This window comes from Sorghum bicolor, chromosome 3 (genome assembly GCF_000003195.3).
Source record: "Sorghum bicolor cultivar BTx623 chromosome 3, Sorghum_bicolor_NCBIv3, whole genome shotgun sequence".
Lineage (NCBI taxonomy): Eukaryota > Viridiplantae > Streptophyta > Magnoliopsida > Poales > Poaceae > Sorghum > Sorghum bicolor.
The window spans coordinates 66,135,852-66,260,449 of NC_012872.2; the positions used below are offsets into that span (position 1 = coordinate 66,135,852).

Genomic DNA, 124,598 nt, shown 5'->3' on the forward strand with positions numbered 1-124,598 from the left:
GATCGTGGAGCAAGCGATGCTCAGAGAATTATTGTTGCAGACAGCTCATATTGATCTACAGAAGGCCAGACACCATGAAAGGCGAGCAACAATTGTGTACCAAAAGGGCGTGGTGGCTAGAAAATGCAGATCTAGGAAGTTCAAAAACATAGCAGGCATACAACACAGAATCAAATAGCAATAGTTTTTAACATTAAAAAATCGCACCAGATAGAGTGAAATTGATTAATTGGTTGAATGTTGAAAATTGAAACCCTAGAAGAAGAAAAAAAACCATGCATCTTAGTGCAAATCTCTAGTTTTTTTAATATATTTTATCATTTTTAATGGTGAATGGCACATGCAATTTCAAAATTCTGTTCAACAAACAGTACTGCTGTCAAGTGAACACCAATACCTTGAAATCCATTGATTAGTCCAAAAATCTTTAGTATGACCCAATGAGTCTGACCAAGAACATAGATCCAGATTATGAAAACTATATTGCCCAAAAGCAGGACAGCAGGGGTAGGCATCATGTTAAAGGCAAAGAGACATAAAGGAAAAAGGGAAAAGGAATGTGTGGACCAGTGGGCAGTGCTGACCTGACCTATAGAGTGGGAACCAGAACTGTTTCCCCACACCTCCCAGTGACATTATCATATATCACTGCCGCGAGCTTTACAAATTACAAGCACATATGGATCGGAGCACAGAGCACACATCTATAATAGACTAACAGAGAATAATAGAAGTAGGTCATGTTAGCACACTAACCCAGGAACCAGAAATAGTAACAGTAGTGATTTAGATTCTGCAATATATCGATTGGCAAGGTCAGAAAGTTACAACTTTCAAGACTCACATAAGAGATGTGATTGGTTTTAACTTGCAAGTATACAACTTCAAAGCGATTTCCCAGACAAGTTAGTTGAGCATTGAATAGACTATGTACACAGGTTCAGGAAGGTACAAACTCTGAACTAATCAGCATCACATAAGAGACTGCTCGGACTGAGACAAAACTTACAATGGCAGTGCAGTAGGGCCGGATATGGTAGTGTCAAAGATAGCATGAAGAACCTTGCGATCTGGAGTTGATGAATCCAAGATGAGAACAGTCATTCATGCATTATTAAAACTGCAAGTAAGAAAGGATTACATCGCTATTTCACAGGTAACTGGCAACTGTTGATGGAGTAATTAACTACTTGTGAGTTGTGACTGATGCATATAGCAGATTAACATATACTAGCATGAATATCAGTTCAAAACAAAATGAATACAGATGCTATGCACAAACCGCGTGATAAGGGCAGCCTGCAGATTCCCCTAAGAATATCATACCTCATTGTCAAGCAAATGGTGTCCTCAATCTAGCTGTACAGGGCAGCATTGAAACGCATAGCTCAAATCTCTCTGACAACATAACAAACAATGTGTTTTCCTAATTTTCTGAAGTTTGATCATCTGAATCTTCACTTCGCAGCCATTCCCTGAACTTGAGAGAAAGGCCGTTTGCTAAACTCCGAGCAGATTTTTTTTTTTTGATGATCAAGAGAGTTCATCTTTCCATCCTAGCAGTAGAGTGCTTGTGGTGTGGTCTGCCACTGTTGAACTAGGATCCTGAGGTCCACACTGAAGCTGCTGATAGTAGACTAGCATTGGCCTTTTCCTTGTATACCAATATAAGGACAACCACCCCAAAAAAGTAACTGTCTGGTTAAAGAAACAAAGAAGGCAGATGAAAAATGCAGAAATAAAAATGATAGCCAATTATTGAAAAAAAATGTAAAAGGACACCTCAATTCCGTAATACTAAAACACTGAAGCGTCATTGAAGGGACTCCAATGGGAGGGAGAATTTCTATGCAAACTTAAAACAGCATTTGAACTGCTAGACATGATCCACACAATGACATAAATCGGTGTGGATAAAATCCTGCGAGTAGAAAAAAGAAGACAAAACATGTCTTATGCTGAATATTCATAAACAAGCAGTTGGGAGCATCACCAGTTTGCACTCTGCAGTGTCAATCCAGAGATCCTATCTTCAGGTAGTGATGCTCGATACTGTGGATGGAATAACAAACTTCTTCACACTTAAACCAGTTAATTGCTAGAAAATCTGGATTAGCCAACGAATGAACTGCCAACTCAAATGGCCACTAGAATACATGCAAAAGTTCAGATTCACAGGTGCAATAACAGTGGAAAGGTCATTCCTCATATCAGTTCTAATTTAACATTGGCTTTCATATGACCAGTACAGATTCACAATAGCGCACACTAATTTGAATGCTACGACACAGCACAACCAACACTATACCAAAGCCCAAACAACTTCAGGCCTGTACACCAGCTTTGGAAAGTGGGTTCGAACAACTGGTTCAGTAATTTTGCCCGCACAATCTAACAACATTAAGCAACTGTAAATACGATTTGAAGCGATAACCCTTTACCGTCGAGCAGCGGTAGAGATTCGAGACTAGGGCAGATTAGGTGCGGCAAATACCGGAAGGCTCAGCCGGTCGGCGGATTCCGGCCGACACGGAGAGAAGTAGACCGCCGCGGCAGACAGATTCCGTCGCTTCCACCGGGAATTAGATCGGAGAACTCCAGGCGTTTCCTCCGCTTCAATCCCAGCGCTCGAGCTGATGGTGGGGATTTGAGAGAGAGCCAGCGTGGCCGTGGTGGCGTGGTACTGTCTCTCTCCGGTACTGGGTTGCTTCGCGAAAATCTCCCCAAAACCGCGCTTGGTTTTGCCGGTTTTAACTGGTGGGCCGGTGGGAAACTCTCTAATGGGCCTGTGTGCCATGCCGCGGCCTAGCGGGTGACGCTGTGGCCTGAGTTCGACAGCAGCCGAGCGTCCATGAGCAGGGCGCGGGCAAAAGAGGGCGTCACTCGTAGACAGTACACTTCACCATATATATTTATTACAATGTTAATTAGTTGAATGTCGAATGTGGTAGTTGTAATTCTATTATTGATTAAATAGTAAATATAGTGAATTAAATGACCATTTAGACCACTTAGACGGCTCTTAACAGTTTAAGCGGTCCAATGTTTAATTCACTGTTTAGGGCCTGAACGACATGAGTGGCCTTCTTTACTATTTAAAGTTGTTTAATGGACTAAACGACCATTTAGACGAACTGGTTAATAAGGGATTATAAGTGGGTTTAATGCTAAGGTTAGGTGAGAGAAGAATATTGTAGTGGAGAAGAGAGAAAACAAGTGGAATGAAAGTTTACAACTTATATTGATGCAGAAGCTACAACCAGCAGCGAAGCGTATTTTTAGTCATGCTCTCGTAAGGTTGAAAGGTTGTTTCTTTAGTACTAGTAGTGGCTTACGCATCTGTTGTTTTCTGTTAGCTGTTGCCTTTATTTGAAATACATGTTAGCAAAGGTGGCTTAGGCACTGTTGGCAACAAAAGACGGCGACAGTGCGACACGTGCTCGCCCACTACGAAATTGTACATGTTGATTTTGGTTCTTTGATAAATCATTCCCGCTGACCTGATCGATCCAACGACCATACACCTGATTTAGTTCGGCTGCACGGCAAAGGGGAAAAGGGAACAAGTGACAGTAGGCGAGCGAATGCATCGGACTTTCGGTGGAAGATCAGTCATAGTATTTGCATAGCTGTGACGCTGAATCCGGCAATTTTTGTTCAGTCATAGAATCACGGCTGGTTCTAGGCCTTGTTTAGTTCCAAAAAATTTTACAAAATTTTTCAGATTCCCTGTCAAATCGAATCTTTAGATACATGTATGAAGTATTAAATATAGACAAAAATAAAAACTAATTGCACAGTTTGGTCGAAATTGACGAGACGAATCTTTTGAGCCTAGTTAGTCTATGATTGGATAATATTTGTTAAATACAAACGAAAAAGCTACAGTGTCGATTTTGCAAAATATTTTAGAACTAAACAAGGCCCTAGCCATTCACATCCCGATACAAAACAAACCAGTCAAAAAGAGCAGACATCACCAACCGGCAGACAGAGGGTGAGTTGGTGAAGAACAGGAGATTTCTATCCTCCTGCCACTGCCTGCCTACAGGTCAAAAGAGCATATATAGAGCATTACCAAGCAAAATCTGCAGATGGACTAATCTTTCCCAACGTTCAAACCATTTAACAGAAATTATAGAACCATAGTCCAAAATAGGACCATAAACAATCAGTAGGACTATTAACGATACAACAAATCGCACTACCCACCGTTACGTTACAACATCGTAAAGTACACACCATGAAACCAACAAAATACTAACACGTGCCGGGAAGAAAAATCAACAATGCAGCAGAAAAGGACGCTCACCAAAAGCATGACGACTAGCAATTGAGGAGCTACAGGCAGAGAAGCAATCAGGCTGGGGTCAGAGTCAACAATTGCAACGAGAGGTTAAACAAACTTTCCACGGACAGGAATTCAACATCTCTAACTAATGCAACAGATATCATCAACAGTTTCCTTGTACCGGCTGCAACATGCCACATGAGATTATCATGTGGATAGAGACATTCGATAACACAAAAGCTTGCCGACAAGCAACAACACTAGGCACCCAACACATGGCACCGAAGGAAACAGCAGAGACATTTGACGTACGGGAAGGGTGAACAGAAACTGGGAAACGAGTTTATTTATGAGGTTACAAGGCCTACTCAGACTCAGCACGCTGCTTCCACCCAATTAGAGCACAAAAAGGTATCTACAACCTGATACTATTTACAATTCATCCTGCTCTGCTTAGTTATTACTCGAGACTCAAGGGCACTACATAAGGCCACTTGTCTTACAATACAGAACACAGCTAAAATCACTAGGCTAACAAAGAAACAAATAAATCCGAGAAAAAGAAATAAAAGAACAATATGGACAATCAAAAGCCTTCAACGCTAGACCTACGCATAATAGGAGGTGTTTTCTTTATAGAGCTTACACCGGGATCATCCAGAGTAGAAGAGCATGTCCTTGGATGAAACAAGGCAGATGTTGATGACCTTGGTGAAATCAAGTGCTGGTTATGCGAAGGCGGCGATGGAGAGAAGGTTATGACAGGATGATGAGGCACAATTCCATTGAGGGATGTAGATTTTAGCATTACTTTTCTTGGTGCAGCAGAAGGTTCTTGCAAAGGATATCTGCACGGAACCTTTATCTCCTGGACTCTTGCTAGAGCCTCCACAACATCCCTCATGGTCGGCCTCTCGGATGGATCATTATGCAAGCATTTCAGAATGATGTCTGCTACTATCCGAGCAGCCTTAGTAGGAAAGCGCCCTTTTATACGGGAGTCCATGATCAGAGATAGGCGACTATCATCAGTAAGGAAAGGCCTACTCCACCTGACAATATTGCGTTCTTCTTTAGAAGAATTGGCATCAAGGTTCTTCCTTCCAGTTATTAGCTCCAGTAACACAACTCCAAAGCTCCAGACATTGCTCTTGGGAGTGAGTAAACCCTTCTCCAAGGTCTCCACCGAAAGGTTTGCTGCAGACTGAAGAAAACAGATCTCTAGTGAACAATATGATATCGGTCAATTAACAAGTATGATGCAAGTTTATATCACAATATTATACATATATTCTTGTTAACTGAACCCAATGTTACTTATAACAAAATAAAATATGTACCCATGCAAACTTATAGTGTTGAGGATACTATTGGAAGTTTGGAACCAACAGAAGGGAATGAGGCATAAGTTGTGTTGCCACTCAAAGGACAACATAAAATTCTAAATTATAATCATAGTCATACAAGAACATACCGCAGGTGCATTAGATATCTCCTCAGTATTGAAGCCAACACAACCATATCCTGAAAGCTTAGCAGTGAAATCTTTATCTATTTGGATGTTCAAAGTTGAGAACTCGCTGTACATGGCCTGAAAGCAAATGGAAATACAAGTTAAAGTCAGCGGCTCAGTGCTGTAAGATAATGTGGTTGAAAGCCAGGTAAAAAACTAAAAGCAAACTTTTGCATAATGTCATAAGACGACAAATCAAGTAGCAATGTAGCATGCTCGCCTGAAAGGGTCCTTCATCATGCAAGAAAGCAAGACCTCTGGCCGCACCAAGGGCAACCTTCAAACGTTTAGACCAGTCCATGAAACGACCATCTGGTCTTCCAAAGAGTAGCTTATCTAAGCTCCCATGATGAAGCCGTTCATAGACCAACATCCTTTCATTAGAATCTTCTTTTGCATAATAGCCAATCAGTTTACATAAATTGGGATGCTGAAGCAATGCCAATGTAGTTGCTTGTGTTTTAAACTCCTTCAAACTCTGCAGGTCATTAGCAATATATCAATATCAATATGTTACATCATCAGCAGAATAATGAGCTAGATAGTAAATATACAACTTAATAAACTCGATTGATACATCAGTGGATCAGACTATAGTAACACAAATAATGTGCAATTGATCACTTAAAAATTTTAAGCTACAATAACCATTCCAAGCTAGCAGCTGCATTTACTCCAAAATACTTCCGGAGTGGGTATTCGACCAAACACCAATGTTCTCTACATCAAGGCCAGACATTAAAAACTATATGCAATATAAGGCATGAAATCTCAAAAACCAAAATAAACATTGCCAGGGCTTGGCCCAACATATTAACTGTCTGGAGACAAAACAAAGGACAAATGAGAAAGAGTACAGAAAGCATCTTTCAGTAAATAGTAAAGGCAAGATCAACTACAAGGTTGCTTCAGAAACATGTTACCTAACACCACACCTGTTGTGGTCCTAATTAGCATTCAAAAAAATGGAATGGCATATTAATTATAGGGCCAGCCTAGCATATGTCAGTAGAGTAGGCATTTGAGCACATGCCCACAAAATGAGTCTGATCCTCTAGCCTGAACTCGGATCCTTAACAGAATAATAAATGATGCAAATTACTGAATGGTATGTCCTTGAAGTATCAAACTATGTCATAAAAACACCAGACACCTCTATCGGCAAGCTGAGTAACCTAAAGTTGGGGATGCAAGATCATGGCTTAAATTGGCATTAAAAGCAATTTGCAGATCAATGGCTAAGAAAGGTACCTGAGTGGAGGGGAGTAATCGAGCTACCGTTGCTTCAGTGGTCTTTGTATCAATAAATTCATCCCTAAATGTTGCCTTGTATGATGTTGAACCAAGTGCTTCTGAAACACACTGATCACTTGAAAACCATTGGCAAGCAGACAAAACCTCCTCGTAAGAAAAGATTCTAAGTCCATCACATTTCTTTGGAGGCAATGGGAGAGGGCCGGACATCTCCAATGGCCCACTTACGTTGCTAGCTTTGAAGCTACCAGAGTTCCTAAAAGAATGTCCTTCCGGTGAAGGAAGAGGAAGGGGCAAAGGATTTGAAAAGCGATGCCCCTTTGTTGAACCTTCCTTATCTCTGGAGTCGTCTTGATCTCGGTATTCAGCATATGGAAAGCCAAACTGATCAACCACAATAAGGGTTGACGGAGCAGACAACACGCGAGCTCTGCTGTTTGAAACTTTATTTGACGACTGGGATATCTTAGTCCTGTTCCTAAAACTAGGAGGAGCTGATTGCAAAGATGGCACATGAACTTCTGGTTCCGGAAGTCTAGACGACGTACTTTCCCTTGCATCAACCGATTTCTTGCTTGGAAGAAGAGGATTATCAAAAGGGATTTTCTTCTTCTTGGATCTGAGAACAGTGAAGCAACCCATCATTGCTACAGCTGGGAAAATTCCTGCATAATTCAAAAAAAAAATCGAAAAGCTATCACATACTGCAAAAGTTAGACAGATCCATGTTACGCTAAGATACTTAGTCAATATTACACAAAACTTATGCGACATATCAGGTATGGCATATTGGCATCTGCTGAAGCTAAATCCTGAACAGCAGACAATGCAAAATGCATATTGCAGGTGAAAATTCCTAGCTGAATAATCACACTTCGAAATTGAAACCATCACCAGAGTAGAGAGAGGGGCGGACCCAGTAAAGGACACGGGTGTACACATGTACAACCGATTATTTTGCCAAAACAAACGAAGTTAGTAGGCAAAATACACGCATATACACTTGTAACTAGATCAGATCCGAATACAAATAGTGGGTTAGGGTTAAGGTGCTCGGTTTCGCAGAGCAGGAAGGAAAGACAAGGGGTGGGCGTACCTGGTGGTGCTCGTCGCCGGCGAAGGGCCCGAAGATGGCCTGGGTACCTGGCTTAGGGCGGCTGCGACGGTCGCCCAGTCGACGCCAAGAGAGAGACAGACTGACAGAGGGAGGGAACGCACGCGGGGGGTTAATGGAAGAAGAACGGGCAGGAATGGGTTGCCGCATATATAGGCAGACCGGGGTCCGTTGAGAGCGCCTGCAGGCTTGTGTGAAGTGTGATCCAACAGCATTTTAGGCACCGGTTCTAATATTTCTCTCTATATATAAAATAATAATAATAATAATATAATAATAATAATAATAATAATAATAATAATAATAATAATAATAATAATAATAATAATAATAATAATAATAATAATTACAATAATAATATAGTATAACAATATAATAGTAGTAGTAGTAATACTACTAATAATAATAATAATAATAATAATAATAATAATAATAATAATAATAATAATAATAATAATTGATCAGGTAACAAGATAGTAGAGGTAATGAGGGTGAGAAAAGTAAATGGGGTTAGAGAGGGCAAGTATAAGAAAAAACGGCATGGTCAAAAGTAGAATGATAGAACTGTTTTATATATCACTCTATTGATATCGTTTTTCAAGTTCCTCTTCTAACCTAATCTTACAACTAAAACACCATAAGAGTTTGTGTCGGATGAGTAGGAATATAATTTGTGTTCTCTCTCTTTAATAACTATTTTGCCACATCAATAAAATGTTTAGATGATACTCCCTCCGTTCCAAATTATAAGTTATTTCAAGAATCTTGAAGAGTCAAAGATTTTTCAAGTTTGACCAAAAGTATAGAAAGAAATATAAAAATTTATGTCAGAAAATAGGTACACTATGAAAATATAACTAACAATGAATCTAATGATATTTGGTTGGTACCAAAAAAATTATTATTTTGCTATATAAATTTGGTCAAACTTGAAAAACTTTGACTCTCTAATATTCTTGGAATGACTTATAATTTAGGACGGAGGGAGTAGTATAATTTATTTTCATAGAAATTATAAATGTCATCTTGGGACGAAAGTGTACAGCAGAACGGCTTCGAAGGTGTTGACGAGTCAGATCTGCCTTCTCGATCAATCACCTGTTTACCGTTGCATATGGATAAAAAAAAACTTCCTCGTTCAAATAAGAATATTGATTGTTCATGTCGCTTTATAATCTTACAACACCTTGTTATTCTTCTTTACGTGAAAAGTAATAAACAAAAATGTAGTATATATTGACGTGGAAGCACAGGAGATTATATTACTTGGCGGTCTATGAAAAGGATCGCGTGCAGGCATCTCTTGTTGAAGTCATATTGCTGCGCCGATATTCCTCTCTTATTGAATTGAACGGATGGATCCAAACCTTGGAGCACACAACTATCTTTTCTACTAGAAACTATGCATGGTGACCTCGGCCTTCGCGGGCATAAAATTTGCTCTCAAAACGCTAGAACAACATGAGACGTTGATCTTATCGATCTGTACTGTCAGACATTGACGTGAACTGATTAAGAATGAGCTTATTAGCATCAGTTAATATGTTTGACCAGCTGCCTTGAGGTTAGCTAAGGAAGGGTGTCGTTTATTTGCAGTACTGGCAGTCTGCAGTGCAGCTAATTAAACAAGATGCCACCTAGCGATCTAACTGTACGATTTAAGCTAAACTAAACAAAATGGATCAGTACCAAATATTTTGACAAAACCTAAATGGAAATCGTAGGTCAGAGTGACTCAGCCGCCAAATCTAGTGCAAATTTGAATTTCGCCTTTGACAGAGCTACGGAGTACAGAATAGTTTCAGCAGAAATTTCTGCAAGGAAAACGTATTCAGAGTAGAATTTTCCACAAAGCGGTTCTGAGAACAAAAGTCCAAGTGAAGTTGCGTGGGCATGAACGGCGAAACGAAGGAAAAGTATTATCCGAGGACCGGGATGCAAATGCGCAATGCATGCGGAAAGCCCCCCTCCTCTTTAATAAATCAGTCAAAGCGAGATGGCATGCATTGAAGGGAATATCCTATTCGAAGGGCCGTATACTACAGCTCTACTGCCAAGCTACTACTCCTACTCCATGGTCGGGTCATTGAGGCCTTGTTATTCCCTCAAAAATCCAAAAACTTTTAAAAAATTTTCATCACATTAAATCTTGATTCAAAACATTAAGTATAAATTAAAAAATAATTAATTATGTAATTTGTTTGTAATTTATAAAATAAATCTTTTAAATTTATTTATCAAAGTTAGACAATACTAATTGCTAAATATAAATATAAATACTACAATATCAAATTTTAAAAAATTATCTAAATATAATACAGCGAGGTGGCAGCGGGGCCCACGCGGATGTTGACAGGCCAGTCAAAGACGAGAAAAAAAAAATCAGACGAGGAGTTTCTAGTGTTCCAAGGTCGTACGGTAGTTGGAGTCAAAGAAAGGGAAGGGGGCGATCGGGACGAGGCGTTTGACCGCATCACGCCCGTCCGGACCGAGACCGATGGTCGTGATCGGCCTAGCGCCGCGGCCCCACCGGTCGGTCGGGAGTAAAAGCTCGAGGAGGACCACGCGCGCGAGCATTGATGGAGCTGCCTGGCGCTGGCGGCCGGCGGCATGATTGGGCAATCATCCGTGATTTCCAGGCCTCGCACGGATCTCGAGGTGTGGCGTGGCGAGCAAGGAGCGCACGCACCGAGCACCGTGACGCGTCCGGGCGCGTCCAATGGGCAATGAGGCTAGTAGTACGCTGGAGAAGCATGCATCCGTGGAGGCCGTGCGATCGGCAACCTATACCTCCTCTTTACTTGCACATAAATAAAGATTCCCAAAAAAATAGAAACATACTGCCATGCCCTCCGTTTAAAGTACACGTCTGTCCAAAAGGATACAATTCTAAGCTGAACCAATTAAAAAAATTCAGCTGAATTTGTAGAAAAATAGAATAAAAAATTAACTACTACTGCTATAAATATTTTCTACTATAATCAATCTAGTAATATTTATTAGGTGTGGTTTTATCACGACCATTTGTTTTATCCGCCGTTCCACCTGGCACCGCCGGACCGTTGTGGTTTTATCACAAGTCACGAGCGTCGCCGCCGTCGCACCGTTGCCCGTGGGGCCGTGGCGTCGTCGCACCGTCGCCCATGCTTGGGTTTCACACCCCTGTGCTGTGCGTGCGTGGTTCCTCTCCCTCCGGTCTCCACGGCTCGGGAAACCGATCTTTCTCACATGGCTCTTCTTCGCGCTCCTGGTCCTGGAGGCGCGCGGCCGCCGGGCGCTGCCAAAATCGGCTGGGGTGTGTGTGCGCGGCGGGCCCTTTTTCAGAGGCTCAGTCAAGTCATGGGCCCTGCGCGGGACCGGAACGGAAACGGACGGCAAAAGATTCCCAAAAACTTCCGTAACGCAACAAAAGCAAGTGTTACTACTGTGTTAGCGCCGGGACGGGCACGGGGCGCGGGCGTCCGGTCGTCGCACGCACGCGGTAGCGGAGCAACGGGATGGCTCGCCTTCTTCGCCTGGTGGTGGGCAGCGGTTTCCGGGTCCTTTTTTCTGATCGCCGCCGGGCGCGCGTCTCGTTGGATTCGTCGCCGGTGGCAGGCGATTGGAACAAAGGCCGGAGCGCCGTTTGATTTCCGAGAGTGTGACCATCAAGTTTCCCGCTGCGTTCCACGGGTCGCGCTCTGCTCACGTCCGTGGTGGTGCTGGCACCTGGCATCGATCGGCAGCCGGACCCGGACTGGAGGTTCTAGCAGCGGCGGCGGCGGCGCCAGCCACTGCCCACTGGTGCCTCACAGTAATGCAGACGCTACTAGTCCGTTGAACCGTTCCTGTGGCAGCAGGGCTTTCGATTGGAGGAAGGCTCGCGAAGAGAACGATGCCTCGATGCATGACAGCGTATTCTTCTCCCGGTAGTCCAGCAGTATTCCTAGAGGGTCGCTGTCCGTGGCTGCTTCGGCCTCGTTTAGATGCGAAAAAAAAATTGTAGCATTTTCGTTTTTATTTAACAAACATTATCTAATTATAAAGTAACTAGATTTAAAAGATTCATCTCGTGATTTACAAGTAAACTGTGTAATTAGTTATTCTTTTTATCTATATTTAATATTTCATGCATATGTCGTACTCCCTCCGTCCCCGAAAGCTTCAACTCTTAGAATCCGTGTCAGTCAAACTTTTCTAACTTTGACCAACTTTATAGAAAATAGTATCAATATCTATGACATAAAATAAGTATCTTACGAAAATATATTCTATAATAAATTTAATGGTATTAATTTGGTACTATAAATCTTGGCATTTTTTTTATAAATTTGGTCAAAGTTGTAAAAATTTGACTTAGGACAACTCTAAAAATTGCAGCTTTCAGGGACGGACGGAGTAAGATTCAATATGATATCTTGGACTTGTTTAGTTCCCAAAATATTTTGCAAAATTTTTCAGATTCTCCGTCACATCAAATCTTTATACGCATGCATGAAGTATTAAATATAGACGAAAATAAAAACTAATTACACAGTTTGGTCGAAATTGACGAGACGAATCTTTTGAGTCTAGTTAGTACATGATTGGATAATATTTGTCAAATACAAACGAAAGTGGTACTATTCATATTTTGCAAAATTTTTGGGAACTAAACAAGGCCCTTGTAATAATAAAGTTTTGGGTTTTAGGTGTATCTAAACCAGGCAGGTGGTGACCGGTGAGTTTCACGGCCGTGGCTTTCTGATGACCGACGACACAGAGTAGATTGGCCAAGTTCAAAATCATTTGTATTGTACTCCACTATGCAACTCTGACGGGTCCGGTCCTTGCGCCACGTTCAAAGTTTTCGACGCGTGTGTTTTCCTAACAGGGTGATATATATAAGATAAGGTGAAGATAAACACGAATTGGAATTGGAAACCGTGGTCCAAAGTCCAAATCCTAGTCCTTGGGGTCAACAGGCTCGGCTTGCTGACTGGTGGCCAGAATAACCCGATCGATGCATCGACCGATGCCAAGTTTGAAACGAAATCGGCTCAATCCTCTGAGGCCTTGTTTAGTTCACCAAAAAAACAAAAAGTTTTCAAGATTCCCCGTCACATCGAATCTTGTGGCACATGCATGAACCATTAAACATAGACGAAAGCAAAAACTAATTACACAGTTTAGTTGGAAATCGCGAGACGAATCTTTTGACCCTAGTTAGTCCATAATTAGATAATATTTGTCACAAACAAACGAAAGTGCTACAGTACCGAAATCCGAAATCTTTTCGGAACTAAACAAGGCCTGAATAATCTTCGCTGTTTACATTATATTTATATATCATATCATATTCTCTGGACCTGCCGCGTTTGCCTGTTTGGTACGGCTGCCGAAGGGACAGGCGTACACTAGTCATCTCCTTTCACACGATACAGCGTATACTACTGCTGCATGCAAAGCATCGTCGATTAGGGTCGCTGCTGCTTGGCGTTGATGCGTCCCAATAGCAAACGGTTTACACGTACAGCTTACAAACCAGCCGTGTGAACGGTGACTACTTAAATGTAGCTGCTTATAGCTACTGAAGTCATCGCGTTCCCTTTGCGTCTCTGTTGTTTCTGCATAATCCACGCCGCGGTACAGCTCAGATGATTGTTTGGTCACTCTGAAGTCTGAACCCTCGAGAGTATAGACACATGCATGGGATTGATTCCAGATTCTGATGAATGGTCTTGGTATGGAGTCTAACCGTCTTCATTCCCTTCTTCGCAGGAGAATGGATGATTGACTGAGCGGACGAGGACCGACGAAAAATACGAAATCTCATGAATAACGGCGCATCTCAGGCTGGAACCCAAACTCTTCCATGATAGAGAATAGCCAACCGTTCAACATTTTTCCCATGATGGTACTAGGGTTGATCAAGATTGGGTTTACATTTCAGCTTCACTGAAACTCAGTGGACCATCAACGAGTTCGTCGTTGACTACTAGTGCAGAGTGCAGACGAGCTAACCTTCTGCTCCGATGGCAAGAACAAGATAAGTCTTCCATTGGGCCGGCCCGTTAACTTGTAGCCTCAATAGGCCGATCTAGCAAGAGAGGCCCGTGGATATCCATGACGCTGCGTTCGTTTCTTCCGGAACGGTACCTGCGCTATACTGGGATTCAATCTCCAGTAACCGAACGAGGCCAGAACCTAATGGACCTCTTCTCTTTTATAGGAGGTTTTACCTGCCGCTTGTATGCAGCTCGCAGCTCATGCGATAAAATTTGTGCCACAAATGAAACATGAGGCCGCTAGTACAATTTACAGAGCACAGTGAAGCTAAATATTTGTATTGATTTTCACAGTAAAAACTAATCTGGAGCCATGTTTTTCTTGCATACATATTCGTCATCACAAGTCGTTTTTTCCCCCAAACCACGTCTTCAATGGTTTAGTTCCACGATAGTCGATAAATGTCAGTTGTTGACAAAACTGTAGTCCGTGGACTTGGTGTCAATCTAATATAATTGATGATAAAAAAAACGACGTATTATAAGTTAGCCATGTGAGAAAATAAAACATGCCAATCAACATGGCTTGACCAGTCAGCTTGGGGCAAAGATCTATTGGCTTCATTAGCCACGGTACCAACTGTTCTCGATCTATCATGAACTGCACAGTTACCGCAGTACACTTCTGGTCTTTGAGTTGGTGACTGACTCGATAAGCCGGTACATCCATCGGTCAAGCATTCCTGTATAACAGATACCGGTAAGAGCTCTGTAGCAAGCAATTAATTATAACAATGGATTTATTTTTCTAAGTTCTGTTGTCAGTACCACCTTGCATGCAGTGCTAACTGATGCTCTCAGTGAAACTGAGTAAAAAATGCAAAAATATTGGGGCCAAGCTAAATGCGCAAAGATAGACCCGAAAATTATTGGGGCCAAGCTAACCTGTCATGGCAAATGTGCCACCAAGAACTGCACATAGACGAGTTATAAAATGAAGGAAGTTCCTTCTTTCCTCTTTGATGGTGACTGTAATTGGTGAGAGATCATACAGGAAGTAAACCGCTACATGAAAAAAAATACCAGTTTAGTTTTGAGAATAGATGAAGATACCATGCTCGACAAGGGAGGGGGGATAGTTACCTGGCCAGGCCCTGTCACTTGGGCGAATGGGAAGAAAATACTCTGTGACAGAAAACTGATTTGTTGGCAATACTTTCTTTGATAGATATTTGTACTCAGTCGGAACAACCTGTATATCAATTGGACAAAAAGTAAAGAGCTTTCTCACAAGCTATTACAAGTCACATAGGAAAAATGAACTAGTAAGTATCCACTCTACAGATGTTGTGGTGTACTTGATCAAATCAACTCAACAAACATAGCTTGTTGGAGATTGGAAATATCAGTTTTCCTTTTGCCCTGATTGATGAGCTCATACCATAATGTAAATGTGAAACTACCTAATTCCCTTCAGGCTTTATTTGCTATATTCCCTAAATGTTGCGACTTGGAAGCTTTTTCATGCACATGCTTGATTACAAAGGCTAGATGAATGGCAACTCACCTTGATATAGTATTTGAAGGTTCCGCTTGTGTCATGAAGTATCCTTGAAGTTTCATCCAGTGGGTTATGAATTCCTGGATACTTTGGGCCAAATGACAGCTCATGGATAACATGACTGACGTTCACATGGCTTGAACCTTCAAAAATCTGCATAAAAAAGGTACATATTGGTAACCTACATTAAATAATCAGTTGAAAAATGTATCGCTAATGTCAATTGAAGTACAAAATTGCACAGGAGCTGTTAAGGGGTAAGGCGAGAAAGCAGGTCTGCATGTTTACATAAATAAAAACATCAAAATCAACAAAAAATATGATTTCTTTAATGCAGTTGAAACTATTTATATCCACAAAAACTGACAGACCTTGCAGGGAAAAATGATTCTAATTCGTAAAAATAGCTGTGAAGAAACATTTGTGGATATGCCCAAAGAAGAAAAGAACAAAGATACTTTATGTTGTTTTCATATCAGTGGAAAGACTGGAAAAAGTACAATGCCAACGGAAGAGCCTCAGAAGAAAATTTTCAATATCATGTGATGGTCAGAATAAGCTGATGTTCAGGGGATCGAATATCTTTTGTTCCAATGGCAGGTTTTGGTAGCTTCCTAGCTCTCTTGTTATTTTTTCTCTCCTTTCTATTCTCATTTAAATTTAGTGTTCTTTAAGAGAATTTAATGTATTTCTAATAGCGCAAAATCACTAGCATTACAATTAAGTTTTTTTAGCAGCTTGGACTTAATCTTATGTAAAGAAAGTACACATACTTCATAATCAAATTGTACAAAGGGTAGAATAACTGTTAAGTATCTGGAATTTTGGAGTACTGACCTTTTCAGCAACAAAGATGTTCAAACCATGCACTGAGATATGGAAGTTACCAGCCACCCTCTGCACATCCAACATCCCATAGACCTGTGAAAATTATGAGCACAGTTTTATTAGCAATGCCATAAAATGCAATTCACAATCTCAAACTGTAACACCATTCTGTAAATTAAATAAGAACCAGTAGATGAATAACATACTCGACACCCTTCACCATTTCCCAGTGCTTGTTTGACACTCTTTATCATTTTCTCTGCTTCTTCATTGAAGGTTTGTTCAGGCTTCTTTTGTTCATCATGATGCTCTTGCCCATGGTCTGTTCATGTCCAACCATATGAGATTCCAATAGAAACATCTTTGGTCCAACAATTTAGTCATTGTTATTGTATACAGGTTTCCCCATGACAACCAAGACTGAGAACATGAGCTTCTCTGTCAGTTATAGATTACCAAAAAGGTGCCAGTTTTTTCTGTTTCAGAAAAGGGAACAGCTAGAACTTCCAGCTTCTATGGAGGCAGGGCACTGGGTTGAAGCCTAAATCGCCAGGGTAACCAACACCACCACATGCTAACTGAACATATTTACAGCAGAAAAATATACTTAAGTTGCAGCTGCACTTTTCCTACATCTATTTATATCTAATTATCTATAACTAAGAATCTAAGATTAAAGACAGAAGGAACTCTTCCAACCGTCTTTTTTAACTTCCCACAATGCCCTCACACCCCTCCCTGTCGCATATGTGACCTGGACTCACGATCCGTGCTGATATGAGTTACAACAGCACATGTCCAGCAACAGTACGAAGTCCAATTCCAAGACGAATTGCAAAAGATAACATAATCATTGAATATATCTCTGAGCCGCAAATTGCCCATGTGACTACGTAGCAAGCTGTACCCGTTGCTATACACATGAATGTTTGCTAGTTGGGAAAAATAAGAAAAGGACATCCATGCTCCAGATAAAAAGTATTTCATATGGTAATTATCACTATTCTATGCTTTTTTTTTGTCCTTGCAGGAAGAAGAGTATACCATGATCATGATGTGCCCCATGCCCCTTTTCAACTAGGTCAGACAAGTACTCTGTACCGATGATATGGCCATACTTATCCAAGCGAAGCTGTATTATGCAAATATAAAGGAAGAGAGAAGATATTAGACATTAGACAAAGGTACTAGAACATTTTTTTACAAAACATAATACAATTTTTGGTGGGATTGGGAAACCTATTAACGTGGAAATACATATGAAGTGTATTGTTCACACTGCACCAAGACACAAATCAAAGCTTGTAAAAGTACATATCCTCTGCATTTGTACATTAACATATAGGAAACAACTTGCCGTCATAATCTATTGGCTGCCAGCTTCTACCTGGTGGACATATGCACTCAATAATACTTACAGATGCAATGCTTCTTCATTAGTCCAGCTACCATATTAATTTTTTTAAAAATACACACACTGGAAGGGATGAATTTTTTTAGGAGATGTTACCTTCCAAATATTTGTATGCAAATCAACTTCATGTTTCCCAGACATGTCAATTGCATCCACACTCAATACTAAACAATTAAGACACAGACAGATATATCAAAAATAATGAAAGACTTGTTACAAAATACTAATGGTAAACTACTTAACTTAATAACTGACCTTCACATGGCAAAGAAGGAAATGACATATTGATATGAATTGGCAGAGTTTCTCCTCGTTTCAGATCTACAGACATCTGCAGACAGTATCAACTGGTGAAGGGTTCATGATACAGGTGTTGGGAAGAATAAGCTCAACGAAAAGAAAATGGCTTTTGCCATAATCTCATCAATTATAACTACAGACAGTGTCAACTGGCGAAGGGTTCATAATACAGATGTTGGGAAGGATAAGCTCAATGAAAAGAAAATGAATTTGCCATAATCTCATCAATGATAATTAACAGAAACTTTCATCTGAAAACACATGGGTAGCTGAACAATGAAATTGATTTATAGTAATGTTTCATATCAAATAAATGAATCGCCATCAAAATAATTTTTTCATCAGGTTGCTGGATGATGCTTGAACTCAGGCACTCAGCCCCCACATGCCAACCAGAATTATCTCGAAAAAGAAATGGAAGCATTTACTTTGGATCAGGCCCTATTTTCTACAGGCATATTCACACTTTCACAGTGCCTCAGGGAAAAAAAACTAAAAGATATTTGAAGGGGCAGAACAAAAGTCTCTGAATATTACATTGAAAAAGTTGCATATAGCAGTCAAACAGGAAAATATAAGCTGTGGCCAATCATACCTGATGCACGGTGTAGGTGGTAAGATAAAACTGCAGCTCATGCACGAACAGTGTAATCATTACAAGGAGCCCAAGAATTGTCACTGCCAAGATATCGATGTTGTGCAAATTAAAGACAAACCTCGAAACCATATACTTAAGCAATCATTTGCAACAATTACAGAACAATGGGGTCCCATTAGATCATACCAACAGCGCCAGAGTAAGTCTTCTTCAACAAGTGTTCCTCCGCATGTGGAAACGCATTGAGGCTCTTCAGAGACGGTATCCTCGCCATCTTTCAGCTGCCATAGTAGCGGCAGGGGCGGATCCAGCAAACGACATGGGTGTAAGCATGTACAACCGATAATTTTGCAAAAGAATTGAATTTAGTAGGCATAATACATGCATATGCAATTGTGATCAGATCAGATCAGATCCGAGCACAAATAGTAAGTTAGGGTTTGGGCGCTCGATTTCGCACAGCGGGAAGGGAAGACCAAAGGGCGGACGTACCTGGGGGTGCTCGTCGCCGGCGAAGGGCCCCAAGAACACCTATGCACCTGGCGTGGGGCGGCAGCGCCGGTCGCCCAGTCGTCGCCAAGAGAGAGAGGGGAGACCACCTGCGCAAATGGAAGGAGGAAGGGGTTGCAGCAGACACGTACACCGCGAGGACGCGGCCGGAGGCTTCAGCAGACTTGTCTTGATCCAAAAAAAAAATATTGTTTTTTTAGAACAAATTAATTAGGCCTCGTTTGGGTGCGTGTGTATTGGCATGGATCCGGCCCAAAACCACGCCACACGTGGAATGCGGCCCAGCGAGGTCCAAATTCGCATTTGGCTGCCTGCGCGTGCGAGTGGATCGCGGCCCGATCCACGTCGACCCACGGGTGAGAGAAAAATCTCCACCTGGAGCGTGCAACGGGCGAGCACAGGAGTTGCGCGCGACCTCACGTCTGAGACGTTGAGTGCTCCTCCTCGCGCCGCCGCGTCTCGCCGTCCACCGCCTTCTCGTCGTCGTGCAGCTTCTCGCTCGATCCAGGTGGCAACTCCCCTCCTCCATCTCCTCCTCGACGTCATCTCATTTCCCTTCCCCTTATTCTCATCTTTTTTTTTTTGTTCCTAGGGTTCCACGGCCGCGGCGGCGGCGGCGGCTGCTGCTGCTCCCAAGATCAGTGGGTGGAGATCAATGACTGTTGCTCCCAAGATCAGGCAGCGTCGGCTGCACTCATCCAAGATCAGTGGGTGGTATACAAGGAGAACCTGCTCCTCAACCTTGGCCCCAAGAAGACTGAATTGTGCCCTCTGTCGCCTGACCAAGTACCTGGTTCAAACCTTGTATATTTTCCTTTTTTTTTATTAGTGACCGATGGATGGTGTTCACGGTGGTGGGCTCGTGGATCAGTTTTCCTTTATTCTGTGTGTTCAGTTTCATCTTGTGCTCCAGAAATTGGTAACTCCACACTTGACGTTTGATCAGATATTTTCTTCATTATTTTCAGAACTATTGGCAGTAAAGCTTTCAAATGTCACCATTCAAGTCGCTAATTATTAACGAGTTATTTCTTTATGCAACCATCTATTTTATATCAACTGTGTGTTCATGTTAGATTACTTTAACAAGCTTTTCCTTTAAAAGAATACTGTAGTAACTAATAATAGGCACAAGGTGAAATTGCACGTAGGCCAACAACGCTTCATATTTATGTAATACATTAGGATTTAGGACTACCTGTTAGTTTAAAAATGAACTGAATGCAATACGTATGGCTGGACTACATGTCTTTTCTCGATTGATTTTCCTACTCTCTGGCAATTGATTGTTTGCTTAAATAAAGCTAATTCATGACATTTTCTAGCAATCCAGCCACCAGATAACCATGCTTTCCAGTCTCACTTTTGCTCTCATGAGTTATGAGTACAACAACATGACAGTCATCTTTGCACAATTTTCTTTTTGTACTAAGCATCTGTCATCCAAGCATTTGGGTGATGAACTTCTGAATTTTGATTACTCTGTACATTCCAGTTATCTTTGTTGGCTCTCGGGGTGAAGAACAACCCGTGCTGTGACTATACAGAATAATAACTCTTTGTTTTCTTGCTTGATTCTGTCTTTATTTAGCATCCATAATTTTATCGTTACTACACATGATGTTTGTGTCCTGTCTGTTAGGATGACATCTTTCTTCATGAACAATGAACTTTATCTGACCATATTTACCTTTTTCATTTGATACTCTCGCTTGATAAGTTGACAAATGGCACTAATCCTGTTGGTACATGAGATGATATATGATATGATATTCTTGTATCAGATCTATGATGTGATGTGTACATATGGATTATACTTGTGTTGGAAAAAAAAGCCAAGAAACAAAGGAGACTGACGAAATTTGACGGTGAAGAGAAAGATTAACCTTGCTGGAGCTAGGTTCCAGATTAGTTTATAGCAACTTAAAGATATACCCTCTGTTTGCTCCGTCTATAAAGCTCCTACACTGCGTAGCAGACTGCCGATGTGGCTTGCATTGCATGTCGACATGCGCAGAGACTTCGAATGGACCAGCCTTTGGAAACCTCCGCCTGAATTTTGGGCCACAGTTAAACCTTAACCTGACACTTCTTCGCTGCAAGTTTGGCAGCGCCTCCAGGGCTGTCCTGTCATGCATACTCTTTTCTGGCCAGCTGTTACGATATGATTTGATGACTGATTGCTGTTGTACAGCACTTGTTAGCACGCGTGGCCATGTGTCAGTTTACTATACCACGCATTCAGCATTCATTCATCACATAATAGTCGATCAAGTTGGCGTCAATTCATTTCAACGCAGGCCTTGTTTAGTTCGCAAAATTTTTCAAGATTCCCCGTCACATCAAATCTTGCGGCACATGCATGGAGCATTAAATATAGATGAAAACAAAAACTATTTGCACAGTTCATCTGTAAACCGCGAGATGAATCTTTTGAGTCTAGTTACTCTATAATTGGACAATGTTTGTCAAATAAAAACGAAAGTGCTACAGTGCCGTTTTTCAACATTTTTTGCGAACTGAACAAGGCCGCAATATCGCTGTCGGTCTCGGTCGTTACTCTCAGCGTTATTATCACGACAGCATCTCAGTCCACAGCCATGCGTGGAGGAGTCCAGAGCACACGATTGATGGAATCATTTCGGTTTCGACGTGCCAAAATCATTTCGGTAATATACTAGTGCCAAAATCGAATATGTAGGTCTTGTTTGGCACAGCTCAACTTCACTAGTAAAGCTGTTTTTTTACAAAATAGCTTCATGAGTGACTTTCTAGATGAAGCTGAGCTGTTTTGGAGAAAGTGTTTGGCAAAATAGCTTCACTAACTACTTCATGTATAGTTGAGAGAGAGAAATGAGGGAGAAGCTGCAATAAGCTACTTTTTTTCAGCTTCATCCAACTTATGTCTTTGTGAGAGGAGGGAAAAAACAGCTTCATCCATGAAGCTGTTTTGGAAATAAGTGTTTGGCAAAAAAACAGCTCACAACAGCTTCATGAAGCTGTTGTGAGCTGTACCAAACAGGCCCGTAATATGAGGAAAGAAAAGGGGAAAATAGTTTCCAAAATCTAGTGACCTGCAAACCTCCGTGCTCTGCTCGGTGCTCCAAAACTGTGCCAAATCGAACATGTACAAACTAAACTGTATTATTGCAAGCCTAACTGCCTATAGAGGCGTACCCCGTCGCCGTCATCGACTCCCAGTATACACAAACAGCCAGCTGCTGCGACGTGTACGAGCAAGCCAAGCTAAAGTACAGACCCAAGGGATAATATCGTGAAGGACATGCTGCAATCTTTGACTAGACTGTGACCTACAAAGAGTGCTGGCCCCACTCGTCGGCCTCTCACAGCAAAATATCTCACGGACCACGGAACGAAGCTCTCGCATACCTGCCGTGTGGCTCCACCACCAGTGGGCGCGCACACGGGGCCCGCCTCCCTCCCGTCCACGTCATCCGATGACAACGGCGATGGCAGCAGCCTCGCTGCCCTGCCGCCGGCTGCCCCCTGCGGCGGGAGCGGGAGCGGCGGCGGCGGCGGCCTTCGCGCCGTCGAGCACGGAGCCCCGGCACGTGGGGCAGGAGTCGTGCGACAGGAGCCAGGTGTCGACGCAGCGGACGTGGTAGCCGTGGGCGCAGCGCGGCAGCACGCGCACCTTCTCGCCGTCCGCGAACTCGCCGAGGCAGATGGCGCAGACGTCGGCGTCGACGGCGGCTCCGTCGGCGCCGCACGCGCCGTACACCTCGACGGGGATGCTCCGGAGCGCGCGCTTCTTGAGCCCGCCCGCGCCGGCGCCGGCGCCGCCGTCCTCCCCCTCCGACGCGCGGCGCGCCCAGCGGATGAGGCAGCGCGCGAGCGAGTTGAGGCCCAGCGCGAAGAGGAGCGCGAACAGCAGCGCGGCCAGGATGATGACCATGTTGGTGTCGAAGCTGGCGTCGCTGCTGCCCCCGGGGCTGCTGCTCAGCGCGTGCTGCGCCTCGGTGGCGGCGCTCCCCGGCGCCGGCGGCGACCCCGGCGGGCTCATGTACCAGCTCATCGACTTGGCGTGCACGCCCATGGCCACCCGCACGACGAGACTAGACCCCCCAACGCCGCTGCCGTCCTCCTCCTCCTCTGCCTCTTAAGCGGTGACCGCGGTGCAGTTACGCGCCGGCGGCACAGGTGATGCTCGGTGGCAAAAAAAGGGAGGGGACGCTGCAGCTGCGGCCACCGCGAACCAGAGTCCAGACTGCAGAGAGCGTTAGCTTTAGAGCACCCACTCCGCAGCTAACTTGGTTTGGAAAAGTTTTGAGGCTTGTGATCAGTGTGATCCGGCCTTTTTGATGGACGATCTCGCGTCGCCCACGAGCCCGGACCGGGTCGGTTTCTCTAGTAGGGTCACCAGCCGTGAAGTGGAAAGCTCCCCCGGCGCAAGCGGCCGGCGAAGGAGATTTTATAGCGGGGAGGCAAGATTTCGGGGGGAGCGGAGCTGAGGCGCTCGGCTCGGTGGCGGTTGGAGCGGAGGGGTCGGTTCCGGGTCACTTTACGGTGGGCCTTGCCTGGCCTTCCAAAAGTTCGCGCCTCTCATCACATGAGAAATATCTGTGCTCGTCTCGTAGGCTTGCTGTATGCTGCGCATGCACACACTTGTTGCTTGTTCGGCTTGTCCGTGCTGGCCTGATGCTGGGCGTGCAAATCAGGCGGCCACGCGCGTGCGCTCATGGAATACCTACGCGTGCTTTTCGTTTGCTTTTGCTGGCGGCCCGGCCGGCGGCCGGACTCCACGCCGTCGGCCTCAGCTCACTCATCTGTCGGCACTCGGCAGAGGCCAGAAGCAGAGAGCAATGGCTTCTCGAGTTCTGCACGGAAACGTCCAGTTTCTGAGGCGTGGTCGTGTGGATGAACCAGGATCGGATGATTCCATCCAGCTTCTGAGCTGAGGTACCTCCGCAAAGCAATTTGGAGGTCCTTAGTCCTTGGAAGCTGGATCAGGGCAGCAACATGTGGGTCAAAACGATGATGGCAAGCACAGCTATCTAGTGAAGAATCCTCTAAACCCACAAATATTCCTCAAGGGCTTGTCCAGACTCTGCACAATTTTGTCCTCCACACCCGATTCTTTTCGGCGCTTTGATCAAGATCAGATGGTTATGAGGTTTTGTTTCCACTTAGTCTTCCCGAGTAGCTCACCATTGGACATCATCTCTATGTGATGCCTCCGCCACACTTGCCTTTCGCCTTTGAGAGCTCTTCGTTGTTCGATCCACTGATAACCCATCAATTCATGACACCCAAGCCATTGGCCTCTGGCTTGCTTAACCGGCTCACTCCACCTCACAACATCGCTACCTTTTGATGATATGGACTTAGTGTAACCCCAGTGTTTATCAAAGAGCCCACTCCAGTTAGGGTGGGCCAAGGCATTCGAGTACGAGGCCCAACCAGAACAGGGTACATTATCGAACTTGGTGGACAAACAATCGATCGAATGAAGCTTGGAGATCAAGATATACCTAAAGTGATCGATTATATCCTATAGATTTCCTTGTAACCGAAATGGAAATCTATATCTCGATTGAATGAGATCAGATATGTAACCCTAGCAAATTAGGCACTTAGGCTCGCATAGCCATCAACACCCCCTGTAAGCATCAAGGATATGAGATAAGAGATCTATACTCTCCACTGGACATATACGTGATTTGCTAATCTTCATTGCCGGAGCTAAATCCTTCGATAGCCGTATGTTCGCCTCGTTCACCTAGCCTTCCTGATTTCCTACTTGGCCGAATGAGCTTTCTTTAAGGTTGGTATCTCTCACGGAAATTGTGAATTTCAAACATTGAATTTTAATCTTGTCAGAGCTAGAGAATATGCCATAAAAGAGAAGATGAAAAATTCGGATGTGGGCAGTTTTTTTAGTTTTTTTCTCATGTGTGGTATAACTTTAGTTTTTTTTAGAAGAATAGCTTTTGTAAATAAATACATTGCTAGGTACACATGAGTAGGAACTAGAACAAGGTAACGGAGGGTTGCACTGCACCCTCTGCTACATTGGGTGGATCTGTTCTTAGACTGATAATGCTTGTGATCCCTTTCTTTATGTATTGGTTAAATGCCAATAATAGTTTTTTATTGGACATTTTGACTTAGTAGCCATGTGTTTCTCACTCTAATCCGCGTACTTGACCTTTTTCTTCCACTACTTCATTTTGTATCTCTTATTTGGACCCAGTACTAGGAACTATTAATTTTCCTATTCCCATTAGAATCACATTCATTACATTTTGCCAAGCAATCATATCTCTTATTCATAGCATAGCTCTTTTTGAACAAATTTCCATCTTTCCACAGACAACTATAAAATTGCTTCCCTTTACTAGGGCCAACCCCCAAAAGCTATGCTATTTGTTCGACTCTCACGTGAATAAAGCTTTTCTGAAAAAGAAAAGAATAGACAACTTTAAAATCAAACCAGCTATGGGCATTATTATATATAATAGAAAGGAAGATTGGAATGTCCAATCGAAGAAAAGAAAAAGGCATATCAACTATTCTAGCCTTTCTTTATTACGAGGCTTGGGAAATCTGCTATAAAACAATTAAGGGCCATTTGGATCCTTTTACTTGGTAGAATTGAAATTTACTTAATAAATTAGGCTATTTAGCTTGAAATTTGGCATTCCATTACTTTTTAAAGTTCACATATAAGCCTATCTCAAATTTATAGGGTGGGAGATAAAAATTAGTTCTATAAAATCATCATTCTATATTTATATTTTACAACTTATAACATGTTGTTCAACTCGCTCCCCTAAGGTAGAAATACAACACAAAAGTATCTCTCTCGTATAGCCAACAATAATATACAAATACAATTCTTATACAACCATATTAGTTTAATTAGTATATGTCTAAATTATAATTATTAAAAATAAGTTTAATTCCAAAGGATCCAAACGGGCGAAAACCTAAAAAGCAATTAATTAAACTTCCCCCAATGATGGCTTTTTTTTATCTCATCCGTTTTTCGATTGCATAAAAGAAAGGAAAGTCTTACGGTGTAGGTATTATTTTGCAAATAGAGCCACTTAGCTGCCGCCTACCGTGTAGGCAGGGGAAAGAAGAGTAGGAATGCGGGCTCCTTTCACTTTTGCAAGATGGATAGCAACGCTGAAGCACACTAGCAAGTAGCAAGAATGAACATTGTAGCGCATGCCGCCAAAGCAGTTTCGTTTCGTCGAAGGTTTTTCCTTTGCATAGTGCGCATGCATGCATCATCGTATCAGCTCCTGACACTGCGGATCCGCTGTAAAGTAGTCTAATCTATCCTTAAACCAATACACAGGTTACAGGCAGTGTGTGTGTACAGGCAGGAGCAGGATGCTTTTCCAGAGACAAAGCCAACTGCAGCCTTATCTAGTCTACTACGTAATTGAGGCTGTCACAGTCAGATGGCAAAGCGCCAATACACAAGTGAAAAATGAAAAATGGCTGCATACCGGCAGCTGCCTTGCTAGTGCTAGTGCATGCTCATGTATCTATCTATCATCTGAACCCGGAATAATTTTAAGTTTTCTTAGAGTTAATTAATCTCAAATTTAACTATATCATCACCACTCATCATTTCAAGTATGTATTATAAAATATATTCCTTGACGTGTATAATAATATTTATTAGTTCATATCAATATTTTTTTATAGAATTAGTTGAACATAAAACTATATTTTTTTATTTAGAAAAAATCTAGAATTACAAACTTATTATGGAACTTGGACGGAGGAAGTATCAGCACAAAAGTGTGCATGCACGAACTCATTTCCTAGTTTCCAAAATAAACGTGTGTGCAGTACGTAAAGCCTGCAAAGAGATAAAGCCAGTGACAAAGCTAGCAACCTTGTCATGATGTCATGATGTGCATAGTTTATCTGGCGAGGACGCTAGGTAGATGTGTGTATATCTTTAACAAATCGGGATCGGAGCTGTTTCTCTTTGAAAGGCAAATCCGGACCTGTTGCATACTTGCATATGTGCACCTCCGGTTGCGAGCTCAAAAAGATGGACAAGACCAGCTGCTGTTGCTACTGTCATTTTAGCTTGGCACTTTTTTTTTTAAAGAGACGATCCATGGCACTTTAAAATTTTTTTTAGCTTAGCACTTATCAACACTTCGTATTTTATTGTGATCAGATATTTTTTCAGTCCAACACATACGATGGAAAGAAGATCCATAGCACTCGTCATCATCCGCAACATGTGGATGTTTTTTTTTCTTTTTTCCCAAGTATCCCAGTTTTCAGTTGCGGTTTCAACTCTTCTTGTGAAGTAAGCAAGCATGCATCAGAGATATCTCAAGAGAATCTATGATAATGATGAGTGTCGACGAAAGCTAGTCGGCAGTCTACCTTGGGGTATACCCACGGTAGTAGTTTATCGGTAGACGGTGCGCAAACTACGAACTCGATGGTGACGCAAGACACGGACAAGCTTTTTATCCAGGTTCGGCCGCCGAGTTGGCGTAATACCTACGTCCTGCGTCTGGTTGTATTGATTTGTGCCGAGAGAATATGATGTGATAGGGGGTCCCTTGCCCCTCCTTATATAGTCTGGAGGGCAGGGTTACAGATCTAGAAACTAATCCTAGTCGGTTACAATTGCCATAGATAATTCGATATCAATTCCTATTCTAACCGACTAGAATCCTGCTTGATCTCCACGTCTTGTTTCCTTGCGCGAAACTCGGGCTGTCGGATCAAGCCTTGAACTCGTCTCGTAGTGGGCCAAGCTTCCTGGCTGAAGTCTAGCCGTAAGGGTATAGGGGTTTATACCCCCACAGCTAGTCCCCGAGCGCCATGTATTGTGATGCAACACGCCGTCTTGAGCTTCTTCGATCGGCGAGGCTTGTCGTCTTCAATAAGCGGGGAAATCGCCCAAACAGTTGCAACGGTTCCTTGACCAACTCGAAAGACAGTTGATCAACATTGACATCGAAGAAGCAGGTTGTTCGAAGAATCCATGGTGCTCTAAAAAAAACTTCTTTCCTGGTGAAGTGTGCCCACTTTGCCTTTCTGAAAGGTAGAAGCATCAAAAAAGCAAGCAGATTCACCGCTAGGTGAAGTGTGCCCACTTAGTCCCCGAGCCTGGTAGTAGGTGGCGTAGGCACGTGGTGCCAGGGTCAAAAGAAAATTCCCCAAAGTAGTTTTGAGACTGAGATGCATCGCTAGATGCATCGTACCGATGTAGTCCCCGAGCTTGCTGGAAGGCGAAGTATGAGCCTTGTAGCAAGGTCTAAAAAATTGAATCTACCAGTCCCCGAGCATGTCATGCTCGTCTGCAATCGAAAAGACCAATCGACCAGTCCCCAGGCACTTAGTGTGCTGCTTGGAATTACATGTTACTATACTGTACGACCAGTCCCCGAGCATCAAGTGCTCAGTGGTCGGTGCATGCCTTAAAGCTTTGAGCTGATAGACTGAGCGACCAGTCCCCGAGCGTCGAGTACTCGGTGGTCGGTGCAGTTCTTGAAGTTCTGAGTTGATAGACTGGGTAACCAGTCCCCGAGCGTCGAGTGCTCGGTGGTCGGTGCAGTCCTTGAAGTTCCGAACTGATAGACTAGGCAGCCAGTCCCCGAGCGTCGAGTGCTCGGTGGTCGGTGCAGTCCTTGAAGTTCCGAGCTGATAGACTGGGCGACCAGTCCCCGAGCGTCGAGTGCTCGGTGGTCGGTGCAGTCCCCGGATTGCTGACTCACTGGCGTATGTGTCTTCTTACTTTTGAAAAGATCTTTCCAATTAAAGTTGACGTGACGGGGTCTCCTGACGATATGTCAGACGGATGCATGAAAAGCTGCACCTAGCAACTGTACAACCGCTCTTTGCATGGTTTGAGAAAAGGAAACCATCAATTGGTACGAAAACTCCGCCGCATTAATTGTCTATAATCATTGTAAACCGAAACGCCGCGTCCGCCGCATGGCCTGCCCACTTCCCGAGAATACAGGAAGTGGGAGAGGTGGGGTCGCGGGTTTATAAGGGCCTAATAGGACCGCCTGTACCGCTTCTCCTGCCATTGCCTTCAAACCTTCCGCTCTCATCTTCTCCAATCTCCTGCATCTTCCTAACTCCAGCCCACATTCGCACCTCTAATGGCGAAGAGCGACTCCAGGAAGAGGGCCGAACTGATGGCCAAGGAGTGGAAGAAGTCTCGCAGCACCACAAAATCTCTTGGTGACCTCGTCGACATGGGGCTTCTGCACGGCGCAGAGCTCGGCGGCTGGAGGGCGCCGGAGGGGGAGAGCTACCCCGACCCTCGCGCCGGTGAGATCGTCGTTTTTGAGGATTTCATCAAGAGAGGCTTTGGTGTTCCTGTTCATCCTTTTCTTCAAGGTCTTCTTTTGTACTATGAGATCGGGATTTGCAATCTGCACCCGAACTCAATTCTCCTTATTTCCACCTTCATCCATCTGTGCGAGGCCTATGTTGGCATAGAGCCGCACTTTGATCTTTTCCGGTACCTTTTCTGTCTGAGGAAGAAGGGAGCAGTTGGAGGCTCCAAGGTTGCAGGTGGAGTATACCTCAACCTTCGTGATGGGATGAAGAATCGCTACCTGCACTGCCCATGGAACACCTCCTTGACCGAATGGTACAGGAAGTGGTTCTACATCAGGGAGGAACCGGGCAGCTCCACGTTCTGCGACGTGGGGTACGTTCCCGAGAAGAGGACGAGCTGGACCGACCGCCCAGAGTTCGACGGTCAAGTGGCGGACCTGATGAAGCTGATCGACTGGTCGCGCCTGGATGGGTTTGGCGTGGTCGGCAACTTCATTTGCCGCCGGGTGATGCCCTGCCAGAAGAGGGTGCACTCGGCGTACGAGTATGCCGGTAGCGCAGACCCGACCAGGATGCGGTCGGAGATCTTGGAGAAAGCGGAGGTACAACAGCTGCTGAACGAGCTGTTTAACTTCGCGGATGGGGGCTTCACCCGTAGCAGTGATCGGGTGCAAGCCTTCAAGTTAGGACGACCAGCACCAAAGGTATGTAGCAGACTCCGTTTGATCATTCGTATATCGTCTGCAGTTGACTCATCTCTTGTTGCTTTTGCAGGTCGGTGATGTCGACCGGTGCGTGGTGTATGTATCCCTGGCACCGGGGATGGAAGATCCTGTGGGAGAGGTCCCGCCAGAGGAGGACGCTGCTCGGTGTACTCATTACACCAGCAGTGAGGAAGACCGAGCCCGCCCCGTCCCGACCTCCGAAGAGAGGGTAGCAGGGAAAAGGCCATTGCCGGCGGATCCCTTGCCGACACCGGGGCTGCCGGCAGACCTACCGGCGGAGAGCAGCCAAGCGCCGAAGCGTCGTCGGCTCGTGCGGATCGTCGACGACGATGACGACGACGAGGAGGCTGCGCCGTCGTTGGTCCGACGGCCTCGGAGCCGCCCAGACACTGCGCCGGTCGCCACTGATCGAGTGGCTAGCGGCGCCGCTGCCCCGCGGGTTGCCGAGGTGGGGGCACAGGTGCCGACCGGCCGGGCGAGGAGGAGGTTCACCGCGACCCATCGTCGGTCAGACCTGTAAGTGTTCGACTTACGTATTTTGGACTCCTCTTTTTTTTTCTTTTTTTTTTAACTTTTGTTCCTGCAGTGCGGCATCGGATGTCGACCCTGGCCAAACTGCCGGCCAGGGAACGGGCGAGCCTGCCCGCGGTTCTGGGGATGCGGCCCCCCAGACCACAGAGCAGGCAACAGCTGCAGTCGCGCCTGGGAGCACCGGGGGGCTCCCGAGCGCGGCGCCGACTACAACAAGCAGCCCGACCAGGGCTGGAGAGGCTCCCCCGACTGACTCCTCGGAGAAGGGAAGATCTCCGACCGCTCCTCCTGCCGGGGGGAGTGAAGTCCCCCCGCCGCCCCGAGCAGGAGCCTCTCCGGCTGCGGGCTCCCCAGGTCTGGTCCAAGGGCTAGTGATGCCTGGGACCACCACCGGGGGTGACGCAGCCCAGGAGGAGCAAACCAGGGTGGCCTCCGACGACGAGGTGGAAGAGATCGAGGGTCGTCCCCGTGATGGCCGCCAACACGTGTATGTGTGGCACCAACGCGGGGATCACTTTATCGGTCATGAGGAGCTTGCCGAGTCCGAAGAGGCCGCCAGGGTGGAGCGCGCGGCCAAGCGCCTTGTCGACGAAGTCAAGGTAAGCGGCTTTTTTTTTGTGTTGCTGCGCATTCTTTTGCCTTGTCTTGCTTGATCGTTATATGCTTGCTTTGTAGGACGTGATGAAAACGGCAAAGTACCGGAAACGGTGCTTTGACCAGATAGAAGGCGTCATGGCCGAGAACAAGGCCCTTGCCGCGGAGGTAGACCGGTTGCGGGCGGAGGTCGGGGAGAAGGTGGTCGAGATGAGCGCCGAAAAGGAGCGTCGTCTCGACCTCGCTCGTCGTCTGGCCGACCAGTACCGGCTGCAGGAAGGTTAGTCATACGCTCCGAGCAGTTTCGCATATTTGTATAGTTTGCTTTGCTGACCAGTTTAGGATTCACGCAGACTTGGAGGAGGAGGTGGCGAGCCTCCAACAAGAGAAGGAGCAGCTCGGCCAACAGCTCGCCAGTGCACAGGAGTCCGAGCGGCGAGCGGAAGAGGAATTGGGTCGAAAAGACCGGGAGTTAGCTGGTAATGGGTGCCGCCTTGTTGGTTGCTGCCTGCCCCTTTGCTTGTCTGGTATGCCGAAAGTAACGTTTCGTTTCGTTTGCAGTGCTCAAGGTGAACACCAAAAAGCACCTGGATGACCTGATCAAGGACCGGGACTCCTGGAAGGTCAACTGTTGCAGGATCTGGAAGGGAGTGTCCCCGGTCCTGGACCTGATCAGTCCCGAGCTCCCGCAGAGCCAGCCCCGCGCGCCGCAGTTGACCCCGGTCGAGAAGGCGCAACGGGCGTGGGACTGGCTCCAGCAGTTTGTGAAGGACGCTGGGGAGTTTGCCGGCGCGCACGTCCTCAGCATGGTACGCGCCCACTACCCCCTGGTCGACTTGAGCAGGCTGGAGAAGGGGTACCCGAAGGAAGTCGGCCCACAGGAAGCGGACGAACTTCGGGGTAGTCTGCTGGACTTGTCGTCGACAGTGATCGGCGACATCAACCTGTGCGGAACGGCCACTCCTCCAGACCAGCCGAGCTCAGATAGGTCGGCCAGGGAGTTGTCGGGCGCGTCCGTTGCTGGAGATGGGCGGTCGACGCCTGCGGTCTCGACCAGCCAGGCGCCGGTGGCCCCGACCCCTTCGTCCGGGCAGCAGGGCCAGGCGGGTGATCAGCCCGAGCAGCTAGGCCAATAAAGTAGTCTGTAGGAATAGACTAGTATCTGCCCGTCAGGGTATTTATTGTAAACTTTGTATGTAAAGTTTGTAATAAAGTTTTCTTTCTTGTCATGACTGTTGTTTTGAGCGCTGTAAAAATATCTGAGTGACGTGTCACCGTATTTGTCTTGGTTGTCGCCAAGAGCATCCATTGCAGGAGTTTTGCCGAGTGCTGTGTGTGACAAGGTATAGGCGAAAAATAGAGAATTTCATTATCAAAAATTATAAGATACTTACAAAAGAAAGTCATTAAAACTTCATGGATAGAAACGTCGCAGTTTGTCGATGTGCCAAGAGTTAGGCACTCGTGTTCCGTCTGGGTATGCCAATCTGTAGGACGTAGGTCGTGTGACCTCGGTCACCATGAAGGGTCCTTCCCAGGGAGTGGATAACTTGTGCATTCCCTCCTGGCTTGTTTTCCATCGAAGCACCAGATCGCCGACCACGAAGGAACGGTCCTTGACGTTCCTGTTGTAGTATCGCCTGACTGCCGCGAGATATTTTGCTGTTCGGAGACATGAAACTAAACGCTTTTCCTCCATGCAATTGATTTCGAGTTCTCTGGCGTTGTCGGCAGTCACCTCGTCGTAGTGCTCGATTCTAGGAGATCCGAAGTGTATGTCGGACGGCAGGACCGCCTCTGCACCGTATACCATGAAGTAGGGAGACACCCCTGTGTTTCGACTGGTCTGGGTTCGGAGGCCCCAGACTACTGCCGGCAATTCTCTCATCCATCGACCGGGTGCTCTGTCGTTTTCGGTGTACAGCCTCTTCTTTAGGGCGTCAACGATCATTCCATTAGCACGTTCGACTTGACCGTTGGCACGTGGATGTGCTACTGACACATATTTTATTACTATGCCTCTGTCATCGCAGAAATCCCAAAAAGTGGTGCCAGTAAACTGAGTGCCCAGGTCGGTGATTATGTTGTTCGGGATGCCGAATCTGTGTATGATTTGATTGAGAAACTCCACAGCCTTCTCGGAGGTTGCCTTGACCAGGGGCATGTATTCAATCCACTTGGAGAACTTGTCGATTAGCACGAAGACAAACTTGAAATTGCCCGGGGCTGGTTTAAATGGTCCGATCATGTCAAGCCCCCAGCAAGCAAAGGGCCAAGACGACGGGATAGTTTGAATTTCATGGGCAGGTACGTGAGTCCTCTTAGCGAAAAACTGACATCCTTCGCAATGCCGAACCAGTTTTTCTGCGTCGCCGACCGCGGTTGGCCAATAAAAACCTGCTCGGAAAGCCTTTCCGACCAGCGTTCTAGATGCGGCGTGATTGCCGCAGGATCCAGCGTGTATGTCTTCCAAGAGCTTGATACCATCATCTTGGGGTATGCACTTGAGCAGTACTTCGGAGCTTGCGTTTTTCCGCATGAGTTTTCCGTCGACCAGGATGTAGTTCTTTGATCGTCGGATGAGGCGCTCGTTCTCTGTTTTGTCCTGATAGCCTGTCCCGTCTGATATGTATTTGATGAACGGGATACGCCAGTCACGCCCACCGGTTGTCGGAGTGGCGTCATCTATGAGCATTGCCTCGGTGGGTTGCTTGTCGACCAGGGGAGGGCTTACGCTTGGCTCATGGATGTCCTGGACAAAAATACCCCGCGGGATCTGGGCCCGAGATGAGCCTAACTTTGACAACGCATCTGCTGCTTGGTTCTTATCCCGGACCACGTGGATGTACTCTATGCCATAGAAGTTAGTTTCCCATTTGCGAATTTCTTTGCAGTAGAGATCCATCTTCTCGTGGGTTGCGTCCCACTCCTTGTTGAGCTGGTTGATGACCAAAGCGGAGTCGCCGTAGACATAGAGGCGCTTGACCCCCAGTTCAACGGCTAGTCGTATGCCGTGTAAGCATGCTTCGTATTCGGCGACGTTGTTTGACGCCGGGAAAAGGATCCTAAGGACGTAGCGGAGTTTGTCCTTGTTGGGTGATACGAACAATATCCCAGCGCCTGCACCGTTGATGTTCAAGGACCCATCAAAGAACATTGACCAGTGGTCTGAGACATCGGGAACGGAAGGCTCGTTGAGATCCGTCCATTCGGCAATGAAATCGACCAGGGCTTGGGACTTGACAGTGGTGCGACTCTGGAACTCCAGGGAAAATGGACATAATTCCATTGCCCATTTCACGATTCTGCCATTGGCGTCTTTATTGCGCAGGATGTCCCCGAGAGGAAAGCTGGTTGTCACCAGGACTCGATGGCCGTCAAAGTAGTGCTTTAGTTTTCTTGACGTTATCAGGATGGCGTATATAAGCTTCTGTATTTGTGGGTACCTGGCCTTGGATTCGTTTAAAACTTCGCTTATGAAGTAAACGGGTCTCTGGACCTTGAAGACGTGACCTGGTTCATCTCGCTCGACCACTATTGCCGTGGAGACAACTCTGTCGGTTGTAGCAATGTAGAGGAGCAGGTCCTCATTGGGCTGAGGCGCTGTGAGGACAGGCGGTGAAGTGAGGAAGGTCTTAAGCTGAGTGAACGCAGCGTCGGCTTCTTCGGTCCAGGAGAATTTTTCTGACGCTTTCAATAGTTTGAAGAAAGGGAGGCCTTTTTCTCCCAGCCTTGAGATGAAACGACTGAGGGCGGCCATGCATCCGGTTAGCTTCTGAATATCCTTGACGTTCTTCGGTGGTCGCATGTCGAGTACGGCTTTGACTTTTGAAGGGTTTGGTCGTATGCCGTCGCAACTGACGACGTTGCCGAGCAGTAGACCGGAAGGAACGCCGAAAATGCATTTCTTGGGGTTGAGCTTCCACTTGTACCTATTGAGTGCCTTGAAGGTTCGGTCTAAGTTGTCGATTAGGGTGCTCGCGTCCCTTGTTTTTACGACCACGTCGTCCACATAGGCCTCGACGAGGTCATCGCGAATCTCGTCGTGGAGGCATTGCTGGATGGCCCTTTGATAAGTGGCCCCGGCGTTTTTAAGTCCGAAAGACATGGTAGTGTAACAGTATGCGCTGAAGGGTGTGATGAAGGATGTTTTGATCTGATCTTCTTCCTTTAACGAGATCTGGTGATAACCAGAGTAGCAATCTAGAAAGGAGAGGAGTTCGCATCCGGCCGTTGAGTCGACCACCTCGTCGATGCGAGGAAGACCAAAAGGATCTTTAGGACAGTGTTTGTTGAGATCGGTGTAATCAACGCACATTCTCCATTCATTATTCTTTTTGCGTACAAGAACCGGATTGGCGAGCCAATCGGGATGATACACCTCTTTTATGAATCCGGCTGCTAGAAGCCGTGTTATTTCTGTCCTAATAGCCTCCTTTTTGTCACGAGCGAACCGTCGCAGTTTTTGCTTGATTGGTCTTGCGGTCTTCGAGACGTTTAAGGAGTGCTCGATCAGGTTCCGTGGGACACCGGGCATGTCTGCGGGTTTCCATGCGAAAACGCTCACGTTGTCCCTTAGAAACCTGACGAGCGCGTCTTCCTATTTTGGATCCAGGTTAGCCCCGATGAGGGCTGTCTTCTCGGGGTTGCCTTCGACCAGCTGCACTTCTTTGTACTCCTTGGATTTCGAATTCTTTCTGGCTGTCTCCTGCTCAGGTAACCGGAGCTGGTCGGGGGGCAGCTGTGCGGCTTGGTTTGCTGTTTCCACCATGCGGATTGAGAGGTCAATTGCCTCGGTGATCTTGAAGCTTTCTTCTTCGCAGGTGTACGCAGTGTAGACGTTGCCTCTGACGGTCAGGACACCCTTCTCCGTGGGCATCTTAAGCACTAGGTATGAGTAGTGCGGGACTGCCATGAACTTTGTCAGCGATGGGCGGCCCAGTATGGCGTGGTAGGTCCCGTCGAAGTCCGCGACTATGAAGTTGATGAACTCCGTCCGGAAGTGATCGGGTGTGCCGAATTGGACAGGCAATGTTATCTGTCCGAGGGGCACCGAACTTTGACCTGGCAAAACCCCCCAGAATTGGGCGTCGTAAGGTTTTAGTTGCGCCGGTGATATCTTGAGGGCGGGCAGGCTGTTGCGGAAGAGGATGTCGATGGAGCTTCCCCCGTCCACGAGCACGCGCTCGAATCTGATGCTATTGATGCAGGGATCAAGAATCAGTGGGAAACGACCCGGCTCTGGGATAGCGGCCCACTGGTCCTTCCTGCTGAACGCGATCTCCCTGTGGGACCAGGCGGGGAATTTCGGATCTGCGATCAGCCCGTCCGTGCTGTCTATGTTGAGGCAGGCTCTCTTTAACAGCTTTCTTTCTCGCTTGGACTCAGTGGAGACCTTGCCCCCGAAAATGGAGTGAACCACGTCGGTGGGGCTGACGTATTGGTGTCGGGGGTCCCTGTCTTGGTCCTCATCCTCATCTTCGTGGTCGTGCCTGTCGCGTTTGCTACTTTTCTTGGCGGTGTCTTCTTGGGCGGCCCGCCGTGTATAGATACTTTTGAGGACGCGGCACTCTTCCATGGTATGGTTAGACTTTGGGTGTAGCTGGCACGGTCCCTTCAACGTTTTGTTGTAGTCGTCTTGGTAGTCCCGTCGTCCATTGGGACGTTTGACCGTGTTTACTTCGTGGTCGTATTCGCGAGGGCGCTTTCCTCTGAAGTCGTCGCGGCTGTCGCGCCGCCGATCCCAACCCTCTCGGTGATCGCGGTTGTCGGAGCGGCGGTGATTTCTGTTGTCGTAGCGACTACGACCATCATCTCGCCGGGAGGGCTGGTCGGTGCCTCTCGCATCGTCTCGGATTAGTTTTTCTGCGTCATCAGCATCGGCATAATTTTTAGCCGTGGCTAGGAGCTCTGCTACCGTTGATGGGCGCTTACGCAACAGCTTGTTCCTCAGCGCTTCATGGAAACGCAAGCCCTTGATAAAGGCTGATATGGCCTCGTCGTGAGAAATCTTCGGGATTTTGAGGCGCATATCCGAGAATCGTCGGATGTAATCGCGCAGAGGTTCATTCTTCCTGTCTCTTATCCTTTCAAGGTCATACTTGTTTCCGGGCTGCTCGCATGTGGCGATGAAGTTGTCGATGAAAGCCTGTCGTAGCTCTTCCCAAGAGTCGAAGGAGTCCTTAGGCAAGCCGAGAAGCCACTGATGACCAGCCTGGTCGAGGACTACGGGGAAGTAGTTAGCCATGACGTGCTCATCTCCTGCCGCTGATCGGACGGCGATTTCGTAGAGGGTGATCCAGTTCTCTGGATTTTCCTTGCCGTCGTATTTTTTAAGTTTTTCGAGCTTGAAATTGCGGGGCCACACGACCTGGCGGAGGTGTGAGGAGAACTGCCTTAGGCCCGGAGGACCATGGGTCGCATCGTACTCGATGCGGCGCAGGTTTTCGTGGACTGCTCTCTCTGCGGCGCGCCTGTTGATGCGGTCCCGGGCATCTTTGGGAGGGATGTTGTGGCGGAGATCCCTGTGTTGATCTTCTTCTTCTTGGCCGCGTACGCGATTCTGCTGGCGGCGGCCATCGGCGTCCCGACCACCATCGTCGCGCCGTGAGTCCCCTCGACGGTTGTCGGGAGAGCGGCTGCGGCGACGCCTGCTGGGTGAGGCCCGGCTACGGTGAGTCTGGTCGGAGGCGGCTTCCGTATAAGAGACGTCCTGGACTCTCTTGAGCAGAGTGGCTGTCTGTCCCATCGCGGCGATCAGGTGTGCTCGAATACTGGTCCGGACTCCCTGGCATTCGGGGGTGTCAGGAAGCCGATCCAGGTTGGCCATGGCGACAGCCACGTTGGCGCTTGGCGTTTTGTAGACCGGCTGGTCCCCGACCATGTCAAAGGCATCGTTGAGGTTGCCTGGTGGTGTCTGTTGTTGCTCGTCCGCACGCCGTCGAGCGCGATCGGCGTTACGCTGTTCGCGGAGTTGCCTCTGGTCGTCTGTTTCTCCGTCAACAGCCGGTTCGTCGGCGCTGACATTGAATACGATATCCCCTCGCCGGGGGGGAATATCGGGAATCGGTCGAAACCCGGAGGGTGTGAAGGAAAATCCAGGTCGTAGTCCTCGTCTTCGGTGTTCACAACCTCGGTGGGGACGGAGCCGGTGCTTGAGTTGGTGCTGGAAACCTGGCCGTCCCGTAGCTCTCGGATGGTCACCATGTTGACATGGTGATGATTGTTCCTTGTCGGCGACCAGCCCGCTTTGCTGAAAACGGATTGGACATGCTGTGAGTAAACAGAGGCCGAGTTGTTCAGGCCGCAAGGATAGTCTTCCTTTTTGAGCTCGACGGATCGTCCTGAGGGGGTTGAGGTTATCGTCAGGGACGTTCCTAGCCGTTCGTGTGTGGCGACACGAGTTGGCCGGCGGAATTTCGAAAAATCCGCTCGAGCAGCTTGGTCGGGCCGGCGCAGAACTCCATCTATTAGTTGGGAGACTTCGAGTAGCTTGAAGTCAGCGCGATCGAGCGCTTGGAGGAGGTCCGAGCAGTCGATCTCCTTTCCCTTGTAGAGCGGGAACGGTGGTCGGGAGCTCGGTGCCGTCATGCGTGTGGTTGGAGACGGCGTGATCTCAGATTGGATCTGGATCTCTTTCGGAACCGTGGTCGCGAAACCGCCGCTGCACGTCGTCCACGTGATCTGGCCGACGGTGAACGTGAGGCCTTCGGGCACGGTCGCGGAAGCTGGGATCGTGACCATCTTGTTCGCCGGAAAAGTTGCACGCACACCCCCTACCTGGCGCGCCACTGTCGACGAAAGCTAGTCGGCAGTCTACCTTGGGGTATACCCACGGTAGTAGTTTATCGGTAGACGGTGCGCAAACTACGAACTCGATGGTGACGCAAGACACGGACAAGCTTTTTATCCAAGTTCGGCCGCCGAGTTGGCGTAATACCTACGTCCTGCGTCTGGTTGTATTGATTTGTGCCGAGAGAATATGATGTGATAGGGGGTCCCTTGCCCCTCCTTATATAGTCTGGAGGGCAGGGTTACAGATCTAGAAACTAATCCTAGTCGGTTACAATTGCCATAGATAATTCGATATCAATTCCTATTCTAACCGACTAGAATCCTGCTTGATCTCCACGTCTTGTTTCCTTGCGCGAAACTCGGGCTGTCGGATCAAGCCTTGAACTCGTCTCGTAGTGGGCCAAGCTTTCTGGCTGAAGTCTAGCCGTAAGGGTATAGGGGTTTATACCCCCACAATGAGTAATCACCAAGTGCACATTACATTCGAGTTTAACCAGCATATAGCTGATCCCCGCCGCTCAAGAAGTTAAACTCTTCCTAAGCTCTTGTGGGACTGCTGTACTTCATGATTTTGGGTCCTACTTCAGAAACTGCTTGGTCGAGTAGCTCAACGATTTTCTAGAACTTCCATTGTGTCACCAAAATGAATTAAGAGGCCTCCATCTCCACGGAGTTAGTTGCTCTAGAAATTTATAGAGCTAAGGTTTCTGGAGGGCTCTGCTCTGCATCTAGCTATTACCTCTCACAGTTTTTAATGAGACCTCCATCTTCACACGTTGTTTCTTTTTCTGTGTACATAGTTTTTAAGTATTCAGAGTCTGTATGGAAACAAATACTATTTGTTAGCTAGCTAAAAGTTAGTATAAATTGACTCTAGTACATCTAAACAGGAGGACTAATAGCTCAGTTTTTTTTGATAAATCTTTAGCTAGTTGTTAGCCAACTAACTAGTCAACCATATGCAATTTAAGCTAACTTTTAGCCAATCTGATAACTAAAATCATGTGTATGTAACAATGCTCTTACTTAGACGTATCGTATGTATCAAGGCGGAGAACAAAATCATATATATTATTATAAAATATAAAAGGCAAAACAGTAGAGCCCTTGCAAACAGATTAGTATAGTCTCAGTGTATCACATTGTTTTCTTACTGTTGACCTTTTGTCGCGTGTAAGCTGTGCCCAACTGGTACATGCATGCATGCCCGTGCTGTCTTACGATTGTGTACTCCCAGTCAGCAGTGAGATATTTCTGTGTGGGGCCGGCGGGGCGTTTTGCTGTTTCCTGGGATAAGATGAAAGTGAAAAAAAAAAATCCACTGCACAATGGCCAAAGCGGGTGTATGTGCCCCCAACCCCAGCAAAAGGATTACGTGCTCCGCTTTGGATGTGTGCACGTTTCGTTGGACGCGCCGTGCAGAATGCGATCTCTCTTACGTGTCGAATCTGTTTTTTTCGCAATATACAAACTGCCACGCGATCAAATCCTCGCACCTCAGCGAGTGCAGTTGGTATAAAGTACCCAGCAGCGTCCGAGTCGTGCTGTGTGAGCTTTTTGTCGCGCGCGCACCACCAGTGACGCGCGCGGGTGGCCACCTGGCTACGGAGAATTGGAGGACCTCGCATGGCATTAGCATCACTGTGCTCTGGTTGCTATTGCTAGTACAACTGTTGCTTGGGATACTCTGAACCTGAGCTGTTTTAGGCAGTTAAACAGAGGCCGATAATCCATATCCATTGCATGCGTTCGGGAATACGATAATTGCGCCGTCGTCTGCAGCGACGTCTTCTGTGTTTAAGGATCAGGCTGAACGGGTCGTGTTCTCTCGATCGGGAATATTCATATTCTGCTCTCCACAAATGGGAGTGAGACAGAGGTAGCCTCAGCCACTTTTTTTAACTTGTTCATTCAGATTTGAGATAGCCGCGGCTCGATTTGCAGCGCTAGCGCATCCAACTAAGGTAACCTCAGAGGTCAGTTCAATGAACTCGTGGCGTAGCACGCTGGTGGCAGCTTGTGGCTGCGAACGATGGTGCTCCCTGCCATTCATTTCCAGCTGATCGTTCGTGCCCAAGAGACTTTCACACTGATTTCGAACTTCACGAGTCTCGTCGCACAGCTTGATCTGCTTTAAAGCGTAAATCAGTCGTGTCAGGAAATTTCTCCTCAAACCAAGAGCCTGCAATATGCTGGATCGAAAAGCCTCAGGTCTCAGCCTATCAGGGCGACAAACTGGCTTGGACAGGACGTAGGAGGTCCGCTCCCCCGTTCCTTCTTTCCATGTCGGCCACTCCTACTCAGCGTATATAATTTTTTTTAGTAAAATAAAAAAACTCTCTTTAATAATTTGATATCTTAATTCCCTATCTTTTATAAAAGCATCTCTAGCAGTTTAGTAAATGACTTCTCATCCATAATTTTTTTAGCAAAATAAAGAAAAATCCTCTTCAATAGTTTGGCATGGCTAACTCTTTTTCTTGTGACTACTGCTTTCATATCTAACTAGTAAATGGGCCTTGTTCTAGTTAACGCACTCTGGCCCATTAACGTTGGTATTGAGCTCCCGAGTCCGTTGGGTACCTCTGTAGTTTCCCAGCTTCAGTTTTCACTGAAGTCCTCTTCTTCAGTGTAGTAACGGCTAGGTACAAGACACTTTACTATGTCAAGTTTTCCTTGAATGAACAACTCTCAAATTTTGGTGAAAATGTTTATATTGAGGTTAAATCACAACACTCTACTAGTACGCCGTATTTTAGCAAGGAGAGGAATTAAATTAGATGCTTTGTGCCCACTGTGTTGTTGTCTTGATGAAGATTATTGGCAAGCATTGGAGTCTGAAGTCTGAACATGTAAGAGTTATGATTAAAGGCTGTAAATCTGGTAAAGAAACTATAAGCTTGATCCTTGCCTAGATTTATTGTAGTGTTGACATGGAACCAGAGGCATAAGAGAAGACTCTAATCTTATGTGGAAGTGGTGGTCAGCAGGAATAAAACAAATGAAGGCCGATGAATGGCTACTACGTCAGAAATTGAGAGAAGCTTCAGAATCAGTTCCTCCCTGTAAACTCAAAGCATCAACTCAAATGGAAACCACCAACAACTAGATTTTACCGGCTTAATTTTCATGCCTCGTTCCATCTTAATTCGGGCATTGGTCATTGGGGAATGGTTGTGAGAAATGCATAGGGGGAGGTTCTGGAGGTGGGAGTGGGACGGCTGCAACAGCTATCTTCTCCTCTACACGCTGAAATTCTAGCGGCAATAATGCGGTGTTTGGAACGTGCTACATATTGGGGTGTCTCATGTACTGTTCGAGACAGATTCTACCACTCTCAGTGAAGCCATGTCTTCTCCAAACTGGGATAGAAGTTTCCTGGGGACATTATTCAAGCAAATTCGAGATTTGATGTGTTCTGAGTTTGTAATTTTTAAAGTCTCGGTTTGCAGTAAACTATGGTGCTACCCCAGTTGCGGACAATTCTCACATATTTCTTGATCATGCACCAGACATTGTAAAAAAACTCTTCTCCGGCGATACGCTGGGGATAATAATGTTTAATGGAAGCAGTAGTTTTCGAGTTAAAAAAAAACTCTCAAATTTCATAATCAGGCCAAGAAGCAGTTTCGACGTGGTTTTTAGAGCGCCACGCAGCGGCTATTCGGGCGACAAATAACGCAACGCCTCATTTTGGAAGACGTCCATGTGGCTTTGAAATTTGAGATCGGCTGACGAAAACCTCCCGTGGCACGGTTCAATTGACCATGGAAATCGAAGCTCCTTCGTGAGATCACATTACCGACGAAGTCCGCGTCGTCCTCGGGGAAGAAGATGAGATGAGGTGAGGTGAATTTGTTCATTATTATGACTTCTATTTCGTCTATGTTCTACGGTTGAGATTAGTTAGTTTCCTGGGGCATTGCTGAACTGTTTTCTCCGTTTTTTTCAATCTCATAATCAAACTGGGCATGGTCCAGCTTCGTGTGCATGATCCTTTTCAGAATCTCACGTTAACAAAGCACATGTACGGTAATGATACTGCAACAATCTAACATTTCCAAGACCACGAGGGGATACATCTGGATCGAAGCACCAACACATTACATAGAAATTACACAGCAGGGCACACCGGCACACACCAGTTCATGGCTACTCTGCTCGCGGCAACATGCATCCACGACACACGGTTACAAACTGTGTAGACGATTCCTAAACACCATAAATGACTCGAGACACAGGCACAACTCGATCTAGCCCACACTCGATCTAGCTTCAAATACCAAACCAGTAGCATTATTTTATTACTCTCAATCAGCCATGATGCATTCCTCGCACAGGACGACGCCTCAGTTAATCCTGCAAAGACAAGGGAGAAAAGGTTAAAGTTAATCTAGCAACAAAGATAACTGCTGTAGTAAATAGGAAGCGTGTATGTAGACGTACGTGTTACAGTTGACGTTGGTGCTGATCTTGTATGGCAGGGAGACGCCGCACTTGCTGGGCAGCGCGGCGGCGCGGTTGATGTAGGTGTCGCTGCCGTTGGCGCCGTTGGCGACGTTCTTGAGGCAGCCGCAGATGGTGCGTCGGTCCGGGGTGTTGTTGGCCTGCGCCAGCAGGCTGCGGATGCCGCCGCAGCAGGGCTGCGGCGGCATGGCCCCGCCCATCTGGACGAACGGCAGGCACGGCATCAGCGTGCTGTACACCGTGGAGCACGACATCGCCGCGCGCACCGCGGCCGGCGGAGCCACCACGGTCGCCGCCAGGAGCACGGCCAGCGCCAGCGTCGCGCCCTTCGGAGCAGCCATGTGTCTCACGTACGATTCGGCAGTAGTGCAGCAGCAAGCTTGAGTGGTGTTGTGTGCGTCTGTGGTTCGCGGATTCTGGTGTGGGGATACGAGGGTTTTCCATGGGGGGTTTATATAGTGGAGGGCATGTTACTAATACGGGTGGGTGGGTGGGTGGGTGCATTCAGGGGAGGAGTTAAGATGGTCCGCTGGTAGATGCATCGCTGCGTGAATTACTACCTGCTGTGCAGGAGTTTTTAACAGCGTGCTAGGAGCAAGAATCGTGCAGATGCCCTCGCGTCATCGTCGGAGCAGTGCTGCACTCTAACGTTTTGGTCTATACTACCAGCTGTGTATTCGGTTAGTTTATCTGCTTGGAAAAGATCTTTTTAGATTCAAAAACTTTTTAGATTTTAAAACTATAACACTTTCGTTTATATTTGATAGATATTGTCTAACTTTTGACTAATTAGAGGCTCAAAAGATTTTGACACTGAGGAGCTAGCCTAGCTATACAACGTGACTACGCGTACGTGATTAGTAGTACTAGCCAGCCACAGTCAGCTCTGGTTCGTGGCAAAAGGGAGCGCCGGGCGCGACCGGTTTGGGTTTGGTGATTGCTGGTCTCGGGGGCCTTGTTTACTTCACAAATTTTTTGCAAAGTTGCTACAGTATCTCTTTCGTTTGTATGTGATAAATATTGTCCAATCATAAACTAACTAGACTCAAAAGATTCGTCTCGTCAATTTCGACCAAACTGTATAATTAGTTTTTATTTTTATCTATATTTAATACTCTATGCATACGTCTAAAGATTCGATGTGACGGGGAATCTAAAAAATTTTGCAAAAATTTTGGTAACTAAACAAGGCCCTGCTTTCCTAGTGTGGCAGTCATACGAGTGGACGAGTGGACAGCTCATGCAAAACCTTCCATGTGACTGTCGCTACATGTTTTAGCATTTCACCTCCTTTCAAGTACTGCCTCCTTTCGAGAATTCAATTCTACCATGTGGTGTGCTAAATCTAATCATCTTAAATTTGACTAATTTTGTACTCTCCTCATCAACAAAAGAAATGCATTCTCGTTTTTCGAGATATCAAACGGATTGAACTTGGACTAAACTTATATAAAAAGTACAAACATTCATGATACAAAATAAATATATTTAAATTAATTGTAGAATGTATTTCCATAAAAAAAATATTTAGAGTGAAAAAAAACTAATAATATTAATTATAAATTTAGGTAAATTTGAACTACTTTGACCAGCACACATCCGATAATTCCATTATTTCACGGATGGGGGCAGCATAAAATAAAAAAATTGTCTATCATACTAGACAAGTTTTATTAAATTCAACATGAGGTATGTGCATAAAATACTTATTCAAATCATAAACATTGATATTGTTTTTATAAAAGTTTGTCAAACATAAAACCCATTTATAATAAAGGAAGAAATCAACAGATTTTAAAGGACTGGAATTATGTAGGAAAAAAATACATACAAAGCCTTTTTATGGAATTGACTATTTTATATGAATTTTGGAGGAATTGTCTTTTACCAAAAAGTTGAACTTGTGGAAAGTTTTCACGCTTTCCTACGCAGCTACGCTTTGTCAAAACTTTCAATCTTAGGGCTAATTTGGAAACAACTGGGAGGCACACCTAGAGATGGAAAATCCTCTATGAGGAACTAAATGGTTATTCAAAATATTTTCTTATGTATTTCCCATGCTAGAAAAAAGTTAGGGATCCTAAGAGAATTTGAGTTTCCAAATTAGCTCGTACAGTTTCCTTTGTTTTCTTGAATCCATATATGATTCAAGATATTCGGATATTGTAGTTCTATAAGTTTTTCCTATTTCTGTGTTTCCTAAGATAATAGTTGTGCAAACCTTTTGAGGAGCGCAAACTCTTAACACATGACCAATTATGCCCCGCACGAACGGTGCGATTCCTTGGTCTAAGAGCATCTCCAAGAGCTTGGCTAAAATGAGTAGCTAAATTCTAATGTTTAGCCATTTTATAAAATAGATAACTTCTTAAAAAAGAAGAGGTTTACAATAGCCTTGCTATCAGATAGCTAGTGCCAGAGATTGGCTATATATGACCAACGAAAATCAAGGGATAGTAAACTTTCTATTTTACAAAACCAAATAGCACATCTGTTGGAGCCTATTTTTCTACTATAAAAATTCTAAAAGACCTTTATAATAAGAATAGCAAAACTGTTGGAGTTGCTCTAATGCCACGAGACCCGTTAGAGTTTACGGGTTATGGGAGAATTGTATGACTTCCAAGATTACAAGGTATTGCTAGGGAGGCCACTGGACCTGGCGACCTGCGATGGTGGGAGAATTCGACATATGGTGGCAGAACGAGGCGGCGGGGCGCCGTCCATCGAGATGATAGGAAAGATCTCTTGAGCAGTGCAGGTGTCAAGCGCACTTGTTGGAGAAAAAGTAGCTAACGGACAACGGTGACTGCCTGGTGGGCAAGCAGTGGCGCTGGGGGAAGCCCTGTGCAGGGTCCTTGCACGTTTTGTTTGGGTCTCATTTCTCTACCGTGTTTCATACTCCTCCTCGTACGTTTTGTCTGCTTTAGGTATTGTTCAGGCCTGGTTCAGTTGGCGAATTTTTTTGGATTTCGCTACTGTAGAGCTTTCGTTTGTTTGTGGCAAATATTGTCTAATCATAAACTAACTAGGGTCAAAAGATTTGTCTTATAATTTACCGGCAAACTGTATAATTAGTTTTTGTTTTCGTCTATATTTAATACTTAATGCATGTGCCGCAAAATTCGATGGGATGGAGAATCTTGAAAAATTTTGGAAACAAACAAGGCCTTAGTTCGTCACATTGAATCTTTCGACGCATGTATGATATATTAAATATAGATAAAAATAATAACTATAATTACACAGTCCGTCTGTAATTTACGAGACGAATTTTTTAGCCTAATTAATTTATAATTAAATAAATTTTATCAAATACAAACGAAAATACTATAATATTTATTTTGTAAAAAAAATTGAAACTAAAGTTCCAAACATATTGACTAAAAAATAGCTAAAATAGTTTAGTCTCACTAGTCACCTAAGAGGAGCTAAAATAATTTTAGTTAGTTAAAATTTAGTAAGGGAAATCAAACGGACCTGAGTGCATGGTTTAAGCATGTAATGTCACCGGCTTGGATCGGCTCTCCATTCCGACTCCCCATCACCAAAGCAGCCAACGACTGCGTTTTACGAGTACTATTAACTGTATCGAAATAAAATAGGACAATAGAACCTGGAATGCAGGAGTGGCCTAAAAATTATCGGTACGTAATTTTTGGAGGTGATTTGGCCCGGATCATCCACGCCCATCTGCGCAAGTTCAATCAGCAGGGTTAGGAAGAAGTCCACTTTACGTCCCTCAACTTTTATAAAAGTCTGTTTTTTATCTCTGAACTTCAAAACCGAGTAAAATACATCCCTCAATTTTTGAAACCATGCATATTACGTCCCTGACATGTTATGAGCGGTTTTGAAGGCAGTTTTGTTTTTTTTTGGCTGAATATTTGTAAAATTATAGTAAATCACATAAAATTCATAAAATATTAAATCTGATTTTGTTGGACTCCAAATAAGTAGATCTACATAGTGAACGTATAATATAGTACACTTTAGTACAAATTTTTTATTGTAGCTTTAGATCTGTGTTTTTCTATAATTAATTAGAATAATTCATAGCTATAGTTTGTATGGTACACTTGTGGTGAATTTTTTATGTTGGACTAATTATTATATGTTTAAACTATGGTAAAAAATTCGTACTCCTTAGGTCATATATAACTTAGTTATAGATTTATTATAATTTAACAAGCATAAACATAAATAAATCTATAACTAAGTAATACGTGATTCAATGAGTATAAAATTTTTACTATAACTCAAACATAGAATAATTAGCTCACCATATAAATTTCATCACAATTGGACCATAGAAAATGTAGCTATAATTAGTCTAATTAATTACAGAAAAACAAAGATCTAAAGATGCATCAAAAAATTTTGTACTAGAACATACTATATTATATATTCAATGTGTAGATCTATTGATTTGAAGTCCAACAAAATTGAGTTTTTTATTTTATGATTTTTATATGATTTACTGTGATTTTTCAAAAAAATCAGCCAAAATAAATAAAAAGAAAAAGGTAAAACCGCTTTTAAAACCAGATTGTAATATGCACAGTTTAAAAGATGAAGGATGTATTTTGTCCGGTTTTAAAGTTTAGGGATGAAAATCAGACTTCTGTGAAAATTGAGGGACGTAAATTAGACTTTTTCCGCAGGGTTATTGGCTTCCAGCTTTCCAGGGCCCGACTCGGGACGCGCGAGCGTAGGCAGATGCAGCCCAGCATGGACCAGAGATGCCGCCCTCGTCCTGTATTTTTCAGGCTTGGATCTGCGACCCCATGCATCCGCGGCAGGGTTGCAGGATTGCAGGGGGCGACGGACCGGCCGGTGATTTATGGAGCTACGCAGAGCGGCCATGTGATAGCCACTCGCGATCGATCGCCATTTACGGCGCCTGGCTCTGCTGCTTCGGTCCAGTGCCGGCCCTATGATTTTGAGGGCCCTCTGGCGAATTTGTCGTGTGATGGCCCTTGTAGATCATAAAATCTTATATTATACAAGGTCTATTCGCTTGTCTAAAAAGCTATAGCTGAAAGTACTGTTCATTGATTTATTACGAGAGAAAAACACTGTTGAATGAATGATAGATTCGGTAGATAAGCTCAAGCATTCTAATTTGCTAAGAAAAACATAACTATATGAGTACAAAGTACTAGACAAAAATTGAACAAAGAAAAAACCTAGGACCTATACAATTTAGACGTAAATTGATTTAGAATCAACATTCACAAATCACAAAAAGGACACAAGGATATAAAGCTTTGCCTCAGCTAGTCAGCTGCCTAGTTGACATCTAGAATGTCGTCGTTTGGATTCTGGAACTCGAGCATCGGAACGTTGATGATCAATGCTGATGATGCTAATCATGTGGTGATTTTATTGGTACTGCGTACCTATGTCTCGCCGTCTAAAAAAAACTCCTTTTGCTGATGAGCCGCTGCACTTTCTCGTTAATCCTAAGTTCTAATGGACTATAACTAAATGGTATGAGGTCTTATATATTTGGACTTGGGCCCCTATCTTGCTTGGGCCCTCGGCCGTCGCACCTGCTGCCCACCCCTTAGGGCCGGCACTGCTTCGGTCGGCAGAGGACGTTCGGCACGGCGGTTTTTAATGTCCCCGGACCTACCCTACTCACGCGCCATTGCGCCAACCTCTGTAGGAGCTTCGATTACCACTTCGTGCTACAGGGCTACAGGCACTGCTCGATCACGACTCGTCGATCACGCCGGACGCAAATGGCGATTGACGAAATTGTGCTAGCGCTACACATGGCACTGATGGCAGTGGTTACAAAGGTTGTTGGCAGTTGAGAGAATTAACTGTCCCTGCATCGTCATTCATTTCGAGAGAGAGGCATTCGAGCAGGAGCCGCGTTCACTGTAGCCAGCGTGGGCGTGGCTGCACCCATGGTTCGAGAGACGACAACAAACCAATCAAAACCGCGTTCCGTCCAAACACAAAGGGCTTGTTTAGTTCCAAAAAATATTGCAAAATCGACACTGTAGTATTTTCGTTTGTATTTGACAAAAATTGTCCAATTATAGACTAACTAGGCTCAAAAGATTCGTCTCGTAAATTTCGACTAAACTGTACAATTAGTTTTTATTTTCATCTATATTTAATACTCAATGCATGTATCTAAAGATTCGATGTGACGGGAAATCTGAAAATTTTTGCAAAATTTTTTGGGAACTAAACAAGGCTAAAAACAAAGCGCCCGATGTAGCGTGTGATTTGTACGTAGTACTGTATTGTTAGTTACAGTGCGTGGAAACTCTGAGTGCACTGACAGTTAGCAAAGTCCAAACAAGAAAGAAGAAATCCGGCATCAACGATCAGCGCTATGGCTCCAAACTGCGAATCACTTCTTATTTGCTTCTGCGAGTGAATAGTCGGACCTTCAACACTGTTAAGGCCTCGTTGGTTTGTCGTTCCGGCCAGAAATGAATCCTGATATATTTATGAAGTCCTGGAAATATTCTGACCAAAAAAGTGCCCCATACACAAGGGGGGAAAATCTCATTACTGAAGCGATCAACTTGTTCGTTTGGCTGATAAGTTATGGTAAAAAAGTACTATTAGCTGATTTGTTGTGAGAGAAAAACACTGCTAAATAACTAACAAATTCGGCTGATAAGCTCAGTTCCGGTTAACGTCTCTTTCAGAAGAGCTTTGCTTGCAGATAACCCGTGCAAGAGTGTATAATATTAATCTAAACAAATGTTTGAATCCTTTTGTTTGGAATCGACATTTGTGGGTTGTTCTCAGTTAAATTGATATACATCTTACCAATAAAGGAAGTTAAAACTACCCAAGAAATTTGTCCTATGAAACTACCTTTTTTCTAAAGGTGTTGACACTACAAAAAAACTTGTTAATTCATGATGGATTTTCGGTGATGAATTTATAAATTGTACTAGAGAGACACAATCTATGACTATAATTTTTTAATAGTGGGATGTATATTGTATGTTATATAATAATTGGCTAAAAAATAAATAAATAATGGGTTGGAACTAGAATGTAAATGGGCCGAAAACAAGATGTAAATGGGTTGACAATATATTGCAAATGGGCGCAAAAAATAACCATCTTTGATATTGGGCTGTTAATAAATGGGCTGAGATGCCGACGTCATCATCCACATCTTCATCCATGTCATTCTCCACATAAGTATCTATATAAACATCTATGATGAGGTGGCAAAATATCCATGACGGTTATTTTTCATCATAGAAAATAGGTTTGGGTTGGGCTACCTAGGTCTTGAGCTCTACTGTGATGGTTTAAGATCATCACCATTTACACTAATCTGTGATGATTTTGAAAAACCGTCACACAGCTCAATTCGCGATAACAAAGATATTGCATAGTGATTAATTTTTGGTGATCCATGGTAGAAAATTTTTCATCATAAATTATGTGGTTTCTTAAAAGGGGAGGAATCCTCACTGAAGGATAACTTAGGTAGGTGGAAGCGAAATACATTTATGATCGGAAGGAGAGACCGGTGAATACATGGGAGCTTCTTGTCAACGGCCTTGTATTTTTTTCAAGTGGAATGTACTCTCTCTATCCTAAATTATAAGGCATTCAAAGAATCTTGAAAAGTCAAAGAATTTTTAGTTTTACCAAATTTATATGATAAAATAATAATATTTTATGATATTAACTAAGTGTTATTTATTAATTATATTTTTATAGAATATTTATTTGATGTCACAAATTTTTATAGTTTTTTCTATAATTTTGGTCAAATTTGAGATATTTTTTCTATAATTTTTATTAATTATATTTTTGTAGTATATCTATTATATTTTTATAGTATATCTATAATTTTTTCATAGTATATTTTTTTCTCAAGTGAAATGTAGTTTTTTGCAGCTATGGATGGCCTTTTTATTACGACGACAGGGCCGAATCCGCATCGGGCCGAGAGCCTGGCAACTGCTCCGCTGGCCCACGGTTCTATGCGTAGTTGGGCCATTTTCGAAGATTTGTCGCGCCAGATGTAAGTGGTTTCGCCAGTTGCAAAATTTTTTGGAATTAAACAAAGCCCAAGAGTGAAGATGCCTAGGCCCGGGTACCTTTTGGATCTTGTTTAGTTGACCCAGAATTCAAAAACTTTTAAAGATTCTGTCACATTAAATATTGCGGCATATATATTAAACAATAAATATAGATAAAAATAATAACTAACTATATAATTTAACTGTAAATTACGAGATAAATCTTTTAAATATAGTTAGTTTATAATTAAATAATAATTATTAAATAAAAATAAAAGTGCTAAGTACCGAAAACTAATTTTTTTTTCAAAAGTAATCAAGGCTGAAGCTGGCAGACCCTTGGAAAAGTCTTTGCACGTCGGTTAGCGCATTGGCCCATTGTAGCGTGCAGTACAACTAGCGCAAAGCCTGTGTCTCTTCAGTGCTACAAACAGCGTCACCGAGATCTGCCGAAACGCAGCGCACCCCCGCGGGTCGCGGCGCACGTAGTAGGACCAGCACGCACGCCTCCGTCCCTCCCACGGTCCCAGCGGCCTCCATAGCCGCCAGCGACGCCTGACCCGACGACGGTGGTGTCGCCTCGGCACGCGCCGGCCGCGGGCACTATGGCAGCAACAGCCGCGCAACCGCGACCCCTCGGGCCGGAGAGAGGACGAGGACGAGCGGGACTTTTCGCAAGCGCGCCCGCCCGCGTGACGGGTAACGTGCAGGTGGCAGCTACCCACCGGCACGGGGAACTGGCGCGCGACGTGACGAGCCACAAACCCCGCGGCCGGCCTCGGCGGGCGAGCGCGCGGCAGCGTTTCGCGCCCGGAGAGCGACGCGCACATCGGGTCGGTTGGGGTTGGGGGGCCATTAACCAACGGAAGGCCCGGTCGTTAGCCCCGGCCGCGCCCGCCGTCCCACACCACCCACATGCGTGCGCGACCATGGCCGGGAGTGCGCGCGCCCGCCGTCGCTGTCGTTTTGATCGCGCTCTTTCCTTGGCCTGGCTCTGGCTCTGGCTGGCTGGCTCGCCGTTGGTATCGTATCTACGACCGGCCGGCCGGGGCCGGATCTCTCGATCGTTCTTTCCTTGATGGCACTTGATGAGTTGTAGGACGCTTGCACTTGTGGTATGTGTACTCTAACGCCTTAGCCCGAAGCGACCATGATTCTCCTCCGGCCGGTAATCATGATTCATGAGCAGACACCAGACAGCCATCAGCCGGGCATGGCCCCAACCGCTGAGAACGGAAATAGCCCATGATGGTCTGTTTCTGGCTGCGTCACCACTGGCTCACGATGGGATTTGGCAATGGCAAGGGCGGAAAGGCAGCCCTTCGGGGAAAAAAAATGAATAGGGTAGTCCTGCTATGGGATTCTCTCTAGTACAGACACAGTAGGCAGGTTGTTGCGTTCTCCCGGTCCCGGATTCACAGAAATCTCTTTTCGCGCGGGCCGGGGCGACCTGATGAGTTTCGGAGCTCCGGTCGCTGTCATGGGACGATTTTGTGATCTATTTTTGGCGTGCTCCCCACATGGCTTCCGCTCTCACTCCCTCGTGCAGCCATCACATCGTCGGTGCCCCGACGTGAACAGCTCCATCCTGTTTTTGTACTTTTGTCTACCTATCTACAGAGTAAAAGATAAGCCATTTTCTTTTTGAGAGACATAAAGAGAAACTACTGAGGCCTTGTGTAGTTTTCAAAAAGTACCTAAAAAAATTAAAGATTTTCCGTTATATCGAATTTTACAGCAACTGCGTGAAACATTAAATATAAACGAAAACAAAAATTAATTACACAGTTTGTCTGTAATTTGCGAGATAAATTTTTTAAGCCTAGTTAGTTTATGATTAGACAATTTTTATAAAATATAAACGAAAATGCTACAGTATCCGAAAGCAATTTTTTTGGCAACTGAACAAGCCTTGAAATAGTGCATTTCTGTGTCCATGCTACTGTAGTTTGGAGTATGTATATGTATGAACATGGATACGCATTTCACGTACTATTCTTGTTGGTACATAGCGAAAGTAAAACGATCTGCATCTGTTGTCTGTATTTGCAATTGCAAGAGTAACAGAGTTAACTCCAGGTCTCCAGCTAAACTCCACTGTTAACTTTAGAAAGGCGATGATAGTTGCCAAAAGTGAAATCAGAAGCCAACGATCCAAACAACCAGACACTCTCGTCAGAAAAAAAAAAAACTAACAATTTCTTTCAGGTACATGAAGCCTATGGTTTTTTGAGACCACGCAACAGCGCGTTTTTCATTAAGTGGAGTACATGAAGCCTATGGTACTGCCGGGGCTCTATCGTAGTAGAATGCTTCCAAGAGAAGGCGAATCAGGCAGGATCAGCGCTAATGGCAGGGGCCAGGCCGTGATCTCCGGGTGGCCACAGGCCACTCACTAGCTAGCCTGCAGGCCAACCCTCCCATGTGCAACTAACATGGCGTGGGGACACGAAAGGGATGGTTCATCAGGCCCCCGGGTCGTGAGACTGTTGCTTTTCGAAAGTGTGAAGCTAGCTAGCTAGCCAACGCACGTTACGATGCTTGTTATCATGTTTGAAAGGCACAGAGCATGACAGGAAAGCTAACCTCGATGAACTCTGTTGTCTCGCGTAAATGTGTGAGTCTGTGTGTGTGTTCTTCACCTGATCATCCACTGTTCCCGTGTTCTGAAAAAGGAGAAACATCTGAATTCACAATGCTTGCACTTCTGAAAAAGGAGAATTTGATGCGTCACCCATTGTGTTTTTTTTATCACGTCACCCACTGTGTTTGTACAATGAAGAAACAAGGGAGACATGAACATGAAGCACGTCACGTTTTGGTTGGTGCCCGGAGAAAAAAGATGCTCAAACTAGCTAAAAGCAGCCAGAATGCATGGCAAATGTCTCTGCCATTGACCATTGGGTGAGCTTGTACGTTCATCTTGGCAGCTCCAGGATCCATGTCTGAGCAGTAAGCAGCTCCTCCGGGAGACTGACCAAGCAAGACATGCGCAGCTGCAGACACCTGTCCAGGAGCCACATGGTGCAGAGATCGCCGGAGCGACTCGATCTGCTCTTCGCGTCAGTTGGATCAGACGCAATCTTGGACTTGCCTGCGTGCGCATGCAGTGTACCGGCAGGCTTGTCTGAATAGTTGGGTTTATAAAACTAACCCTGCATGCTCCACCTACGCCCTACCTACGTGGCCATGTCCAGGCTCATGCAAGCATGTGAGCCCTTCTTCATCACGCGCCGACGAACAGAAATGGCTCTGCCTTGCCCTTATCGACACTATAATCTGAACTAATCATTGGGATGGGCAATGTATCGCACGGAGTACTGAATATTTGGTAGGAAATGGTAGTTGTTTATGCATCTACTGCCTGAAGATTCCGGTGTGGTTAGTCTGATCACTTCGGCTATAAACGGCTGCTCCACTAGCAGCTAGTCTGATCAAGATTACTTTTTTCCCCGGCCGACGAATCTATCCAGTTTAACCGCTCCCTCCCTCTGATTACAAGCCGGCCGTGAGAACAGACAAACAGCTAAAATCCTTTCAGAAATCGAATTGCTAGCAGTTTTTTTTTTTTTTTTGAGATGCAGCTAAAAGCGCTTAACTGAAGAACGCAAGTTTGGAATATCTCAGGGAGCTTTCACCGCCACCGTTGGAAAGGGACGAAGGCATCCGATCCCTGTGCAGAGCATGTGCAGCGCTTGAATGATTTGGTTGGTTCGCATTCGCCGTACTCTACACGCAACTTGATCGAGCATCGCTAACCAAATTGCATTGATGCAGGATAAAGAAAACCGGCGCATAGCAGCGGCAATGAGCATTTCATAGCTGACTTGCATTGCGTTGAACGCTGATGCAGTGAACAATCTGTTTAGTTTCTTACCTTTGACCTAGCTCTGGCACGTAGAAAACACGCACAGCATAAGCCATTGTACTGACGTGCGCGCATCAGCATCGCACAGACATGAATCCACTAGACAGACAGGTCATGCATGAGCATGATGCAGGTGTCAGGTATGCAACAGGGAGCCCGGCCGGGACTCACGGCGATCCAGGGTCACGCGACGATCTCTCGATCAACACATGGGCATCAGCATCCACGACACTCATATCTATGTACCACACATTTCTTGTCTTGCCACTAGCCAAATAAGCCCAGACCCATGCCTTGCAGTCTCGCGAGAGAGCCAGCCATGTGGGCGTGATGCTGGGCCTGTCCGGTCCTGTACACGCACGAGCAGTTGGCGTCGTCCGCTACTTGCGCGCCCTAGCGACGAGCACACTTGCATGTGCGCCTGATTCGTATGTGCTAACCGCCGTCGTGTACCGCGGCGATCGTGGTCGGCGCTCGCCGGCGGGGGTAGCACCCAGTCCCCACCTCCCTTTATCTCTTTTGTCTCGACGAATTCCCTGCCCCTCCACGAACGTTATTAACGATTCCAACTGCCGGGAGCACTGACCGTTGTTGGCCTATAAGTACCTGGCCTCCGCGCCCCACTCCCTTCACAGCCAAGCAACTCTCCATTCCTGAATCATCAGCTAGTAGCTAGGTCGAGTCGAGGAGAGTCAGCGACTCGGTGTGTGTGCTACAATGGCAGCAGCTGCCAACGTCCTGCTCCTCCTGCTCTGCTCAACCTTCTGCTTCCTTGCCCACCGGGCGGCCGGCGACTATGGCGGCTGGCAGAGCGCCCACGCCACGTTCTACGGCGGCGGCGACGCGTCCGGCACAATGGGTGAGTCCTCTTCCACGACCGACCGAGAACTTATATATACTAGCTAGCTAGCCTCCGTTGGAAATCGAAACTGACGTTGCTGATAATGCATGCTGCGGCGCTCGATCTTCGATCTGTCATGCAGGCGGCGCGTGTGGGTACGGGAACATGTACAGCACGGGGTACGGCACGAACACGGCGGCGCTGAGCACGGCGCTGTTCAACGACGGCGCGGCGTGCGGGTCCTGCTACGAGCTGCGCTGCGACAACGACGGGCAGTCGTGCCTGCCGGGCACCATCACCGTGACGGCCACCAACTTCTGCCCGCCCAACTACGGCCTCCCCAGCGACGACGGCGGCTGGTGCAACCCGCCGCGCCCGCACTTCGACATGGCGCAGCCGGCCTTCCTCCAGATCGCGCAGTACCGCGCCGGCATCGTGCCCGTCGCCTACAGGAGGTGAGAGATACATATATATATTTCGTCGTCGGTTTCGAGAAAGTTTTCATCTCCCGGCCGGTTGCAGAGAGACTTTGTGACGCCGTGCGGGTGTCGGTTCTTTAGACCATGTTACGTGGGCCAGCTGCCGGCAGATTAACTGCTGTTTTTGTTGGTTGTTCGTCTTCTTCCGTGCGCCATGCATGCACGACTGCGACTTGACCATGCTGTTTGCGAGTAGATTAGGCGTCACACTGACCATTATGAGCTTCCATGTTAGTTGTTACTACCTTCAATTTGATAACGATTTGTGGCAAGTTGCAATAACGTCACGGTCAGCAATAGTAACACACTTGTGCTCTCATGCATATGCATGCCATGTGCTGCTGCTTGAACTGAACTTGTTGCAGTACGTTTCAGTTTCACTGACGATCGATCACCTTTTTTGCAGGGTGCCGTGCGTGAAGAAGGGCGGGATCCGGTTCACCATCAACGGCCACTCCTACTTCAACCTGGTGCTGGTGACCAACGTGGCCGGCGCCGGGGACGTGCAGTCCGTCTCCATCAAGGGCTCCAGCACCGGGTGGCAGCCCATGTCCCGGAACTGGGGCCAGAACTGGCAGAGCAACTCGCTCCTCGACGGCCAGAGCCTCTCCTTCCAGGTCACCGCCAGCGACGGCCGCACCGTCACCAGCAACGGCGTCGCGCCGGCGGGCTGGCAGTTCGGCCAGACCTTCGAGGGCGCCCAGTTCTAGCACGCCCCTCCTCGACGAGGACCGATTTGCATTTCAGACTTCGATCGATCAGAGTGTGAGCAAGAGAAGGAAACCCTCTTCGTTGTTGTAAAGAGGAGGCTCCCGCCATTCCGAGGCTGCTTGTTAATTAGCACCCGCTTAGGCATTTCCTTCCCTGATCATCATCATATAGGATTAAGCTATTTAAGTTCTGCACCGGTGAGTGATTGTTGTAGCATTGGGTTAATTAAGGAAAAACAAAAACCTGCAAGGCTGAATATTGTAGGGCTAGATGCAGGGGAGTGGTGTCGTGTAACTTTTGTTGTTACCCTGTAGCTAGCAACCCCCCGAATCCGGCCACATGGGGTGGGAGATGTTTGTGGGGATTGCATTGCACGACCGTGAACAATAATGCTTGTTTATGGTCTACTATACATGTAGTATATATGATGATATGCTCGTGGTTTGATCCTCAGTTTGTACCTTTTTTGTCTTCCATCGATCCATCTCTTTACAAACTTGTGAAAGGCCGCATGTGCATGCGTGGTCTGATGTGGTGAGTCCGTGAGTGGTCAATTTCAAAATTTGTTCCCAGCGTGTCAACTCAAAGTATTTCGATTCAACTTTTCTTCTTTCTTTTGGCGGATGTCTTCTAATAAACTTAGTTCCTAATATATTTCCATTAAATCTATCTCCAAAAACTTTACTTGATTTTTGTGAGTTTTTGGCAGCCCAAAGTTGGTCTATAATACTATGATCCCGTTTGGCAAGGCTTCACCACTAATGTATATATATACACCATCTGTTTTTTTTAAATTACATAGTACAAGACTCACAATAGGTACACACACTTAACCCTATAAGTACACATATGCAAACCTTGTTTCTATAAGCACCACCAAAAAATTGAGCCGGTAGATTTGAGATTCACGAAGTCACCATAGACACCTCCCTGTCGATAGGGAAGTCGAGGATTTAATTCTAGGTGACTAGTTTTTTTTTATTCACGGGATCAGCACGTTCTACTATAGGGACCCAACCAACTGCAAATAAAGTAGAACAATCCACTCATTGAGGTTGTAAGAGCAACTCCAAGAGTTTGGTTATTTTTATTGTGGAGGCTATTTTAGAATTTGCATAGCAAAAAGTAGACTCTAACAGACATGCTATTTGATTTTGTAAAATAGAAAGTTGACTATCCTTTGATTTTGACACTGGCTATCTGATTTTGCAAAATGGTAAGACTGGTGTGGACTTATTTTTTATTAAATTTTTTTTTATTTTATAAAATGACTAAATAATAGAATTTAGCCACTAATTTTAGCTAAGCTCTTATTGCTCTACGTGGAGCAACCCATGGGCCAAACATGATGTCGTATGGACCGCTAGTTTTTCTGTGACCTTGAATTTACAAGTAGGCCAGCATTGAATGAGTGCGTAGGCATGGGCCACATACCAGTTCAGCCTTTATGGGCCTCGACAAATCAACAATATACATTATGGCCCATTAAATTCAGCCATTGCTTATGGGCCCCGATGGGAGGCTGTTCTCTTTTTTCAGTCGTATTTTTTCCACCACTCATCAGTGTTTTTTCTCTCATAATAAATCAGCCAACAGTAATTTTAGCCTTAACTTTTCAGACCAGCGAACATGGACCATGGAATCCCCCGGCCCCCCCACCCACCCCCAACCAAAAAACTATTAATCGTAGTTCAGGTTCTCAATGAACTTTTGGTAAAAATAGAGATTCTCCTCGAACTTTAAAACTAGACAACTATATCACCGTTTAAATTATATCATTTAATATAAAAATTCAGTAAACACTTGTTGATATTTTCTAAACCACTTTAAAAATATATTTATTATTTTAAAAAGTAAAGAAAAATTCTAATGATAGATTAGGACACAAGGAACTCAAATAAAAAATTTAAATCTTATGAAAACATATCTAGAACCTTTCATAAATTATATTTAGCTACATGTAAATGGAAAAACACCAAACAAAATTAATAAACATCCAGAACCTTCTAACCAACATACAAACATATTTTCCAAATGTTTCCTTGAAAAAGGCGAGATACAACTAGCATAAAAGCAATCAATGTGAATGCAACATCAATGTATGTTCTATTTCATGATTGTTGTGCCATGTATTTTTTATTATGTAAAATTTTTAACATGTACATATGCACTTATTAGAATTTTTTGAGGATTTTCTATAGTTTTTTTGTGTATTTCCCATTTCCTAGAGCTAAATCCATTATTTTGAAGACTCTAGATATATTGTCATGAGTTCTAAATATTTTATTTGGGTTTATTATGTCCCAATATATCTCTAAGATTTTTCTCAAAATTCATATAAGCTTAAAGAGATATTTTTCATGGTTTTAAAATCCTATCAGGGGTTTACCAGATATTTTTGAACTAAAAGAGGATGTAACCACCTCAGAAACCACTTATAATTTGAACAATTTGAGAGTTAAGACAAAGAAATTGCTTGTTTAGAGTTCAAGGAAAACTAGACCATCACCTTCCATAAGAACCGATCGAAGGACTAAGTTGATGCCTAGGGTTTGAATAGGTTCAAAAACAAAATCCCGCAATATAAATCAATATGCATTAAACCTACCAAAATTGTCTTAGCTAGTTTCTAACTTTCTATTGGCGATCCTTAACTCCTCTAACCTGGCTGCCAGAATAGTATGAAAATCAAAACTTCCATATCCTACTTAAGCAACACTTCCATAAGAACCAATCGAAGGACTAAGTCGATGCCTGGTGTTTGAAGTTCAAAAACAAAATCCCACAATATAAACCAATCTGCACTAAATCTGCCAAAACCGTCTTAGCTAGTTTCTAACTTTCTATTGGCGGTCCTTAACTCCACTAATCTGACTGCCAGAATAGTATGAAAATCAAAACTTCCATACCCTTCTTAACTGACACCATAGCTTTGGGGTTGAAATCTAACGAGTTCCACAAGTTTTGTGTCTCAACATGTTTTGCAAGGAATATAGATGGTTTAGAGGGCACAAATACCATGAATGGTGGATGAGCAACAACAAGTGTACGTTAAACCCAAGGATGATAAGGGTTTATCTCGCAAAAAAAAAAAGAGAAAAGCTCAGCAAAGATTCTAAGCAAGGATAAAAGGTGACAGACATGGTGCAATACTTTCTCAAATTACATATTTAAAATCTACTATGTCGAACAACTCATTGGTATGACAGAAATGGGCATTTGGATCACCCAATTCAGAGTCTAGACGCAAAAGTTACTTCTTCTAAAAGATCATGTCACAGGTTGGACACAAAGAGAGAGGTCAGATTGATTCTGAGATAGGTCGACCGACCCTAACATGGGTCTTTGCTAGTTTCTTCTATGGAGGAGACCGCAGAAGGGAGAGTAATTGATTTGGTTGGGGCAGCGTGCGGTGGGTCATTGCAAATCAATAGTTTCCTAGATCCAGACGAGAGACATGTATGGTGGATTCATCGTGGTGGAGCAGGCGGTCGGTTTGGATGTCCAGGAGACGTGCATCCACGATTGTGCAGCAGCAGCAGCAGCAGTCCAGCATGGCAGCACCCCCTGTCCCGTCCTTGATTTCGTTCATCAGATCAAATGCGAATTGAACAAGTTGCCTCTGTCGCGTTCGCACGCTAGAATGCTAGATGGTGTGCCGCGAGGTGATTTCTGGATCACCATCAGATCAAATCTCGGCTCTAATCCAAACGCGTGAACCCTTCTCCCGCGGTCAGCGACCGAAATTTGGCCGGCCACCGCCACCTCTTGCCCTGCGGCCTGCCGGCGCCGAGAGAGTTTTGTGCCGCGGAAGTGACTCGGCTTTCCCACCGCTTCACCGGCACCCCCACGCGCCATCGAGCCATCCGCGCTCCTCATCTGACGGCCACCAGAAGCATCTCATTCTCACGACCCCTCGCCGTCCGTCCCGGCCCCTCTTTCTTCAAACCCACGCAACCAGGAGTCCACCACAGCAAAGGTGGCAACGGGCAAGCCACCACCAACCCAGCAGACTAGCTGGAGCAGAGCACGATCGTCCCCGCGACCCCGCCCGAAGGTCTCCGGTCTCCCCAATCCCCATCCCCTCGCACCCACCTTCTCACACCAGGCATGACGGCGACGTCCAGGGCCCCGCGGCGTCCCCGCATCCGCCCGCGCGGCCCGCCGCCGGCGCCGACCCCGATCCGCACGGCGCGGGGCGTGCGCTCCGCCGCTGCCGACGAGCGCGTCCTCGCCGAGTTCCTCGAGGCCTCCCTCCGCGTGCCCGATCTCTCCCTGCCTCCGCGGAAGCGCTTCAACTTCCCGCCCGCGCCTGCGCCGGCGCCGGCGACTCCGCCGGAATCGGACGACGAGATGATCCCTTCGCACGCCCTCGTCTCGGGCGACGCGGACGCGGCGCTGCGGGCGGTGACAGCGGCAGCGGAGTCCGGCGCGTTCCGCGTGACGGGCGCGACCGACGCTCGCGAGGTGCGCGAAGCCGTGGAGGCGGCGTCGGGGGCCGTGTTCGCGGCGCCGGAGGAGGTGAAGCGCGGCCTGGATAGACGGTTGTTCCGAAGGAGAGATGGGGCGCCCGGGGAGGAGTTCTTCTGGTTCCGGCCGATGAGCGCCGGCGAGGACAGAGCGATGGACGCGGCCTTCCCAGGCTCCACGTACTGTGCGTTCAGGTACGTGCTACCAATTTATACCTCCATTGGACTAGCTAGTGTGCGTTGTCTTGTCTCTTTCCTTGTCACCCGGGCAGCGACCCACATCGGTACATCAGTGTAGCGATAGCTTGTGCTAGCTTAGTGCAGATAAATGTAATTATGCAGAGAATTTCAGAAGCCAAATCGTCTAGTAAGAAAAAAAAAACTGGGTTCAGTTGAAAACCAAAATGATCGTCTGCAAGTTTTTAGATAATGAAATCAAAACAATCCGATCCGGCTTGTGCCTTTGGTAGAACACACTTGCATTGTTGGGTGTATACCAGCTACCAAGTATTGTCAAACTCCGTCTAAGGTGTGATGATATTGGTCCCTGTTTGGTTTCTCACTAGGATGGCACCCATTAAAAAACCCATACCAATTGCACATATTAAAAAAACCATACCAATTGCGAATATGATTTTTTTACCCATATCCATGTTCATGCGGGCAGGAGGTACCCGTAGGTTGTCGCCCTATTTCCTTTGAACTTATCAGCTCCGAAATAAACTACACAATTACCATATATGAGCTAATAAACATATCACAGTGAGTCATAAAGAGTTATATTATGCAGCAAACAGCTCAAACGGGCTTCAAGCTTCATAGGTTGAATGAGATATTAGTAACTAATCATACTATTAAATGTCGACCTATGATAGACGAACATCCATATTCGGCCTCACCACTATTATTGATTCCTTAGCGCACGTTTGGCATAGCTCTGCTTTGAGATCTATGCTGGCTGCAGTTGTAGACTAAATTAAGTGATTTAATTATTCTTAATTCATCTAAAATATAAACAAAACGACTCAAAAATGCACTTAACATGTTTGCAACTTTAGATCCAGGATTTTCTAGAGCTATAGGTGACACATCAGTTCTAGAAAATCTTTGATCTCATGACTTTTGCCACTTTGTTGTAGCAAATACAAAAAGTTAGAAGCAGTCATTAATTATTATTCTTGTCAAGCCATAATACTTGAAGTCTTCCCAAAGTGGTCATGCAATAACTACATAATTTCCATCGTAATAGTGTCATACGACCGTGTAAGAAGCATGGTAGTTTAGATTGATACCATCAAATGAAGATTAAGTAATGGTTGTATTAGACGATTGGCCAAGTGGCTTTAGAAACAATTATATCAGCTTGCCGCTAACATTTTGGTGTGTTTCTGTGTCTTTGTGACTTGCACGATCGATATTGAAATTGAAGACCAATTTGGAACGGGAATTTCAAAAGAGGCACATAGAAATTTTATAAGAATCAGTTTATGTTTTACATAAATCGTTTAAAGGGAGGTCTGAATTATCGTGATAGATATCAAGTGACCAGTCAATCTTGTAAACACTGCAAAACAGCAATTTTTCTTGAGACGAAGGTTGGTATACTCTTATTTATTTATGCTTCATAATGTTTTGAGGTACATGGATAATTTCCAGTCTCCCAAGGAGCCAGATATAACTCGTCATTTTACAAGCACTTTTAGCAAAGGACATCTTATTTGAGTCTCTACCCTCATGCTTAAAAAACAACTTGAAACAAAGCTCTTCCAGCATTAATTTCCTTCAAGATGGTGGAGTAAGCACGCAAGCAAATTCTGCTTATTGATTATCACCTTCATGCAGTCTGGAGCTATTACACACTTCTTTACACCCAGATCAAGTGCCAGCATAGTTGCTTCGTTGCAAGGCAGCCAATTAAGGTAGACGAAGATGTGTATGTGTGTTTACTCCTTTTTCTAGAAAAATATGTGTGTTTGCTTGACAAACCCAATTCCCAAAGGCCTCCTCACCCCCCCCCCCCCCCCCCCCCCCCCCGGAACCCCAAAAAAAGGCCCAACTATGCAAGGAGCGTGGTAGGTCCATGTGGATATTAGGACCAAATTCAACACAACGGCTCAGACAAAACTCTCTCTGTAGTCACCACCACACTAACATGAGTCCTTTCAATTTTCCTAGGGAGAAGATGGACACTTTGGCATCCAAAATGGAGGATGTAGCAAAAGCTGCCATCAGGGTTCTATCTGATAACGTCAAAAATCCTAAAGCCTCTGCTCAGTTCAGAGAAGCCCCGTCAATCCTGTGCCTGACATTGTACAGCAGTAACATGCGGAGAACATATTGGAACGAGTTTGACAGCACTACTGCTCCTAACTCGCACGCTTTGAGCATCCACCTCTGTGGACATGATAGGCGGATTTGTCTCCGCAATCTGGGGGGCTCAACCTTCTCCAGTTTGCCTGCAGGCTGTATGCTTGTAACAATCGGCAAGCAGATTCAGGTAACATGCCATATCCATCACTGCTTACCGTCTAATTTAAGAACTGCCAAAATCTCAATAATGAAATGATCTCAAATTAGCACATAAATGCCTTAGCCTACTGTTGCGTACTGTGAAATATGTATATATGTCCAGTGCTTCAGTTCGGCCAGTGCATGCGCGTGCCGGATGTTCTGTTCCAAGTCTGAAAATATGACAGCGTTTGCTCTGAACTCAGGAATGGTCCAATGGGCAGTTCAAGGCCTCTGTTGGAGAGGTACTGTTTGAGATGACCGATGAACCAGGCCCCTTCATCTCCGTGGAACTCATGTACTGTCCAGACGACCTGCATCTTTCTGAGGTTGGCCGGCACGCCAGTCCCATTGACCGTCCCAAGATCGTTTCTTTTAGGGATCAGGTTCTGATCGCTCTGATTTTGCTGTCTTTGTTCTACCTCTTCTGGTGCTGAGTGCATCCGAGTTCCATTTGGAGTTTAGGACTGATTCCTTTGCGATGTCCGAGATGGCTAAATTTTACAGCCTTCTTGGTCCTAACTGCCTGCCCTTTTCCATTGGTTGATTATGGAGATTGGGGAAACACTGCATGGATTGCAGTGACAACAGGTGGTTTGAGTGTTTGGATTGATTTACATTCTTTTTTACGTGAATAAAAGGAAAAAAAAAGGTTTGGTAAATATTGCTTTTAGCTTGTCATAGTTGAGGAAAATGCTATGGGATTGGTTGATTTTTGGATTGAGAGAGAGTTGCCGCTGCAATTGAAGTATTACTGTGATAAGAGTTGTTTCTCATCTCTTTTGTACATTCCTGAATCATGTATGTAGTAGTATATGGGTTGCTCGTGTGGGCTGTGGCCTGGATATAGGGCATCGCTTCCTTGCAATGTGAAGGCCTGTACTGTAACTATGGTTACCTGAAAGAAAGGATTGTATTGTACTGTAATTATTTCTTAATGAATAGAGGAATCCTTTTTTTTTTACATTCCATTTTTGCTGTTTCTATTGCAATTTTGCAAGTAACCCGATCTTTCTTTGATGGACTCCCTTCTTCAAAGAAGATTGTGTTTTCTCAGCCAAAGTCAAGACCGATTCTTTCTTTCTTTTCCTCGTTCTTCATTTTGAACTTATCAGCTGAATTTGCCTACTATTCAGTATTGTTTTTCTCTCACAACAAATCAACGAATAATACTTTTCTACCATGATTTTTCAGCCAACTTTGTCTCCCGCGTGGTACTGCTGCCCTAGTATCTAGTAATCCAATCCAACCGTCCATGCTTCAGCTGGGTTTAGCCTTCTTCGTCTTGGAACGACATTGCTTCACACAATAAGGCCTCTAGGCGCAGTTTGGTTTTCAAATTTATTCCATTTCCCCTCTAGCCAGTGACTTCCTGATTTCTTGGCAAGCATAAAAGCTTCAAGAGATCTTTATATTTTATTCCCCAAAATATAGTATTTGCCAACTCCTAAATTACTATAAGGAAAAAAAAAGTTTTCTCCAAGAGTTTTCTATATTTCTATCTTATTTTTTGGTACTTTTTTCTACGACTCAGTCTTATGTTTTGTATCAGCAACCCTGAATTTGTTTTTGTAGGTCGCGCATATATGTGCGCGCTTAAGATAAATTTTTGCGAGGTTAGAAAAGATGGGGAAGGAAGATGTCAAACTATTGAAGATAATTTTTCTTATTTTATCAAAAAATTAAGGATGGGAACCCGAATGGTAAATTGTTAGAGATGCTCTAAGAACTGATTGATCAGTGCAAATTATCACAGAAAATCTAAGGATCTTAGAGTCGTTTTTTTGTTTTAAAATATTATCAAGTATTTACGGATTTATATAAATAAATACCTCACTTTTATTGGGCCGTTCCGTGGGCCTCACTTTTTCCGTCAGTGTTTTCTCCTTCGACGCTGCTGATCGGACGGTCGAACCGGCACCAGGCTCACTATATAAAACCAACCCACCTCAGTCCTCAAAACCCTAGCCAGCGCCGGCGCCGCAGACTCCTCCCCTTCGCTCCGTTCCCTTGCGCCGCCGTCGCCGTCCACGCGCCGCCGCCCCTGCCGAGATGGTGCGCCCATTCGCTTCCCCACCCTCCATTGGACGCAACTGGTTGACGTCGCACTAACCTCCTCGTCTATCTCCTTACAGGCCCCGAAGAAGGACAAGGCCCCGCCGCCGTCGTCGAAGCCCGCCAAGTCCGGCGGTGGCAAGCAGAAGAAGAAGGTCACCCTTTCTCTCCAAACCGCCCGTATCTTCGGATTTGCTGGAAGCACTGTTTTTTGGTTTCTCACGGTTAGAAGTTCATGTTGGTTTTGCAGAAGTGGAGCAAGGGTAAGCAAAAGGAGAAGGTGAACAACGCTGTGCTGTTCGACCAGGCCACCTACGACAAGCTGCTCTCTGAGGTGCCCAAGTACAAGCAGATCACCCCCTCCGTCCTCTCCGAGCGCTTGAGGGTAATCACTCGTTCCAGATCTGTGTCGCTTGTGTCGAAACCCTGTGCATAGCAGCACCGTAAATTAAATTGCTAGGAGCCTAGGAGTGTAGATTATCTGAAATGCCATCATACTTGCCGAACCATGTTCGATTAGTAGCCTGGAATGGCCAGTTTCATGGCTCCAATGGTCTAATTGCCGCCAATTAAGATTTATTGTGAACTGGTCACATTGTTAACACTGTTAGCTATCACCCGTGTGCGATTTTTTAACTTGTAATCGTTGTGGAGTCCTGTATATGTTTAGTGCTATATCTGATTGCCTGTTGCTGAACACATAGAACTTAGTGCTATATCGCTGTGGAGTCCTGTATATGTTTAGTGCTCCAATGTTTAGTGCTATTCGTTAGACTGCTTTTGTTGCCCATATTGTTTTGGTACTGTGGTGGTTTCTGCTTATTTAGTGGTACATGTAGTCATGTTGAGGCGAATTGGAACTACTAGATGAGTTACATGCATTTTGTGCAAGCCACTGTTTTATTGCTGCCTTTGTTGGTCACTGTTTTATTGCTGTCTTCGGTCACTGTTTCATTTATGCATGTGTACTCATAACATTATGTATGCTAGACACTGGGTCATTGTCTTGGATTGGTAATTTGAATTAGCAGTTGCTGTAGCAAAGATCTTTATCTTGAATAAGTGAATCCTTAAGTGTCCTGTAACATCAAACTATTTTGTTTAATACCTACCAGGCATACACATTTTAGTGTGCTCCTGCTATCATTTATCATGATCATTATAGCATGCACTTCTGTGCAGTTTGTAGAGAATCAAGTTCTATCTATACTTTTAAATGCCATTGTTTTGTAGTATCTTCACTGACACTACATAACTGAATATTGCCCCCATTGACTTGCAGATCAATGGCTCCCTTGCTCGGAGGGCCATCAAGGACCTGATGGCGCGTGGCCTCATCCGGATGGTCGCTGTCCACTCAAGCCAGCAGATCTACACCAGGGCAACCAATACCTAAGGATGGGGAAGAGCCTGTATCTGCCCTCTCTGTAGTAGGAGCTCGTCATCTTTAGAGCAGTTGTCATCTTTGTCAAGAGTTTGCTAATATTATGTTACCTGTGACCTGTGGCTGAAACATTTCAGAGATTTTGAGTACTAGTTGTGTACTATGGTTTGCCTTATAAATTACCTGGCCTCAATATCTTTTTGTTCGAAGGATCATTGGTATTTTACCATGAAATCATTTTGTTGGCAGCTTCTGTCTAAATGTGGGGCCGTAATGTCTGATCTGTGATTACTCGATGCCTCTGTCCAAACTACTGTTTGCTGCTATGCTTTCAGCTTGTCAAATGAGTAATGAGGTCTTAGCCTGTGTTGCTGTGCAAAATGATATTGATGTGAGGTTTGGTTGTGCCGAACGAGTTGGCAAGGTTTTAATGTAGTTATATGCAGAGAATTTCAGAAGCCAAATCCATTAAGAAAAAAACTGGGTTCAGTTGAAAACTAAAATTGACCGTCAGCATGTTTTTAGATAACGAAATCAAAACAATCCGGCTTGAACCTGTGGTAGAAAATACGGGTAGGTGGTATGCACCGAAGCATTTAATTTTTTGGAACTAAAAAAAAAACTTGGGGTGTATACCGCCTACCACGTATTGTCAAACTGTGTAAAGGTGTGATCAATTGATGATTTTTTTTTACAACAATGTTAGGTCCAGTTTGGTTTCTAACCACAGTTCTAAGTGCCTTAGCTTTATTTAGGGATGGCACTCATTAAAAATCTCATACCAATTGCACCTGTTTAAGCCACAATACTCGAAATCTTCATAAAGTGGCCATCTAAATAACTTCCGATTCTAAATTGTAAGTCTTTTTAGATTTTCGCTAGATATATAACTTTTAACAGAAGAGCTTGTTTGGATCCATTAGTACTAAAAATCAGCATATATTAGCAACTTTTAGGTGGTTGGATAGTTGAAGGTGCCTACCTATTAGCACCTTGAACCTGCTAATGGAATTAATAGTTAACAGCCCTTTAACTAATAATTAGCAGCTCTATTTGGATCCACTAGGACATATTTTAGCTGCTTTTAGTGCAACGGCCAAATAGGCCCTTAATCCAGATATATTGGATATCTTGGTGCATAGCAAAAAGCTATGTACCTAGAAAAGCAAAACTTATAATTTGAAATATTGGTGCATAATTTCGATCATGGTTGTGTCATCTGACTCTGTCAGAAGCATGCTAGACAATCAAATGAAGACTAATAAGATTCAGAAACAATTATAGCTTGCTTGCGGCTAACATTTTGACGTGTTTCCGTGTCTTTGTGTCTTGCACGATGGATATTGAAGGCCTATTTAGAACACGGGAATTTCAAAAGAATCACACTTTTCCAGAATCAGTTTATTTTTACATAAACATTTAAAGGGAAGTTTGGATTACCATGATAGATATCAAGTGACAAGAAAAAAACTGGGTTCAGTTGAAAACCAAAATTGATAGTCGCACGTTTTTAGATAATGAAATCAAGACAATCCGGCTTCACCCTGTGGTAGAATACACTTGGCACTTGGTTGTATACCGGCTACCACGTATTGTCAAAACTCTGTGCAAGGTGTGATGAACTGATCATTAGGTCCAGCTTGATTTCTCACCATAGCTCTTAAGTGCCTTAGCTTTCTTTAGAGATGGCACCCATTAAACACCCATACCAATTGAACCTATTAAAAACCCCATACCAATCACGGGGATATAAATTCACACCCATATCCATGTTCGTGTGGGTAGGACGTACCCGTGGGTTGTCCATGCCCAAGAAAAAATACACCATTAGTCCATTACCATCATCAGCACAGGAGCAAACATATGCTGAGTTGATAATACGATCATATATGAGCTAATAAACATTTCAGAGAGTCATAAGAGTTATATGCAGCAACACAGCTCAAATAGGCAATATCATAGTTCAAATGAGATATTAGTAGACAATCGTATTATTAAAACTTCGTCCGTGACAAGCAAACATCCATATGATCGTCGGTTCTTGTCATCGGCATCACCATTTGTAATGCCCCGACCCGGAAAGACAGCTAATGCTCAATCTACACGTTGAATGAATCACACTTGCTAATTAATTCTATTGTGCTTTCATACTCGCTTCGCGCAAAAGGATCGATCCGGAGTTAATAGCCTTCCACACCATCAGTTCCACCTCATGTTTCGATATGGGACGAAAGTCTGTAGATACAGTGTTCCGTGCTGCTACAGTAACTCAGCTATTCGGCTCAACTCATCAGACCGGTCCAACTTGACCTATTTAGGACCCGTTCGTTTGAAGGGGATTGGTTCCCTGGAAATATTCCAGGCGGAATTTTTATTCTAATTTGAATAGGTTTTGACAACTGGAATTATTCCTGGTCAGATTTCAGCTTAACCGAACGGGCCCTTAAGGGGTCTCACACCATTATTATTGATTCCTTAATCTCATGAGACTTTTGCTACATTTCTATAGCAAATACAAAAAAACAGAAGCAGTCTTTGTTATTCTTGTCAAAGCCATAATACTCGAAGTCTTCACAAAGTGGCCTACATAATTTCCATCGTAGTAGTATCATCCGACTTTGTCAGAAGCACGCTAGTTTAGAATGATACTGTCAAATTAAGATTAGTGGCTGTATTAGATGATTGCCCAAGTGGCTTCAGAAACAATTATATAGCTAGCTTGCCGCTGATAACATTTTGACGTGTTTCCGTGTCTTTGTGACTTGCACGACCCATATGGCCATATTGAAGACCTATTTGTAACGTGAGTTTTCAAAAGAATGACATAGATATCCTGATAGATATCAGTTTAATTTTACATGAACATTTAAAGGGAGGGTCTGAATTATCTTGATAGATTTCAAGTGACCAGTCAATAATAACTTGTTTGGTTGGGGGTGGTAAAGTTTAACAGGTAACGTAGCATTTTCGTCTTATTTGAAAATTATTGTCCAATCACAGACTAATTAGGATTAAAAAATTTGTCTCGCAAATTACTCTTTAGCTGTGTTTTTAGTAATCTATATTTAGTACTCCCTGTATGTGTCTAAACATTCGATGTGACAGATTGTAAAGTTTATCCGAGAAAACCAAACACCCCCTAAGACGAAACAGTGTATTCTTTATTCTTTTTTTTTAGGAAAAATGAGGCAGTGTGTGTGTGTGTGTTTACTTGACAAACCCAATTCACAAAGGCCTCATTTTGAAAAAGAAAAAGAAAAAAAACTAAAGGCCCAAATAAACTCTGTCTGTGGTCACCACTCAGTCAGTCACCACCACGCCAACGGCAACATGAGTCCGTTCAATTTTGCTAGGGAGAAGATGTACAATTTGGCGTCCAAAATGGAGGATGTAGCAAAAGTTGTCATCAGGGTTCTATCTGATAACATCAAAAGTCCTAAAGCCTCTGCTCAGTTCAGAGAAGACCCGTCAATCCTTTGCCTGACATTGTACAGCAGTAACATGTCGAGAACATGTTGAACGAGTTTGACAGCATTACTGCTCCTCCTTCTCCAATTTGAGCATCCACCTCTGTGGACATGATCGGTGGATTTGTCTCCGCAATCTGGGGGACTCAACCTTCTCCAATTTGCCTGCAAGCTGTATGCTTGTCACAATCGGCAAGCAGATCAGGTAACATGCCACATGCATCACTGCTTACTGTCTATTTTAAGAACTGCCAAGATCTCAAATGACTGAATTGATCTCAAATTAGCATATAAATGCCTTAGCCTACTGTTGCGCACTGTGAAATTTGACCAGTGTATGCGCCTGCCGGATGTTCTGTTCCAAATCTGAAAATATGACAGTGTTTGCTCTGAACTCAGCAATGGTCCAATGGGCAGTTCAAGACCTCTGTTGGAGAGGTACTGTTTGAGATGACCAATGAACCAGGCCCCTTCATCTCCGTGGAACTCATGTACTACCGCACGCCAGTCGTATTGACCGTCCCAAGATCGTTTCTTTTAGGGACCAAATACTGATTGCTCTGATTTTACTGTCTTTCTTCTACCTCCTCTGGTGCTGAGTGCATCCGGAGTCCATTTGGACTTAATTCCTTTGCGACGTCCGAGATGGCTAAATTTTACAGCCTTATTGGTCCTAACTGCCTGCCCTTCTCCATTGGTTGATTATGGAGATTTGGAAAACACTCCATGGATTGCGGTGACAGTGTTCCTATTGCATTTCGTTGTCTTCGTATATGTGTATTGTGTAGTCTGGCATAGATTTATTTTCGCTATAGTTCGCCCATGTTGTCGGTCCAGCAAGTGACAATCCCCGTACTGCTGACCAAGCGGTGCAAATAGCGGTGATGCTGTTATTACCGTGCACTATAGCCTCTGATGATGATAGGTCTCTCGCGTGGTCATGTGCGCACTGCCTGCCTTGTCACGTCCTTTTTGCGCTGGTACAGTGTGCCCTACGATTACGATCCTTGGGTTTGCACTCTTTCAGTAGCAACAAAACAACAGGAGGCACGTCTCCATCCTGACTAATCACCCGTAAAGACGGTGATTGCTGTAACGGGATCACGGACGGACGGACGGTGGCCCCGTGACGGAACGGGGTCCAATCCAAGTGAATTGACCGGCCACCTGCAAGTCTCCCTTATAAGTACAACTGCAGACAAACAGTATGCCAAGTCCCTCTCGGCTCTCGCACTCGCAGAGGGGTGCCGTGCACTGCCACCACCACCAGCCACGACCACGACACGAGAGTGCAAAACGGCAGGTCCTTGTCGCGGCAAATGCATCCGTGCACCGCCAGGCCCCCCCCGCGCTGGAACTGGAAGCGCGGGTCGGATGGATCCTGCACTGCAGCCGAGTCGCCGAGCCCGTGGCGACCCCCTGTGACTGTGAGACTGCAGTGGAACACCCTGACCGGAAAGGAGGAGGACGTGCGACCAACTCGTCCTCGGCTCCGGCCGTGCCCGACGCGCGCATCTGGGGCCGCAGCCCCGCCCTCACCATCAAAGCGGGCGATCTCTCGAGCGATCTGCCCGGGCCAAGCAAGGCCCTACGCGAAACCTTCCACACGACGAGGCGACCCTGATGCCAATCTCTCAACCCCCAACCGTCCTTCCATCCAGTTTGTTGCGCCATGCGTCTTGCTAATCATTGCAATCATTGGCGCCATCTCTGCTTCGTCAAACACTTGTGGTGTTCTTTTGCCTGCTCAAACTCTTGCTTTTCTTTTTTTTTTCCCCTTTTGTCATGTCCTTGTTACCCTTGACTGTCTTCAAACGCCGTGTCGAACCAAGCATTGCTTTGGGCAGCTGGAGTATTTGTTCAGTTCACATCGTCCCATCTATCAATGTAGCTAGACAAGTTCTTTGACGCCGGTGTGGGCGGCTGCCGAGCAAGAACGCCAGTGTGAGCAGGAGGCAGCTCGGCTCGACACTGCGTGCCACTGTGCCGATATTGAAAGCAGTATGCGGCGGCGAGTCCAAGACCCGCTCCTGCACTGTTGAATTGCCTCTGTAAAAGCAGCAGTTGACACTACACGTCCGGGTGATTCCTGAGGGTCTGAACAGGACTGCCGTCTATTCCTAGGGCCTGTTTAGATTGAGAACGAAAATTTTTTGGGTGTCACATCGGATGTGTCGGAAGGATGTCGGGAGGGGTTTTTAGAAACTAATAAAAAAACAAATTACATAGCTCGTCAGGAAACTGCAAGACAAATTTATTAAGCATAATTAATCTGTCATTAGCATATGTAGGTTACTGTAGCACTTAAGGCTAATCATGGAGTAACTAGGCTTAAAAGATTCGTCTCGCGATTCTCAACTAAACTGTGTAATTAGTTTATTTTTTTATCTACATTTAATGTTTCATGCATGTGTCCAAAAATTCGATGGGATGGGTGAAAAATTTTTGGGTGGGGAACTAAACAGGGCCTTATCTGCTCTGAACTCTGAAGGTTAACCTGCTACAGGTACAGGCTAAATCTTCGCTGCCGTTCCTGCTCCCGGATGTGATGTCTCAAAGTTAAGGCACCTCACTGACTAATCGCTGAGCGGCACTGCGGCGATTACAGGGCTCCGAAGACACCGTAGTAATGAGAGATACAGTATTGTGTAGCTGCGGCCTTTTGTCAGCCTTGCATTGCATTGCATCTACTCCAGCTGCTATGCCTGTAAGCTGCTCCTCTGCGGCTCCTTGGACACTCTGGTAGTGTTTGACATTAGATGGCAATGGGCATGTCTGAATTTGGACTGTTTGACATTAGATGGCAATGGGCATGTCTGAATCTCGAGCCTGTGACAAAGTGTGAAGCGTTAATTCCGGCAGTTGGCACTTGGCAGGCATGAGCTTAGAACCAAGGGGCTGTTTAGGTGGTGAAAAGTTTTGCAAAGTGCTACTGTAGCAATTTCGTTTGTCTAACCATTGACTAATTAGGCTTAAAAGATTCGTCTCGCAAAACATAGACTAACTAGGCTTAAATCTTAAAAAATTTTGTAAAACTTTTGAGAACTAAACAGCCCCTAACCACCCACAAAACCACCACGAGAAACCAGCTGATTTCAGCAAATACGGTACCATAAACACTTCACATTTTTTTTTGTAACAAGTGGTCATACCCAAAATCACCGCGAGAAACCAGCTGATTCCAGCAAATACGGTACCTAAACACTTCACATTTCTTTTCTTTTTTTCTTTTTTTTTGTAACAAGTGGTCATACCGGCACTGGAGCTGTAACCGTGGAGGCAGGGTGCTGCATGTCCATGACTGTTGATTGGCTTCAGTGAACCCTGCCACAGTGGCACTTCTGGCCCCAGCCGAAGCTTCTTCCAACAGTAACAACATGGCTTGATTTTTCTTTTACAGTCAAGGCCTTGTTTACTTCCACCCAAAATCCAAAAACTTTTCAAGATTTCCTGTCACATCGAATCTTTAGACACATGCATGGAGTATTAAATATAAACGAAATTAAAAACTAATTGCACAGTTTGGTCGAAATTTACGAGACGAATCTTTTGATCCTAGTTAGTCCATGATTGGACAATAATTACCATAAACAAACGAAAGTACTACAGTATCCGAAAAAATTTCGTTGAGGAAGTAAACAAGGCGCAAGACTCGAGAGATAAAATGAAGGGTTCAGGAACAGGAAGCTTCTACCAACCTGTCATGTCCTGTTGTTGACTCGAGTACCTGGCTTGTAGAAATAAGTACGGTTTATAATATGAGAATTTTTAGCGATCGAAGTCAATAGTATTTTTATCTCATAATAAATTAAAAATTAGTAATTTTTATGTCTTTTTAAACAAGTGGAGAGGCTCATGAATCACGAAAGCAAGCTGGGCACGCCGTACCGTACGTGTGGATTCAGGTGGTTCAGATATGACTAGCGACTACGATCGGTTGTTGAACACTGTTGGCGGGTATTCGTGAACCGAAGACCGGCTCGGAAACACAGCAACTCCGCAGAAATGTTTCGGCCTATTGTCGGAAGCAGCGAGCGTTTTGTTGGTCAAGCCACGTAAAAACTTTTTTTTTCTACTGAGTTCTTTTTTTTTTTTTTTGCGATGGGGCTATTTACCCGTATTTCATTAATAAAATGATCTAGTGAGATCAGATCGACGGTTCCGGCTCCGGCTCCGGCCGTCCTCGCAATTCGTTACTGCAACCAGACGTTGGTGGCTTGGACTTGAACAGCCGCTCCCTGGCATCAGGCACTCTCGCTACAAGTTCAACGGCTGTTCTCATAGTTCCATGACGTGAACCGGCGGTGGTTGTCTCCAATCATGCTCGCTCATTGTTTGTTATTATATTATGCCATGTCAATATGCCATGCAGATGGGGCCTTTTATCATGGGGCCGGCCATACACTGCACACTGGGACAAATGGCAGTGTTGCTACAGCATCTAGAACCATTTAAGGGGTATCCCATGTTCTTGTGGAAGGAGGAAGAACAAGACCTCGGATGATCTATCTGATGATCCTTACGTCCTCCGATGCGGCCCCTGGAATAATGTGGGTGCTGTGCTACAATATATATGTGCCCACCGAGCTCGAGTTTGATTAAAATTAGCCGAATTGTCTACCTAATCGCACTGCTAGATTTGGAAATGCAGTTGTGAATGTAGTTTTTATGCCTAGAATGAAAAAAAAAACGTTGTAGTAGTTGCTGCTGGAGTTTTTGTAACTTCATTTTCCACAAATAGTTTGTGTGGCCCATGGAGAAATCGATCTCTCATTCAAACTTTCAGAACACAGCAGTGTGCCCTCTACCGCATGCATTAGAGAACCTACAAGTATTTCTCGGAACTGAATGCTTTCCTTGTGATCTGCACTCACAAACGCTTCTCGTTGCTGGGAATGGAATCTCCAGAGTCTGCGATACTTTCACAGGCCCTCTCACGGCTCTCTTGTAGTAGTAGAGCAGTAGAAATGTCTGACGGCTCGAAGCAGCAGTAGCATTGCTTGTTTTAATCTCGCTAGGCTTTTTGTCTTCAACTGGTGTCATCGTTGTCCCCTAGCTAGTTCTGCAGCCTACAACTGCGAGTCTCAAGGAGATCCCTAGGTGTAAGTGTAACGAGTACTGTATCCAAGAAGAAGCACCAAAAAAATACGCAGGCTTTCAAAGAGGTGAAGTACAAAGAATTTGCTACTGTATCAGTAGTTCAGTGGTGAACACTGACTGATGATGAATTCTCAGAAACAAAAGGAGAAAAGAGAGGGGAGAATTTGATAAGAGTATTAAGGCCTTGTTTAGTTCCAAAAAATCTTTGCAAAATAGGAATAGTAGCACTTTCGTTTGTATTTGACAAATATTGTCCAATTATGGACTAACTAGATTCAAAAGATTCGTCTCATCAATTCCGATCAAACTGTGTAATTAGTTTTTATTTTCAACTATATTTAATACTCCATGCATACGTCTAAAGATTCGATGTGACGGGAAATCTGAAAAATTTTGCAAAAATTTTGAGGAAGTAAACAAGGCCTAAACTGTTTTTCACTTTGTAAAATAAATTATACTGAATGGATTTATCCAGTGATTGAGGAAGCAAAGTTTCCCTATCGATGCTAGATTTCTTTTTTTTTTAAGTCCCAGCAAACCGTGCACTTCAAGTTATTTCTATCCAATCTTTTACTGAAAGTTTTCGAGAAAAAATCTTTTACTGAAATTCAAGTGCTGTGGCAGGCAAATTCAAGTGCCCTTGATGTCTTGAGGAGTTGCTCTGATCAAGCGTATAAATTAATACAGTAGTAAACTACCAACATACAGTAGCTAGATACTGGAGTGGATGGATGCCACTATGCGATTGACCCATAAATATCTGAAATCGAATACTACACAATACAGTGAATACGTACCATTTATTGCATCAGTATTACACTGCTACTATTGTATACAGTCCCTCTCCAACAATGCAGAATTGGCAGGGAAATTAGTTGTCAGTCAAATGTCTGAACTGATGATTCTTTTTAGCACATCGGCCTTGGATGCTCGACCAACTTTAATTCTTCAACAAAGACTAATGAAAATGGTATACACTTCTTTACCATCTGGTCCATGTGAACAGTATAGTCGCTACTCACAATTACCTTCACATTTCATAGCACCCGAGTTTTTTTAGCAGGCGCCAGAGTTGATTTCCGGATTAGTACTACACGCCCAGCATATCAGTTACGGTTACAGTTTCACTGGTAGGTGTAGGTACAGTGCACAGGTGTTAGGCTCAACTCAACTAAGCGCTACTGTATCATCAAGGTAAAAGAGGAGTGAAGAACAGCACGGTTGGTTTCAGAGGATTGGCAAATACTGCATACCTAATCAGGATCATTAACAGGAATATAATTACGATTTACAACCACCACTCTTGGTCTCGTTTAATCCACCATGCAAGAGTGGCGTTGCATTTTGCATGCATGAGCTCCGCTACACCTTGACGTCAGAGAGCGTGACCCAGATATGCTCGAACACCTCGACGATGAGGTCGTGGTACTCGGCGGCGTTGAGGGACAGGTAGCACGCGAGGAGGTCCTCGAGGTCGGCGGCGGTGCGGATGCCGTTCTCGGTGATCATCTCCTCCATGGACTCCCGGAAGTCCCGCCTCGGGTCCCGCGACGACTTCACCACCGCGAAGCTCTCAGCCAGAGGCGGCGGCGGCGGCGGCTTGGTCCGCGCAGGAGAGCGCGCGGTCGTCGTCGTCGTCGTGGGTGACCTGCACTTCTTGGACGATGCTAAGCGCGGGGTGTTGGCGCGCGTCTTGAGGCGGCGCGCCGACGACGACGACACGGACCGCCTCGGCGGCTTGAGCTTGCTCTGTTCGGGGACGACAGGCGAGGCTCGTCGTGTCGCGTGTGCGAGGACGTCGATGTGCTTGTCCACGAGCTGGCACACGTCGGGCTCCCTCTTCGCCGCCGGCTTGGTCATGATCGGCGGGAGAGTCGTCTTTTCGGGCCTCCTCTCGGTCCGCAGGTCGATGATGATATCCGTGGCGGAAGTGATCACTTTGCCCTCAAGCTTGTTGTCGTGGGCGCGGACGGCGGCAGCAACCGTCGGTTTCTTCACGTACTCGTCGTCGTCGTCGTCGTCGTCGCTGCTGTACCCGACGAAAATGTCGCGGCGGCACGGCGGGGTGTCGGGCGCCTCGACCACCACGAGGTCAGGCCGGCGGCCGCGGCCGCAGCGGCATGCGGCGGTGGAGGCCGGCGACGACGCGACGCCGCTGCTGCTGCTGGCCGAGGCCGGCGGCGCCGCCGCCGCCAGCTTGACGGACCGCCTCCGGTGGTGGTGGTGATGGCGCCGCCTGCTGGACCGGCGCGGCGGCGACAGCTGCAGCGGCGGGAAGCGCGTGTCGGAGGCCTTGGGGTGCAGCGGCGATCCCAGGCCGACGAGGTCCCCCGCCCGCGGCGTGTAGTAGTGGGACGCCCTGTGCGGGAGCCACGGCGCGGCCTGCCTCGGCGTGCTCGGGGGCGGCCGCAACGCGGCCACGCGGGGGCTGCCCGCCGCCGCCGCGGCGCCCCCGCCCCCGCCCCGCGCGCGCATGTCGCGGAGCTTGAAGAACCACGCGTTCGGGATCATGTCTGACAGCCGGAACTTGTGCCGCCCCATGGCTCTTACAAAGGAATGCGGGGAGAAGCACCGGCACAGCGGCAACAAAGACTTCCCCCCGCGCGCGCTGCTGCTGCTGTGCTTCTCTTTGGTGGCTTGCTGTGTTCGCTTAGCTTGCTCTGTACGAGGAGGAGCAGAGGCGCGGCGCGGGGAAGACGAGATGAGGGCGAGGCGAGGCAGAGCAGGGGAGCGCAGAAAATGGCGCGCACTGCACGCACGGCACGGCACTAGAGTGGGGTGGGGTGGGGTGGGGCGAAACGGGAGGAGTCGAGGAGAGGAGGGGGACGCGAGGCGCCTTTTGTCCTCGCGCTCGCGCGCGCGTCGCCTCCCTGATCCCTCCTCCCATTCCTCTATGCGGCGTGGACCCCCACAGCAGATACGGACGACGCGGGAAAGCCAGCGCAGGTGGGTGAGCACCTCATCCGGCCCGTCCTCCCGGAGACACAGGGTCATCGCTCATCAGAAAGAGAAAGGGGGTCTCCGGCTCGCGCTCATCTCATGCATGCATGTCAAGGCCGACGAAGGCAGGCAGAGCCACGCCACGCACGAAGACGAAGGAATCATCTCCTGTTCTCCTTCGCCCTTGGCGTCGCTCGTGCTACGGCCATCAAATCACATTTTTGTACTCTACTCCTATGTGCTACTGTTACGGATCGCGTTCTTTTATATATATATATATAAAAAAATATCGGAAGAAAACGAACGAGCGCGTGCACAGTGCTCGTGTGGCGATGGATCTCTCTGCCGACGTGAAAGCCTGGTGAATAAAATTCAGGGATAGGGGGATGGCGGGCGCAGAGAGTGTTGGTCGGAGGGAGATGGGTGCACTGCACGGACGTAGTAGACCGTAGATAGGAATAGGAATGGCAGCCTTGGTCCTGTGTCTTCACTCCCCATCCGGCTTTCAATTCATCAATTATTATGCGCGTCAACAGCGTTCTTGTCCGGGAGTCGTCGCTGTTGTTTTAATCGTTTTATTTCCATCGCCTTGCATTGGCACCAGCAGTGCGACAGCACGTGTACTCGTTGTTGCCGCGTGCTCGCGGGCAATTGTTCGATCAGTTGGTGCACATCAGCAGAGGAGTACTTCCTCCTTTTGAACTGTAACTGTACATTTTGTGTGAAGCATGCACCTGGAGAAGGTTCACGTTGATAATCGAGACCTAAGCGTGTCGTGCGCGTCTTTTTGGGAGCGCTTGGTCAAAACTTGCTGTGCAATGCAATCTCTGTGTCCTTGGCTTGTCACGTAAGATACGCCCGGGCGCCTGACGCGATTCGGTGCTGCGTGCTCTGGGTAATGTTTCGCAGGACCACGCTGTGAAAAGTTAACCGAGAGTGTCTTGCAGCGCAAGTGTGGCTGAGATTTCCCTAGCCAAAACGAGTCACCGTTCTTGGTTGATTTATTATGCGAGAAAAACATTGTGTAGTAATTCGTCTAACTGACCGGAAATACTATTCGCTGATTTAATCCAAGAGAAAAAAGAATGATAGATGGATTTAGTAGATAATCTCAAACGAACAAACTCAGCGAGAAGCGATTCATGACTACTTGGTGCTTTGATTGATCAAAGCAATATGTTCAAGGCCTTCTTTACTTTCAAATTTTTTTGCAAAAATAGGAATAGTAGCACTTTCGTTTGTATTTGACAAATATTGTTCAATTATGGACTAACTAGGCTCAAAAGATTCGTCTCGTCAATTCCGACCAAACTGTGCAATTAGTTTTTATTTTCATATATATATATATATATAATATATATATATATATATTTAATACTTCACGCATACATCTAAAGATTCGATGTGACGGAGAATCTCAAAAATTTTGCAAAATTTTTGGAAACTAAACAAGGCCCAAGAGAGACAAAAAGGATTCCTTTCTAGATATACAGTATAGAAAGAGAGAGAAGAGAGGAGAGGTGCACGATCCATGGCGAGGAGCATTGCAATCATGTTATCCAAATCCCTAAATCAAGGTACTGCGATTCTGCAATGGGATATATTCCTATAGAAAACATGGTATCCGCGATACAATACACTACAAATACGCCGCGTTTTCCTCACCGACACCGGTCGGAATTCGGATGGCATGGCACCGCGCGTGGTAGATCGCGTGGGCAGCGACGCCGACGCCGACGCCGACGCCTCGCCTAGGAAAATCAAGATCAGCCCGCCGCCGTCACCGCGGGATTATTTTACCCGGTCTGTCGGGCGTTGCGGTGAGCGGCCGCGGCAGCAGCATCGCGCACCTCCCCACGGCCTACTCCTCCTGCTGCTGCCGATGGGATTTTCTTTAATGGCCCGCGCGGAAGCAAGCGAAAACACAAGGACGCGGCTGGCACACACAGACACAGGCCCGCTGCGGGGTAAGGTATCCCGTTGCCCCGCCGCGTTACGCGACGGCAAGACGCCATTAGTTTAAGCTTCCCCGTGCTATCTTTCCCGGGGCTCCTAATTAACTACGAGCGACCGCGCGCGGTGTCGCGCGCTCACGCCGGTGTGTCTCAAGATTCGGCAATGCCCGGCGGCCCTCCGTTGACAATGACAGGGCACTTGTTGGCGTTTGAAGCCTGATAAAATGGCTGCAGACGAGAGCCGGCCGGGCGTCGCTGTGATTAAGGCCCTGTTTTCGTCACGAGATTAGCGTGTCCTGATCGATTATTGATATTCGTCACCGAGGCAATTAGGAACGTACTACTCCGGAAGGTGCATGCATGGCCGCCGGCCGGGGGGACAGCGCCGGTTGGAGCGTACGCCGGGCCGCCGGGGCCGTGTCCTCTAGTCCCGCCTGGTGATGTGGACCTAACACCTGCTGCTGTGCCTTCAGCGCGACGGAAAGGAACGTAATACCAGTACGTGTAGCTAGCGCGCGCGTCATGATCGGCCGGGCTCGTAATGGTCCTGGACTCCTGGTCCTCCCCCTCTAGCTGGGGATTATAAGCGTGTTCCAGTCGTTTTCTGGGTGATCTGTGTGTAATATGAGATAGTAAGCCACAAACTTGGGTCCTTAAAATGTACCGGGACCAATGGTAGTAGAGATAGAGATTTTATCCATCCAAGTACCAATTCATGTAGTCCATTACAAGATCTATGAACCATGCCCATGCATGCTGTCTGGTACCTGAAACATGACGATGGAAAAGTTAGGCCAGCGCCAGCGAAAACACCTAGCCCTTTGTCAAAGTGAGGCCTTGTTTAGTTCTCAAAAAATTTTGCAAAATTTTTCAGATTCCCCATCACATCGAATCTTTAGACGCATGCATGAAGTATTAAATATAGATAAAAATAAAAACTAATTGCACAGTTTGGTCGAAATTGACGAGACGAATCTTTTGAGCCTAGTTAGTTCATGATTAGACAATTTTTGTCAAATACAAACGAAAGTGCTACAGTGTCGATTTTGCAAAATTTTTTAGAACTAAACAAGGCCTCAATGAAGGAACAGCTGATGGCAGTATGGCACGTACTACGTACTAGTATAGTACTATTATGATAGCACCCGTACTCGTGTATACTACCAAAATGACCTGGTGGTGGTAGTAGACTACGGCCTTGTTTAGTTCACCCCGAAATCCAAAAAGTTTTCAAGATTCCCTGTCACATCGAATCTTGCGCACATACATGAAGCATTAAATATAGACGAAAACAAAAACTAATCACACAGTTTGACCGTAAATCACGATACGAATCTTTTGACTCTAGTTGGTCTATGATTAGATAATATTTACCACAAACAAACGAAAGTGTTACAGTTATGAAAACTTTTCAGTTTTCGGAACTAAACAAGGCCTACGAGTAGTCGTAGACGGCGAGAGGACAATTCCTGTCTGAAGTAGGCTTTGACCTGACGTGACAACACACGTGCGACGCCCATAAAGGCGAGCGGGAGACTGGGGGGAGCCGGGACGACGACGACGACGACGAACGAGTGGAACGTGCAGGCGCAGACTCCGGGCCGGCTATTCAATGACACAATGCCGCCGCGGCGCCGCAGCAGCGAGGCCTCCGATTAATCTCCAGTTGATCACCATGCATGCCGGTGGTCCAGTTCTAAATTTCTTCTTTGGTCTGGTTTAGTTTCAAAATTTTTCAAGATTTTCCGTCACATTGAGTCTTACGGCTCATGCATGAAGTATTAAATATAGATAAAAAAGATAGTTAATTGTACAGTTTATCTGTAATTTGCAAGACGAATCTTTTAAGGCTAGTTAGTCTATAATTGAATAATAATTGCCAAATAAAACCAAAAGTGCTACAGTAACGAAACCCAAAAATTTTGGCGAACTAAACAAGATCTTTGTCGTTGCCGGCCAATTGCCATTCCAGTGCTCGATCGGAGGTTGTTTAATTAGCCCCCAAAATATTCTTGGTCTCTCGATCTCGTCATCAGTCTCCTAGAAACAACACAAGCAGAGTATCCCCCGACCGACCAACGGCGACCATGCATCCATCCTTCATCCTTGTGTGCACACTGAAGCAAAGGGGTTCCGTCACACAGAGACAGAGCAAGGCAGCACTCAAATCCTTCGTCGCGACGACGATATGATGGAAAAGAACCGGCAACTGTTCGCCGGGGCGTTGTGTGACGTTGATTCGATCACAAAGGGCCCCCTGCCGGCGACCAACGAAAGGGGCGTGTCCCGTGTCCGTCACGGCGGCATGCATGGCTCCATGATTGTTTCAGCATTGATGCTGCTGAATGCTGATGCTACGACGATCTGATGGGGGAATCAATCAAGGCGGGGACATTGCTACGAGGCAGGTCATCATGGAGATTGCGGCACCTGAGGTCCACATGCTCATTCAGTAGTCATGCTCAGTGGCCTGCCCAAATGTTTTTCTAGTGATCGCTCACTTTCAGCTATCAAACTGAAATACCCCTGCCGAGTCACTCATCACTCATCAGCTTGCTGCTTGGCAAGCATAACTGTCCATTAAACTGAAAAGGCTGCATGTAGTAATATTCTTTTGATCCGGAAGGTCAAGGGTAGCACACGCAGACGCAGTGCCCAGCATCCAGGCATTACGCACGAGTAATTGGAGATCCTATTACTAGTCCTAGATTAGAATAACCACCTAGAGCTTAATAGAAGTTGCTTTCTAGAGCTGAACTCATCCGAGTTAAAAGCAAAGTCAGGCCTTCTCGGGGCTCTATGTCAGATTGTCAGTTTTTGCACCTTGTACTTATCGGGAGACAGCCAGGTCAAGCAAAGTAGATAAACAAATCACGTCTATAATTGAGGTCTTGATGATACCATTCACGGTGCACATGGTTACTTTCAAGGTAGCTAATGCAGGCACCTATCGAGCAAAGCTCAGACTAGAAACAGTATCTTCATGTTCATGAAACTGAAAGTAAGCATCCCATGCACAAATGTCCCTCTTTCAGAGAATCAGATACGTGGACAGGGACTATGCTCAAGTATTTTTTTTCTTTCCCTTTTTCTGCGTAATCATGCAAAGTGTTTATGTGCTCCACAAATATCCCTCTCTGTAAACTTCAGGTAAACCAGCCACGCAGCCCGGTCCTCAGTCACCAGCTCCGGCAATCCTCTTCTTCCAGTTCCTGGGCCACACAGACACAGCGCTGCAGGCAGACAACACGCAGCTCCCTCCTCATGTCTGAAGCCTGAACACACCCACGTCGCACTGGGCCAGAATCCCCGTCTCGTTTCAGCAGGCCTGCCTTGCACCACGTAGCCTTGTGGCCACCACAGAACTGACGCGCTGCCGCTGCTTGTCTGCGCCTCAAGTGGTCCTCCATATATAACGGTCCGATCGTTGGGCGAGCCTGCAGAAACCACTCTCACCTGAACTCCTGAAGCAATGGCCATGAGGGCTCTTCCGCTGACCCCTTCCAAGACCTCCTCGTTTGGAGCTCACCAAATCAGGCCGAGCAGTGGCAACCTCAGATCAGTTAGAGCTTATGCAAAGGGAAATGAGGAGGAGGGCAACAAGCAGTCCCTATTCGGAAGCATCACCGAGGCGCTGGACTTCTCGCAAGTCCGGTCGGAGAAGGATGCCGAGCTGCTGTATGAGGCCAGGGAGTCCACCAAAGGTGGAGGGAGGATGACGAGGGAACAGGTATGGAACTGGAACCACTGATGCAAAGCAACTGGGGATTGATAATGTTACCATCAGTAATCTGAATGTCTTTTCACATGCTTGTTTGATTGGCGATGAAGTACGGAGCACTGAGGCGGAAGATTGGTGGCACCTACCAGGATTTCTTCAAGTCATATGTTGATGGTATCTGATCTATACCTTTCTCATGAGAATAATTAAATGCCAAGTGAATAATTGCGTGTATTGTGTACTGATTGATATTCAGATAAACACCGCATGACTGAATAAGCTGTATAGTGTGATACACTGATACGTCAAAAACAGTTGCAGTATGATGAAAATAGTGCCTATTGAAAATATATAATCACAAACAAAGTTTTTTGGTTATTCTTTTCTGAATAAGAGAGAGAATATCAAGTTGCTGAATACTGACCAACCAAATTGGTTTCAAATTCAGTCGATGGGCAATACGTGGAGGAAGGTTGGGTCGATAAGACCTGCAAGATCTGCAAGAAGGACACAAGGGGGGAGCCAAGACAGGTTGACAAACTAGGAAGATATGCTCATGTGGCATGCTTGGAGAACCCAAAACCGATGAACTTCTTTGCCAAAATCTTCGCCAGATGAACTATGTAATTGTTTCACTCATGGTTAGATGCAATAGGTAGCGTTCTGGCTTCAAAGGGCCAAAGTTTCGTTGTGCACATTTTTTTTTCCAAATGAATTGGTATATACTGAGAATCAGCGCATTCCATAGTTCACAATTTCTTCAGTGTATTCAAGTAGATCATGAACGACGCCATGACCCAGAAAGATCAGAACATACTACTGAAAATGAAAATGTTTATATAGTAGCATAAGACTTTACAACAAGTTAGTACTCTTGAGTCATCTATTAGCTCATGTTCCTAGTCATAATACAGGAGGAGTTTCCAACTGTAAGCTTATTTATAGAACTATGGAGTAATTTAAAGCTATTGCATTTTGCTTACCTAATGCTGTAGTTATATATAATGTGTGTTTTTAGGAGCCTTTTGTGTTGAGCATGGACAGGTAGACCCTGCACCTGATGACAGTGCATCCAATCTTAAAGCCCGGCATTACTGTAAACCCAACACTTATCTTGGCTTCCTCTGTGGTCAGCTTAGCTGGTACACTTTCCATGTGCTTCTTCTGAAACTGAACGCCACTCTTGACAAAGAACATCTCAGCCCTTGGTTTCAAGAAGCGAGCAACTGTGAGCAATGCCCAGACATATCTAGCCATTCCTGCAAATGTCTGGTAAAACTGTGTCCTTGGATGGCCGCCCATCTCGACAAATGCCCTGTGGTCCAAATTTCCAAAGAAGGAGTCCTCCATATTACTTGGTACAGCAACCAGATACTTTTCTCGGCAGAATTTTCCGAAGTTGGAATTTGGGGACTCAACAAGAGCATCGAATGGATCCTTGAAACTCATAACATGGTAAAAAGAATCCATGGAAAAATACTCCCCTTTGGTCACCATCAGCATTGCCCGAGCAAAGTACGCCTCAACACAATACTTCTTGTCAGTCTTTTTCTCAAATACAACAGATTTATCGACCGGAAACTTAGAGTAGTTGAGGTCCCATCCAGAAACTTTCATCGAACTGATGACGAGTTTCGTGAAATCATGTATGCACTTCGATGAATTCTCAAACAACTCAATGAACATATCTATTGATCCCCCATTACCAATGTCAAAACTGATTTCTCTGTGCATGAGCAACGCTCTCCTGTCAACTTCCTCCTTCAGTTCCATATTCCTCCTTTCCAGTTCTTGAAACTCTGCTCGCAACAGAACAAGTTCAGAATCTTTCTTGCAGATGTCAGCCTGCAACTCCAGAGCAACCTTTTGGTGCTCATGAATCCTTGAGCTCACATGAGACTGGTACATTGGATTGCTCCACTTGCTGACTCCAAAATACAGATCTTTAAGCCCAGCTGTCTCTTCAAGCTCCGACACAAAATGCTCACCAGCGGCCGCAACCTTTTCAGGATCATATGGCACATGTGCTTGCTGAACCTTGAGATAAGCCAACTTCAGACCAGAGACTGCATCAAGAAGCTTCTCAACAACCGCATCCTCGTAGCGGGCAGTGGAAGTTCCAGAGCAACTCTCATGGTCAGAGACTTGCTGCGGATATATTTTCAGGTGTGCACCGTCTTCACTGCTTCCCCCAGTGCTGCCGGCGTTGGGCTTCTCGCCGACGTTCTCTGCGACAGCGACGGAATGCACCTTGCAGATGTCCGTGATTCGCAGGAGGAGGTTGGAAGACGTCTTCCTCATCTTCCCCTTTGCCGGCTCCATCTCCAAGATCAGATTCCGTCGTGCAAGAGGAGACTGAGCACGAGCGTCCGACTCCGAGTGATTGTGATCTTCAGTCTGCGTGGAGACAAAAAGTCAAGCGAGCATAGATTCCAAGAAACAAAGATCGCGGCTTCCGAACATGTTTATTTCGATCGAATCAATCAATGCCATGAACACGGAATGTGGATGTAAGATTGTGTCTAGCCGATTTGCGTCCAGGAGAAGGAAACAAATACAAAAAAACAATCGAAGAATAGAACATGCCAATCTGCCCTGCAGATTCTGTAATGAGGAGTACTATACCTTTTAGCCGGCGGGTCCTGAAACTCCAGGAACTGCTAGCCCCGCGCATCTGAACGGATCCAGGAAGTGAAAAGCCTGCCAAGAATAGGACCCAGCGAGAGAGATGATGAGATCGCTCAGAATCTTCAAGGATCCAAGACTCGAAGTGATGGGGCTCTCACTTATTTAGTGGCAGAAGCAGAGGCCAGAGGGTTTTGGGTGGGGGAGGGCGGAGGGAGGGAGGCAACGACCTCGTGGGCTCCAATGGATTCGAACAAAGAAAAGGGGGAGTGGTAGCCAGACAGCCCGGTGGGGGAGTTTCTTTTTTACTCGTAATCAGAAGAGTGTCTCGGAACAGACGTGGGGGGAGTTTCTTTTGTAATCCCAAGAGGCCGAGAGGATGCTGCCGACCGAAGGAAGCGGGGCCTTGGAAACCCTAGCTAGCAAGCAGCCTTGTTCGTCGCCTCTGACCGGGCTATCTGCAGCTTCCAGTAAAAAAAAGGCAGTAACCGTTCATCTTTTTATTTCAGGCTCTGTAACTGCAGATCTGACTGACTTCTCAGCTTCTATTCCAGATCGTGCAATGGGATAGAAGGGGAATATTCAGACCTTCAAAGGTCAGAGCGAGTAGTCACACGTTGTTGCAAATAAGAAAAGTTTTATGAAAGGTGAAAACTGAAAACTGATCTTGAGTTGGCTCTGGTGGTTGAATAAGTTCGGTCTTCAGTGCCCTCTCAAAACATAATGGTAGGTATTCAGGGCCATTTAGAGCGCCCTTGGTATTATATTGTAATTAATCTTGAATCATGAATGCCTGAATGAATCATGAATGCCTGAATTTGCTCTGCTCACCCAGACAATGCTGGTCATGGTAGCAGCAATAGGGGAATAAATAAACAACCTCACCACCAGCAGGTTTAGATATACAGTTTAGAAATGGACAACCCAGACTTGCCTTATGAAAGCAACCCAAAAGTTGTTTTCCTCTTTCCTTCCAAATTTAAAACTCAAAGCAAAAAAGGATTTCGTGCTTTAAAGCGCAAAAGCCCTTGCTAATTTGCAAATCATGAGTCGTTTGAGATGGCAAGTAATGGCATCCACGCAACGTCCAACTGTAAATCTAGCAAAGCTCGTGGTGTCTTCTTTCTTAAGAGTAGTAGTTACAATTAACAAACGCTCGTGCTTAAGACGGCACATTATAGGTCCCGTATCCATTTGGCCCATGCTTTGCCTCTCACGGCGCTCCGTATTGAACACTATAGCTATAGTGGTGATCGATACGAGTCTCGCGTCGGTTGGCAAAAAATACGGGATCAGATTTTGCTTTCACATACGAAGCTTCTTCGGTGCTTGTTTCGGTATAATACCAAGGGCGTCCCAACAATCTTACTGGGCCTTGTTTAGTTCACCCAAAAACCAAAAAGGTTTCAAGATTTCCCATTACAACCAATCTTGTGGCACATGCATAAAACATTAAATATAGACGAAAACAAAAACTAATTACACAGTTTGTCTATAAATTGCGAGACGAATCTTTTGACCCTAGTTAATCTATGATTAGACAATATTTACCACAAACAAACAAAAGTGCTACAGTAGCAAAATCCAAAAAGTTTTCACATCTAAACGAGGCCTAGCTTTATCCATGTCGCAAATTCATCCGTCCAACACTTATTTGCTGTGCACATCTTCTAAAATAATATTAATATTTGTTTGAGCAAGTTTTTTTAGAACTGTGAGTAGCACGTGTTTCATTAAGAGAATTGTTTGAGCAAGTTACATTCGTCTACAACAACTTGGTAGGTGTGTGAAAATTAGTCCAAGAACTTATAAGCTGCTCAAGTAATAAGTACAAAACTTATTAAATTGGTACGTGTATGGTAAAAACACTAATAGTGTGATAAAATTTGTATTTACATATTAGGTGCTAGGGTTAATAGTAGGTTTACGACACATTCATTATGCTTATCGAATTGTATATGATGGTTTTGGCAACTATAAGATGGGCATCACGATGCTTCACAACGCCAAACATGGAGGCTCATCACCAAGAAGCTGGTGTCGTGTGAATATAGTTACGGTAATGCTGAGCCACGGGCGTCCTATGCCTCGGACGCGCATTAGACCGTCACTTGACTGTTCAAGCTCACTCGGCACCGTACAAGCCAATCACTCTTTCTCCTCATCCGCTTCTCTTACTTCACCATTCTCTTGTTGTTGCATCGCTTGCCATCGCCCCTCGCTCCCTCCCTCTCCCTCCTTCCCCTGAGCGATCTCCATGCTACCGAAGAAGAGGGCAACAGCCAAAGCATCCAACCCCACCCATCACTTCCTTCTTCCTCCCCCTCTCTCTCTCCTTCCATCCATGACCTCCATGCCACTTGAGAGGAGGATGATGATGGAGGCTTCCGCAAGTTGCCTCCCCTCCCTCCCTGCATTCCTCCTTGCTCCGCGACCTCCATGCAACCAGAGAGGAGGTCGACGACGGTGGCTTCAGGCAAGGTAGGTGGGTCCTTCTTTGGATCTAAGTCATTCCCCTCATCCTCATCCTCCTTCTTCTCCAGATCCGAGCTTTCCTTCTTCTTCTTCTCCTCCTCCTCCATCTCCTCTTACTCCTTTGGATCTGGATCTAGATCTAAGGGACGCAGCAGTGGTTAGGGTTCCAACAAACTCTGTTGCAGTAGGCTTATTTCTATTGTTGCACTAGTATATGTTTTGTGTTGCACGAGCCTTTTTTCTTTTGTTGCATTAGTTTCTGGTGTTGCACCTCGCATTGCGCCTTTTGTTTCTGTTGTTTGTAGTAGCTTTGGTTTGATGTTGCAACAAGTAATTTTTCTCTATACATGTTGAAAGCGTTTTGATCTGGATGTTGCATGGTGTTTTTTGCAAGTGTTTCATTAGCATGTCTCGAGTGCTTCAAATATTTCGTACTAATATTGCAAATGTTTCATCTAGATGTTTCAAAAGTATATCTTGTGCTGCAGATAGTGTGTTTCAAATGCATATTTCATATGTTTTATCTGCCTTCAGACGTATGTTGCAAATGTTGCATCCGAATGTTTCAAAAGTAGATCGAATGTTGCATCATTGTCTTTGCTTTTCTGCTTCCTCACCTTCACCTCGTGTCTCTTCCTCCTTTTGGCACTGACTGCACATATGTTGTCTCTCCCCTTCTTCTCAATGTTGGCTTAGCCACATTTCTGTAACACCTGCTACAGCTGCTGGCTATGTGCATGCGCGTGAGCAACGGAGGGAGTGGGAGCAGGGACTCCCAGGGTGCAGTCGCGGCCGCACGGGTGGGTTCAAGCAGTGTGAGCCTGCGTGGACGGACGCGGGTGGGATGTAGGTGCGCACAGGAACGGAGTGCAGGTTTGAACGTCCGGATATACGCGTCTGTCCGGACGTGCGGGCACTAGCAGTATCCATATAGTTAGTCTATTGTTCCTGATCTCAATCATGCCGAGGTAAGCTTTTTTCACATTCTTAAAATTGTCGGAATGGTACCGGTGCTCATTTGTTTTTGCGGCAATTACTCTGTTCTGGCCACTTGGCCAATATTATGACCGTATGAGTTTGTATTTTCACGTAAAGGTGATCAACAATTTGTTGTCCGATACTAGAGGGATAGCATAGGGTATTGATAGGATTATGGCAATAGTTTATCATGCAAATATTGCTACTCAATTTTGTGTAGTGAAGCCCAAAACAAAATCAGGTCACATCAGAGATTTCTAGCATCGGTCTCTTTGAGTTGCAGTGGTGAGCACCACTCGTGGAACCCAGCATGCAAATAAAAAAAGAGAGCAAGTATGTGCGGCGTTAAGGTGAGTAGGCTAAGAAGTAACAACAAGCAGCAAGCAAATAATTTTCTATTCAAGTGGGCACCGATTTCTCTACATGCTCTGCTCCAGAAAATCCAAACACACATGGCCTTGTTTAGTTTCCAAAATTTTTCAAGATTTCTTATCACACCAAATCTTTAGACGCATGCATAAAACACTAAATATAGATAAAAAATAACTAATTGCACAGTTAATCTATAATTTGCGAGACGAATCTTTTGAGCTTAGTTAGTCCATGATTAGACAATAATTACTAAATACAAACAAAAGTGCTACAAAAATTTTTCTCCAACTAAACAAGACCTGGACTCTCTCTCTCTCTCTCTCTCAAGTACTTCCCCTATCCACAAATGTTTCCTAGTACTAGTTAAATTTATTTAAGTTTGATCAAATATATATAAATATATTAATATCTATCATATGTAATATGTATTATTAGATTAAACATAATATACTTATTTACAGATATAAATATTGATATTATTTGATATATATTTCTAGTTAAACTTAAAAAGTTTGACTTCTTAGAAAGTGATATGTAAATTTATTCGTGGACAAAGGTACTCTGGCCATACACTTTGGGCGGCCTTAGTTCTTAAATTTCTTGGACTAGTACCCGTGTTTATTTGTTTTTGCAGCAATTACTCTGTATGGCTAATACTCCGTATTATGAATTTATGATCGTACAAATTTGTGTTTACTGTGTGAATATTGCTATTCACTTTTGTTAATAAGTGGGTTAGATAGAAATATTATATCTTATTTGTCCAAAAAAGAAGATTGAAAAATTCTAGTGATTATCTTTTATAGATTGCAACTAATCTAGTATTGTTCATGATTGATTTTGTGATGATCGTGCTGAAAAGATTATCTATTAATTCTTTTGTTTAACTGGTATGTATGTATTTTGCTATACTAGCAATGTTCAAACCTTAATTATATTCACCAATTTGCCAAGTTATATTTATTTAATTAGTTTACAAGTTCGTTAGGATCCCTGCTAAGCTTAGAGGAAAATGAATTGACCTGTCTAAATAAAGCTTAAACTTTCTGTTAGAAGCCTATGTGGCATTGCAACTCTGCAACTTAAATTTAAGATATTTTGACTCTCCATGAAAATATTGAAATAATTTATAATTTTTTAAGGAAAAAATAACTTATAATCTAAAATGGAGATAGTGCCCGTCTATTAATTTGTTGTATAGCGGAAGTAATCTACTCATACTGTTTTTTAAAACTTTTTTTAAGCCAGCCCAAAGAAGATGAGCGGAGGGAAGGACACGGAGGAGTAGACTCTCGCTTGCTGTGCCAAGTGCTCTTGGGCACACAAATTGACGAATCTACTAGTGAGGAATCCGTCGCTAGCATCAAGTTTCTTTAGCGTGCATTCTCTCTTCTATGTCAATCCGTCGCTAGCATCAAGTTTCTTTACCGTGCATTCTCTCTTCTATGTCAACGAGATTCTAATGTTAACTAGCTCCTTTTCGGACTAAAATTTGAATCGAATCTGCAGAGGAGCCCTTGACATGGACGGAATCCGAGTACTTAACCGAGTCTATTTACCTGGAATTGAGAATTCGAAATCGTAATTACAGACTTTTAACCGAAACCGTAGCCTGCTTCACAACTAGCGACATCTAACCGCACATCTTGCTGGGCAACACGGGAACATCCGGTCACCAATGGCTGGTGCGATATTTCTAGGCGTCCTCGCGGGTCTCGTGGTGCTCATCTGCACCATCGTCTGTGCCGTGCGCCATTGCCAGGACGGCGCGGGAAGCGCGAAGGTCGGCGGCGGCGGCGGCGTTTCGTCCCCGGCAGGGAAGCAAGAAGCGCTGCTGAACAAGAACAAGAACAAGGACGACGTCGACGTCGTGGTCGCCGTCCCTCATCAGCCGGGTGGCGCCGCCGGCAAGCGGGGCCCGGAGCCGAGCGACGGCGACGTGGATCTGTGCGCGATCTGCAAGGCGCGGCTTGCGGACGCGAGCTGGGGCCGGTGCCGGCGCCTGCGGCCGTGCGGGCACGTATACCACGCGGACTGCATCAGCCTGTGGCTCCAGCGCAAGTGGATCTGCCCCGTGTGCCGGGCTGCCGTCGCCATGTCGCGGACCGAGATCCTCGACGCGGTGGTGTGACCCTGGACAGTTTTTGTGCCGGCCCGGGGCCATCAAACGGTGTCGGTGCGCGGACATGCAAGCGCACGGTGCGGCGGTTTATGACGGAGACATGGAGTTAATTGTATAGCGTTGAAAGGAGCAATACTGCATAGTAGGTTCCTATAGGTAAATTATACAGGTCAACGTTCCTATAGGTAAATTATTCTTCCCAAAATTGTGCAGGCATATGGTGAGAACGTAAAATTATCCTTTAATCTTCGTTTCATTGGTCTGCATGAGCCGAGCTTAGAGCAGCACTGCCACGATAAATCTTAAAATAAATATAAAAAAATTACTAACCAATGTTAAATTGAAAAAAAAAATTGAGAATTTAAAATCAGGTGAGTAGATTTTTTTTTTTTTTTTTGGAGAAGCAGGTGAGTACCTACAAACTATGTATACTTTGTACTGGGCTTACTTTTTTTTCTTTTTTTTTCCTTTGTTTTTGTGCCAAAGCAATTCTCTTGGGCCGCCTGACGAGACAGCGCTACGGTGGTTAGGCCATGTCGGGCCGCAAGCATTGCTTCCATTCAAATCCAGCCATCAGATACATTGAGAAAATAGCCCGTTTTTTCCATTATAAAAGATGTCGGTGAACAATTTTCACTTATTATTAAAGTGTCTCCTAAAAAACTTATTATTAAGTTATAGGACATAACAAAGTCCCTGCGTTTTGTCTCTCTAAACTTTATTTTCTTCAAATTGGAAGCTTACAAATATAAAATAAAAGTTCCAGGACAACGTTAGATGCATGAAATGGTGAGTGGCAGTGTTGTGCTGTTGTTATCCCCCTTCCCCCACATAGGTGGCCCTAAAAACTTGAGAAAAAGTTACCAGTTTAAACGGAATTTGAATTCTAATTCTATGGCCTTGTATATACTATTATTCATTGCAGTTAAAATATAAGTTATTTAAGTTTTGTGCTTACTCTCTTCATACACGTAAAGAAAGTCGTTTAGGGCAATAATATGGTCTCCAAAGTCTAACTTTGACTCCTTATTTTTATAAAAATATTTATCAAAAAATAGTATATGCATATTTTTATGAAAGTATTTTTTAAGAAAAATCTATTCATATGGCTTAAGTTATTCATGATTTATATTTCCAATGTTTAACCCAAACTTTGTCCAAAACAACTTTTTTTATGGGTATATAGAGAGTATATAATTAGAAAAATAGAAAGATGATCCACACAAATAGCACAAGTAGCTAGTTTTATTTTTGTCACGGTAGTATTTGACTCTATTTATTTTAAAATAAATTCTGAAAAATTGTTTTTGTTTGTTTTCTACTAGTTGTCCTCTTTCTATGAACCTTCTGTACAAAATCCGTATACTTATTATCAACCAATTTCATAGTTAAAAAATATAGCTTATTCCTCTTGTTTCTTTTCTCCCACTCCTATCTAATTGTTGTGAGAGATACGTGTCGAGGCCAAATCAAGGTTGCCGTCAGTTTTTCTCTTGGCGAGTTTCATTCCTGGATAAACATTCAAGTTTCTCAAATGTTTCATTCCTTGGCATATGCGTGTTTAATTTAATTTTCTTATAATCACAAAGTACCCTCCCTTGTGGATTCAATTGCCTTGATAAAACAATGATGCTAATGCTGTTCGCCGAAGTATAAATGTTGTTTAAACAGTAAATAAAGATTATAAGCCGTACATTTTCTGTTAGTGAGCAGTATTTCTCTCTCAGAATAAATCAGCGAATAATATTTCTAGCAATGTCTTTTGAGACAAACGAACAGGCTCAATCGTTTAGCCTCTAATTGGTCCTAAACAGTTTGACGTTTAAACGGAGAAAGAATTAAATGACCTAAATGGAACGGAGGAAAACATAATTAGATGGACTAAACGTCCATTTTATTTACTAAACTAGTATGGGACAATGAGACTTCAACCACCATATTAGCGCTTAAATTGGCATTATAAATATATATGACGATGAGGGGAATTTAGTTTTCATCATCACATAGAGCATCTCCAAGAGTATTCTAAATTTTGTTTCCAAAATATGAGATTTTGCCAACTCCCAAAGAAATATATGAGGAAGAAAAAGGAGGGCACCTCTAAGAGTACCTCATATATTTGACTTCTAAAGTATTAAAATTATGGTCCAACACACTTTTTTCTCTCCATTTTCTTTTCCGGTCGCATCTACGCTCGCCGCCGCCTCATTCATGCTCGTGCTGATCCCTAGCACTTCCAGCCAGCGATTACGGCAGTGCACCTTCCGATGTATTAATGGAAACTAAAGATGGGCAAGAAGAGAACCTTGCATCTCCGTGGTGAGTGGTCACATTGGCCTGTGTATCACGGAGGGCGGGGGGGCCTCCTCCTCCATCTCCTTCAGCCTTGTTTGATTCCTTCTGCTACTGATCGCTTGGTCGTTATGGAAGAAGAGGAACGGAAGAGTCTTCAGAAGGCCGCCATCACGGCGCAGGAGGTCGTCGCTGCGGTCGTCGAGGAGGGAGAGTATTGGGCGCTGGCTGGCTACGCCCCGTAGCTGGTCGCAAAATCCGGCCGTCATGGCATCATGTAATCAGCTTGAACTGCATCTGTAGGATTCCTCTTCACTCTTCAGCGTGGTTCAAGGCTGCTCGCCATGACCAACGTCCTCGTGTGAAAAACTGCAACACACCTGATTGTAAAAAAAAAAAAAAAAAACTGTTCCAGCTTTCATAATCTACAATCATTTGGTCTTACCCAATCCGCTGCTCCACCTGCCATATTCTATCGAAAATTCTTTCGCGGTTAGTATTTTATCTCAATTCTCCTTGGTTTGTTGTCAAATGTCAATTAAGTGTGTTTACTCAAAAGAAAATGTCAATTAAGTGATCGGTGTTGATGGTTGACACATGTTAGTTTTTTTTCACTTGAAGGAGATATATCTTAGCTTTAACAGTAGAACTATTGGTTCTGTGGGCATCAAACCTGCATGATATAAGCAGCTCAGAAACGAGAAAATAATCCTTAAAAAAAAAACTAAATGCCAGAAAACCAGATGGTGAGATGGTATGCGCACTCCAGGAAAGTCTACTTCTCTGTCTCTGGCCCCGATAGCTGAGGGCACTCACAATGCAGACTCTATGATAGAGTCTAAAGTTATTTATTACCTTGACTTAGAGTCTAAATAAGACTCGAGGTCTTATTTTTTCTACCTCTTTCTTCGATAAATATGCTGCCACATCAACAAAATACTATAAATAATATATAATTAATTATCTTATACTCTGTGATAGAGTCTTGCATTGTGATAGAGTCTAAATACACAGAATGTATAAAGTCAAACATTATTTCAATGTTCAGCGTCTGGGAATATAATTGCAGTAGCAATCCACGGACTGTCAAACATTATTTCAATGTTCAGCGTCTGGGAATATAATTGCAGTAGCAATCCACGGACTGCACATCATCTGCAACTGAACAATGCAGCTGCAGCATCATCAGATGCACTTTTTCTGAATGGCGCCAGAAGCTTGTATTTTTATCCCTTGGAAGATAAGACGATGACGTCCACTTGCGTCTTCAGTGAAACTGTGAAAGGGACGTAAGTTGACAAATCCGAGATTATCAGCAATAAACAACCAACATGTAAGCCTCTGAGTCCTGAAAGCTGCTTCGAATACAGTCTGGATAATCACAAATTCGAAACAAGTTGATAAAACGATAAGGCTTTGGGCGGGGCGGGGCCAACCGAGCATGGTAAAAGAGAATATCTAAGATCATCTTAGTAAGATGGCTGACTGGCTGAGGATTTGGCTCGGCACGTTAAGAATCTCTTCGCTTGGCTAATAAGTCATGACTGAAAATACTGTTCGCTGATTTACTGTGAAAGAAAAACACTACTAAATCGCTGTTCTAGCCCCTTTCATCTATCTTCACATCTTCACAGGTCACGCTTGTTCTTCCTTTCTGTCTGATGTGAGCTTTACTCCGAGTCTCCGATGTGATGTCCTGAAAATACTCGCTCTTTATTCGCCAAAGCTAGTTCAGGTTATCTCAAGAGTGCCTCCAACTGCGTAATGACAGAGTTACAAGCACGTAGCTGATCGAGTGACGTATCAGGAGGACAAGGTAGCTCACTGGAACTTGAACTGGAATTCGTCCCTGTATGTGCAGCTGTGTTGCTCGTCGTCAACAGCGTACCAAGCTCGACTGCTCGACCGCAGGGAGTATCCAGCAAGCTGCTTTCCTGAAATCTGGGGCGGCAGGGGCGCCTACACGAAACAGCAGCGCCACAAACTCCCCGTGGTCCACGTTGCAGTGCTGTCAGCAGCGATGAACAGAAGCACATCACATGCTTGCTCGAGTAATGCAATGCGGTTCATGAACCATGACGCCATTCAGGCCGCTAGCTGGGCGCGTATGGCGAGTCCCATGCCTTGCACCTCCAGGAAGCTGTACGAAAATGGCGTGGCTCCGGTTCAGCGTCTCCTTTCGATTCGACGAACGACGCCGAGATCACCTTCGGGGAACAGAAAGCGACGGAAATGTGTGGGCGACCGGCGAATGGAGCCGAATTTCAACGGGGCTTAACTCCCGGCTGCCATTTCTGTGGTCGAAACAGGGCACACGAGTTTGAGTGGCAGTGGCCGCTGCCCGCGCCACGCCGCATCCCGCCACCGCCGCGCCGCCTTCCCGCATTGCGGCTGCAAAAACGGACATGTTTCTGATCAGGTTTTTCGAGACCTCCGGAGGCTTTTCCAGTCCAAAAAGAAAAGCAAGATGCGAGTCATTACTCGACATCGCAGCGATAGCGATAGTGATACTGACAAAATTTGACATTGGGAAATCAGATTTTTTTTTCCTTCATAAAATAGAAACAGAGACTAACAGTATGAAGATATTCTGCATCACTTTTCCCCCCCTTTTTGACTCGACGAGATAGATGCGTTTACAGGCTAGGAACGATGGTTCGGGTATGATGCCACTTGTATATGTCGCCTTGTCTCCTGCTGTTCAGCTTCTGTTCATTTTGTCGTTGCCACCGTTGGTTTTTTTAATATCTCTTGGTGATATAAGCACCATGTCAGTGCTGATTACTCTCCTGCGATGTGAACTAGAACTGACGGCGTGAAATTCTTGTTAATTGGCTTGCAACGTATCGGGCAAGTTATTAAAAAAAAACGATTGCTTGATTGGCCCTCTTATGAATTATGAAAAAGGGCGAGAGGTCCTCCTGCAAGCAGGTTTAAAATGGAATAGAAGTTTTCTAGAATCTGGGATGCTTACGTTTTCTTTAAAAATAAACATTAGTTTACATACTTCGTCATCAGCTCTTAAATTTCTCTGGTGAGATCAACATCAACCTTAACGTTATCGCACCATGCACAGGTCAACAGGAGATACTGGCGCCAATTGGCTTGTTTTGGAATGGTTCCAATTCCAACAGTGGACTTCATGCGCGATGAGTTAACACTGTTCCCATCATCGACACACTGAATTTGATTAGTGTATAGTTGCAACTCTGCTGATTAGTGTTTGGGGAGAACGGAGAAGAGACGCAGAGAACGGACAAAACAGTGCCACGCCGATCAGAAAAAGCAGACAGGGAACAGCAGCAGCATTCCTCGGCTTTTTCCAACACATAGGAAGGATGCTTGCTTCCGTGCTTGGTAAGATATTCTTGAACCCAGGCCATCTACTACTCCGCGAAAGCGCCCGGCTTGATCGAGATGGGCAGGTCAAATTCGGCAAGCTGAAAGAGAACGAGGACGAGCCGCGCACTCGCACAAAAAATGATCCAAAGGTGTCCTGTCCGGCCGCATCATCAAATCCTCCCAAAAAGAAACCACGGGCTGGTCGGCAGCCGGCGGCACGGAACCGGCCGCCGTGCGCACCACCGGCTGCGCGGCGCTTCGCTGGTCGCTGCAACGAACCGTCCGGTGTCCGCACCTGGCCACCTGCCCGCCAGCCCGTGGCGTCCGCACCTGCCCGCGAGCCGGTTGTGGAGTAGTACCAGATTACCCGTACCGTGCAGTGTCTGCTCCTCGCAAATCACATGTTCGCGCCAGCCAGCAATGCTCCTCGCAGAGGGAAAAGGAAGGGTGTCTGGTTCCTGGTCCCGATCATCATCCACCGGCAATCACTCGCGCAGAGCACGGAGCGGGAGGCCCCATCAATGATAACCCGAAGCTAAAAGCGCAATGCTTCGTCGCGGCTTCAGCTTCTGTTACGTTGGATCACGGAGCAAAGCAGACGGCCTGGCCCCATCACTTGGCAAATCGGAACAAATCCCCGTTGCTTTCCCTCGGTATCGAACAGTAGCTCAGACGTCGCGACAGCCCACAGATCAGCAAATGGAGTCAAATACAAAAGCCATTTCCATTGTAGTACTATATAAGTATATTTTTTTAGAGCCGCGGATGAAGAATAAGAAATTTCGGTGGAGATAGAGGAAAACTACATTGGTACAGTAAGAGCTCCGTGTATGCACAGTTGATCAACCACTCACCATTATCACTCTCTGATCAAAGAATCGTGACAGCCTAAGCAAACTTTGTACATCATGAGGAGGAGAAGAGAGGGGAAAAAATGAGCTTTAATATCCTATCCGGCATTGCCCTTGGCTAGCCTTGATTACGACGCCATCATGGCCGGAGGCACGACGGTGCTGGCGGCCGGGCACACGCTGCCCCGCTCGCCGTCGGCGGCCGAGGCGGCGGCCCACCGGCGGCATATCCTGCCGAGCGACGCGGCCTTGCGGCGTGCGCGGTCCGTGCCGGTGCCCATCAGCTCCCAGATGGCCCACTCCACGCCGGGCACGGCCATCACCTGCGTCACCGCGCGCGCGCCCAGCCGCCGGCACAGGAGCACCAGCGCCGCCGTCGCGTTCTCCCGGCCCCACTCCGTGCCGCGCCGCATCTCGGCCACAAGACGCGCCACGGCGCCGTCGATGCCCACGATCGCCTCCGCGCCGCCGCGCTTCGCCAGCGCGGCCAGCACCGCGGCCGCGGTCTCCTCCTCGCTGATCGCGGACAGCGCCGCCTGCGCGACGCCGGCGTCCACGAGCTTTCCCACGTTCTCCCTCTCGCCCGCCAGCGACAGCAGCGCGGCCAGCGCGTCTTTCTTGGTGCTCGTCGGGCCGGTGCGGACCAGGTGCACGAGCTTCTCCACGATGGACAGGTTCCGGCCGAGGCGGCGCCGGTAGGTGTGGACGGACGCCAGGCTGAGCACGGCGGCCGCCGCATTCTCCTTGGCGCGCCACGTCGCGCCGGAGCTCAGGATGTGGGCGACCGCCTCCACGGCGCCCTCGGCGTGCATGATGCGCTTCTTGTTGGCCTCGAGGATGGAGAGGTTGAGCAGCGCCGTGACGGCGTTCAGCTGCAGCCCGGCGTCCTCGGAGTAGAGCAGGGGCACCAGCAGCGGCACGGCTCCGGCCTCACCGACGAACGCGCGGCTGTCGGCGCCGGTCTTGGACAGCAGCCGGATCTCGTGCACCACGCGGTTGGCCGCGTCAGGGGAGAAACAGATGGCGAGCTTCTTCACGAGGAACGACGCCGTCATGCGCGCCGCCTCCAGCGCGGCCTTGTTCGCGGCCACCGCCTGCGCAGGCTCGCTCTTGCTCGCCTCGCTGCTCTCCATGGCGACGCCGTTCTCCCGGCACCACTTGGCGATGAGGTTCTTGAGCGCCTTGTTGGGCACGAGCTCCAGAACGGTAAGCACCTGCCCTGTCTTGGGGCACGTTGACTTGCCGGAGTCGAACCACCGGAAGATGGACTCCCGGTCGTACGTCTGCCCGCTGGCGACGACGACGGGCTCGCGCATGATATCGAGGGTGATGGGGCAGCGGAAGTCCGGCGGCGGCGCCGGAGGCTCCCCTTCCTCGTCGACCTCGGGGTCCGGCTTGGAATCCGAAGAAGGCCGGGGCGTGGCGCTGAACAGGACGCACTTGGCGTACCGCAGCAGGCCGACGAGCGCGATCATGGCGTCCGTCCACCTCTCCGAGGCGCGGTTTTCACCGATCTCCCGCTCGAGGCTCTCGATCTCTTCGCCGCAGGTCGCCGAGTCGTTGATGCCCACCTCCTCCAGGATCTCCCGCAGCCTCTCCCGCTCCGGCACGATCTCCCGCTCAATCTCCTGTATCAGCGAGAGCACTCTGGCCTTGAGAGCCTGCTCGGCCTGGACCGACACAGACGGCGCGAACCGCCGGCACTGGCGCGACGCGAGGTCGAGTAGGTCCATGACGTCCTCGGCGAGGCCCAGCTCGACGCCCGGCAGGAGGTCGAGCAGCGTGGCCATTTCCTGGTGCAGCTCCCTGACCTCCTCCTCGATCTCGTCCGACTGCAGCAGCAGCCGCATCCGGCTCCGCGCGGCGCAGTCGGCGGCCAACGCCTTGAACCGCTGCAGCACGAGGAGCACCTCGCGGAGGCACAGCGACGCGGACCGGGGCATGCCCTCCTCGGCCGCCGCGGCGCACAGGACGAGGTCGTCGAACGCGGCGGCCAGGAGCCTGGACCGCCTGGTGATGGACGCGAGCGCGGCGCGCAGGAACGGGGCCGGCGTCTCTGCGGCCGTCGCGGACAGGTCCCGCGCCAGGCGGTGCAGCGAGCGCAGCAGCTCCCCGTCGGACGGCGACGGAGGCGTTGCCGGCGCCATGAACTCCGCCGCCGCCGACCAGGAGGAGGAGCAGGCGGCGGGCGGTGACGGCGCGGAGGTCAACACCGCCCGTGGGTTGGGCATGGCCATTGGAGTTGGAACAGCAGCTGCCGAGCGTGGTATAACTAACACCTACAGAAACGGCTGGTTTAGTGGGGATGGCGTGCGTACGATGGCGGAGCGGCGAGGCGAAGACAGAGAAAGAGAGTGGACGAGGGGCTTATAAATGGCGGGCGCGGTAGGCGTGTGCAGATGGCTGATGAGAGCTGGAAGGAATCCCTACCCGCATGAGAGGGTTGCTTTGCTTATCTTTCTACTGTGATGGTTGCGTTTCATGCGCTTAGTTTAATGGTGATGCTCTGATCGGGGTTTAGGTTTAATATATTTCCGGCAGCTCTCTCCGTCTGCGACTGCGAGGGAAGATGATTGGAAAACGGGCTGAGAGCCGTGGGCGGGCGTCGGATGGAGACGGGATGGAGGGCTGGGACGAGAAGTGCTCCCGGATGGGTCGAGGATGACTCAGCCCCGCCTTGATTGGATCACGTCGGCGGCTGGCGGGCTTGAGCGCGGGGAGGGGAAGGCGAAGCATGCAAACAGTGCGTTGACGGCCGACAGCAGGGGGTGAAGGTGCACGAGAATGAGATCCCGCCTATAGTATAGTAGCAGTGGAGGACCATGGCCAGGCCACAGCCAGCATGGGGCTCGCGAGAATCCAAGGGTGCTTCGGTTGTTTAAGTATCGTTTACCTCTCTTTGTTAGTATTAGGCCAGTCTCAATAGCCCGTTTTAATGCACTGTTTCCAAAACAAATCTGCTGACAGAGCATCAATGAAACGAACAATGAAACAACCTCCACAATGCATGAGTTTCACCTTGATGTTTCCAAGGCTGGGCAAAGCATTTAATTACTGCAAAATGATTGGATCACATGCAAGATGGTGAAACGATTTAGTCCTCAGTGGGGATTTCATCATGTTTCACCGCGTGGGAAACAACGCCAGCGGAGTTTCACCATGGTGAAACTACTTCGTTCTCTCTCTTCTTCGTTTCATGCAAAAAGTGCAGTTTTGGTGACATGACGCTCTAATAAATGTGCATAACATCCTGGTGAAACCCCCATTGAGACTGGCCTTACATCTATACTGGGACTTTACACGAAACAACCATACCATATCTTAAGAACATCTCCACTGGAAGCATTGCTTTGCCTGTAGTAAATCCTTGCAGATGGACGGCATGTGTGATATTAAACTCCAGTGTAAGCACAGGTTTTGCTAGGTTAACCGGGATATCATGATGCATCCATGATGGAATGGAATGATCCCAGCGGAGGAATGATCCATCCATGTGAAAAACCCTGTGTTCCACGTACCTTAAGCCCTGTTTAGTTCCCAAAATTTTTCTTTTCATCCCATCACATTGAATTTTAATATTAAATATAAATAAAAAATAACTAATTGTACAGTTTACATGTAATTTGTGAGACGAATCTTTTGAGCCTAAATTGAATCTTTACGCACATGCCGGCATGCATGAAACATTAAATATAAATAAAAATAACTAATTATACAGTTTACATATAATTTATAAGACAAATTTTTTTAGTCTAATTAGTTAATGATTAGACACTAATTATCAAATAAAATGAAAAATACTACATGAGCCAGATCCAAGAAATTTCGCGAAGTAAACAAGACCTTAGCTGTGAGATTAGTAATTACTACTCTCTCGGTTTCAAACTATAAATCAAAGCATTTTAAAGTTTGACCAAAAATATATAGAGAAATATAAAGATTTATGTCATAAATTAGGTACACTATGAAAATATAACTAACAAAGAATCTAATGATACTTGATTGGTACTAAAATTATTATTATTTTGTAATATAAATTTGTTCAAACTTAAAAAAAACTTTTATTCTATAAGATTTTTAGAATAACTTATAATTTGGGACGGAGGGAGTATTACATTTGTTCTGGTCAGAGCAGGCGACTGGTCGATCGAATGTGAATGTGCCTTCGTGGCAGACAACGGCTTCCACATTGAACAGTCCGACTGCCACTTGGATGATTGGATCCGACAATACCGGATATTTTCTACCCGAGCTGAGCGACTAGTAGTAGACAATCAGGCTAACCTGGCTTCCTTCGCCATGTGCTGTTTCCAATCGCATATTATCTTGCTGATGATGATGACACGGTCAGAAATTGAGTTTTCTGCAGAGCAATGTTTCCTTCTTCAATTTTTTTTTCCCATCCAGAAGTCCAGAGTCCAGACAGGGAGTGATACTACAGGCAGCAGCAGCATTCGATAACATCCAAACGCGGGGCCAGACGGATGCAGAAAAAGAACAAGAGCGGTTGCCGCGAACAGTAATTACGGACGGGCGATGCCATGTGGAACAAGCAATCGTCATTTGACTCGATCGGAATTCCAAGCGCACACGCCATTCCGAACAGGCCAGCGAGCTGCGGCCACACGACCCACGTCCACGTCCCACCGCGCCGCCGGCCGGCGCCCGGCTGGTGTGGTCCGACCACCTTTTCACCTGTCCGCCCCGGCTGCCGCCGTTCGGCCATCCGCAACTAGCATGCCGATCCCTTGATCATCTGGAGCAGGTCACCACGCACGCGGTGTCTGATTACTTAGAATTAGATTAGATGTTCGCGCTGGTGCAGGGAACGTGACGACCGATTTCCGCAATTCGCTTCACGTGCGCGTTCTTTTCGGTATCAAGCGGTGGGAGGGCTGACCGCTTTCTTGGGTCTCCTAGTTCGCAGTAAGCGCTGGTCCGCGCCACGAAAGACGAAAGTGACCGCGCGACCGCGGTGGTGGCGAGGCTTTTCGCCGGCTGGCGGCTGGCCGGCGTGTCAGCAGCCACATCAGCGCGCACGACGACGGGTTTGGTTGGTGCTGATCAGGTAGTAAGTGGGCTGGTGACCAGACGGCCGGCAGACGCAGCCGTGCAGCGGCAACATGTCATGGCCTAATACTTTGCATTAACATACGACAGTCCCTTTGCTTCACCTGGCTTTCGTGGATAATCAATTTAAACAGCGCGGACGTGAAATCGATAGCTGCAGGCAGCAGTATCTGAATGTCGATTAACTTTGCAGCGGCGCCTAATTTCATAGCAGCGGTATTGGCTTCCAATATTCTTTCTTAAACTCTGTCTCCGTATCCTCATTTAGTCATTAAAGTAAAGTTGCTATATGTATCTTCCATCCTCCAATAACTCCTCTACACAGAGTCGGCTGCTATCTATCTTTGGTCTGCGAGAAACTTTAGAGGATGACAACGTTTTGAGTCTAGGGTCTGTTTAGTTGGTGTCGTAATTTGTCATATCTAACCTTCAGCAAAATATAGCTATAAAAGAAAGTGTGGTGAGCAAAATAAAAACCACACTTGTGTTAAAGTTTGGTGAGAGAACGAGTCTATAACATGTGGAACAAAGTGTTAGAAAAGTATAGCGAGCCATAGTTGTGAGAAGCAAACAATTGCCGATGAAAATGTGGCATGACTTGTGATCACCAACCAAATAGGCTTCTAATTGAAAAGCTGTTAGAGGAAATTTTCACCAAAATTACTATTTATATTAATATGAAAGGATATAAACAAGCAATTGGAGTCACTTTTAGGCTATCTCTAACAATTTGTCTTAAACACACCCTCTAATTCCTTATTGAAGAGTCATTTGAAAAAAAATATTATACTCTCTCCGTCCCAAAATAACTTTCGTTTGCACTTCTCAAGAAACAACTTTCACTAAATATATATAAGAAATACCGATATTTATGGTATAAGTTAGTATCATTGGAAAGATCTTTGAATCTAGTTTCTTAACAAATTCATTTAGAGATACAAATATTGCACGTATTATCTACAAAACGAGTTAAACTTATGGCACAAAAATCAACAACGACAGTTAACTTGGGATGGAGGTAGTATATATCTTTTCACCCTCAACAGCTTCTCTATATCTATGTGCACCTTGGAGAGTCAATTTCATCCTTCATCTTTGGCTAGCGAGAAACTAGAAATATAGGATGTCAACATTTAGAGATCTAATGGAGGGAGTTGATGGAGGGGATTTTTTCTCGAAATCTCTGCTCGTATTAATATGGAAGGATATAAAGAGACTCTTAGAGTGTCTCCAAGAGTTTTTTTCTTAAACTCACTCTTTAAATCCTCATTTGGAAAACTTGAATAAAACCCGCTATCTATATCTTTTCACCATACAATGAGTTCTCTGTATCTCGTTATCTGCTTCAAAGGGCCATCCTCTTCACTCCATCTCTGGCCGAGAAATCAGAAATAAAGTCCAACAATATTTGAAGGTCTAATTTAAGAAGTTGCTGGATGTTTTTTTCACGAAAAATCTATATCTTATTGATACAGAAGGATATAAAGAGTTTATTGCAATTGTTGTTAGCATGTGCTAGGGGGCTTGTGACTCTTTCCTAGCTAAAGATGGAAACGATCGGATAGTGCCTTCTCCAATAGCATGGTTAATTAGTGGAATTGTTCTGTTAAGTGCCATGAGATTTATAAATTATAAATGTATTTGTGGACACGTTTAATCAAGTATAATAAGATGCTTTTAAAGTTGCAGAACAATTTTTTCCATGAATTTTGTGTAGTCATAGATAAACCATGCATATTTTTTATAGCCACTTGGAGAACTCATAATTCATCTATAAACGCTTTATCACAATAGTTGAGACGCATACACATCATCATCTTATAAAAAATCAATAACAAAATTTCGGGCACTTCTCCCACTAGTACAAAACAAATTCCCATAATTTCTGTCTTGTAGGGTATATACATATGAATTTTTTTCATTTCCGTATTTTTTTTCTAGATTGAGTTTGTAACTCAATTTTTGGTACAAAGTACGTATGCGGATAACCTATGGGTGTGCATCGTTTTATTTTTTTTAACTCCCCTGTATGTTTTTAGGAGGGCTTTCACCTTTGTGGATTGAAGAGAGTGTTTGGAATATTTTTTTTCTATTGAGCATCTCCAACAGTTATGCAATGGGACTTTGCATTCTTGAAATTTGCCAAAAACCTTAAAAATTGCTCTCCAACAGTTTTGCATTTGATTTATGCATTTTGGCAAACTTGGCATTTGATGGACTAAACTTGGCATTTTTGCATAGGCACAATGGCTTGGCAATTTTGATATCCTGAGAATCTTGGACTCTTTGTCATGCCCGTACTCCCCACGTCGCTGTAGTTTCCCGCGATACGACTCCTCCCCGCGCGTGACTCTTTTCTTTCCCCCACGCGCCGCCTCCTTTCTTCGCGCGGGGACGAAGGAGATCCATCGCCGCCTCCTTTTCTTGCAGCGGCGCGAGGCTAGGAGATCCATCACCGCCTCGTTTTGTTGCAGCGACGCGAGCCTAGGAGATCGATCGCAGCGACGAGATCGGAACTCGACGACCTGGACCAAGCGGCGACGTGGACTTGCGGGATGAACACGGCCGCGCGACGTACGAGAGAATTGGCGGCGATGGGCGAAGGAATTGCGCGCGACGGGCGAAGGAATTGCGCACGGAAAAGAAAGTGCCCCGCGACGCACGAGAGAATTTCCCGCGAAGATGAAATATTCCCGGACAAAAATAGTTGGGTCCATTATTTTGGAAAATGCCAAGTCAAAAATGACAAACACTTGGAGATAAACTTATTTTTCCTTTGGCACAACGTTTAGGGACTTGGCAAACTCCAACAAATGACAAATTCCAATTGTATAAGTGTTGGAGATGCTCTTAATCGTGCGTACGTCGAACAGGGACACAAAAGTAAACGTCGGTCGAGTTATTTAAATAGTGGTTGCCATGCAATGCAATATTCTGCACACGTCTACTGATTTCATTGTCAGATATTCCCTTATTTCTTTTCCACCTATATTTCTGCTCTCTCTGTTGCGGTGGTTATAGCAGACGTTGAATATTGTTAGTCAAATTGTGCGTTTTATTTTTATCCTACGAATGATTGTACTATTTTGTGGTATAAATGTATAACTATAGGGGGGTCCCTGATGTTGCACCTAATCTATCATTAAAGAAATTTTAGTGGAGCCAATTAGGCACCTAATCATGACACTGTGAGCTTGCATGCGTTTCTTCATCTTTAAGAAGCCATCAATACCTATATCTGTACTGTACCTTTGTTTCCCCCCGATCAGTACTTATCAGTACTCGCACACTGTCATCAATTAGACGCCACCAGATAAAGGTTCGTTTCTATAGCACCCATCATCACAAAAGGGAAAAAAAAAGGAGAACAATACGTAATAACCATCCATTGATATTCCTAGCCTCGCTGAAAAGCCAAACCCACAACAAATACTACTCCTACTATTGCAAAAATATCTCTACTGCTGAAAAAGTGAAAAGCCAGACCCACAACAAATGTTTGCCCAACTGTTTTTCCTCTTGGCTGCATCTGGGTGAAGGGAAAGCTTGTACAGAACCAGCAACTCCTACCAAGAAACAACTTCCTGATACTTGAGAGGGAGAGAGAGAGAGAGAGAGAAGGGACAGGTGTATGGACGGGAGAATAACTGGGGGGCTCGTCGGACGTCGGTACTGACGGTATCGGTACATGATAACAAGAAATCTTGCACGACGCTTATGGGTAGCCCCATCCCCCGTATCAATCTCCAGGGTGTCATGGTCATGGATACACCTTTTAGGTAGAGCAGTCGGAGGAGACGGCTGGGCGTGCATGCATGTACCTGTACTGCCTGCCTGTACCCTACTATACTAACACAGAAAAAGGGCTGACCCGATCAAGACAATTTTTGTAGCAGTTGCGAGTACGTAGACCGGACTCCGGCCCGGAGTAGTTGCATCGGCACGAGTGGCACTGCCAGGGGGCGGAGCCAGGATTTGAACATAGGGGGGCCGTGCAAATCAAAAACAATCATGTGTGTCAAAATATTACATGACAAAGGTGTACATAGCACCAAAATAAATATTTGCGACAAAAAAGCAGAAAAAATAAAGAGAAATTAATTATTCTCAAGCCCCTAACCTTTACCTGATCAATCTATTTCTTTGGCCAGGAAAAGAATCACAGTAAAACAAGTAGTTAAACGGGGGCAAAATTAATTAGTACTAGATCCTAACATCAAATGACAAACAATCAGTTACATATCTTTTAGCCTCAGACAAGGCGATCACTTAAACGGGTAAAATGGTCATTTAAATAGAAGGTTAAACCAAAACACCATACCACTGTTAGTGTTTAAAAGTTGAGTACACGTACTTAATGACCATTTAGAATTTAGACGAATAATGATAGAAACATAGGAGATAAGAAAGATAATAGGAAGACTAATGCTAAATAATATAGATCCCATTGTTGGAGATCAATTCAAAAGGATTCAACAAAAAAAACGCTGATTTTCAATTAACTAGCTAATTAGAGTGTGTGGTAGGAGACAAACTAATGTTTGATAGGCAATAATAAAAATAAAAAATATGAAGAAAATATTAGAAAGATCTAGATTTTATTTATATAAGAAACTATTAGAGATCAATATGAAATAAGAATAAAAATCTTAGTACAGATAATATCATTATAACTAGTTAATTAGACAATTAAGCACCTAATTTAGAGTATGTATTAAGGGAGTTATGAGAAAGTTGGGGGGTGCCAGGCCCCCCTCAGCCCCCCCCTTCCCTCCGCCACTAGGCACTGCTGCAGGAAAAACATCTCGGCGCGCGTCGTTGGCGGTGCAGCCGCGAGCTAGGCGCGGAGCATAGGGCTGGGGCGCGGCAGCGGCAGGTAGACGATATGCTGCTGCCGCGAAGGAGGAAATGGTGGAGCGGGCGCAGGTGCGTGCAGCGCCGCAGTGGAGCCGTTAAAGTTTTCCAAGTGCCTGGCCGCCCCGACACCGCCGTGGCCCATGGGGAAGGGAAGAGACACCTCACCGGACGAAAGAATCCGGGTCCGGGCCGAGCAAATTGCCAAATTGGCGTGCCGCGTGCGCTGGGACCCCCGACCCGTGGCTGTGGCTTTGCTCACCAATCGCCGCCTCTGTGTTTTGTCGCCCGTGTCAGCGTACGCACGTCGGCCTCGGCGAATGCCCCTCTCCATTGAAGGCCGCGCTCGCAGTCCGAGCTGGACCGATAAGCTCCGCATCTGGTTTTCGTTTTTGGTCTGTTTCGCCCACGGCGCGACCCCGCCCAGGCGCCCACTGTATGGGCAGAAGTGCTCGTCGGACCGAGCAGCCAGCAGGCGACGCCCACGCCGCGCGCATCGATTCTCCTCGCGCCGGAATTAGATGCGCCCTTAAGGTTTGATAGGTTTGTGGTAGACGGGAAGACCATTTTGTTTCAGCATCAAAGCCATGTGTGGCCCATGTGAACGTGGACGGAAGGAGTGGTCTTATTTAGTTCACCCTAAAATCTAAATTTTTTTAAATTTTTTATAATATCGAATTTTACGACACTAGAGTATTAATATAGATAAAAAAATAACTAATTGTATAATTTATCTATAATTTACGATCTGAATCTATATACAAATGAAAATGTTATAGTGTCAAAATTCAAAAAAGATTTTATATTTAAACAAGTCCAGACTAGGGAACAATGAGTGTGCCAGCGTGGAATGGTACACTACTGCTCCGTCTAACACTAGTCGTATTAGGTTATGCTGGGACGGATAGGGCACCAACATTATGTCAACAAGGTGGCATTAAGTATTTATTGCTGCTAAAAAAAATAGACAATAGACATTGTGCGGCTCCACCACAAGAGCCCGCCATAAAAAAAAATCACCTTAATTAAGCTTAAGATGCATCCATGAGAAATAAAATAACATTTCTTTCACAAAGAGGGACATGTTCATACAGTTTATAAGTTGCTTATGATCAAATAAGTCGAAAATTAAGAGCTAATAACAAGTGTTTGGCCACGTTTCTCCTCCCACAACCTTCATTTATACTATAACACATAATAAGCTGAATAACATCTCAGCAGGAAACAATAACTCCTCTTGTTTTCCTCAAAAAAAATATGTTTCATGTTTGGAGTTGGAGAAACGACGCATCGATACCCTGTGCCTGCCACATCCAAAGTGTCCTGCGTCCAGCGCATGTGGTGGGAGGGATTAGCTAACCGGACCAACCGATCTGCATTTTTCTACTTTAGCCGTTTAGCGGCACACGTATAGCCTCAGCAACAACAAAAAAATGCTAACACTAGCCTAGCAGATTGATCAGGAACAAAACTCGCGGTCGATCACATCAATGCAACCTTACATGGACCATCTAGAAGGCCCTCTGGCAGGTCGTGTCCTTTCCAAATGGCATGTGGTTTTAGCGTAGGACAAGGACACAAGAGAGGAACCGGATACGAGTGCGTTGAGCAGCAGGGCATTAGGTCTGCTGTCTCTGGTAGGCCTATAAATGGCGGTCGAATTAAGAAAGGGGCCAATGGGGGGGCCATTTGGGTCCGGTCCAAAATAGCCCGATCGCGAAAGGCCAACGGCAGTCCGGTTGCTTTTGTTTTGTAACTAGCGCACTCCACGGTCTAAAAAGAAAGTAGAGATGGGTATGGGTCCGGCCGGTGTGCTGCTGGCTAAGGTCGACGACCCAGAACAAAACGTACACCGTGGAGCTGGAGCATCCCGCTGCCCGGCGACGTGCCACCAACCTCGCAGTCGCATGCACCACGTTAGACGGTTAGAGGTCCGTGTCCCCCTCGCCAGGAGGACCTACAGTAAATGTAACGGGCAGTGACCCCTGCAAGACGTGCACATGATTGGTCCGTGTCAGGGATGAGGGACGGCATCCAGGTCACCAGGTGACATGGTGGTAAACTATATGCAAAGCGACTGCTGTCCACGTGATTTAATTTCGTTCAGGTGCAGAAGCAATGTACCGTACCACTACGCCTACGGTGCAAAATTCTCATACTCCTATGAGGACGAGTATCCAAAATGCCTGCCAAGAGCAGGCTGACACGGCCGTGCACGCGTGCGAGCTGCGAGGCCCGGCCGTGCACGTGCCGGTGAGGTCAAACAGCATGCCGTGCCACGGGCCACGGCTGCTGCCGTGTTACGTGCAAAACGGTCAGTGCCGTACTGCTAGGTAGATCCGATCAAGGGTGAGTATAAGTATTACATATAGACTTTACGAAAGTAAATATAAAAATTAAAATTAATTTGCGAAATAAATTTATTAAAACTAATTGATCCATAATTTGATAATATAGTGCTACTATAAACCTATGCTAATCTATAAAAATACCCAAGCACGGACAACGGAATAGCACGAGACGAGACCGACCGCGTCGTACTGCGACTCCCCAATAACCTTCTACCAGGACCGTGGCGCACATGCAAACGTGCTCCGCGGGGAGAAGACGCTGCGACTCGATCGCGAGCGTGCAGCATGTTCGTTTGTACACGTACTGCAAAAGTAGCTACGGCAAAGAAAATGATTCGCGGACCGGCGTATCGTATGGACTATGGAATCCAGCTAGCTACAGGAGTACGACAGGCACGACGATGAAGCATTGCCGTTGCCGATGCCAGTGCCCCTGCTGTTCAGCTGGATCTCGGCAGCAGCCAGAGGACACCCTGCGATGTTGACCACCGCTGACCGCCCCAATGCCGATGCCGTCCTCCTGTCACTCACCACGGACGGACCGAATGCGTTTCGCCATTCCGAGAAAAGCACATCACGCGGCCCGTGCACGTATCTGGACGTACGCAGCTGCGCCAGGCTAGTGTGCTGCCCTCCCTCCATCTCCATGCCCGGCCAATGCAATGCTGCTGCCGCCTACTACGCTCCTCTCCTGGTCGGTTGAAGAGCATGCAGCCAGCTAGGCTCCAAGTTCAGGGGGGCAAGCTAGCTAGCAGTCGCCAGCCGGGGGGCGTGTGGTAACCGATGAGATGAACAGGTGCGCGGATATGATGCAGCGCGGCACGACGACAGGCTTTGTTTAGTTTCCAAAAAGTTTTATAAAAAATTTTAAATTCTCCGTCATATCGAATCTTGCGGCACATATATAGAGTATTAAATATATATAAAAAATAAAAACTAATTATACAATTTAACTGTAATTTGTGAGACGAATCTTTTGAGCCTAGTTAGTCCATAATTAGACAATATTTGTAAAATAAAAACGAAAGTGCTACAGTACCTAAAATCCTAAAATTTTGAAAACTGAACAAGGTCTTAGTTGTTAGTTGGTGATTTTTTTGGCTTAGACTACTGTAGCACTTTCGTTTACATATAATAATTATTGTTCAATCAGAGACTAACTAATGTTAAAAGATTTGTCTCGTAAATTACATGCCGTGTAATTAGTTTTTATTTTCATTTAAATTTAATACTCCATATATGTTTTTAAAGATTTAATATGACAAGGATTTCTGAAAATTTTTGGAACTAAAAAAGGCCTTATTTATGCATCGATGCGCTGCTGATCCAGTGCCGTCGGTGTTTCAAACAGTTTTGACTGTTGTCAGCGTATGGAGGAGGCTGAGCTGCGGAGTTCACAAGTTGTGAAAACTCGACGCCCGTTTTTGACTTTTGGATTTTGAGGATGTGGCAGCACAAGCTTGTGAGCTAAAATAAAAGGGAGTTCCCAACACAAGAAGGCAGCCAAGGCCCAAAATATCTCGGGGGGTCTTTAGCTTTGGCCCATATATATTTTAGGAAACGCAGAACATTAAGCCCAGAATCGTTCAGTTACCATCGGACTTCGTGGTTCCCAATGTAATATAGCAACCTCAAGCACCACCGATCGCCGGCGCTTCGACGCCGCGACGGCGACGCTCAGTTTCCGTCTGACTTCGTCGTTGATGCTTGATGCGCTTTGGTGCCTCCGCGGAGTAGAGTTGAGGGGAGGCAACGCGAATGAGCAATGCTACAGTATTCTTTTTTTTTTTGGAAAAAGAGGAGAACCTCTGCTTCTTTTAAGAAAGCATAGTACTCCCTCCATCTAAATTGTAAGTCATTTTCAAAAATCTTGGAGAGTAAAACTTTTCTAAGTTTGACTAAATTTATGTTATAAAATAATAATTATTATGGTACTAACTTAAGTACCATTAGATTCTTTCTTAATTATATTTTATAGTATATTCATTTTACGTTACAAATCTTAGTATTTTTCTCTATAATTTTGGTCAAACGTGAAAATGCTTTGACTCTCCAAGATTCTTAGAATGACTTACAATTTGGGATGGAGGGAGTATCAGTTTACAGACTAGGGCAACCAGTTTCCAACTCCAACACAGAAAAAGCTAGACCATTCAGAATTACAAGCCCAAGGGCTAAGCCAAGCCACACCTAATGAACATACTCAAATCTCAACTACGTCTGTAAGCATAACAGTAGTCGGCCTAAACTGCTTCATCCATTCAATGATATATTGATTCCTTCACGCTTCCAAGCCGTTCTCTGTCCTTCCCCAGAAGAAGAATTGCCCATTTCTGCAGGAACGATAAGGCAATATGCATCGCATCAGTTGGAGCTTTAGGAAACTTTTTTTCAATAGCCATCCCGTTCCACAGCGCCCATGTAAACCCTGCAAACAAGAACATAAGCAATCTATTCGCCTCATAACCAATCTTCAGTAAGCTCTTTTAAGGATCTTGGAGTATGAGAAAGATGGAAGACTTCCTTGGGCCCTGTTTGGGCTGGTTCAGGAATCTCCTTTTAAGGCACTGATACTACTTTGATTCAGATATACGTGGATGATATCGTCTTCGTTGATTCAGATATACGTGGATGATATCGTCTTCGGTGGCTCTTCTCATATATTTGTTGGCAAGTTTGTAGAAACTATGAGCAGAGAATTTGAGATGAGCATGATGGGCGAGTTGACGTTCTTTCTTGGTTTACAAATCAAGCAAACTCGAGAAGGGACGTATGTGCACCAAGGCAAGTACACCAAGGATGTACTCAAAGAAGTTTGATATGGGTGAGGCCAAAGCCTCTTTTGACGCTCATGTCAACTATGACAACCCTGGATATGGATAAAGAAGGAGAAGTTGTGGACCAGAAGGAGTACCGAAGCGGTGATCGAGCCGTTGCTGTACTTGACAATGATGGGACCGGACATCCAGTTCGAGTATGCTTGTGCGCGCGCTTTTAGTCTTTGCTGCGCACATCTCATCGTCAAGCCGTCAAGCGGATCTCGAGGTACCTTCATTTCACACCCGAGTTCGGTCTTTGGTTTTCAGCTTCTTCCTCTCTTTCTCTTGCGGCTATTTCCGATGCGGATTATGCCGGCTGTCGCGTTGAGCAAAAGTCTATGTCGGGGACTTGCTAATTTCTTAAAGCTTCTCTTGTGTCTTGGTCCTCTCGCAAGCAGTGCACAATTGCTCAATCTTCTCTTGTGATAACTATACACCACTTTGAAGCCAAAATGACTTAACAACAAAACTAATCACTCAGGAAAGTTTCAATATTGACAGGCTCTATGATGAATTCTAGTGGTATGGGTGGATATGAAAATTCGCATCGACGGGAATGGTTAGGGCAACCTTTTTAACTTTGGATGCGTTTTGGACTCTGGAGCAAGTATAGTGTAGCTATCACACCAGTAGATCCATCGATTGGTGATGACTTGACAGAACTCTCCAACGCAACAGTCGTCCTTACCGTGCATGCTGTGAGGTCACTTTCTCTTGGAAAATATGCTCCTCCCGGTCCGGATCCCGGACCATGGCTTGGCGCAACATGTAACCGGCGCCATCGTCCATCGACGTCCGTCCTTGCTCCTAGCTAGCTAGCTTGACCTTCCAAGGACCGGGTACACGTGCATGACAACGTGGACTGCTCTTGGATTGTTTGCCATTGGAGAGAGCACAATTGATGAATTGAAGAAGGCCTTAGACCAACCATTAACGTTTGTCGGCAATACTGTGATATCACGAGAGACGTTGCCGAGTACCGGCTGATGGTCCACGTTGCTGTCAATTAACGTGCAGACAGGGTACGTACTCTCCACATCGCAAGTAGTACTCCGTACACCTCCACCTCGTTACACGTGCGGTGCACATTGATCTAATGCTCATCCCCTTCGAACCCAACAGGCTAAACACTGAGTTTTGTTACTCCTACTCGAGTCGTGGCGGTGACGGCAATCGTACCCATAGGTGGCATGAGAACGGAGCAGCCGCATCGTACAGTACGTACGTCGCCCATTCGGCCGGACGATACTGTTGCGCCACATGGCTACTGGACCTTGACAATTTTGTGCCAGGCCGTTAGCCACACCTTCACATCTGACGAAAATGACCGCAGGCGCGTCGGAACAACTCCGATGGGACGCAACCCGTGGAGGTGGAGGTTCCGTCTATTCTCGGGTGTACCCACCGCGGCGGGTACGGCGGCCAGTGGCCAGTAGGCAGTGGTTTTTGCCTTCCGGTTCCGGCCCTTCCTCCCCAGTGGCTGCGGCTCAAGACCGGCAGTCCCAGCTGCAGCTCGGCGTGAGTGCTTGAGGGGTGACCTCGCGTGCGGCGCGAGTGGACGGGTCAATGCTGCGGGCCGGGCGCGTACACACACGGCGGAATCGTCGCCGAGCCGATCCAGATCTCGCTGGCGACGTCTGCTCGGTCCTCGGGCCTTGGGCCGACCAGTGGCGTCGCTCTCGCTCGGTCGCTGCCCTCCTGTTCCTCGACGAGACCCAACTGCGTCGTCGCGCGCCGCCGATGGACCGTGACTAGACGACGACGACGACGGACGGTTGAGCGAACTTGGTACGCCGCTCGAACAACGACGAATAACGACGGGTGCCGCGACAGGGCCATTGCATATGCCTTGGCAAGCGGTACCGACGATGAGGATCGTCAGAAGCTTGGATCCAAGACTGTTCTGAATCTGTTCAGTTGAGGACTCAAAACTCTCCACACATCGTAAAGTCGCAGCTCCAGTGTCACAGCTGAACTGGGAAGCAAGTTTGATTGGCTTGTCCACGGTTCGAGAGCCGAAGTATAAACACTGATTGTCTTAGGCTCCCACACTAAGGCCTTGTTTAGTTACTTGGCGAAATGTTTTCGCAACACTGTAGCACTTTCGTTTGTTTGTGATAATTATTGTCCAATCATATACTAACTAGGCTCAAAAGATTCGTCTCGTAAATTTCGACCAAACTGTGCAATTAGTTTTAATTTATATTTATATTTAATACTCTATGTATGCGTCTAAATATTCGATGTGACGGAGAATTTTGAAAAAGTTTTTATATTTTGGGTGGAAGTAAACAAGGCCTAAATAAGAAAACCTTTGCTGCCGAACAGAACAGTTCTCTCCTGCCTCTATATATTCTGTTATATTGTGTTTGAATCATACCTGGGGTTCAACTTTAGAATTTGACACCGGGATTCTAAACTTCTAATGTTATAAAGTGCGCATGATTCGCTGTTTGATACCAACAGTTTAATTTATACTCGTGCATTGGAGTTGCTCTAGGTCAGATGTGCGTATGGATACGTATCAAGAATTCACGGCAGATGCACACGATTGGTCCATAAAGACTGTCACCTGTGATTCCCTCCCCTTTCGCATGCACGTCCGTATGGCCCGATCGAAGGACAACTCACCAGACATCACGCAACCGCAGATCCGCTGCATTCCTCGTTCTTTGCTACGTGTGTGCCTGCCCATTGTAAAGGGGACCTGTGTAAACTGTAATCCGTAAAGCCTGCTGATCAAAGGACACTGTTACGAGCGCGATTCATACAGCACAGTGTTAGGCGACAAGCAATCTTGGGATGCCTGAACATAGCCGCAGAGTCCACTAACCGATGCGTGCCCTATCCTCGCGTTGCTTGCTTCACACAAGCTCCCACCTGCTCCGGCTCTTCTCTCTTGGACATTGTCGCCGATTATTCGCCCATCCTAAGGAGCCATGGAACTGCTTGGTAGAACATGCCCAAAGAAACACAGTAGCCATTTTCCCTTTCATTTTCAACCAAGATCGGCTCATATAAGGGAAAGCACGGCGAAACCATAAGCAACTGGAGCTCTTGTTACACACTGATGCACGGTCCACGCATGCACAACAACAACCTTAAACTATACTTGGCCAAACGGGCGGCCCGACTCTGGCACTATACGGCACTATGCGGCACAATGTCTATAGTGCTGTGCTGTTTCGGGCTATCGTGCCAAACTCTCGGCCCAGACACGGCACTATGGCTCGTTAACCGTGCCGTGTCGTGTCGATAGGCACAGTGGCCCATCATGCCCGTGCTGGCCCATGGCTTCGGAAGAAGTCGAGAAGCTCACTGCGCCCTGCCTCAAGGAGAAGACGAGCGCCACCGCTGTCGTATAGTCAGGCGGGAGAAAGAGTGGCCGCAGCAAGGATGCATCTGCGCCGCCGACTAGAAAGTTAGGGTTTGGAAGGGTTATGTGATGTTTATATAGATAGCTCAGAATATATTCAATGGTCGTGATCTATCCTCAAAGCATCAGACGATGGAAATAATCGTGCCAGCGTCGTGCCAGCCTATTAACCGTGCCGTGCCCGTGCCGGCACTGCGGGCTGAAGTTGCGGCCCAGGCACGACACTACCATCGAGCCGTGCCGTGGCTGGACCGTGCTTTTTAGTGTCGTACTCGGGCCGACCTATCGTGTTAGCGCTAGATGGAAATATATACCTTAAACCCTGAACATCATCATCATTCGTCACCAGTGCCTCCTATATCATTATATGCAAATCCAAATCGAATCTAGGGTTGAACATGTGCTACTTTCTCATCACCTTGTTTAGTTTCCAAAGAATTTTAAGATTCTCTGTCACATCAAAACTTTATGTATGAAATATTAAATATAGATAAAAAATATAACTAATTGCTTAGTTTATCTATAATTTGCGAGACGAATCTTTTGAGCCTACTTAGTCTATAATTAGATAATAACTATTAAATACTGTTGATGCAAAGCTGATCTGCAAACACAAAGGGCTAATACCCGATTCAAACGTTAAGGCGTGCCAGCTGATTTGACCTTACTATCGGCAAAGGTGATAACTCGAATACTTTAGTCCTGACAACAGCGATGCGCCCGGATGTCACGGCTAAGAGGTACTCACGCGGAACTCGAGAACACGCCGAGCTTAAGTCGACGAATTCCTAAGAACTCGTAACAAAAGGAAAAAGTATGACGAAGTCGTCGAAAAGTAGATGCTGGAATATGAGTAAAAACGTATGTTTGATTGATTGATAGATCGATCATTACAAAGCCCTAGGGTCCATATTTATACCCTGTTCAAAGAGCTATAACTAAACACGACCAGAATTCGAATTCCAAATTACACGGAATCCGCATACAAAACGATTTAAACAAATAAGGAAATAACTCAGTTATCCCTCGTGACAAACTGAAACTCTTCCACAACCCGATCAGCAGCTTCCAGACTCCCTCTCTGTATCATCGGCAGACTCTTTCGCCACGGTCATCGGCAGACCTCCTCATCATAGTCATCGGCACAGACACATCATCACTTTAGTCACGTCCAAGCTCTCCTTTATCGGCAACCATCCTCATCGGCAACTCATCCCGTAAACCACATACTGTCATCTTATCCTGCCACCCTGGACACGTGCCTAAAAACGGTGTCAACACATGCCCTCCAATTTCGGAGTATGAAACTATTAATGCTCCGAAATTTTCTGCAGTAATAATGCCTTTTCCCGCAATTAATGCTCCTAATTTCGTAACCGACAACCTCAATCCAAACAACTCCGATCCTATTCTCCTGCAAATTCCTCGAAATCCTCAACTTCCTGAACGGGCACTTCCTTCTCATCCGCACATCGGCAATATTACCGTTACGAAGATCTACCGATGGACTAATCAGGACGTTCGTATAAATGGCTACCTTTTACTTTATCCGCCCATCGGCAATATGACCGTTACAATATGCCGCCGATGGACCGACCAGAAGATCCTGTACAGTAAAATATCTCCAAGTAATGACCGCTCCCCGTCAAATCACCTGCACAATCTCTTGATTACCGTGCGAACAGTTACCATATCTACCTGAGCATCCCCGGGTCTCTCGGATGCGGCAAAGAGATAAGTCAGATTTGCCCTTGCCCGTTTTATCCTATAAATAGTTCCTTCTTGGGTACTCCTTCTCCATCACATCATTTCACCATCTCTACTTTTACTTTTCCAGCGGCGGCGCCATTCACAACCTTCGAGACCTCCGACAAGCACTCCTCTTCATCAACTCCGGTGCCCTCCAACGTCCTCTTCACGACAAGATGGCCATTGGCTTCGTCGTCCCTGAGGTCAGATCTCCATCTCATCTTCTGTATTTTTTTTTATTCCTGTTCATCCGCGATTCATTTTACTGAATATTCTCCTTTTCCTTTTTCTTTGTATTTTTATTCCCCCAAAATCACTAGGAGTTGTCCAATAAAATCGTCATCCCCACCGATCAACCACACCTTCAATGTCTCGGCCCTCTAGGGGATTCAGATCCAACCGACCTTATCAACGCAGAAACCAATAGGATCCCCTTTAGAGCTGAAAACTTTTCTTTAGATCTGTGGAAAGACACTTTTCGCTCTTGGCCCAGCCCTACCGTAGGGTGGAAAGACTGGTTCTTGAGGGTCAGCAATTCTTATGAAGTCCAGTGGGGCGAAAGGAAGCTAGCCCAATGCATTAGGCTATCCATTGCCGATATGCACAGGAACGAGTCACTGCTGATAGCTGCGTCCTACTTTTGGTCAGACACCCTCAATGCTTTTGTTTTTGGCCACGGCCCTGCTTCTCCTACCCTTGCCGATGTAGCCATGCTCACTGGTCTAGATATATCTTCTGCCGATAGCACCCACTTTTTTGATACTGCCCCCAGTGCCAAAGTGGAGACTCGCGCTATCGGCGGTTGGTCAGGGTACATTCAGAAGTACCGCGGGAGAGGGCCTGTCACCATAAAGGAGCAAACCACCTTTCTGAACATGTGGCTGGACAAGTTTGTATTCTGTGGTCGATCGGCAGGACCGACTTCCGTCTATCTATCGGCAGCAGAGAGACTGCTAACGGTGGCCAATTTCCTCTCGGCCGGTACTTGCTTGGCGCTGTTTACCACCTTCTCCATCAGGTAGCCCAGAAACTCCTGCTTGGCCAGTCCATCGGCAACTTGGGAGGCCCCTGGTGGTTTACTAATATGTGGCTCAATTTGCACCTGCATAAGCGCCTTGATTTCAACTTGTTCTCACAGCACTTCCCAAGAGATATAGCCGAAAATCATGTGTTGGGTGAAGAGGAATCGGCAACGCGTGCCCCCTTGAACTTTGGCGAAGCCGTCATAGTTCTACCTGGTTCAGGGAGTAATCCGGATCAGATCGGCCGATTCTTCCAGACTCTGTATGAGGGTTTGGCCAGAGATGAATGACCATGGTTGGCTTATGATGACCCAGATAGCATGCTCCCTCTGACCTTCAATCCATTTGATGAAGCTCTCGACAGGGACAATGAGGCGATGATGGCAATTGTGACTCCCAGAGCCATTCCAGTGAATTTCTTCGGTAGCACAAAAACTTCTCCCCAGACTTATGAATTTTACAATCCATCGGCATTAGCTCGCCAGTTAGCTTTCGGCCAGTTGTCAATCGCACTTCCTTATGCCGATGTGATAAAACCCAGAGAAACTATCAATAACTTTCTTGAGTGGAGTCGAGTAGCCCAACTACCACCAAACGCCGATATAGATGTAGATCTATCAGAATGGGTTCCGGCTGCTTTTATCACTCAGGCATACAAGTTATGGTGGGCAGAATGGAAAGAGCATCTATTCTGCAGATCGGCCCTTTCATACCGCGGCATGATCGACTCCGAATACGAAATTCCCGATGACACTTTAAGTATCTCCAACCGATGTTTCATTTTTTCAACATTATTTCCATCAGTAGCTTACCCTTGTATTCCTTTTGCAGGTTGATAACATCCCCTCATCGGTTCGCAGGAGTGGCAAACCGATCGACTTGTTTCCATCAGGCCCGATTTCCTCAATCGGCCACAATGCTCCCACTCTGGCTTCCATCGTGCATCGGGGTGTGCGCCTCAGGAAAGTCACCACCAGGAGAACCCAGACATCACCAACGGTAGCTGCTCCCACTCTGGTGCGGGCTTTCAAGGCAATTTGTCAAATCTTTATCTTTTACGCTGACTATCTTTATATCGGCTTTATTTATACTTATAAACCCTTGTTCGTTATTGCAGCAAACCAGTGCATCGGCAAAGGTCACACGTCAAGGTGCCGATGCCACCCAGTCCAACCAGCCAAAGAGGAAGGGTGTCAAGAGCACCAGGGCTGAAACGAAACGCCAAAAAGTGGCAACTCCCCCTCTTCCTCCGGTATCTCCAATCCCAGTGGAGTCTTCTCCTTCTTCTCCAGAAGTCCAGACACAGCAAGCACCATCTCCCCAACCAATGCAGGAAGCACCACAGATGGAAGAATCCCAGCAGGAAGAGCCTCAAACAGAAGGTACATCAGTTGATGTGGGTGAACAAACAACTGGTCCGGTGGGTCCAATTATATCATCGGCGGTTCTCCCGATTCAGACAACCGTTGTTCCTCCTCCAGGTAACATACTTTAACAATACCATTGCCGATGAACTTATTCTCATTTAGTCTCATAACCTTTCTTGTCTTCTTTCAGTCGATATCGTCCCATCGGCAACCTTAGCCGATCAACCTGTAGTTCCATCGGCATCTTTGGCCGATCAGCCCGCAGCTCCGTCAGCACCTCCCAGTCCAAGGCAAGAGATCACCTTGAAGCAAGTAAGTCACTATTTACCGTCAGCATTATTTGCCGATTCTCCGAATATGAGCTAACCTTGCTTTCCCTCCCAGGAACAAGATTCTCCCGATAGCCTGTTTTCCTTCGCCATCGATCTCTCTGAAGAAGAAGGCGAAGAAGCAAGCTCTTCTCAGACAGTTGGCATTACATCGGCAGAGATCAGGGCCAGGCTGGAAGAATTGTCAGTTCTCCTTCACCAGGATACAGCGCATTTGGTCGATGACTCCGACCCTACCTAGACCCTGTTCAGAACTCTGAGAGGCCAAATCCCAGCCGACGTCGAAGAAATCCTGTTCCAAGCCGCTCATCTGGAGAGTCGCCAGCTGCAGTACCAGAGAGCTTCTCGGCGTCTTGCCGATAGAGCCGCTCAGACTCAACTCTTCGATGAAATGAGGAAAGAGAAACTCCTGACCGATGAGAAGCACAAGAACATCGGTATCCTGAGATCTTCAGGAGATGCGCTGAAGCAGAAGATATCCGATCTATCGGCAAGAAGAGAATCCCTGTTGGTGGAACTCAAGGAAGTGGAGAACGCCTTATCCCAAGCCCAACAGGAAGAGAGCCAATTGCCAGAGACCATCAGGCTTCTTGAGCACGAGCGAAATGTTCATGGTCGCAAGGCACTTCAACTGAAGAAGAAGCTGAAGCCGATAGAAGGTTCTGCCGATGATGACATTAAGGAGATAGAAGCAGCCAACCAAATCCGGTTGCGCGCTATATCGGCAATCCAGGCACTGCTTAACACATAAAGCTTTCATCGGCATCATATCTGTGCTTTCCTGCTTCCTCAGCTTTTAGTCTAGCCGATAGGACTGTTATCGGCATCTTTTGAAACACTAAGCCCCAAAACATTTGAATCCAGCCGATAGGAGTGTTATTGGCATTTAAACTTTTATGCATCGACCCATATGCTGGGGTAGTACTTCTTTAAATATTTGCCATTTAATGCTCTAGGAAATTCAACTCCTTCGAGAGTTTCTAGAATATAGGCATTACCAGGAGCCGATCGACTTATCCGATAAGGACCTTCCCAATTAGGAGACCACTTTCCAAACTTCGCACTTTTAGTCCCGACTGGCAAAATCAATTTCCATACCAAATCCCCATCGACAAACTCCTTAGCCTTCACTTTTTTATCATACCATCTAGCAACTCTCCTCTTATTTTCTTCTATACTCATTAAAGCTTTTAACCGATGCCCTGCTAGATCATCCAACTCATCGGTCATCAAAGTAGCATAATTATCGGCGGTTAACCGATCTTGAAAAGATAATCGCCTGGATCCGGCCTTAATCTCCCAGGGCAACACTGCATCATG

The 124,598-nt window shown here is 45.8% G+C and overlaps 12 protein-coding genes and 2 long non-coding RNA genes across 16 annotated transcripts; 6 read left to right on the forward strand and 8 right to left on the reverse strand.

Annotated features, from left to right (window-relative positions):
* LOC110433440 lies at positions 767–2,733 on the reverse strand. Of its 3 annotated transcripts, XR_002450868.1 has the most exons (3): positions 1,783–2,733; positions 1,327–1,698; positions 767–1,070 (listed from the first exon to the last, which is right to left on the reverse strand). It is a non-coding gene; the product is annotated as an uncharacterized LOC110433440 (long non-coding RNA). The 3 variants fall into 3 exon arrangements; XR_002450866.1 differs by having other exon boundaries at positions 1,327–2,733; XR_002450867.1 differs by having other exon boundaries at positions 767–1,120; positions 1,327–2,733.
* On the reverse strand, positions 4,601–8,307 carry LOC8085399 (probable serine/threonine-protein kinase PBL1). Its single transcript, XM_002458642.2, has 5 exons — positions 8,155–8,307; positions 7,056–7,723; positions 6,025–6,282; positions 5,766–5,882; positions 4,601–5,495 (listed from the first exon to the last, which is right to left on the reverse strand). Exons 2-5 carry the CDS (start codon positions 7,701–7,703, stop codon positions 4,878–4,880), a joined length of 1,641 nt encoding a protein of 546 aa, XP_002458687.1. The 5' UTR covers positions 7,704–7,723; positions 8,155–8,307; the 3' UTR covers positions 4,601–4,877.
* Positions 14,462–19,515, reverse strand: LOC8085400 (endoplasmic reticulum-Golgi intermediate compartment protein 3). Its single transcript, XM_002458643.2, has 12 exons — positions 19,332–19,515; positions 19,026–19,120; positions 18,837–18,919; positions 18,197–18,272; positions 18,038–18,105; positions 17,572–17,659; positions 16,734–16,849; positions 16,537–16,620; positions 15,706–15,852; positions 15,282–15,390; positions 15,084–15,203; positions 14,462–14,881 (listed from the first exon to the last, which is right to left on the reverse strand). The coding sequence occupies exons 2-12, from the start codon at positions 19,111–19,113 to the stop codon at positions 14,808–14,810; spliced, it is 1,053 nt and encodes a 350-aa protein (XP_002458688.1). The 5' UTR covers positions 19,114–19,120; positions 19,332–19,515; the 3' UTR covers positions 14,462–14,807.
* On the forward strand, positions 19,575–20,350 carry LOC110434012. The gene is made up of 2 exons (XR_002451457.1): positions 19,575–19,857; positions 19,942–20,350. It is a non-coding gene; the product is annotated as an uncharacterized LOC110434012 (long non-coding RNA).
* LOC8085401 (RING-H2 finger protein ATL74) lies at positions 22,406–23,837 on the reverse strand. Its single transcript, XM_002458644.2, has one exon. It carries the CDS (start codon positions 23,404–23,406, stop codon positions 22,801–22,803), a length of 606 nt encoding a protein of 201 aa, XP_002458689.1. The 5' UTR covers positions 23,407–23,837; the 3' UTR covers positions 22,406–22,800.
* On the reverse strand, positions 43,327–44,188 carry LOC8085402 (non-specific lipid-transfer protein 1). The gene is made up of 2 exons (XM_002458645.2): positions 43,745–44,188; positions 43,327–43,657 (listed from the first exon to the last, which is right to left on the reverse strand). Exons 1-2 carry the CDS (start codon positions 44,104–44,106, stop codon positions 43,648–43,650), a joined length of 372 nt encoding a protein of 123 aa, XP_002458690.1. The 5' UTR covers positions 44,107–44,188; the 3' UTR covers positions 43,327–43,647.
* Positions 55,964–58,145, forward strand: LOC8085403 (expansin-A2). The gene is made up of 3 exons (XM_002456505.2): positions 55,964–56,513; positions 56,638–56,950; positions 57,381–58,145. The coding sequence occupies exons 1-3, from the start codon at positions 56,372–56,374 to the stop codon at positions 57,682–57,684; spliced, it is 759 nt and encodes a 252-aa protein (XP_002456550.1). The 5' UTR covers positions 55,964–56,371; the 3' UTR covers positions 57,685–58,145.
* LOC8057716 lies at positions 61,324–65,628 on the forward strand. Its single transcript, XM_002456506.2, has 3 exons — positions 61,324–62,349; positions 64,330–64,651; positions 64,869–65,628. The coding sequence occupies exons 1-3, from the start codon at positions 61,796–61,798 to the stop codon at positions 65,097–65,099; spliced, it is 1,107 nt and encodes a 368-aa protein (XP_002456551.1). The 5' UTR covers positions 61,324–61,795; the 3' UTR covers positions 65,100–65,628.
* Positions 66,582–68,362, forward strand: LOC8057717 (40S ribosomal protein S25-4). The gene is made up of 4 exons (XM_002456507.2): positions 66,582–66,717; positions 66,798–66,872; positions 66,968–67,102; positions 68,000–68,362. Exons 1-4 carry the CDS (start codon positions 66,715–66,717, stop codon positions 68,111–68,113), a joined length of 327 nt encoding a protein of 108 aa, XP_002456552.1. The 5' UTR covers positions 66,582–66,714; the 3' UTR covers positions 68,114–68,362.
* LOC8057719 (transcription repressor OFP2) lies at positions 77,428–79,803 on the reverse strand. Its single transcript, XM_021455627.1, has one exon. It carries the CDS (start codon positions 79,660–79,662, stop codon positions 78,031–78,033), a length of 1,632 nt encoding a protein of 543 aa, XP_021311302.1. The 5' UTR covers positions 79,663–79,803; the 3' UTR covers positions 77,428–78,030.
* Positions 84,991–86,152, forward strand: LOC8085404. The gene is made up of 3 exons (XM_002456509.2): positions 84,991–85,293; positions 85,395–85,458; positions 85,733–86,152. Exons 1-3 carry the CDS (start codon positions 85,036–85,038, stop codon positions 85,900–85,902), a joined length of 492 nt encoding a protein of 163 aa, XP_002456554.1. The 5' UTR covers positions 84,991–85,035; the 3' UTR covers positions 85,903–86,152.
* Positions 85,992–88,485, reverse strand: LOC8057720. Its single transcript, XM_002458647.2, has 2 exons — positions 87,910–88,485; positions 85,992–87,681 (listed from the first exon to the last, which is right to left on the reverse strand). Exon 2 carries the CDS (start codon positions 87,604–87,606, stop codon positions 86,299–86,301), a length of 1,308 nt encoding a protein of 435 aa, XP_002458692.1. The 5' UTR covers positions 87,607–87,681; positions 87,910–88,485; the 3' UTR covers positions 85,992–86,298.
* LOC8085405 (E3 ubiquitin-protein ligase EL5) lies at positions 93,413–93,865 on the forward strand. Its single transcript, XM_002456510.1, has one exon. The coding sequence runs from the start codon at positions 93,413–93,415 to the stop codon at positions 93,863–93,865; it is 453 nt and encodes a 150-aa protein (XP_002456555.1).
* Positions 100,201–103,148, reverse strand: LOC8057721 (U-box domain-containing protein 16). The gene has a single exon (XM_002458648.2). The coding sequence runs from the start codon at positions 102,576–102,578 to the stop codon at positions 100,470–100,472; it is 2,109 nt and encodes a 702-aa protein (XP_002458693.2). The 5' UTR covers positions 102,579–103,148; the 3' UTR covers positions 100,201–100,469.

Excerpts from the sequence above, each read along its gene's own strand:
- LOC8085399 (XM_002458642.2), bottom strand. The coding sequence starts at position 7,703 with ATGATGGGTTGCTTCACTGTTCTCAGATCCAAGAAGAAGAAAATCCCT. Across the intron at positions 6,283-7,055 it reads GATTACTCCCCTCCACTCAG|AGTTTGAAGGAGTTTAAAAC; the intron begins GTACCTTTCTTA and ends AATGACCTGCAG. Across the intron at positions 5,883-6,024 it reads ATGATGAAGGACCCTTTCAG|GCCATGTACAGCGAGTTCTC; the intron begins GCGAGCATGCTA and ends ATTTGCTTTCAG.
- LOC8085401 (XM_002458644.2), bottom strand. The coding sequence starts at position 23,406 with ATGGGCGTGCACGCCAAGTCGATGAGCTGGTACATGAGCCCGCCGGGG.
- LOC8085403 (XM_002456505.2), top strand. The coding sequence starts at position 56,372 with ATGGCAGCAGCTGCCAACGTCCTGCTCCTCCTGCTCTGCTCAACCTTC. Across the intron at positions 56,514-56,637 it reads CGACGCGTCCGGCACAATGG|GCGGCGCGTGTGGGTACGGG; the intron begins GTGAGTCCTCTT and ends TCTGTCATGCAG. Across the intron at positions 56,951-57,380 it reads GTGCCCGTCGCCTACAGGAG|GGTGCCGTGCGTGAAGAAGG; the intron begins GTGAGAGATACA and ends CCTTTTTTGCAG.
- LOC8085402 (XM_002458645.2), bottom strand. The coding sequence starts at position 44,106 with ATGGCTGCTCCGAAGGGCGCGACGCTGGCGCTGGCCGTGCTCCTGGCG.
- LOC8057720 (XM_002458647.2), bottom strand. The coding sequence starts at position 87,606 with ATGGAGCCGGCAAAGGGGAAGATGAGGAAGACGTCTTCCAACCTCCTC.
- LOC8057716 (XM_002456506.2), top strand. The coding sequence starts at position 61,796 with ATGACGGCGACGTCCAGGGCCCCGCGGCGTCCCCGCATCCGCCCGCGC. Across the intron at positions 62,350-64,329 it reads TCCACGTACTGTGCGTTCAG|GGAGAAGATGGACACTTTGG; the intron begins GTACGTGCTACC and ends CAATTTTCCTAG. Across the intron at positions 64,652-64,868 it reads CAATCGGCAAGCAGATTCAG|GAATGGTCCAATGGGCAGTT; the intron begins GTAACATGCCAT and ends CTCTGAACTCAG.
- LOC8057721 (XM_002458648.2), bottom strand. The coding sequence starts at position 102,578 with ATGGCCATGCCCAACCCACGGGCGGTGTTGACCTCCGCGCCGTCACCG.
- LOC8057717 (XM_002456507.2), top strand. Across the intron at positions 66,873-66,967 it reads GTGGCAAGCAGAAGAAGAAG|AAGTGGAGCAAGGGTAAGCA; the intron begins GTCACCCTTTCT and ends TTGGTTTTGCAG. Across the intron at positions 67,103-67,999 it reads TCCTCTCCGAGCGCTTGAGG|ATCAATGGCTCCCTTGCTCG; the intron begins GTAATCACTCGT and ends ATTGACTTGCAG.
- LOC8085400 (XM_002458643.2), bottom strand. The coding sequence starts at position 19,113 with ATGGCGAGGATACCGTCTCTGAAGAGCCTCAATGCGTTTCCACATGCG. Across the intron at positions 16,621-16,733 it reads GAAATGGTGAAGGGTGTCGA|GTCTATGGGATGTTGGATGT; the intron begins GTATGTTATTCA and ends TAATTTTCACAG. Across the intron at positions 15,204-15,281 it reads AAGTGACAGGGCCTGGCCAG|CGGTTTACTTCCTGTATGAT; the intron begins GTAACTATCCCC and ends TTTTTCATGTAG.
- LOC8085405 (XM_002456510.1), top strand. The coding sequence starts at position 93,413 with ATGGCTGGTGCGATATTTCTAGGCGTCCTCGCGGGTCTCGTGGTGCTC.
- LOC8085404 (XM_002456509.2), top strand. The coding sequence starts at position 85,036 with ATGGCCATGAGGGCTCTTCCGCTGACCCCTTCCAAGACCTCCTCGTTT. Across the intron at positions 85,294-85,394 it reads GGAGGATGACGAGGGAACAG|TACGGAGCACTGAGGCGGAA; the intron begins GTATGGAACTGG and ends TTGGCGATGAAG. Across the intron at positions 85,459-85,732 it reads CTTCAAGTCATATGTTGATG|TCGATGGGCAATACGTGGAG; the intron begins GTATCTGATCTA and ends TTTCAAATTCAG.
- LOC8057719 (XM_021455627.1), bottom strand. The coding sequence starts at position 79,662 with ATGACCCTGTGTCTCCGGGAGGACGGGCCGGATGAGGTGCTCACCCAC.